This window comes from Carlito syrichta, unplaced genomic scaffold (assembly GCF_000164805.1).
Source record: "Carlito syrichta isolate Samal-C Ts95f unplaced genomic scaffold, Tarsius_syrichta-2.0.1 Scaffold302100, whole genome shotgun sequence".
NCBI classification, from domain to species: Eukaryota; Metazoa; Chordata; class Mammalia; order Primates; family Tarsiidae; genus Carlito; species Carlito syrichta.
In genome coordinates, this window is record NW_007246196.1 from 397980 (window position 1) to 542158 (window position 144179).

Consider the following 144179-nt stretch of genomic DNA (forward strand, 5'->3'; position numbering starts at 1 on the left):
ACAGGTACAAAAGCTCCTTGGGGGGGGTCTCAATAATTTTAAAAACTGTAGGCCAGGCACAGTGGCTCACGCTTATAATCCCAGCACTTTGGGAGACCAAGGCAGGAAGAAACTTGAAGCCAGGAGTTTGAGACAGCCTGGGCGATACAGCGAGAACTTGTCTCTACAAAACCTTTAAAAAAAATTATCTGGGTATGGTGATGCACACCTGTAGTCCCAGCTACTCAGGAGCCTGAGGTAGAAGGATTGCTTGAACTCAGCAAGTCAGGGCTGCAGTGAGCTGTAATCATGCCATACTGCACTCTAGCCTGGGTGACAGAGTGAGACTCCGACTCAAATAATAATAATAATAATTTAAAAAATTGTAAAGGAAACCTGAGACCAGAATGTTTGAGGACTGTTGTCAGGGAATGAGCACTCTTAGAATCCTAAGGCTTGGGTGTGGTCTCAGGTGAACCATGTTAACTTTTTAGTGTCTTCATCTGTGAAACAGGGTGACAATAAAAAGAGTTGCCTGGGATTGATTAGTCATCGCATGGGATGTAAGTTTGTTGAGAGGTTTAAATAGGAGTTGATTCCTATAAAAAGTAATTTGAGCGCTGCACTGGTACGCAGTGTTCTAGAAGATTACTTAGCATGGAGGCCCAGAGACATTAAGAAACCTGTCCAATGCCATATCTGGAGTGGGTGGCAGAGCCCTGGTGGAAATGAGGTGCCCCTTAGCTCTTCCTGTGGCTGGGGAATGTGGAACCAAGCAGGGAGGGTCCTTCTCCCACAGCTGGATTGGGAAGCCAGAGGGAAGGAGGTGTGATTGGTGACTGCACCCAGCAACCAATTGCTGCCTGCACGGCAGACAGGGGTTCTGGAGGGAGGAAGAGAGCCCCAAGGACAGGGGCTTGGCCAGCTCGCCTGGGAAGGGAAGGCCTTTCAGGCGCTGGGCTCTGGCAGCTGCCTCTGTGAATGCAGCCATCCTGGCCGGCCAGGGAGAAGCTTCGATTCCTGGAAATGTGCATCAGCACATTTGTTACTGTCTTATCAGCAAAGTGCAGAGGCAGCCAGAGAGCAAGGGACGAGTCCTGTTACTCGTGACGAAATGCCCTTTTGATCAAGTATGGAAAATGTTTCAGGAATGAGTTCCCAGCCATGGTGTGAAAACAGATGTTGGATTCTCTCTCTTTTTTTCTTTCCTCTCTGACATAGCTCAGGAAGACAGGGCAGGAGTCAGATGTTTGAAGCTGCTCACGAGGGTGAAGGCCCTGGAATGATGTCAGAAAAGAAGCCTCGAGGTCAGGCTACAGGGACTGGGACGGTCTCCCTATACTCCACTGTTTACTGAAGGGGAAACTGAGGTCCATTTTGAGAGGGAAGGAGGTCCCCAAGGTCGCACAGCTTGGCAGGGGTTCTCTCAGCCTTTTCCTAATACCCAAAATAAGATTGGCAAGTTCCCAACACTAGGATTGACAATCTTGAATGGGTCCACAAAAAAAAAAGAGCTTGGGAAAAATTATGATGAGGGCAAAAGTCTTACCTAATAAGTTATTTTTTATTCATTAAGTAATTAAGTTAAATAATTCAGTATCTTTTTTTTTTCCAAAAAAAAAAGTTTAAAAGAGAATGGAAGTAACTGTTGAGAGTGTTCAGTCCCCACTGCTGGGTTGAAAACTGAATTGTAAGGAAAGGTCAGACTTTGACGTCAAGTAGAACTAGGGTGAAAATCCAGGATTTGCCATCCAATTGCTGTGCGACCTTGTGTTACTGAGCCCCAGTTTCTCCTTTATAAGTGGGAATCACGTTGCTCTCTTGAAGAAAGTAGAATGAGTATTGAGTTAATTACTTTAAGCATTTCCATGTACCATTCCCTATGCCACTTGTGTCCATGAATTACATACATTTAATCCTCCAAATAATTCAATGTTAGGAGTCCCACTCTGTGGATAAGAAAATGAGGACTCAACAAGATTAAGTACCAGTTCACTTAATGTTACTGAACCCGTAAGGATTAGAGGTAGGATTTGAACCTACCCCACCTGACCCCACAGCCTATATTAATCCATGTAATTTGCCTAGATGGTAGTAGCACCTATAAGCCAATATTGGTGCCATGGTCTGAATGTTGGTTTCCTCCACTCCCCCTAAAACTTATATGTTGAAATTCTACCCTCAAGGTGAGGGCATTAGGAGATGCTACCTTTGGGGAGTGATTAGATCATGAAAGCAGAGGCCCCTGAAATGGGATTAGTGCCCTTGCAAAAGTGACCTCAGAGAGCTAACCTGTGCCATCCACCTTTTAAGGACATGAAAGGAACCATCTGTGAACTAGGAAATGAACTCTCCCCAAACATCAAATCTGCCAGCATCTTGATCTTGGACTTCCCAGTTTCCAGAACTGTGCGAAACAAATTTTTGTTGTTGATAAGCCATCCAGTCTATAGGTATTTTGTTAGCAGCCTAAACAGACTAAAACTATTGGTGTTATTAAAATGATCATATTTTATTTCATTTAGCTCATGTAGCATCATGAAGACTTTATTGTTTTGAGATCATCATTGAAAAGAAGTCGGGAAGGCAGTACAATAAAATATCTGAAGACAAAACCCAAAATCTCTCTAGTAAGTGAGATAAGGAGCTAATATTGTGGTCCTCACCTAGGGGTGTGACCCTGAGAGGTTTGAGAAAATTAGATAAGGGCTTCTGAGTTAATTTCTGTATTATAAGAGCAATAAAGGAAATCTTACATTGACCCCCTGCTATGGGTCTTCCTGGGTGAACGAAAACTATTACCATGATTTGAGCAGGAATTGCACAACTCATTGGAGGGATATTGGTTATCTCATGCTGGTCACAAGGTTAGGTTGGCGTTAATATGTCTTGATTAAAACAAATGGATCATTACACAATAAATATCTTTTTTTAAAGTTCCATCCTTTTTCAGTATGTGTAGCTCATGGAAGGAAAAAAATCTTGGCAGGATCCTTCACTCAGCAGAGAGTTACAGACATTTCAGGGTTGTTGTTGTTTTAAAGTTTCTCTCTCTCTCTCTCTCTATCTTTATCTCTCTATGTCTCTATCTAATAGAGTTAGAGAATCACTTTGTTGTCCAGGCTAGTCTCGAACTTATGGGTTCAAGGGATCCACCCCACACAGTCTCCCAAGAAGCTGGGACTATAGGCAAGTGCCACTACACACCACTCATTTCAGGTTGTTTTCTGAGTAGAGATTGTCTAGATTGGCAAGTTCAGAAAAGAGCTGATGACCCATTGATCTCTGATTCTATAAAATCGCTGATCACTGAGAAGAAATGGAAGATTGCTTACTCCACTGCACCATGAAGGAACAGGTGGAGATGAGGAAGCAGACAGGGCTTGCCCAGGATTGCCAGGAAAATTGCAGGGAGTCTGGGGCTCCTGAGTTATTTCTCTTTCCTCAATGGTTTTCAGATATCTTGATGAGACTTACAGAAGGGTTTTCTAACCTCTTTGGACAAGAAGGCCTTGTTATTCAATAACCTGTGAAGACTTCCCTGAGAAGGTTACTTAATTAAACAATTAAATATAAAACACAAAAAAAGTATATCATAAGCATACATCTCAATGAATTTTCATGGACTCATGTAACCAATACCCAGACCATGAAACAGAACATTGCTAGCAACACAGAACCTTCACCTAGTACTATCTTCTAGTAACTACCACTCTCCTACGTGGTTACTGCTGGTCTGAATTCTAACATCATACATTGATCTTGCCTTGTGTTGAACTTTTTATAAATGAGATCTTATGGAATGTACTTTTCTGTGTTTGACTTCTTTCACTCACTATTATGTTTGTGGTATTCATACTTTGGCATGTAATTAAAGATTGTACATTTTCATTTCTGGATACTATTCTATTCTATGAATGTACCATAATTCATTGACCCATTCTACTGTTGATGGGTGTTTGGTTACTATACATAATACTGTTGTGAGCATCTTAATATATGTCTTTTGGTGTATGTATGTCCACGTTTCTATTGGGTAGATACAGGAGTGAAATTGCTTGGAGGGATGATTTTGAACTGAATTTAAGAATGAGACAAATTCCCAGAAAGGGTGGGTGAGGAGTTGTAGCAGCAGAGGGAAGGGTCTATGTGCAGGGATATAGCACAAAAGAGCAACAGGCATTTGCGAAACACAGAGTGGGTTAGTCATAGAGTGCCCGTGAAGCCTGAGCAATGGGATGTTCCTTCTTCTGGGATGACCCACCTTTCTCTCCTTACCTCTATCTAGCTATCTACTTGTTGAGTTTGCCATTTCCTGGGAGTTTCTGGCTGTCTTAGGTTACTTGCTTAGTAACCTAAGTCTGAGTAGTTATCTACTCTGAGTTCCTGTAGCCTTTTGTGATTCTCGTTAACACAGCATTGCTCCCACCACACTGACCTTGTCTGTTGACTTATCCTTCTTCCAACTACACTGAGAGTGTTTTGAGGGACAGAGCAGGGTTGGTTCAGTCTCTTCTGTTTGTACCGTGGATCTACTCTGTCTTTTCTCTGCTCTGCTGTCTGTGTTGGAGACTAACCTCTATAGACTGCATCAAGGAGGCCCCTCTTCTCCTTTGCTTTGTCTTTGGCCAACAGAGAAGTCCCCTCAAAAGCCCAATGGCAAAGGAGAGTAAGAACAAGTGATCCTTCCCTCAGCTCCCGCTCTGAGGGTTATCTTGAGCAGGCTGCATTCCCAGCAGAAGGTTATAGCTTTTCTCCAGGGAGGTGACACTCCCAACTTGAGACCTAGGAATATGAACTATACCAAAATTCCTAAACTCAGAGTACTGTACTTCCTTTATGGTTCCCCACCATTCAACCAACCCTGCTCGAATTGTCTTAATGTGTCTATGCCATCTGTTGGGACCCTGACTGATGCATGCTTTTTATTCATCTCCGTATGTACCTAGCACACTGCCTGATACTGCTAGTGATTAAGGGAGGTTTAATGATGAAACAAATGGGGAAGGAAATGGGAGAGGATGAGGATGTAGAAGCTGCCCAGTAGCCGATAGTGAAGGCCCTTGAATACCCTTCTATGAAGTTTAGACCTTATTCTTCAAGACCAGGTGTTGCAACTTCAAGGGGCCAGATGGTGCAGGTGGGGACTGTGGGGCACTAGGAAGTGAGCACTGTCTATATGAGGCATGTCCAACCCATGACCCACTGGCTACATGTGGCCCAGGACCGTTAGTAATTTTTTAATATCATGTGTTTTTTAGCATTTATTTTACTCATGACCTCATGCATAATTCCATTTTTGTTCACAATCATGACCTCACTTTTTGGCAGCGCATACATTTGTGAGCAGCTATTTTCAGTTATGTAGCACATGAAGAGCAAAATTTGAACAAACATTTCTGACGAGCACCTTGAGAACTCACAAAGAATCACGACCACCTCCACTGAACCAGACATAGATAGATTAGTTTTACCAAAACAAGGTTAAATTTCCCACTAGTTTTATATTGTTCTCATTTTTCTAAACTTTATAATAAAAATATAAAAAGAAGTCATACTATGTATATACTAACTATATTGTATAATTTATGTGTGGCCCAAGACAATTCCTCTTTACTTGATGCAGTTCAGGGAAGACAAAAAGTTGGCTCATAATGTAAGACAGAATATTGTCACTCCTAGTCTATATTATGCCTCATAATATAGACCATGTCTATATTGTACTCTCATAATATAGACACCCCTGGTCTATATTATGCCTCTATTACTCAGCATCAGCCCATTACTGCTCTGCAGAAATTTGGACAAAACACGGCCAGATATTCTGATAAATCAGAAATTGGAATTTTATTGAGGAATACCAAGTTTTAAATGTCACCATTTAAAATTTTAAAATACTTCACACTGGCAAATAAACATATGGCTGCCAGTTCATGAGCTCTCAGCAGCCAATAGGGACCCACTGGACAGTGTGAAAGCAAGGAGTGAGGTGGTCAGAGATTACATAGTAACATGAAAAAGATATCCCCAATAAAAGAGTGGCAGAGACAGTGGGGCCCTTTGATCTCCGTCCCTAAAGTGGTTCAAATGTGCTGAGAGGCGCTTACCCTGAGAATACTAATCTTTCTCCATGATGGGTATTTTTTTAAAATCGGTTTTTAGTTCTAAAAATAGCGTTTGGTGAATTTCTCCAGTTTAGTCAGGTTTCCAGCCACTTTCTCTATTTCTGCTTCAAGCTAGGAGCTCTGAGTTCTTTTGGGTTTTATCAAATTATACACTGTGCAAAGGCATCCATTTCACCAACAGATGGACTTAATGTGCATGAAAATACATGCCTTTTAAAGAAACTAAATTAGTAGTTCCACTTCTTTCCCCTTTTATTAAAGACAGAGTTCTAGGAGAGCTCTCTGCTATAAAGTCAGACTTTATAGACATCAGCAAAATGAAATTTATTTGGATGGAAATCGGACAGAACATCAGAGGAGTCTTTTGCAACCGTGAACCTGCAGGTTTCAAGTAGATCTTAGGAGGATGCAGGTCTCTAGTCCCAGCTGTGGTTTAAAAACAGAAGACGAGGGAGAAGAAAAGCTTTGAAACCTCCTAACTCTGTAAGAGTTTAAGATTCCCTTAAAAGAATGAGTTACTGGCTTCCTGTGATCAGAGGCAAAATGGCATGAAGACCGTGGAAATGGAATAAAGCGGGAAGGTGCTGTCCATAGAGCAGCGGAACTGGAGTCAAAAGACCTGGGTTCTAGTTTTGGCTCTATCACTAACCCCTCCTAACTTCTCAGAAGTCCCTTTTCCCCTCAGACTCTCTGATTTCTCATTTGGAATGTAGAGACAATAATATGACTCTGTCTACCTCACAAGTTTATTGTCAGAGAAGAAAAAGAAATATTGTAAAGGAGAGTACCTTATTTTCCATGCTCGTATTTGTTTATCTATTTATTTATAATAATTATGTAAACAATAATATGGACACATTCTCACTGTGAAATTTCAGTCAATACACCATCAAAGCAAAAGCTCTCTTTGGTTCCCCTTTAACCCAATTCAAGAAGTTAATTATTAGCAAGGATGTGTGTCCTTGAATTTTTTTCAATAAAATTATTTAAGTAGACATATAAAATAGACATATAGGATGCTTGTCTGATCTCACAAACAGAATCATGCTGTGCATACCCCACATTTTTGTCTTACTCTGTGAAACTTTCTATGTCAGAATATACAAATCACTCTTTGAGAAGTTTTCACAGATGCCATAGTTTGTGTGCCTGTGGATTTTTATTTGTTTTTTTAAAACCATTCCCTATAAATAGGTAATACGAGGGGAACCCTCCCCACAGAATGGAATTTTTTTTTGGAGGGTGGATCCCTTGTAGTACAGGCTTCCCCTGCTAGGTAAGTGTTCTAGGAACCCGTCAACCTCAGTGTACCGTACGGCTAGCGTTTTGTGGAAGGCTGCATTGAACTTCATTGAATTTTCTTTGGAGATTCTTTCAATTTATTTGTGCATTTCATGATGAGTAATTTACCCAAACATCCTGCCCACACCATGCTGAGTATACAGCAGTTTTTGACCAAAAAAATATAATGACCCCTGTGCCTCATCCTCCCTATTCATTCGATCTTGCTTATAGTGACTTTTTTTCTTGTTTCCCTAATGAAAAAAGTCCTCAAAGGGAAACTTGTGTCTATGTGGAAGAGGTGAAACAAAAAACAGCAGCAAAACTAAAAGGCATCCAAATCGACAAGTTCAAAAACTGTTTAGAGCAGTGGGAAAGCATCTCAATAGATGTATTGCGTCAAATGGAGAGTAATTTAAAGTTGACTGAAGTTTAAGCATGTAAGAATAAATGTACACTTTTTAATAAATAATTTTGGGGAGTTTTTTGGGTTTCCCCCCTTGAATGGTGCCTCTAATATTTCATTGTTACCCAAAAATGTAGCACATGCTTCTTTGTTCCTATGTGAAACTATTTCCCTGGGGTAGATATCAAGAACTAACTATTTCTCTGGGGTAGATATCAAGAACTAACATTGTCTGATCAGGAGAATACACATTTAAATTTTTTTCATAGACACTACCAAATTGCCCTCCACACAGATCACTGATGTGTAATCCTGCAAACAGTATTTGAGAGCATGATTTTCCCTCTCCCTCCCTGACACTGGATACTGTTGGTCTTTTAGTTTTTACCAGTCTGATGAGTGAAAAATGGAATCTTGCATGTCTTAGATAACTAGTGAGGTTGAATAACTTTTTATATCTTTTTTTTTTTTTTGAGTTGGAGTCTTACTCTGTCACCCAGACTGGAGTGCAGCGGCCGCTCCCGGCCACCGCAGCCTCGACCTGCTGGGCTCCGGCGATCCTTCCGCCTCAGCCTTCCAAGTAGCTGGAACTACAGGCGCGCGCTACCACACCCAGCTGATTTTTGATTTATTGTAGAGATGAGTTCTCGCCAAGCTGCCCGGGCGGGTCTCAAACCTACGGACTCACCTCAGCCTCCCAAAGCGCGGGATTACAGGCTGAGCCACCGAGCCCGGCTACTTTTTACATCTTTATCAGCTATTTCTAAAGACAAGTTCTTTGCTACATGTTTGAATAGCTAAACAACTCTCTGTTTTGTTGTTTGACTAGAATGTGCCTGTGAAAGAGAGATTGGCTCAAGTTCTATCTCTCGTGCTCACAAGCTTGGCGACTACATTTATTCATGCATTAGTGTTCTCATCTGTAAAACAGAAAACATACTGTTACGGACTGAATGCTTGTGTCCTCCAAAATTCCTACTTTGAAGTCCAGATCCCAAGGTGATGATATTTGGAGAGAAGGCCTTTAGGAGGTAATTAGGTTTAGATGAAGAAAGCCATCTACAAGTCAGGGAGAAGGCTCTCACCAGAAACCGAATTGGTTGGCGCCTTTATATTGGAATTTCCAGCTTCCAGAACTGTGAGAAATAGCTGTCTGTTCTGGAAGTCACCCAGTCTATAATATTTTGCTATGGTCACCTGAGCCAAATGAGACACACACGATTACCACCATTCCCTTGGCTAAGGATTATTATGAGAATCAAATGTGGATGTACATGGAGTCTTTTGTGACGGAGTACTAATCTACATTCTCCAGAGAGAGCTAATGGTATAGTTCCAGTCTGAGTCCAAAGATCTGAGACCCAAGAGAGCCAATGGTGGAAGTTCCAGTCCGAGCCTGAGTTCAAACGCAGAAGACCTGTGTTTCAGCTTGAAGACCATCAGATTGACTTTTTTTCTGTTCTATTCAAGGCTTCACCAGACTGGATAAGGCCTGAGGGCAATCTGCTTTACTTACTTTACTGATTGAAGTAATCGTTAGTCTTATCCAGAAACTCCCTCACAGGTACACCTAGAATAATATTTAACCAAATCACTGGGCTCCCTGCAATCCAATCAAGTTGACTCATAATATTAGCTATCACAGATAGACTGAATAAAGGCATGAATTTCTTTTGGTTAATGTAATCTGCTGGGGAAAGAGCAAATCCAAATCCTAGTCCTCTCCTCTTTCTTTCCTTATCAAGTATGCATTGATATTCAGTGACTGTGTGACTGTTAAAAAAGTGCATTTCTATTAAAAGTTAAATCAAACATTTTCTGTCTTGTCTTTATTAGTGCAGATGGTCATTTTGTATGGGAAAAAAGGTTTGAGATGGAAATGAGTAACATCTCTAGATGAGTGCCTTTTTCACTCTTCCTAATGATATCACCAGTATTTGACCTATCACTTCCTTTGTAAAGAGACCCAGGAATTTTCCTTTCAAAGGCAACACATAAGCACAGTATCCTATTGCCTCATGAGTGTATATTGTTCTAGATATTCTCCCTTCGCTCAGACTGGCTTGTTGATCTCTTCACTTGCCCTCCATCCTGAAAGCTCCTCTGGGCTGGGAAGTTTTCTTATTCGTCTTTGCAATTCCCAAAGGGCCTAGCATCAGGCCTGTGAGCCAGCAGGGCCTTCATAATTACTGGCTGATACAGAAGCAGTCATTCTGCTTGACCTAGTTGTGTGGACTTCTTCCTCTGAATTTAAACAAATAAAATCTTAAAGCAGTAACTCCAAGCAGTTCCAAAACTGTAAATCTTGCAAAACTCTCAATGCCCAGAATGCCCTCGGGACAAATTAAGCCAGAATCTTAGCGGGTTAGACCCAGGCATGCCTACTTTTGAAAACTCCTAAGTTGATTCTAACTTGCAGCTCCATGTGATAACAACCGTCTTAGAGATTAGACTGGTTCTTCTCTAGGCTACAAGTTACCAACCTAAGGAGGTTTTGCACACAGGATACCAGGGAATCTCTTGCTCTGATCATGACCTTGGAAAGAAAACTTTGTAATTTTATAAAGAAGAGTCAACTCACAATAGCAAGAGTGACTTTACTGCAGTCCAAAGTTCAAAAGTTGTATTTCAGAAATGAGGCCTTAATCCAGAGGAGAGCAATATTTGACTGAACAAGGTTGTAAAAATTTACCAGCAAGCAAGTAAATAAAGAACTTAGGAGCCATAGAGCACATGGCAATAAAGAAATATTAGTCTACTTGCCTTTCACCAAATGCTAGCCCCCAAACACTCATAGCTATCAATCTGTCACTATCTGTAGAAGGTGGCCTGGTGGCCTGTCACTGATTAGATTGTACAAAAAAGCCATCAGCCTGCTGTTGAGCCAGACGGCAGTTAGAAGAGGTGTGAAGGAGGAAGAAGGAAGAATGCTCTCTGTAAAACCCGGCTCTGACTCCCTCAAAGTGACTGGGTTCATGGCAATTTGTGGGACATCCATATCTAATAGACCCATGCTCCATTTCCAGGGATGCATCCCAACGTCCTAATTAGTTTTTGAAATTTTCAACATTGTTCATGACAGAATTGTTTAGAGAAGTAAATAACTAGACACAACTCAAATATGTGAGAGAAAAGAATGATTAATGAAAAGGAATTTCCTGGATGAAGTATTATGCACCCAGTAAAACCCACCAAGATTATGTCAATAGTGGGATATGTGTCGATTTAAATATTAAATGAAAAAACAAAAAGTTGCAATATTATATGTTATTTACTATTATTGTGCACACGCTCACGCACACACACATAGATATTGGTTAACATTTACTTGGAGATATGGATATATATGTATATATATAAAGGTAAATTATCTGCACTTTTCTTTATTATTTGTTTTAGTTTCCATTCATGTCAAACTTTATTAGATGAACATTTACTCTTTTTTTTTTTTGGAGTCGGGGTCTCACTCTGTTGCCCAGGCTGGAGTGCAGTGGCACGCTCATGGCCACCACAGCCTTGACCTGCTGGGCTCAGGCAATCCTTCCACCTCAACCTTCCAAGTAGCTAGAACCACAGGCACGTGCCACCATGCCTGGCTAGCATGTACTCCTTAACTACATATTGTCCACTTGTTGCAGTCTAATTTTTCTGAGTTCAGTCATCTTCAGGGCTTCAGGATAATGAAGCCACAGCTATCTGGCCATTTCAAGTTTCATGCAGTTTATAGCATGTAGCATTCGTGACTTTTTCCTCAAAAGAGCATGATTCTTATTAAATGACTTAGCAGGGGAGCCTAAGGAAGGGGTCAGGAAGGTTCTTTGAAGAGGGGAGGCTTTTTGTTTTTTTGCCTATGTTTTTATTGCTGTGTATTTGAGTAGGGTTAATTAAAAGTGATTTATGATGACACCTTTGAACTTCAAGTTCTGAGTATTACATAAAGCCTATGGGACTGAAACCAAAAGAACTTAGTTTTGAATTCAGCTCTACTTCCTTTATATTTATTTATTTATTTGTTTGTCTGTTTGTTTATCTGAGTCATGATCTCACTCTGTCGCCCAGGCTAGAGTGCAGTGGTAAGACCATGGCTCATTGCAGCCTCAAACTCCTGTGCTCAGGTGATCCTCCTGCCTCAGCCTCCTGAGTAGCTGGGGCTGCAGGTCCATGCCACCATGATCAGCTAATTTTTTTCATTTTCTGTAGAGACAAGGTCTCACTATATTGCCCAGGCTAATCGGAAGCTCCTGGGATTAGCAATCTTCCCATCTCAACCTCTCAAAGTGCTGGGTTTATAGGTGTGAGTCACTGCTCCTGGCCTCTTTTCTTTTTTGATGGTAAAAAACGTAACACAAATTTTTATCATCTTAACCATTTTTAAGTGTATAGTTGGGTAATATTAAGTATATTTATCTTGTGAAACAGATCCACTAGATTTTTTAAAAAAGCTTTTATTAGGTATAACTAATCTATATAATGCTGTATATATTTAATATATGCCATTTGCTGAATTTGACCATATATAAACACCCATGAAGCTATCACCACAACCGAAGTGAAAAACGTTCATCCCCTCCAAGTTGTCCTGTGTCTCCAATTTTTCTTTTTGTGGCAAGAGTACTTAACATAAGATTTACCCTCTTAACAAAATGTTTCAATTAAGAAGACAGTATTGTTAACTATAGGCACTATGCTGTACAGCAGCTTTCTAGAACTTACTCATCTTGCATGTAAAATGTTGCAGCCATTATGGAAAACAACATATGGAAGAAAACACAGCGATTCCTCAAAAGATTAAAAATAAAACTACCATGGCTCCAGCAATCCCACTTCTGAGTGTGTATCCAAAAAGTTGGAAATCAGTATCTCAGAGATATTTGGGCTCCCATGTTTATCCCAGAATTGCACTGTTTTGACTTGTTTTCTGCTGCTATAACCACAGAACTGGGTAATTTATAAAGGAAACATTGTATTTCTCAGTGTTCTGGAGGCTGGGAACTTCAAGAGCATGATGCCAGCAGCTGTGGGGGTCAGCCCATGGTGGAAAGTATCTTGGGTAAGAGAGCAATCAAGATAGAGAAGTGGGCCAAATGCATCCTTTTTATCAGGACCCCTGCCCCTGCTCCTTCAATAACTAACCCCCTCCCACAATAACAGTATCAGTCCATACATGAGGGTAGAGACTGCAAGGCCTTATCTCCTAATGGTCCCACCTCTCAAGACTGCTACAATGGCAATTAGCTTTCCACATGAGTCTCTTTTTTAATTTTAAATTTTGAATATGTGGGGTACAATTCAGGGTTAAGTATACAAATGTTCATTATGCAGGTGCCCTTGTTGATGAGGTGTGCACCCTCCCTCCTCTGGCAGTTTCCCACTCCTGTCAATCCCTTTCTTATAATATTACCATAGTTGATCAAGTTCTGCTTATGAGTGAGAACATGTTCAATATTCCTGTGATAGATCACTCAGTATTATAGCCTCTAAGTCTATCCAAGTTGCTGCGAAGTTCATAATTTTGTCCTTCTTTATGGCTGCGTAATATTCCATCATGTATATGTACCACCTTTTTTTTTTACCCAGTTCTCTTTTAATGGGCAGCACAGTTGGTTCCATGTTTTTGCTATTGTAAATAATGCTGCAATAAACATGTATGTGCAGGTATCTTTTTCTTAGAGTGACATGAGTTCCTCCAGGTATATTCTTAGCAGGAGGATTGTGGGGTCATATGGGAGGTTGATTTTTAGATCTTTTAGGAATCACCACACTGTTTTTCCACAGAGGCTGTGCTAATTTACACTTTACCGACAGTGTAGAAGTGTTCCCTTTTTGCTGCATCTGTTGTTTTTTGAGTTATTGATGATGGTCATCCTGGTTGGAGTTAGGTGGTATTTCAGTGTAGCTTTAATTTGCATTTCTTTAATGACTAGTGAGGCTGAGCATTTTTTCATATCTGTTGACTGTTCATATGTCTTCTTTTGAGAAGTGTCTGTTCATATCTTTTGCCCACTTTGTAATGGGGCAGTTTGTCTTTTTCTTTTTGGCACATTTGAGTTCCTTGTAGATCCTAGATGTTAGGTCTTTGTCAGATATACAGTTGGCAAATATTTTTTTCCGTTACATGGGCTAGCTCCCCACTCTCTTGATGGTTTCTTTGGTTTTCCGGAAGCTTTTCAGTTTGATGAGGTCCCACTTATCTGTCTTATCTCTTATGGCATGGGCACTTGGGATTTTGATCAGGAATTGGTTGCCAGTTCCAATTTCCATAAAGATGTCTCCTACATTTTCTAAGTTTCTTGTAGTTTGAGGTTTTACGTATAGGTCTTTCTTTGATCAACATGAGTCTTGATAACGACATTCAATCCGTATCACTCATAATAGCCAAGACAGAGAAACAACCTCAATATCCATTGATGGATAAATGGATTTTTAAAATGTGGCATATACGTACAATAGAATATTTTTCAGCCTAAAAAAGAAAGAAATCCTTCCATATGTCACAGCATAAATGAATCTGGATACATTATGCTAAGTGAAATTAACCAGTCACAAGATGACAAATATTGCATGATTCCAGTTCTACCTCTTAGTAACTGCGTGATTTCCTCAATTACTACAATTATAAAATGGAAATGGTACTCCCTGAACTAGACCCTGTGTGTGCTAGATCTGTCCTGGAAAATCATTTGGTGAAATGTTGGGTTGTGGGTTGCACCACAAAGCTGCATATCCCTTATTCCTCTGGGGGATTAGCAGGTCATGGTTTGGCAATTGAGATGGCAAATTAGTTTGCAAATATATTTTTTTCCAGTAAAATTATCATTTCAAAACAGTTTATAGTGTTTCATGTCTCACAAACCTCAAAATTTACTGTTCATCATTCATGCTTTGTGAGAAGTATTTTCTTTTATTTATTTTTATTTCTATTTTTTTTTGTTGGAGTCTCACTCTGTCGCCCAGACTGGAGTGCAGTGGCATCTCATGGCCACCCCAGCGTCGACCTGCTGGACTCAGGTGATCCTTCCACCTCAGCCTTCCAAGTAGCCGGAACTACAGGAGTGCTATTACACTCAGCTAATTTTTGTTTTTTTTTACATATTGTAGAGACAATTTGCCCAGGCTGGTCTCGAACCCCTGGGCTTAGTCAATCCTCTCGCCTCAGCCTCCCAAAGTGCTAGGATTATAGGTTTGAGCCACCGTGCCTAGCCTTATGTTTTTAAAGTATTCCAAGAAAAATAAAAGAACTTTCTATCATGGTTAAAATGAAACAAAACAAAACAAACCTTCTTATTTGAGTTCTAGAGGTGGTTAAACTTAATGAATAGAATGAAACAAAGGCAGCTAGGAAACATACTAATCATAGCAATACGAGTAAGTCTGTTATAATATTGTTTGTTCTACATTTAGTCATTCATTTGTTCACACACTCAGTACCTGCTGAGTCCCTGGAGCTGGGTTAGAAAGATTAATAAGGTGTGAATCCTCTGCCCACTCTTCCCTGCACCTTTTTTTTTTCTAGGAGGCGGTCTTGAGAACTAACACTTACACACTAGCTGTACACAAAGGATTATGGTAGCCAAAGGTACCAACTCTGACCCAAGGAGTTGAGAATGGCTTCCAGGGAATGGACCTTGGAAAGCCCTTCAGAGTGCTGGCCCCTACAATACCTCCATTGTGATGTGGTGCAGATGTAGGTTGGCTCTCCCCTTGGGGCATGCACTACTGGTCAGAGAGGCAGGCACTTAAAAGATGTTCCTCTCACCACTATTACCAGCAGGACCTAAGACTCGGTCAAGAGGCAAAACAAAACCACAAGTGAAATGAAGACTGGGAATTCCAGACCCTGAATCCTTATGCACCCACTGTAACAAGAACAGCCTTTGGCAAATGAACCAATGGGTTCACTAGGCTACAGAAAAAAGGCCCTTGCTTGTGAGTATGGTTGAGTACCTCTTATCTGAAGTGTTTTCTATTTTGGGGTTTTTCAGATTTTGGCATAGTCACATATACATAATGAGATATCTCGGGGATAGAATCTACATCTAAATATAGAATTAGTTTATGTTTCTTATACATCTTATATATAAAACCTGAAGGTAACATACGATATTTCTAATAATTTTGTGCATGAAACAAAATTTGTGTACATCAAAGCATCAGAAGGCAAAGGTGTCACTAAGGTGTCACTATCTCACATCAGTGCTCAGAAAATTTTGGATTTTGGAGTACTTCAGATTTCACAGTTTAAGGATATTCAACTTGTGTCTTTAAGAGACTGCTAGATGGAGGGAAATAGTCTTTTTCTGTCCACTTGGATCAGAATCACCTGTGGGTGCTTGTTAAGAAGCAAACTCCTATTCTTCTTACTGGAGGAAGTAAGTTGAATCTTTGGGAGTGAGACCTGGTCATATATGTTTAGCCAGATTCCTGGTTACTTTTGCACACAAGCTAATGTTTAAAAATCGCTGGTGTGAGGGAGAGAACTTGGAAATGTCTTTCTACCTTTCTTCAGTTTTCACACTGTATAGCAGGGTTTGAGAATAGTACTTCCTTTGCAGTGTGGTTGTGAGATCGGAATAAAATTATATGGGTGACCTCACCTCATAATAATAAAATGCCTTGCAGTGCTTGTCATTGTTGTTACTTTTCTTTTTCCTTTTTTAAATTTTAAAGCAAAGTTTATTTGCGAGAAGAAGAGAAGGTAGGCAAAAGTTTTGTACCAGAAAGGCCTGGCACAGGCAAGTCTCTCTCTCAAAAAAAGAAAGACTACTCATTTGCTAAGAAACTAGATATATTGTCACAACAATTGATATGTTAAAGAGGGTGGAACACAGTAACCACCACTCCAGAGAGTGATATCTCTCCACTTCTGATGGAAGGAATGGGAGGAGTGGTAGTCTTTTCTGGAACACATTGTCTTTTTCTTTTATTTTACTTTATTATAGATATATGGGGTAAAAGTCAGGATTGGCTACATAAGCAGGCTTTGTGCAGGTGAAGTTTGGGCCTCCAAATGGCCCTCACCTCGCTTCTCCTGGTTTAGGACCAGGGTACCCTTTGTGATGCTAGGTGCCCTCCCCTGCCACCCCCAACCCCCAGCAGTGTCCAGCAGCCGCTGATCCCTCCCTTGTGCTAATGTGATGAATGTTCAGGTTCCACTTATGAGTGAGAACATTCAGTATTCAGTTCTTTGTTTCTGTGGATAGATCACTAAGTAGGATGGTCTCCAACTCCATCCAGTTTGCTATGAATTCCATGGCTTTTTTCTTCTCTATGGCTGGGTAATACTTCATCATGTATATATGTATTACATTTTCTTAATCTAGTTCACTTTAGTTCCCTGGTTTTGAATTGTGAATAGTGCAGCTATAAACATGGGTGTACAGGTTACTTTTTAAGACAAGGCATTCTCTTTCTAAAGAGTTCTTTACTGAATAAAAGTCCTTTTATCAATAATTGGGAGGTGTGTGGAGTAACCTTCATATCATCTTGTTCTAGTTCTAACTTGGGATATTGTCAACTTCATCAATTTGCATTGAATAAAATATGTTTTTGAAATACAATGATAAAGACTACCTTGGATTTCTTTGGGATCCTAGTCTAGGAAGAGATATGTAAACAAATAATCTCAATGCAATTTGAAAGTAATAATGGTAATGGTCATAATAAAATACTTAAATTTATAATTATTATAATTAACATTTTTTGAGCGTTATGTTGTGCCTTGAACTCTGCTAAGTGTTTATATTTTCTCATCTAAGCCTCATTATTGTTCTATAAGATGGGCATTCTTATTTGCATCTTACTGATAATGAAATTGTGGCCCAAAGAGGTAGGATGACTTGCTCGAGGGCATACAGGAGAGTTCAGATTCAAATCCAAGTCTGTCTGGTTCTAAAGTTCTCCTCTTTCTATTGGTCTGCAGAGTCTCTAGGAAACTAGTGTGTTTGCATTTACAACTGTCAGACCTAACTCATCCTGAAGTCCTTAGGCTGAGAAGTATCTTAAAGCCTTAAAACATTCAAACTCTTGACAGCAATCCACAGTGAGAAATGGATCTTACATCATAACTTAATGCACACACACAAATGCACACACACATCATGCACACACATGTATGTTATGAAACAATACTCATCTGTACTCTGATGGTTTCTCTTTTTTAAAAAAATGTTTGTGATGACCTGGTTGGTTTGATTATTTGCTGATGGGATGTATCTCTTGTTTGCAAACCTCTCCTTAAGGGATATCGAAACCTGGTCTCTTACAGATGTGAAGACTATTATGGCTTGAGTAGGAAAGCAATCCCAGAAGGGTCTCATTGGCCATCAGCAAACAAAGTGACTCACAACTCAGTCCACCTCGCTCCTAGGGTTATTTTTCCTGTGAAGAGGATCAGCATTCTAAAATGGATTTATATCTGAATTCCTCTATCTAGTTATGTGACTCGAGGTGTGACTTCATCTCTGTAAGTAGCCTGTTTTCTTTTCTGAACAAGGAGGTTGACAGCACTTGTAAAGAGTGTTGTGAAGATGAATTGATATTAAGGCCCAGTGCTTGGCATGCATGGTATACTCAACACAGGTGAGACACCCAGGTAACCAGTGAGGAAATGGTAAAGACTGAGAGTCTCTGTCAGTTGGTCATTAATGTAACCTCATGTGTCCCCAGAGACCAGTGAAGTCTAACGATTTTAGATGCAGAGATAACATCATTTGTGTATGTTCAGCACTGTGGAATAGTGGGGAAATGTTGACTTTGGAGTCAAGTAGACATGGCTATCAATCTCAGCTCTAGAACCTTCTTTTTTCTTTAGGTGGGCTCTTACTATGTTGCCCAGGCTGGACTCAAACCACTGGATTTAAGCAGTCTTCCTGCCTCAGCCTCCCAAGTAACCAACTTCAGCTCTAGAACCTTCTGACCTCAATCAGACTGTTTCCTCATCTGTAAGCTGAAAAATTAAAACTTCCTTCAAAGAGGTGGTGTGGGGATTCAACAAGGGACTTTCCCAGTATTTTCTCTTTTCCTTTCTAACGTGACTTGGAAATTTTATGTTTCATTGCCTTTCATTTTACCATTTTATTATAAAAACTTTTAAGCATACAAAAAAGTCAAAAGCACAGGAAAATGAATCCCTGTGTACCCATAGCCAAATTTCCTCAGGATAATTTTTGCATTGAGCATTTTGACCTCTTTCCCCAGTCAGTTAACACAGTGCCGAACATATAGTAAGCATTTAAGAAGAACTTGTCTCGGCTAGGAATGTTGGCTCACACCACTGTTTTGAGAGGCTGAGGTTGGAGGATCATTTGGGACCAGGTGTTTGAGACCAATCTAGGCAACCTAGCAAGACCCTATCTCTACAGAAAAAAAAAATTCCCTGTAGTGCTAGCTACTTGGGAGGCTGAAGCAGAAGGATTGCTTAAACCCAGGAGTTTGAGATTACAGCTATGATCTCGCCACTACACTCCAGCCTGGGTGACAGAACAAGACATTACTTCTTAAAAAAATGTAGCATTTCCTGGTTGAACGAATGACTGGATGCATGAAGAATAACAAAACTCACTTCTGTCACCAGTTACTTATAGCAGGAACTCAAACTCAAGTGTCTTCAGGGACCAGAGAGGTAATCTAAGTGGGTAGATTACACCGGGAGAAGGCAATATAGGAGATTAGGGCCAAGTGACGAGCATGTGTCCCTTCTAAAGGACTTGAACTTAAATGAGTCTTAATAGTTCATGAATATCCTCTCCCCCAAACATGTGGGCTGTGTGTAACCTCTGATTTGTAGAATGCCTGCTACATAACTTGCATCATTAGGTGCTAAGACAAAGATACATGTTCCCGTCCTCTGTGTGAAGCACCATGGAACAATGAAAGGTAAACTGGAGAGTCCCACAGTCCTAACCACAAGTCCAATATTCACCTGCCAAGTTGCTTGACTTTCTTAAACCTCTGTCTTCCTTCTGCAAAACAGGGGTTATGAGATGGAATTTGCAGAAATGCTTAGGGGATAGTGATAGACCACATTTACCTTCTGGTATTCACACTCCTGTGTGATACCCCTCAATTCAAAGATTTGCTTCTAATGAGTAGGATATGACAGAAGCAAAGGGATGTCACTTCCAGGATTAGGTTATGAAAACTGTGGCTTCTTTGTTGAGTGCTTTTGCTGTTTATTGGATTGCCTTCTCTGGAGGAAGCCTTGTTATGAGGGAGCCAGCCCCTGGGACCCATGTCAGTGAGCTGGGGAATGCATTTTCTGAGACCTGCCAACAACCGTACAAATGAGCTCAAACACATATCCTCCCCCAGCTGAATCTTCAGATGACACCACTGCCCTAACTGCAGATGACACCACTGCTTGACTGCAGCCTCTTGAGAGACCTTAAGCCAGGGGTACCCAACTAACCAACACCCACATTCCTGACCCATAGAAACTTTGAGATGGTAAATGCTAGTTTTGTTACTGATTTGTTACTTGGTAACAGAAAACAGGAATCAAAGAAAATTATATACAGGAATCAAAGAAAATTATATACATGAAAGCATGTAGCTCAGTATTAAGACATAGCAAGTACTTAATAAACATTGACTCGTTCTATGTAGCAGCAGTCACTTAGCAAGAAATCTTGATTCCCTATGGGCATATACTATAACAGAAAAAATGTGCAAGTGACACAGAAACCTGAAGGAAGGAGCTTTCAATTCTGGAGTCAGAGAAAGGTTTATAGAAGAATTTAGTGTTGAGTTGTATGAAATGACTAAGAAAAGGAGGCAGAGAACTGAGGCAAGATTCTGCTTTGCAGGGGACGCAGCACAAGCAGAGGCATGAGTAGTGAGAGGAACAGCCAGCATTGGTGGTGTGAAGGTTACATGGCAAGACACGAGATACAAGCCACACCACAAAAGACCCCAATTTAGTAAATGTGCTTTGTAATAAGTTAACATTTTATTTTAGGATGATCACTAGAATAACATACTCAGAGACATAGAAAAGACCATGAAAATAAGACAATTCCTTGTCTACTTCCACTCTCTTTTTCAGGCAGTCCTCAGGGGAGAGTTAATTAAGTCATTCTCTAAGGTATTTGCCTAATTCCATTGTCAATATCTAATTGTTAAGTGGACAAGGTGTGCAACCAAGGAGGTTCCATTTGGCCCAGGTCATCTGTTATAAGAGTTTATACTTCACATATTTGCTGGCATTGCTTTTGTTATATAATAAAATCATGCTGCTCTTGAGCAGCTGGTATTTCCTTTAATCTGACAGTCACTGTGAATCACACATCCCTGATAAGTTTTTCCTACTTTACTTTAGCTCTTGGAAGACTCCAGTTAGTTTGTGTCCCAACTTCTTGCTAATACGTGCTGAGCCACTATTCCTCCGGTTTCATGCGGCAGCTCTCTGTTTTGCAATTTCTGTTATTATCTTTTTAAACTACTTTCATTGTATTATAGATCTTTTAAAAATTCACTTGAAGACTTTTATGGGATGGAGTAGGAAAGCATAAATGTATAGAAAGGGTCATATCAATTCTGTGGACGTTAAAATGAGAAAAAGAAAGAACAAATCCTCATCTCCCTCAGCAAATATTTAAAGACATTCCTAGGAAATACTACAAGAAAGAATGAGAAGTTCTGGGAGAGGATGAAGAGCCACTTTTAGTAGGTATATCTGAGTTCTTCTGGAGACAGAGGTGTCCAATATCGAATTCGTTATATAAGTGTGGAGCTCAGTAGTGAGTTTTAGAAATCATCAATCCAGTTGTTGAAGCCAGAAGGGAAAGAGGGACAGTTCTTCAAGCGAGGTGGTCTACCCTCAAATGACAGCAAATGGAAGAGAAAAGATGTCTGGTCCTTTAACAATGCAGAAATTATCCCACGACTGATGCATACATATTGTGCATTACCATTCACCCATGCAGCTCATGGATGAATTATGTAACAGCATATTAACTCCTAATAGTAAATCTTATGAATGAACATGAAATGACAGTTTATACTCAGCGCTAGAAATACTTTCCATGATACATGCTTTTTATGGATTCATTTTCTTTTTCTACTGAGTTTATAAATCACTTATTTCCCTGTGGTTCAAAAGCAAGAATAAAATGTTATTTGGAGAAGGGATGTTTGGCTATAAAAATGGAATGATCAGTGCTGATGGGGAAATTCTGATCACTTCAAGGTTGAGATTTTCTGTGTCTGGCACATGCAAAATGAAGCTAATTTGTATTATGAAATATTATGTTTTCCTTTCTAAATAATTTTAATGAAATGCTTTAAAACTTAAGATCAGAGCTGACTTAACGGTATTTTCCAAGTAAAACACCATCAAGTACAAATATTACAAAGGACCTCCAAGTTTTCTTGTTAAGTGGCCTACATAGTCACATGAAAAGGGATTTTTAAGAGTTTCTTCCACTCCCTATTCCCCACCCCCTCACTCAGTGCTGGTTAATTAACCAATCATAAAGAGAACATGAAAGTATGTGAACCTCAAATCCTTGTGTTCTGGAAAGAAAAAATAGTCACAGAATAATGAAAATAAATTTCAGCTAATGAAAACCAGAAACAATGACCAATGGAAATAGTGAAAACCATTGGATCAAACAGGTCAAAACTTCACAGAAAATTAACAATGCATTCACTGGTCTGGCTTACTACTATGTCTGCTCAAGGCCTGTGCCCTGGTTAAATGACTATTGGTGGGAGCAGGAACAAGCTCTTTTCTTTAAAGTACACTAACTATGTAAATGTTCTTTCATTTATATAACTAACTATATAAATGTTGGCTAACAGGTTGTTTGATGTGTCTTTTCACCTGGCTTGCACCTCTTTATAGACATATGGAAAATCCCAGCATTCTGCTCTATTCCACCATCTTGGAACAGTCAGTCTTTTGTTCAGTCAGCATAGACACTCCATCCTCCCTGCTCTTGTAGAGCAGGTAAATGAAGTTAGATGAGGTACAGAGTTATATGGCGTGGTTGACCTGAAAGTGGAACTGAGTTTGTTCTATCTTAAATACTGTTGTAACAGAGTCTATGGCTAGCAAAACTCATATCTTCTTTCCACGTGTCAGGGGAGGATAAATTTTTTTGCAGTTAGGTTGGGTCTTGTGATTGAGTTCTCACCAGTGATATAAGGACAGAAATGATGTCCACTAGTGCTTCTCACATTGTAATGTGTATGCCCATCCCCTGGGGATCTTGTTAAAATATTGATTCTGATTCAGTAGGTCTGGGATGAGGTTCATGATTCTGCTTTTCAAGAAGCATGATAAGCTCTTAGGTGATACTAGTACTGTTGATTTTATGGACCGAATACTTCAAGTAGTAAGAATGTACACCAATCACAGTCTGGCCATAAAATGGCCTGTGCTGACTTCCATGACCTCTCAACCTTATCTGCTCTTCAGATGGCAGAGACTCTCAATGGATGGAAGGAGACTGGATGCTGAGTCACTGACTGGACTCATGAGGGACTGTGAGGATTGTAAGAGGTAACATTTTATTCATTAAATCATGGAAATCAGGGTTTACTTGTTACTACAACATGGCTTACATTCCCTCTTATCAACTGCCTTTTCTGAGTCTTTCCTTGACTCATTATTTTAAATTAACTTACTAAACTTACAAAACACTAACTTCATACCAGGCACAACTACAGGTGCTGAAAATGCATAGATGAAGAAGGTGGAATTCTTTTTCTAAGGAGCTGGGAGAGGGAATAAGAAATGGGATAAAATAACAAATCAACAAGTTTCTAAGGAATCAGAGCCCAATAAGACCTGCTGCTTGAACTCTTAAAAGGGAAACGGAAATCTTAACTGTGAGCATCAGGAAAGGCTTTCTAGAAATGGCTGTATTGGCATCACCCTTGAGAGATGGATAGAGATTGAACTTGTAAATAATTGGGATAAGAGCACATTGAAGATGTTAAAGTCAGTAACTGTCAGGAAGGTACACAGGGAAATGTGAAATTCTGTATTTTAGTAAGCTTTATAAGCTCTCAGGTGATATCAGTACTATTGGTTATATGGACTGGACATGCCATGCCATTGGGATGAAGCATAGGGTGAAGAATTGCAGTGATGGTATATACAACAGAAATGAAGGTCAGAGTTGTATCATGGAATACATTGAATGAGAGTTTAAGGAGCTTGGATTTATCCTGAGGCTAGTAGGGAACTCCATGACTTTAAGAAGGAGTGTGATCTCACTGGATACGATGAGGAGGGAAGTGGGAACAGAAGGTACTAGAACCTCTCTCTCCCCACTCCAGGAGCATGTTGCAGTGGTTTGGGTATAAAATGCTGAGGCCTGAGGAGGCTGAAAAAGATAAGGGAATCTTCTGACAATATTGTGATGAAGATGGAGCAGTACTTTCCAATCTCACCCTACCAGCTCTTCAGTGATGAGGGAGCTGCACCACTCAAAGGTTGTGTCTTAACATGAAACCATTGTGCCTTGGTTACACATACTCCATGGAGTCATGTCTTAGACTTCCGGCTTCTTACACCAAGCTCAGTATGTTTTCCACTAGAGTACAACATGTTATAATGGCCCTCTAAAGTTGTCCTTGGTGAACTGGATGTAAATTCACATCTTACAGCTTGGCCACCTTTGAAAATTTAATTTCCATAGTTTTGAGTCACTCCAGTTGGAAAATTTACTGGAACTCTATTTCATTATGACCTGCCAACAGCAAGTTTAAGAGACCCTAAAAAAAACTGCACCCTCTACTCCAAAGGCGCTTCAACCAAACCTGCTGCTATTTCTTTGGGGTCTGTACCAGACCTGGGAGAGAGAGTTTAGGAAGGATATTTCTAGTCCCTCTGAGGGCTGCCTTCGTCCCATGGTTGGCAGAATGAAGGAGGATAGGAAATCAGCTCTCACTCTTCATCCCTGTTCATCTCCCCCAAGTCCTGGGTCAGGGCCTGTAGGAGAGGACAATGTGAGCTCTGTTGAGCCCACCGCAAATGACACCAGATCACAATGGATGCTTGCCCAGGGATGACTGTAGAGAGATGTTCTTTCTAATGAGGCTTCAGGGTCACACTGTCTGAGAAGTGGCAAAAGAGAGGGCTTCTTGCACCTGTTGTGAGGCAGAAATTCATTTGAATCTTAAGTTGCTTCTTAACTGCATGATTTGGAGCAAAAGATTTAACATCCCAATGCCAAGGTTTCTATAGTTTAACATGGGATGGCAGTTACTTGCAAGAATTGTATGAGAATTCCATGAGACAACAGCAATGAAGTTCTGAGTATCGCACACAGGACCAACCACCCAATCAGCATTCATGCACCCATTTCACCCTGGCTACACTAAAGAGAGCAATGTTAACTGGCTATAACAAACAAATCCAGAAGATTCAGTGGCTTTAAAATAATAAAACTTTATTTCTCTCTCACCAAGTTGTCTATGTGGGTGTTCCTGGTTGCCAGGAAGCCTTCCACATGGTGAGTCAGCAACCCAAGCTCCTTCCTCCTGTGGCTTCTTTCTTGCCTAGGATGAAAACAGAGGATGGTGAAGGCATGCTTCAGCTCAGGAGTAAGACATTTCTGCTCATTGGTGTAAAGTGGTCACATGACCCCCACAAGAAGCAAGGGGTGCTGGGAAATGTGGTTACTGGCATGGTAGTCATTCCTCACTATGAAAGGGGAGTAGGAATCTCTGGGGAGCAGTTAGTGGTCTCTGCTGTAGGGGAAATACTGAGGCAGAATTGGGCTATGGACCAGGAGGCTGGGTTTACAGTGGTGAAAACAACATGTCAACTTCACATTTATTTCCTCTTCGTCTCTTCTAGAGCTCCATCTAGCAGCCCTGTCCCACTTGGAACCTGGCTACGAGCAAGAAAACATCTGTGGTTGGAAAGTGGTACTGGTGATTCAGGCCTGTTTGGGACTTGGAGAGGATGCTCCTGAACCCTTTGCTCAGCAGACACCTCCCTCCTGCAAGGAGGTGAGAGGTCATCTGTCTGTCTACTTTGACACTTTCACCCAGTGACCTTCAGCGCTTCAGACACCTTCCCCGCAAATTGGAGTGAGCTCGGCACAAGCTGTCCTTGGATTTGACCGTAACTGACTCACCACAGGTCTGAGTGTGAGAAGAAGTCAAAAGCAGACAAACAGGCACTGTGGACTTTGCTATCCCAGACCTGTGTCATGTAAACAGGCTGTTTGCTTCACAGCCAAGGAATAAGGCCTGGACTTGGGTTGGAACTGGAGCCTTGACAGAATACCCAGAGCCTCTGACTGTGGAGACCTGAGTTAAAAGGAGCAGACTGCCCGCTACCAGGGCACTGGAGAGACGCAGGATATGGGGAAAGAGTGCGGCTTTGGAATCAGACACAACTGGTCCCTACCACTTACTCAGCCTTGTGACTCTGGATGAAAGTCTCTTTTTCTTTCTAAGGTTCAGTTTTTCCATCTGTGAGACTGACTTGACACTATGGACCTCAAAATGCTTTAGAAATAAAGCAATTTATGAAACAACTTATTTAGACATATATCACATTGTTAGCCCATAGACATACAAATTATATTTCTTCCCTCTTCTTTCTATGTGGAGGAAAAGAAGTTGTTATCTCAAGTTCATTAATGTGAACCATTGTCAGTAACCACCATTTCTTAAACCCCTCTTGTGAGCCATTTAGTCCTTGTAGCAACTGTTAAATAGACAGGATTATTCCTATTTTACAGATATATACACAGAGGCTCAGAGCGTACACCTGATTTAGTGACTTTGATTGTTTTCACTGCCCTGTCACTAAGGAGAGATAAAACTCAGAATGAACAGATGGGGGATAAATGTCAAGTATGGGAGGCTGGAGGCATGGTCTATACCCCAGTCTAGCCTTGAATAATAGTATTTTCATCTTAACCTACCTTCCCTGTGTTTTATTCATTTGTATGTTCACTGAGCAACTTATCTATTACTAATTACTTAGTAAGCCTTTACTGCGAGTTTCTTTTTTCTCGCTTTATTATTAGTTTTTAGAGATGAGGTCTCACTGTGTTGCCCAGGCTGAAATGCAGTAGCTATTCACAGATGTGAGCCCACTACTGATCACTACCTGCTAATCAGTTTTGACCTGCTCTATTTATGACCCAGGCCCATTACCCCTTCTTAGGCAACCTGGTTGTCCCTTGACCCTGGGAGATCACCATATTGATGCCAAACAGTGCAGATACCTCATCAGCATAGCACACTACAGCCCAGAACTCCTGGCTCAAACAATTCTCCCACTTCAGCCTTCTGAGTATCTGGGACTACAGGTGCACACCACCATGCCAGCTACTGTGAGCCTCCTGTGTCCTCAAATCTTGCGATTTAAAACATGATTCCTGAGCCAGTAACATAAACATCACTGGGGACTTGTTAGACATGCTGATTCTCAGACCCTGCCCCAGATCTACTGAACCAGAGTCGGCATTTTAACACGAGAAGATCCCCAGGTGACTCAATGTAAACATGAAGATTGAAAATCATTATCCTTGATGCTTTCCTACTTACCTTGATGCTTCCTACCAGAGTAGGAAACAATTGGGGAGAGACCTCTTTATCTCAGAACACTTGCCTTCTTAGTTGTGAGTGGAAAATCGAAAAGTGTTTTTTCTATTCTTTCACTCAACAGTAGTCACCACAGAAGACTCCAGTGACCAAATGGGTAGGGGTTTCTTCCCACCAACAAGCAGGCAACCAGGTCTGTAGCAGACACCAGCTGAGTGTCTGCCAATTCAATTCATTTCTGATGCTACCTGGAAGTAGTGTCAGATCCCACAGCTTGAGGCCTCAGGCCCAAAGGCTGCCCCCCACTTCTAATGTCAATTGCAAACCCCAGGTGGTTTTACTTGTGCTTCTGACCAATCTGCTATAAATCTAGGCTCCCACGACTCCATCCTTGGATTTTATTAATTTACCAGCAGCTCCCAGGACTCAAAAAAACATGTATTACAGCCCAACTTGCCATAAAGCTATTACAAAAAATACCAATAAAAATATGCATAGGGCAAAGCACGGAGGAAGCGGCAAGAAGCTTCCATACCCTCCAAGAATCTCTACATGTTCAGCTATCTGGAAACTTTCCAAACCCTTCCTTTTGGGTTTTTATGTAGGCATGATTGATTAAGCCATTAGCCACTGATGATCAACTTAACCTTCAGCCTCCCTTTCTATCCTGGAAATTTGGGGGTGGGACTGAAGATCCAAACTCTCTAATCCTGCCTTGCTTTTTCTGGTAACCAGCACCCACTCTGAAGCTACCTAGGGGTTACCAACCATCAGTCAATTATTAGCATTTAAAAATACATCAGTATGAGGATTCCAAGGATTTTAGGACTTGTATGCCAGAGAAAGGGATGGAAAACAATATATATGTTTTACAATTTCACATTGGTCCACACAAGGAACAGCGGGGCATCCCTAGTACAGGTTTATCCCTGTACATAAATGGTCCCTGTGACCAACTAAAGCCTAGATGACTCCTCCACCCTAGAGGTGGACAAGTGACTCCTAGCCCTTGACAAGATGAAAGGTGTAATAAAGAAGTCTGGTGCAATAAAGAAGTCTTCAATGGTAGAAACCATTTAGGGCCCCTCATTTTCTCATCAGCTGCATCTAACTTGTAGACTTGGGGCTTCAATTGGAGTTAAAGGGATAGTACATGAATCCTGAGACCTCTACATATGCCGGGCAAGATATTTCTTGGTTAACACCCACAATTAGCCCACAGTTAACCTTACCACCATAGTGATGCTCACAATTGTTTAGTAGCCTGCAAAAGTGATTGTGTGGCCTTGGAATAACTCTGCCTCATCTATTCAACTGTAGTCAGGTACTACTCATGGGGATTCTAAAGTTGTGAAATATTAAAAATGAGAAAACCCATCTCTTCCTTCCTATCCCATTTGGAAGAAGTTGGCTGTTTAATAGGCAACTTCTAACTCAAGATTAGGCAGAGGAGCCAGGACCTGACATGCATTAATTGTTTCCCCATGAACACTCTTGGAAAACCTGCCAATATTTGCAATTATAGAGCATCTACCACATGCCAGGCACCTTGTTTAATTCTAATAATATCTTCAGGTAGGTAGTATTATTCCCATTTTCAGAAGATGGAACTGTGTTTCTTCTTCGTATGAAACTTGGGTAACTTGCCCACGTCACACAGACAAATGATGGTAGTGCAGGGCAACATCCATGCACTTTTCTAAACTTGGAATAGGAATTTAAATAAAAACCATGTATTTTTCACACTTGAGAATGGGAATTGACATGCAAATCAAGGAGATCTTCTTTGATGGGGTTTGGGAAAGTACTCCTTAGGCTGTCATTCTCCTGGCACTTCCAAAGGAGTAGAGGAGAGGGCATAGGAGATGAGTAGAGTTAGTCAAGAATGTTCAGCTCCTGCTTCCAAACTATCAGAGTCATCCTGCTCCTTGGCTTCCCCACTTCAGCAAAGCCTGAGTGAGCTTACCGTGGACCAAGAAAGGGGGATCCTTGATGGAATGCACCGCCTTAGTGCTTGTTCTCCCTCCAGCTTTCATACCAGTTAGTGCTGGTAGCAGAACACACATCCTTGGATTGCCTGGCACGTACCACAGGCAGCCCAATGACCACTAGGGAGGCTTTGCTGCCGTTGGATTTTTGAGTTGCCTCTGCCTCCCACAGGAGCCTGGTTGGGAATTTCGGAGTCTTGTATATATCAAAAGGAGCTGTGTGGAGGGCCTTGGCTTCATAGGGAAGTGCTGGCATCTTGCTGACTAAACAGTACAAACTATGCACTGCCTGTGTGCTCTTCCTTTGGGAGCACAGGTGGAGTCAATGGAACTAGACCTAGAAGACAATCTCCTGTTCATTCATTGAGTAGTTCAGTAGTTTTTGTCCAGGTGAAGCAACTTCTCTGAGTCTCCTGTGACTTCATTCGTTCAGCAGAATGTTCAAATGAGAGGAGAATACAGACCTTCATGCCAAATGTGTGTTCCATAAATAATTGCAGTGTTATTCCATTTTGCTTCATAAAGATGACTTCAATGTAAACATTTTATGTTCAGTTACATTCGTGACAAAATTTTCAGATATTAGTTACAAAACCCAACCTAGAACCAACTTAAGTATAAACAAATACAATTTCATGTACCTACCAGATCTGGGCACGGCCTATCTTCAGGTACAGCTGGATTAACAGATTCTAGCAGTGACATCAGGGCTCAATTATCTTTATCCCTTAGCTCAGAGACCTTCTGGATATTGAGTGTATCCTGTAAACAGCCTCTTGCTGCCCACAGCTCCAGATTTACATGTTTTCCCATTTACAGTGCCTTTTACTGTGCTCTCAATGCCTTTCTTTCAATGCAGAGATGACTTTGATTTACCTTGCTTAGATCACAAGACTACATCTGGACCAATCACTGTTGCTAGAAGTACAGAGCACTGAGAATGGCTGATCTGCAGTCAAGTGACCAGCACTGGGGTCAGGAATGGATGTGGAAAACTGACAACCGTGCTGGGAAGACCCAGAATGAAGAGGAGCATTTCCACAAGGGCAGACAAAAGCAATGAATAAACAGCCTCAAAAGTCCTAAAGAAAGAATATTTGCTCCTGATTCTTCCCTATGTCTCCCAATGAGTCAGTGTTCTAGTGACGTTGTTTCTAAAGTTATTAAAGATAACTCTATTGGCTTAGAAATACATATTGCTTCTAAGTAAAGTAAAATAACTTGCAGAAAAGAAGGGATGCTGTTGAGTTGTATGAATCTAAACTGTAAGCAGGACCCCCAGGCAAAGTCTGTGACTTTGTTTTAAAACACATAGAACTCAGAGCAATGTCATTCAACCAGCTGGGCATCACATGGGTCTCCAGCTCTTATCGCTTTTTAGATCAGTGCCATGCACATCAGAATAGAATGGCATGTGAGAAGTGTTCGTCCTGTATTCTGAATTTCCCCTTTACTTTTCTCCCTAAACCTTTCCAAAATAGTAACAGCCAAATATCCAAAGCCCACCTAATGTCATGTGGATAGTTCTTTGACTCTACCAGTTCTAAACTTGCTGGCTTTTTCTTGGCAGACACTTGCACACTGTGCTAGCTTGAAGTTGAGATTAGGATTTGCCTTGCAAACTGATAAGGAAAAGACCACTTCATTTGTTTCTATCCTTGTCAGTCCTCTGTGATTGTAAGAATCATGGTCTTCTATCTGAATTTTTTCCCAATAGTTATTTCATTTGTTTCACAAATACTCACTGAACACCTGTTTTGTGTAGCAGGCAGTGTTAGGGGATGAGGCCAACGCATGTGAGCCAGATGTGAGCTGTCCTTCACCTCCTTACTCTACTTCTATGAACACTCTCTCTGTTTCCACCTTCGCCAGTGAAGAGAAGGCTTCCAGCATTTCTTTACTCAAGATTTTTAAAGGGAGATGGTGGAAGGAGCTTACTTTGCATATCTTGGAGCAAACAATTTTCAACATTCTTCTGCAATATTTTCATTCTTCAAGGCTGGTCTGGGACATGGCCAGATGCCAGAGTTGTGGGTTTCCTGCTTTTCCCTTACCCTGGCCTTGCTGGGCCCAGGGCTCTCCATCCCAGTACTTACTCTTCTACCCCCACTACCTCATGTTCAACACTCTGTCTTTTATAAAGAAGAACAATTCATCTCTGCCTCAGCTTTTATCTCCAATCTTATATATGCAAATGGCATCATAATGCTTAAAGACAAAAGGAACCTGGGTCTCGAGGATGTGCACTCCCTGTAAGGTGATATTAATGTGTTAATTATCAGGCCCCATTTAGCACCCAAAAGCTATGACAGCATTTCTCAAATATGGTCTGGGCATCCCTGTCCCAAGAAGAGTAGAGGTTTCTCAACTCTGTCTTCATATAGGATTCACTTGGAGAGCTTTTGCTTTTTTAAAAAATGGTTCCCAAGTGATTGAAATGTGAAGCCAGGATCTCCAGTCATAGGAGTGGGAGTGGAGATAACTGCATTTTTTTTTACAGGCATCTCAGGTGGTTCACACACTACTAATGTTTGCATTATGGAATTTCAGCGGATGAAAAATAATTTCCTGCTGAAGTTAGGGGAAAGTGGAGTGACAAGAAAACTTCCTAGAGGAGGTGGGTGGTATTTGGGGTGATCCAGGGAAAATAGGTGGAGTTTCACAGTTGTGGGCAAAAAGAGGAGAGTGGAGGGTTTAAATCATCCCACACATAAATTTTCAGTTATTTAAAACAGAGCGAATGGTATCCCAGCTTTGAGAGTAGATCTAACTCAGAAAGGGCACTGTCATATGCATGTAAACCTTTAAAATACATGGCCGGGTGCGGTGGCTCAAGTCTGTAATCCTAGCACTTCGAGAGGCCAAGGTGAGCCAATTGCCTGAGTCCATGGTTCGAGAATAGCCTGGGCAACTTGGTGAGACCTCATCTCTACAATAAAAAAAATCAAAACACTAGCCAGGCATGATAGTGTGTGACTGTAGTACTGGCTACTTGGATGACTGATGTGGAAGGATCTCCCAAGCCCAGTAGGTTGACGCTGGGGTTGCCGTGAGTGTGCCACTGCACTCAAGTCTGGGCGACAGAGTGAGACTCCAACTTAAAATAAAAATGAAATAAAATAAAATAAAATAAAATACTGACTGTCCCTCCCATCACCAAAAGTCCTTTTCTTCCCTCCCAAGGAGATAGGTAGCTATTCATGGATAGAGTCATTATGGAACATGGGCTTTTCCAAACCTTCCACCCTACTGATAAGTCATCAAAATATTCCAGAAATCCTGATATGTAAACATTCAAATTCATTTCCAAGATGACCACAAGATATGAAGGTGGCATAAATATCTGTCCACAACCCTGTGTTGCAGTTGGGTGTTTAAATAATGATACCTCCATTACCCAGGTGACTAATACCACTGGCTCTCTCAAAGGGTGCTGGGACAGGAATGTACCAAGCTACCTGAGGCCAGCCTGATAACAATCAGTGAATACAGAGATCAGACTACTGATTGCCTTTCTCAACTTAATGTTATTTGTTTAACTACCACCAGTGAGAGTCCTTATTAAGAGCTGTTAACACTCTGAAATGCTGTTTGTTGAGCTTGCCAAAGTGATAAGCGATGCTGTGTTTACTCTCTTGTTCTCAAGGCTGATGGGGAAGCCTAAAACACAGTTTTGAAGTGCTTACTTCTAATGAAGATATTAGTGAGTTCTACAAACAAGCCCATGTTTGTTGCCTTATGATGGATTTTCTTGGTTATAACCACAAAGCTCACATAAACACACACAATACTCACTTGGACACACATTTTCATTGTGTCAGGATACACTCTTATAATCACTGTTCTTTTTTGCCCAGCGCTGAGTTGACACTGCAAGTGTTTTTATTTCTCAACAGTGTGAGTGACTTGCTCATGACTGTTTAAAAGGAGAGGTAACAGATTGCTGGATACATGCAGTGAGTGAAGGATTGCTTACCATAAACACATACTCTCTAGCATGAGCAAATGCTGGCTCCCCTGGAGAGCTGGCTTTCTCCAGAACTCTTATCCACTCTCAGTCCAAATTGGTATGGCCATGGAATTTGCCAGTTACTTCAGGGCACCTCTCCCTTGGCGAAGTATAAATGTTTTCTCTATGTCTGTAAGCTGCCTGCTAAGGCATCAACCACACTCTTGTGCCTTGACATTAAAAAGTCACCTGTGATCCCTGGTAGAATTCTAAGACTTTACCAACAGACACCCGTATGTTTTGAAACCAAAGCCAGAGAGGGGAGTTAAGCAAATGATAATCATCATTTAATGTATTGTTCAAACCAAGACGTTTTGAGAGTGAAAGGGTATGCAATGAATAATTATTCCAGTACTACAAGTCTAAACTAGGGCTGTCCTGGGTGGGACCTTGGTCTTCTTGGTTATAAACAATAGTTAACATCTATTGAGCCCTTAGTATAAGCTAGGAATTTAATTCATTCTTTAATGCATTCTTTCATTTAATCCTCACAGTAACTGTTTCAGTAGCTATTGTAATTTTCATTTTTTGCATGAAGAAATGAGGGCTCAAGAAGTAACTCATAACAAATGACTCCACTTCTCCAGTGATATCCTGATAAAAGCAGACATGAGCAGAGATTTGAAACAAGGCCTGTCTTTTTTCAAAGGCCCTGTACATTGCAATGTGGGTCTCGTTTCTCTTTTTTCTTCCAAACTGGGCTCTGAGACCTTGGGGGCTGGTTAGCTGTCATATGCACTTCTGAAGGCAAGCAGGAGACCGACAAGGAGAACCTCATAACTATCTCCATCTTCACATGAAATATGTTGGTCAACTGGATGGGATTTCGTTTAATGAGGGGAGGGGCTTCTAGTGATTGGAAGAAATCAAAAGAAGAAGAAATAGAGGAGGAAGAGAAGAGAAGGAGGAAAGGGAAAAAGGAAAAAAGGAAGGAAAGAAGGCAGGGAGGGAGGAAGGAGTAAAGAAAGACCATTGTTCTAATTTAAGCCCCTTGTTTTGAAGTCGAAAAAGTGAATTGCAGAGAAAAAAAATTCCTTATCCAACAACAAATAGCAGATCATAGAGGTAACAATGATCTGGAAAGTAGAGGTCTTTCGATTTTTCAATCCATGGTTTTTCGTTTTGTTTTGTTTGTTTGCTCGTTTGTTTTGCTACACTTTGCTGTGTAGTAGACATATGTGTTGCTAGTTGGAGTTATTTCCATATTCACCTCCTCTTGACACTGGCAACGAATTGCTGGTCCTCAGAGAAGGTTTTCTTTAAAAGGGAAATTAAGTTGTTTTTAAATATTGAGCAGAAAAAGCTGTCAGATTTTGGATATACTATGGAAGAGGGTTTAAATAAAGACAAGAGTATGCTTGTTGAATTTTTGTTTTCTTTCTTAGCAAAAATAAATGTAGTATTATTGAAATGTTTTCTTTCTTACTTTCTTTTTTAATCATCATGGTCCTGAACTATTTAAAGACAATAAAATGATAGTGATTTCAGGTTGGAAAGTAGAGAAAACTACAGTGACTTCTCAATAAACTAGGATCAGGGGATTGGAATGAAAAAAGAGGCCATAGTCAACTGTAGACTATGGGTGGAGGAAAATCACAAAGGTAAAAACACATCAGAGACCTAGACAGTCATCACCTATCACCACCCACAGAGGATTCCTAATGGCTAATTCTCCCGAGCGAGTGACTTTTCCAAGAGAGGAGTAAGTTTTGGGGCTAGACTTCTTGGAGAGGGACAAGGGAAAATCCCAAGAGGCAAAGTTTTGTGCTTCATCCCAAATGTCCCCAGAATTGCTCCCTTTAATCATCATACATTTAAAAAGTATTTACTATGTATTGGGGACAGTCCCAAACACCATACACATGCTCATTTATTTAATTCGCACAACTCTGTGAGACTGACATTGTTATTATCCTCAAGGTTAAACGGCTAATACATTGTAGAGCTGGAATTCAGACCAAGACAATTTCAAATCTGAACCCCATGCCACACTCACTCTGAAATTTCAATTACCAGTTGGAGGTTACACTGTAGTCTCAGAATATGCATTAAAGGCCATCTATATCTCTTCATCTCTTTACAGTCATGGATGCCACACATGTTGAATGGCAGATTATGCTCTTTAACAATAGAATGTGGTACTGAGGTTGCAGTGGGCATGGCATTTCCTTCTCCTCTTTGAAAGTATTTTCCTTAATTCTTGCTCCTGAACCTTGACGATGGTGTGTCTGGGAATTAGGAAGAAAAAGAGTGTGCAGAGGGGCTGTGGATAAGCTCGTTCTCCAACAGGTAATTTCGGGTCCTTCCACAGATGTTGCAATTTGAGTTAGAAGGTCACATTACTGGATGCCTGATCTCTGCTGTCCATCAGCTTTGAACTTTGTGGGTGATGCTTTTCTCTGGGCTGAATCTTGGTAGGGTGTATAAACATTGACTTCCTGAGTATATAAACCTGGTTAAACTTTCTAAACCAGGAATGTGATAACTGACAATCTTCTGTTTTTATTCTACTGTAATCATATGTCTTAGCAAATTCAGGAGCCAACAGAGAAAGATAATTTCAGAATGGAAACAGATGCCAACATTTTGCATTTTAAGAGCAATGAGAGAAACCATTCATTTTACTTTGGAAATTGGCCAATTCTGGGTGATCAGTTAATGAAGAAATAAAAAAATTTAATTGCCACAACTTCAAATATTCCTGAATGTTTTTATTGGCTCCTGACTTTGAGTATGGTATTGATCATCCCAGATATTTGCAAAAACAAACAAACAAACAAAAAAAAATCTCAGTGACAATATCCTCATAGTATTAGCAATTCCATCTCTTTTCTTTCTATTTTTTCAAAATGTATGGATCATTTGGGATATATACATTTGTGATAAGATACTCCATGGAGCTGTGGCCTGATATTCAGGGCCCCTCACTATTTGATTTACAACAACTTTTACATCCTTTTTACATCTATTTAGTTGAAACTGTGCTGCCTTCAAATAACAGAAAATCCTCCACTGATAGAGGATCAGATAATTAAGGGATGTATTTGTCTCACGCAACAGGAAGTTCTAGGTAGACATTATGGGACTGGTATGAAAGCTTATCAGTGACAGCAATGACCCAGGTCCTTTTTCTCTTCCTGCTCTGCCATTTACAGGCTGTCACTTTCTTCTTAAAAGATGGAGAGATGGCTCCTGCACGTCCAGGCACTCTATTGGCATCCTGGGCAGAAAGGAGAAAGGTGATGGGCAAACGACTTTCTCCTTGTGGGGCTCTAGGAAAGAATAGCCTGGACAAGAACTTCCACTGGAGATCATTGACCAGAGGACTGTGCCACTTGGTAATATCTGGCTGCAAGAATCAGGGAGATCCACATATTTGTAGTTGGGCCCATTGTCACTTTGAACAAAGGTGAGTTTTCTTTGAAAGGAAGAAGATGTCAATTAACAGAGTCTGCGACACACACCTATAGCTCCACAAGAAATGCCTTGTAGTACGGTGCTCATACCCATGCACCTCTTTTCTACATTTCTGCTCACACTCTTCTTTCATCTGGAAATATTCTCACCTCCTTTCCAATATTGTTCCTTATTTCCACAATTTCAAACTCTCCCAACCTCTGCATATCTTTTTTCTCAGCACCTTTCCTGACATCCTCATCATCGCAGTGGGCAGGGATGTCCACCTTCCCGCATTTGCATTGCCTCTTATCATACAAGAGCTTGAGATCCTGGTTTAGCTCCACCCACCTCTACTGTCAGGATACTGCGTTCTGCAAAGCAGGGTGGAGGGTTGATTCTCCCAAGAGAAGTAACCCTTCTCCCACTGCGTCTTGTTCAGGAGAGATACGAAGGGTGGAGGGGCAGATATGTACACACTTCAACTAAGACTCAAAATAAAAGGAGGCATTTTTGTTTTCTGTGTCTGAGCTCAAGTGATCCTTCTGACTAATTGCTACATAATCCAGGTTCACACTGACTAGCTTGCTTGGAACAGTCCTGATTTATGCCTGCTATCCTAGAGAAATTATTAATAGCACTCCTTTTCACCCTCGGATGTGGCCCAGCTTAAATAACAAATGATATGTTGACTCTATCGATAAATGATTTTATCTTGTGCTGGGATCCCCACTCCCATTCCCTGGGGGATGGGTGGGGAGGAAAAGTTTGCCAGTGGAAGGATACTCTGTCTCTCCAGTTTAAAGCACTTTCATCTGGATTAACTCAGAGTCAATTAGATATGGACTTGGCTAATTCCAGGTCTAAACCCTCTTTCAGAGCTGTTTCTCCCCTTCTGTCTCCTTCTTCTCCTTTCCAAGATATGTTGGGAGCAAGCCTTTATGCCAAAGCACCTACGTCAGTTATTTCTCAAACTTGGTCTGCTAGACCAACATTTAGAGTTGACAACTATGTTGAGCATTTGTACTACCCTTTATTCCCTCTCCCAGCCTTGGCTTTTTATCTTATTGGAAGCTGGGTGCAGACCTTTGACCTCTTTCTTCTCCCCCATCTTCTTTTGTCTGTGTCACGTGAGCATCTCCTACCTCACGCCCTCTACATTATGGTTTATAGGAAACACTCAAGTCCAAGTCCACTAGCCTTGAGTTTCTTTTTCTTTCTTTTTTTAATCACTGAGATTGAAATGCAGTGGCCTGATCACAGCTCACTGCAGCCTTGAACTCCTGGGCTCAGGCGATCCTTCTGACTCAGCCTCCAGAGTAGCTGAAACTACAGATTTGCCTACCATGCCTGGCTAATTTAAAATTGTTTTAGAGCTGAAGTCTCGCCATATTGCGCAGGCTGGTCTTGAACTCCTGGGCTCAAGCAATCCTCCTGCCTCGGCCTCCCAAAGTTTTGAGATTATAAGCGTGAACCACTGTGCCTGGCCTAGACTTCAGTTCCAATAGATAAAGAAGACATATAGAATGTAGAAAGTCACCTATACCTGTCAATGAAGTTTAATTTCTTTTTTTTTCGTTTGGATTTAGCAAGAAATATTTTCCTCTGAGTAAACAGAGGGAAAACCATGAACAAAGAGTTGTAGGATGAGAAGAAGAGAAAAAGACTGTTCTATATTCCCCTGCAAAGACAATCACTGTTACAACTATCTGTTGAGTTACTTGATAAATATATGATTTCATACAACTTTTCAGAACCAATCAATGACCTACAACTATGAAGAAAGAGTGCATTTGTGTGTGAATACCCTTGTGCCACAGTAGGACTTGGTGGGCTCTGGAGGTCCTCCCCCAGAACCCATGCCCTGCAAACCTGACCCTGGCTGCTGTTGGAGTCCCAGATCATTCCACTTCCCAGAGTTTTCTGTGCCTTGCAGTGATTCACTTACATATTTAGAAAACAGAATTGATAGTGAGTCTTCAGATGGAGACCCACCATTCTAAAGAAAGTTCAATTCATTAAAACTGCTTTAAATCTTCAAGAAGATGCAAAAGGACCAGGCAGAAAAAAATATGGGAGCTTTGTTCTCCACAGCATCATGGCTAAACTGTACCTCAGTTTCTCATTTTGCTACTGTCCATAAAATAAGGGCAATTATATAAACATTTATTATATATATTGATATATAAAAATATGCATATATATGTATATTTAATTTCCAAGTGGGCTTGAGGAAGATTTTGTAAGACAGTTGTGGAGTAGATGAAAAATACTGGACTTGAAATCTGAGGACCTGGAGTTGAATCTTGATTAAAGTCCCTATAAAATTGCCTAGTCTTGATTTCTTCCTCTATAGAAAAGATTATGCCTACCTTACAAAATTGTTATAAAAATTAAATGTGATCATTTCTGTGGTGACATGTCATAAAATAATTTGTTATGAGAGAATAAAATAATTTGTTATGAGAAAATTTCATGTTTTTAAGAGAGAAATTGATCCATGTGGCAAATGTTATATCCAGACAGTGTGAGCACAAATCCTGAAAGAAGATCTAATCATCTAAAGGTATATACAATGTTACCTAGCAACGGAGACTTGTGACAGTCTGAGAAGTCTGTCACAAGGCTAAGAGAGAAAAAAAACCTGATCACAAAGACCAAGGGTTGGTTCTATTTCTCCCCTAAGCATGGGGCAGGCAGCATATCTTGGGAAGAAGGATGTGGGTAAGCAGCATAATTAAAGTTCCCTGATGATTGTACAGGCCTTTTTACAATGAGACCCAGGGAGTCAAACCCTGCCCATTGTACTCCCAAACTTAAAATTGCCTTATTACCTATGAGGATTAACACCTTTGTTTTCAAGAAGGTTATTTGTCCATGGAAGAAGGAGAAACTTCCTGTTTGAAAAGAAAACTTCAGTGCTGCAGAGAAAATTCATAGATATGGTAAATTTGCAGGAGTCCTTTCTCATTCTTTCTTTAATGTAGCATTTAATATTTATTTATGTATAACAGACATACAGAAATATATGCATAAGACATTCATGTAAACTCAATGAATTATTACAAAGCAAACACTCGTATAAACAAGAAATAGAACTAGCCTTGCTAGTTTGATACAACCAAAAAACTCTTTCTTCCTCCTTTTCCCACAAAGATAACCATGCTGTGCATTAAGAGCTAACATTTTAGATCAATTTTGTCTTTTTATTCAAGTGTTTTATTACAGAACATTATACTAAATACACAAAATAGTATAATAGACTGTCATCCAGCCTCAACAACTGCTAAACAAGTGTCTTTTTGGTTCTAATGATAGCTGAATATTGTTACCAAGTGTGGATGGGAAGTCTGATTAATCTGGTGGTCTTTGCAGTTCCCTGAGACTGGGGTCCTGCCTGATGACAGCTCAGCTTTTTGTACCATGGACCTTTGAGGCTGGAAATTAGATTTCATCTTTTCAAGGAGTTCAGATCTCTCAGGAGCTAGAGAGATGGTTTGTCTTAGTATATTTATATGTGATGGGGGAGACACCAAAGGCTCTCCTTCAAACTTCTAGAGTTCTGTGGCCATAGAAAGGGAGAAGAGGGAGGATTTAGGAGCTTCTTGTTCCTACATAACCAATTCTTACTGCTCCTCTTGGAATATGGTTTGTGGGCAGGATAGGAGGTTCTTTCTCCTGGAGACCTGCAGACTCTATGCTCCACCAAGGGAATTATATCTTCTAAATATTTGTTTCCTGAAAGCCCAGAGTCTGGCAAAGAGTAGTTGCTCATTAAATATTGAATGATTGAATGCATTTCTGAATAGTCCTTGAAACTGACATCCAGTAAGTGGAGAAGGAGACAAGTGTTCTTATATTATTAGTAATATTTACCATGTTTGGATGTATGTTACTTCATTCACTTTAGCTCAACCACAGACAGAGAAAATACACTTGCATATGATTTCTATTGAATAGATGAGGAAACTAAGAATTGGTCATGAAGCTCCTTGCTCAGGGTCACAATGAGGCAGATCTCAAACCGAAGTCTGTCTGGAAAGCCAGTAACATCCCCACTTTGCTGTGTTAAGGGATACCCATGGTGTGGAAGGGAGAGTCAACAGCTACGGTAGAAACATTTTGTGTTCACTAAGATGGGAAGATGAAATGGGATATAACTCCCCATCCATAGAAGGACAGCGGTTGCATTTTCTAATTGCTTTAAAATACAGGTTCACACTTCTTGAGAAGTGGGATGACGATGATTATTTTGAGGTCACTGAACTTACATATCAAATTTGAGCCTCTTCAAGATCTGTCATTGATGTTTTCACAGGCACTTAAACATTTTTTGTTTGCTTACTGTACATCTAGACTTGTTAGAATAGTCCATGTACATTCTGTTATGTAATACAAAAATTCAGTGAAATATTATAATCTCCATTTTACAGATATAGATACTGAAGCTAGAAAAAAATAAGTTGTTTCACTTGAGGTCATATGGTGTAATTGGCAGAGTCAGTGTGTAAACCTAGAAATGTCTATCAGTTAAGTGTTCTTTTTAAAAATATTTTAAGCCGGGCTCAGTGGCTCAGCCTGTAATCCCGCACCTTTGGGAGGCTGAGGTGAGTGGATTGCCTGAGCTCGCGGGTTCGAGACCCGCCTGGGCAGCGAGACCTCATCTCTACAATAAATCAAAAAATCAGCTGGGCATGGTAGCGCATGCCTGTAATTCCGGCTACTTGGAAGGCTGAGGCAGAAGGATCACCGGAGCCCAGCAGGTCAAAAATAAATAAATAAATAAATAAAAATATATATTTTAAAATAAATATATCTGTACAATTTGGGGGGCATACGTATGATATTTTGATATACATATACAATGTGCAATAATCAAATCAGGGTAATTGGGATATCCATCACCTGAAACATTCATCTTTTCTTTGTGTTGAGAACATTATAATTTTTCTCTTCTAGCTATTTTGAAATATACAATAAATTATTGTCACCTATAACTTCCCTAATGTACTTTCAAATACTAGAACTTATTCCTTCCATCTAACTGTATTTCCATACACCTTAAGGGTTTGCTCTTCACCCTCTCCTTCTCCCTTCTCTTTCCAGCCTCTGGTAGCCACCATTCTACTCTTTACCTCCACGAGATCCTCCTTTTTAGCTCTCACATCTAAGTGAGGACATGCAATATTTGTCTTTCTGTACTTGGATTATTTCACTTAGCATGTAGTCCTGCAAAAATGACAGGATTTTGTTCTTTTAAATGACTGAATAATATTTAATTGTGTATACATATTTATACTATATATACATATATATTTGTATCACATTTTCTTTATCTGTTCATCCATTGATGGACACTTAGGTTGATTCCTTATCTTGGCTGCTGTGAATAGTGCTATAAATATGGGAGTGCAGATATATCTTTGATATTTGAATTTCCTTTCTTTTGCATATATACCTGGTAAGTAGGATTGCTAGATCATATGGCAGTGTCATTTTTAGTTTTTTGAAGAGCCTCCACACTGTTTTCCATAATGGCAATACTAATTGACAACAGTGTAAGAGCATTCCCCTTTCTTTGTATCCTTACCTGCATTTGCTATTTTTTGTTTTTTCTTTTAATAGTCATTCTGATTAAGTTGAGATAATATTTCATTGTGGTTCTGATGTGCATTTTCCTGATAATTAGTGATGTTTAGTATTTTTCCACATACATTTTGATCATTCATATTTTGTCTCCTTTTTTTTTTTAAAGATAAGGTCTTGCCATATTGCCTAGGCTAACCTCGAACTCCCTAGCTCAAGCAATCCTTTCATCTCAGCCTCTTGGGTTGCTGAATTAAAGATGCATACCACCATGCCCAGCTTCCATTTATATTTCTTCTTTTGAGAAATGTCTGTTCACATCTTTTGCCCATTTTTAAATTTAATTGTTTTTCTGCTGTTGAGTTGTTTGAGTTCCTCATATATTCTGTTATTAATCTCTTGTCTAATGACTAGTTTGCAAATATTTTCTTCCATTCTGCAGGTTGTCTCTTCATGTTGTTAACTGCTTTCACTGCTGGGTAGAAGTTTTTTTTAGCTTGATACATACAGTTTGTCTATTTTGACTTTTGTTGCCTATGTTTTGGGGGTTTTACCCCAAGAATCTTTACCCAGACCAATGTCCTGTAGCATTTACCCAATATTTTTATCTAGCAGTTTCAAAGTTTCAGGTCTTACATTTAAGTATTTAACCCATTTTTTAGTTGATTTTTGTGTATGGTGAAATATGGGGATTTACCTTCATTCTTCTACATATAAATATTCAGTTTTCTCAGCATGATTTATTAGAGACTGTTCTTTCCCCAATATATGTTCTCAGGGTCTTTGTTGAAAATGAGTTGACTAGAAGCGTGTGGATCTATTTCTGCATTCTCTATTATTTTTCATTAGTCTTTATGTCTAATTTTAAGCCAGCACTATACTGTTCTGCTTATAGTTTTGTAGTGTAATTTAAATCAGGTAGTGTGATGCCTACAGCATTGTTCTTTTTGCTTAGAATTGCGTTAGCCATTTGAGGTCTTTTGTGGTTCCATGTGGATTTTAGAGTTTATTTCCTATTTTTGTGAAGAATGTTATTGGCATTTTGATAGGGATTGTATTAAATCTGTAGATTGTTTGGGGTAGTATAGACATTTTAATGATATTAATTATTCTAATCCATGAGCATGGGATAACTTTTAATTATTTTGTGTCCTCTTCAATTTATTTCATCAATGCCTTGCAATTTTTCTTGTAGAGATTTTTCATTTCTTTGGTTACATGTATTCTTAGTTTTTTTTGGTAGTAGTTGTAAATGGCTTTATTTATTTCTTTTTCTGATCGATTGCTGTTAGTACATAGGAATGCTACTAATTTTTGTATGTTGATTCTGTATCATGCAACTTTACTAAATTTATTTTATCAGTTCTAAGAGTTTTTTTGGTAGAGTTTTAGGTTTTTCTAAATATAATTTGTGTCATCTGCAAACAAGAATAATTTGACTTTCTCTTTTCCAATTACAGGATGCCCTTTATTACTTTTCCTTGCCAAATTACTCTGGCTATGACTTCCAGTACTATGTTGACAAAATGTGGTTAAAGTAGGAATCCTTGTCTTATTCCACATCTTTCAATTTTTCCCTGTTCAGTATGATATTGGCTGTGAGCTTGTCAGATATGGTCTTTATTATGTTGAGATATGTTCATTCTATACTCAATTTGTTGAAGGTTTTTATCATAAAGGGATTGCTTAATTTTATTGAGTGCTTTTCAGCATCTATTGAAATGATCATAAAGTTTTTGTTTTTGTTTCTGTTGGTGTGATAAAGTGTTCTTTTTTACTTCTCAGCTTGATGACATTGCACGCGACCAAAAACAAAGCAAAACAAAACCCACAAAGCAACAATAACAAAAAACAACAAAAAAGTAAGAGAAGCTAAAAGCCCAAGCAGACAGACTATGCCAGGAAGTTTCTTGATCTGACCTTTAGGAGAAACTCATAGTCATATGTGAACAAAAATACCAATATCTGGTATCAATGCTTTTTAAAGTTTTCAAGGTCTCTTCTTACATGTTCATTTATTCAGAAAATATTTTTGAGTACCTACTCTGTGCTCCATGCTTCTCTAGGCCTTAAGAGTATAACTAGGAAGAGAACAAAGTCTTACTTGCTTCCTAGAGAGGAAGAAAAAGACAATAACAAATTTCATTTTATTGCATTAAAGCGTTGTACTGAGATATAATTCACATACTATACAATTCACCCTTTGAAAGTGTCCCATTCAGTGGTTTTTAGCATGTCACAAAATTGTGCAATCATCACCACTACTTAATTCTAGATCAATTTCAAATGGATGTATAACTTCTCTGGAGTGGCAAGAACTCTGAAGACAAATAAGTGAGGTAAGATAAAGATGCTGCTGACTTACTTCGGGTGGTCGGAAAAGATCTGCTGAATGCAGTGAAAATGAGGGAGTGAGACATGGATATCTGAGGAAAAAATTGTCCTGGTGGAGGAAACAGTGCAAGGGAAACGAGCATATCCAATGTTCAAGGAAGAGTAAAGAGATCAGTGAGAAAAAAGGATGGGTGTAGAGATGGTCCAGTCTGAGGGTTATAAGGGATTGTGTATTGAAGCACATGATACAATACCTGGTGCATAGCAGGTTCTTAATATGTGAGAGCTGAGATAATTATGGCTTTTATTCCTGTTCTCATCTTAAAAGACACAAGTCACTTTGCTTCCTGAGCGTCAGGACTCTATTTCACCCTTGCCTCTCTATACAGGCAAGACCAATGATTTGTGCTTAACAGAAAAAGTCGTTAAACATTCATCGTGTGAACAAATGACATTTAGTCTTTAAATTAATAATGTTTGTTTGCTACAAGAATGGGCAGAAATAAATGCCCAGATGGGCTGATAAACCACAAAGACAAATTAATATTGTGTAATAAATACTGTGAAGTTTTCCTACTAAAGGGATATTATTTGCTCTAAGGCTTTTAACGTTTCTGTTTCTTTGAGAGATGGGAGGGATGGCGTAAAGAGTTTTTTTTTTTCTTTTTCTTTCATTGGTCCCCTGTTGAAGGCAGATCTGTGATGGGGTTTCTTTGTAATTGAGCAAGGGGGTGTCAGGTCAAAGTGACAGCCAACGTGTGCTGCTATTACAACACATTACATAAATAACTCTACATAATTGCTACCATCCATCAATTTGGGGAGATCTGTGGTGAGAGACGTTGCCAGTTTCTTGGAATGAAAACTAAAGCCCCAAATAGCCTAAATAGTCACACTTACTAATCAATGCCAGTTTTTCTAAGAAAGGGTAAAATTGGTCTAGTCACCAATTCAACCTTGAGAAAGATTCCCTTGTGTGTCCTTTATACGGGTTTGCCAGCATGTTTGCCCAATGCTCTCGTTAAATGTATTTTTTCCTAATCTCCTACCAAATTCTCTTTATTATAGTATTTTTTGTTCCATTTTCCCCTGAAGCTTCTCCTGCGCTGGCTAAGGATGATTAATTTCCTGATGTGTTTAGGTTAGTTCTACCACTATTAGGCAGCAGGACAGAACATCTTGGTTCCCATTCACATTTGGGAGTTCTAATTGTCTGACTTCCCTGTCTGCATGGGTCTAATCAACCTTATTCTTTCTGAATTCTTATTTTGTTCTAGATTAGCAAAAGAGTAACAGGAGTTAAACAAACAAACAGACAAATAAACAAATGGAAACAACCATGTTAGACACGCAGCATTTAAAAGTGTGAAAGCTCTCAATGATCACATCTTGCTTTTGAATTCAGTCATTCTAAAACACTGGGCCATAAGCACCATGAAGCAGGCAGGGGCTGTACATATCTCATTTCCCCCAGGGTTTATGGCAGTGTGTCTGGCACTAAGTGGTAGAATAATCTTATTGAATTGATGTTGAAGTAATGAAGTCACACTCGTGTTGATTGAAAATAAAACTGAACAAGAAATTCCCACGGTGAAGGCCCTTCTGGGCCAAGCTATATGGGTCAAGAGTTTGCTTTACAATAACCCTGAGAAACTCTGCAAACTCCTGGAATGTAGGACCTTTGTTTAGTTCCCAGGTGAATGAACCATTTCAGGGGTGGCAATGGGGGAAGTATGTGTGTCCATGTTCAACTGATTCATGTTACAGACACAACCAAGAACTCTCCACCTCCAGTACAAGGTCTGGTTTTCTTTCTCCTAGTATGAAAAGCTCCATCCATTAGAATGCCCCTAGAGGCAGGAGTCCCTACACATGGATGAGATGTGGAGCCTGTGAGATTCCTTTGCTTCAAATTCCATGCTCTGTCTGGGCCCTCCAGAAATGTTTGTCCAGATGAATGTTCCAGATTTTTCAGGATGATGTAGCCTATTATATTCATCAGAAATACTTTTTGATTAGTAGAAAATGAAATCATTTAAGTGTGATTTGGTGTTTACAGAAATCCTTAGAAGTTCTTAGAGGAAAAAATAAGTAAGAAATGCTAAAAACTCTCAAGCCAAGGGATATTGTTCTTTTTCATAGAAAATTGCTACTTAGAAAAATGTTATATGACGTGTTATGCCTTTGGGTCAATGAATACTGTACAGTCAAATTTTCTTGGACAAGAAAGGATCAAAAAGTTGAGTGAAGAGATGGTCAGGTCATTAACTCTTTCTTCCTGTCAGGCAGCATACATATAATATTAACAATCATAATAGTGATAACATGGTATCTTATATTTGAATAGTGCTCTATACTGTCTGAATCTACATTCATCTGTATTTTCTTTTTATTTTATTTATTTATTTTAAAGATGTGGGGAACAATTCAGGATTAGGTATACAATGATGATCATACAGATAAAGTTTGGGTCTCCCTTTCATCCTCACTTTGCCTGGTTTCAGATCACTTACCCTTCCACCCCACCCTGGCATAACCCACTACTGCCAATCCCTTTCTTATAGTATTATGGTAAATATTCAGGGTCTTACTTATGCATGAGAACATATGTTCTTTATTTCTGTGATAGGTCACTGAGTATGATAGACTCTAAATCCATCCAAGTTGCTGCAAAGTCCGTATGTGTGCCCTTCTTTATTTTTTCATAATATTCCATCGTGTATAGCCACCACATTTTTTTTTTTGAGTTGGAGTCTCACTCTGTCGCCCAGACTGGAGTGCAGTGGCTGCTCCTAGCCACCGCAGCCTCGACCTGCTGGGCTCCGGCGATCCTTCCGCCTCAGCCTTTCGAGTAGCCGGAATTACAGGCGTGCACTACCACGCCCAGTCAATTTTTTTGATTTATTGTAGAGATGAGGTCTCGCCTGCCCAGGGGGGTCTCAAACCCGCTGGCTCAGGAAATCCACTCACCTCAGCCTCCCAAAGGCATGGGATTACAGGCTGAGACACCGAGCCCGGCTAGGCATTTTTTTTTTTTATCCTGTCAAGTTTTGACGCACAGCACGGTTGGTCCCATGTTTTTGCTAGTGAATAGTGCTGCAATAAACATGCATATGCAGGTATCTTTTTTGTAGAATGATTTGAGCTCCTCTGGGTATATTCTCAGTAGGGGGATTGCTGGGTCATATGGAAGGTCAATGCCTAGTTCTTTCAGAAATTGCCACACACTGTTTTCCAAAGAGGTTGCATTAGTTTACATTCTCACCAGTAGTACAGAAGGGTTTCTTTTTCTCCACATCCTCACTATCATATGTTGTTGCTTGTTTTATTAATGATGGCCATTCTCACTGGGGCTAGGTGGTATCTCAATGTGACTTTGATTTGCATTTCTTTGATCACTAGTGAGGCTGAGCACTTTTTCATGTGTCTGTTGGCTGCCCATATATCTTCTTTTGAGAAGTGTCTATTCATGTCTCTTGCTTGCTTTTTTTTCGTTTGTTTTTTGAGTTGTATTCTCACTCTTGTTGCCCAGGCTGGAGTGCAGTGGTATGCTCGCGGCCACTGCAGCCTTGACCTGCTGGGTTTAGGCAATCCTTCCATCTTAGCCTTCCAAGTAGCTGGAACTACAGATGCACACCACCATACCTGGTTAGTTTTTGTGAGTTATTGTAGAGATGAGGTCTCACCAAGTTGCCCAGGCTGGTCTTGAACTCCCTGGATCAGGCAATCCTCTCGACTCAGCCTCCCAAAGTGCTGGGATTACAGGCTGAGCTGCTGCTCCTGTCCTGCCTGCCCACTTTTTAATTAATGGGGCTGTTTGTTTTTTTTCCTTTCTTGTAGAACCTGAATATCAGGTCTTTGTCACATATACAGTTGGAAAATATTTTTTCCCAGTCTGTGGGCTGTCTCCCTGCTCTCTTGATTTCTTTTGCTTTGCAGAAACTTTTGTTTGATGAGGTCCCACTTGTCTATCTTATCTCTTGTGGCAGGGGCACTTGGGGTTTTGATCAGGTTTTGATTGCTAGTTCCAATTTCTGTAAGGGTGTCTCCTGCATTTTCTAAAATTCTTACAGTCTGAGGTTTTACATGTAGGTCTTTGATCCATTTAGAGTTAATTTTTGTGTATGGAGATAGGTAGGGATCCTGTTTCAGTCTTTTGCATGTGGTCAGCCAGTTTTCCCAGCACCATTTACTGAATAGGTGGTTGGTGGTGGAGGCTTTGTCAAAGATGAGTTGGTTGAGAAATTGAGGTTTTGTTTCTGGAACCTCTATCCTGTTCCACTGTTCCATATGCCTATTCTTGTACCAATGCCAGGGTGTTTTGATTATTGCAGCCTTACAGTAAAATTTAAAGTCTGGAAGTGTGATACCTCCTGCTTTGCTTCTTTTGCTAAAGATTGTTTTGGCTATCTGTGGTCGTTTATGTTTCCATATGAATTTCTGTATTGTCATTTCCAGGTCTGAGAAGAATGATGTAGGCCTTAATGGGTATTGCATTGAATCTGTAGATTGCCTTGGGTGGGATGGACATCTTAACAATTTTGAGTCTTCCTATCCATGAACATGGAAGATTTTTCCATCTGTTTGTGTCTTCTTGGATTTCTTTGAGCAGTGTTTTTTAGTTTTCATTGTAAAGGTCTTTCACTTCTCTGGCTAGGGAGATGCCAAGATATTTCATTTTTTTTGTGGATATTGGGAATAGGATTGCGATTTTTATTTGGTTCTCTGCCTGCTGTTTTTGGTGTATACGAATGCAACTGTCTTTTGCACATTTATTTTGTACCCCGAGACTTTGCCAAAATCCTTTATCAGTGAAAGCAGGTTTTTGACAGATTCTCTTGGGCTTTCGAGGTATAGGGTCCACCTGCATTTTCATTTGATCTTCCTAACAAGCCTGCGAGGATGGTTAGGTAGGTATTACAAAGATAAGGAAACCAAGGACCCCAGAGAAAGTGGAAAGTTACTTTCTCAAAATTGTGTCGTTTAGTTGGCAACACTGGAATTTAGGTCTCCCTGTTCCTCAGCTGGGGTAGTGGAGAGGGGAGGAGTGCTTCTTCCTAACTTTTCCTTCCTTCTTTCCTTCCCTCCCCTCCTCTCCACTGTCTCTTTCTTTCCTTCCTTTCTTCCTTTCTTTCTTTCTTTCTTTCCTTCTTTCTTTCTTTCAAGATAGGGTCTTGCTCTGTCAACAAAGCTGGTGTTCAGTGGCACGATCTATATCCTCAAACACCTGCATTCAAGTGACCCTCCTGCGTCAGCATCCCAAGTAGCTAGGAATACCAGTCACATGCCATTGCACTGGGTTAATTTTTAATTTTTTTAGAGATAGATCTCACTCCGTTGCCCTGGCTGGTCTTGAATGTCTGGCCTAAAGCTATCCAATTTTAGTTTCTTTTGCAGTGGTTGCTTGAACCTCAAGAAAGATTCCCCTTGTTTTGGCTCCCAGAAGTCTATGGTACCATTTTCCCCACACAAACATAAAGAACAAATACAGAAACAAACAAACATCCAGGCTGCCCTTGCCAGGCCCACTGCTTTGGGGTCAGTGAAAAGATGTGCTTCTCTCCCATACTTGTGCCAGTTCCTCCAGATCAGGCTCTGACCACACCTCCATCTTCACTTATCTTAAGCTTGTCCCATGCTACCATTTCTCATGGCAAGGACTTCTGTCCTTGAGGCTGCCACCTACAAAACCTGGCCTTAGAGCCTCTTTCATTTCTGTTCTGCAACAATGTCCTCAATGACATCACTTTCTTTCTGCTAGAAAAAGTGCCCTTGAGCATTTCCCCACCACAGTCTCTGTAGTCTAGGCCGTGTCATCTCTTACTTGAACCCCTCTTTCTGGGGTCCTTGTTCTCTTTTTCTCCTCTAAATGCCATCTTCTCAATTCTCTAGCATGTTCCTAAAGCATAGACCCCCATCAGAAAAAGCCAGGTTCTTTGGAGTCTGGCATTTGGGGCCCTCAACGACCTGGTTCCAATCAGCCAGCCTCACTACCCTGCCTTGAATGAGCCTTTGACTCCAGCCATACTCTCCTGGTTACTGCCTTTATTATCCTTATTGAACTCTCTCATCTCTAAGACTTTCCTCGTACAATTCCATTTCTAAGTGTAGAAATTTAATAAATCAACTTTCAGATGATCACAAATGTTGATAGTTCCAAGAAAACTTCCATTCTCAACTCCTCCAGGAAAGAAGTCTCCCTTCACCAGTAAAAACTAGTGCCGAGATTTCTTTCATTTGCAATATTTTCCGATCTATCTGCCTTCATCGGGATGTGAGTCCCCTGAAGGTCAAGACTAGACCTTGGTCATCTCTGTGCTCCTTACATCTGATATAAAATATACACCCAAAAGTTTCCTTTGGATCATTTCTGGCATCATGTGAGTTATATTTCGGTGGCTCAAATCTCTCTCTCCTTTCCTCTAAGGCAGGGCTATCAAAGCACACTGGATTATCCATTGCAAGTCAATCAATATTTATTTGCAGGGGTAGCAAGAAAACAAAGTAGAGAGACTGGATTTGGAGTTCCTACCCTTTGTGGACCTTGGACTTTTAGGTTGGCCTGAGAGCCCTGAAATGCTGGTGGAAGGAAAAATGCAAAAGTGGACTACCTTGAAGGGCCTGGCAAAGTCGGGCCTGGGTTGGGCTGTTCCCCAATGCACCTTTCAGCAGCATTATTCTTCTCAGAAAGGAAAGAGATAGGCCTTGGGATTAAAACCTCTACCTTCCAGTCCTGTTTTATCCCTTGGGCAACAACCTTGGGTAAGTCCCTTGACTCTTCTGAGTTGTGGAGTTAATTATGGCTTCCTCACAGGTTTATTGTGTGGGTGATCTTTAAGTACTTGGGCTGGAACTTTAAGCCATAGAGAGAGACAATGACAACCTGTAAGATAGAAAATGAGTTTGATACGTTGGTAGTAGCAAGGTCAGACACTTTGAAAGGATATTTATCTAAGAGAAGTAAAAACATATGCTCACAAAAGACTTGTAAAAGAACCTTTTCAGCAGCTTTATTCACAGTGCATGAAACTGGAAACAACCCAAATGTCCATCAACAGGAGCATGGGTAAACACACTACTGTATCTTTGTACAAGGGAATACTATATACTCAGTAATAAAAAAGAATAAATTGCCGAGATATAAAACAACATGAATTAATCTCAAAGACATGTTGAGTGAAAGAAGTCAGACCAAAAAATAATAGTGTAAAATTCCATTTATGTGAAATTGAAGGTCAAGCCAATTGAGTCTTCGGTGAGAGGAATCGAAACAATGGTTGTCAGTGAAGTAGGGGTGGGGATTGACTGGAAGAGGCATGAGGGAACATTCTGGACTGATGATAATGTTCTAATTCTTGATTGAGTGTATGCCTCATGAGTGCTTTTATTTGTCAAAATGTGTCTAATTACATATTTGCAACTGCATATTTCAGTGGCCAATGGGAAAAAAATAGCTCTTGAGAAAAGTTGTTCAGATTCACTTTAGACCAGACTTAGAAATAAGCTTGTAGCATTGGGGATCAGTGAAGTTGACAGTCAGCATCAAATAGCAGAAGCAAATTCTCTGTGACCTAATAATATCAGGGGGGGTTTCTAAAAGGAGGAAATATTTGGAATGCACTATGAAAAAAATATACAGGAACTCAGTAGAGGGACCAAGGGGTAGAGTTTATTTCAGGAAGAGGAGGAGAAAGAGAATAGGCTGCAGGCTGGAAAGAGAAGAACCTGAGCCTTGCATTTGGGTTCACAGGGCAGGAAAGGGTCAGTGCAGGAGCAGAGAGATAAGGCTAAAGACGGTAACCACAAGGATAGTTTGAGTGACCATCAGATGGTAGTTTCTCACTTTACAACAAGGAAAGGGGGTATGCAGGACTGGCTCTCAGGAGAAAAGTCTACAGACAGAGTTTTGGGAGAATGATCAGCATAGAGGGGTTGGTGGAAACATTTGGGAACAGACAAGCTGACCCAGAAAGTTAGAACAATGTACAATATATATGGTATGAAGACAACTCAACAAGAGTAAAGCAATAACTAACATGAATAAAGCGGTGATTTTTAGCCTGGCTAGACTTCGACTTCACTTCTATAGCGGAGGATGGACATAGAGCTTGTTTCAGGTACAGACCAAGGGAAAGATAGCTCATTCTTTCTTGCATGAAATATCCATGGAAAGCAAATGTGGTAGCTTTTCTCTCTGAACTGTACAGTGTTGCCTTTGTTCAAGGTATCTCCAGAGACAGAACCACATACACTGCGTTGTTCAGGCTGAGTGGAATGAATTTACGTTCATGCATTTGTTCAGTAACAATTAGAGCCTACCAGGTAGTCAGCACTGTGAAAGGTGCTGAGGATACAGTGGGCAAATTTCTACTTCCATCAGGGAATACTTCTTGTGTTCCTGGAACTGTGCCAGGCACTAGGGATACAACAGTGAAGCCATTTCTCAGCTCATGAGAAAAAACTTCCAGAAAGGAATCACATCCTAAGATGAACAGATGTTGAACTGTTTTGTATTTTCTGATGACTATTATCCAACTTCTCTACATCTTACTTTCTTCATTTGTGAAAAGGGATTACTACTGCCTATAGCACAGGTTTATTACGAATATTCAATGTATTATAAGGTATTTATAAGGGAAATAACATGGTTCTTGATATGTAGTAAGTGCTATATATATGTTTTTCAAATAAATATATGCAATTGTTAAGTAAAAAGCAGGATTCTCAATGGAAAGAGCTACATAAAAGAACTTCCAGAGAGTTCTGGTGGTTAACTGGTAGAAGATTAATCCCAAAGTAAGATAAAATTAATTTTTTAAACTCAATTTATATTTTGGAAGCATTTTAGGCTTACATAAAAGTTGCAAAGATAGTACAGAGAATTCCTAATTCCTAAATTCCTATATTTAAAAAAAAGATATGCCCAGTACTAGCCATGTGCAAATGCTCAGTCCGGCTGAGGTGGGGATAGAGGAAGAGAACCATAAAGGCGTGACTCGTCTAATCCTTTGTAACTGTTAATCATGAGGGAAGAGATGAGTTTATGTTTATGCATTTGCTCAGTAACAGTGAGGGCCGACCAGGTAGTCAACACTGTGAAAGGTGCTGAGGATACAGTAGACAAATTTCTACTTCCATCAAGGAGTATTTACGGCGTTCCTGGAACTGTGCCAGTCACTAGGGATGCCAACAGTGAAGCTTACTGTCTACGCAGGTAAAGCACCACGGAGTTTCAAGGAAGGAGGATCATGTCCACTTGGGAAGAGTTTTCATGATGGACAACCTTTGAAAGACATAAAGAGGGATAGTTGAAGAGTCTTACCCCTTGATAATAAGGGATAAGAGCCTCTTATGATGAGGGGATACGGCTCTCTTGAAAGAGCTGTGTAGCCTTTAAAAGCATTGAGACTGTATACCCGAGTCTTTGGTGACAATGTACCATTGACTGAGGAGTCTAGGAATAGAATTAAATTATTTCTTAGCACCTGCTGAGAGAGAGAGAGAGAGAGAGAGAGAGAGAGAGGGAGAAGAAAACATGAAAGAGAAAATTGAGGTAGAAAGAGGGGAGAAGGGAGAAGGAAAATTCAATTCTGTTTTCATTTAGAGAGCAGTAATGTCTGAAGGATATCTAGAAGCTTGCTCCAGGCCGCAAACATTTTATGACTCAATTCGTCTACAGGTTCTGATTTCCAAGTTCTTCCTGCAAGAACACAGGGGCTTGTTCCTTAAAATGACTCAAAGAATGTTGCAATGTAGTCAGATCAGAAACCACTTTATTTTTAGTTACTTTCTCCCCTTCCTCCTGTGAGTGACTTCTGGTATCACATGAAGGCAGCATATAAACTGTGTGACCAGCTGACCTTGTGCTCCTGGAGAGGAGACCGCCCATGACCCAGGAGATGGATGGGTTTTTCATTTCTGTGACTCACGTCCCACCTCTCATTCTTTTCTCTCATATAATTTATTTATTTAGTATAGAGTTGTGGGATACACGTGAGGGTTAACTACATAAGTAGGGCTGTATGCAACTGAAGTTTGGGCTTCTAGGTGGCCCTCACTGTCCCTGGTAGTAGACCAGGTACCTATTGTGCTGGTACGTGTACCCTACCCATCTCCCTCTCTCCCCTAGCAGGGCCCGGTGACTGCTGCCCACCCTTGTGCTAACGTGACTAGTGTTCAGGGCCCACTTATGAGTGAGAACATGTGGTGTTCATTCAGTTCTTTGTTTCTGTGATAGTTCACTGAGTATGATGGCCTCCAACTCCATCCAAATTGCTGTGAAGCCCATGATTTGTTCTTCTTTATGGCTGTGCAATACTCCATTGTGTATATGTAGTACATTTTTTTAATCCAGTCCACTTTTGATGGGCAACAGAACTGGTTCTATGTTTTTGCTATCATAAATAGTGCGGCAATAAACATGCATGTGCAGGTATCTTTTTGGTAGAGCAATTTATGCTCCCTTCAATCTTATCTGCTATTGTTAACTTCCTCAGAATATCTTGGATACTATGAGCTTTCAGAGGACAAAGAACATGTCTGGTCACCTCTGCATCCCAGCAGAGGCCTGACACACAGTAGGTATTCAAATCTTCATAAATAATCGACTTAAAAGATGGTTGTGGTGTGATGTGATCCTCAGATGTGTTGCTTCTAGAAATACTTTTAAGAATGCATTATTCTAAGGTAGACCCATCATGGAAAACAAAATTTCTCAGCTTCTACTGTGCTCACTGTATCTAGGACTAAATTCCCATCTTTAATGCATTTTCTTAAATCTGCTTCTATTTTTTGTTAAAAGGCATCATCTTTCTCTCAGATACTCAGATTATAAAACTAAGAGTCTCAACTTTCTCTCTTTTCCATTCCTCACATGACTTGATTGTCAACTCTGAATTCTGCCACTTTGCTATCACTCTGAAATGCCCAAGCCCTCACTATCCTTCTCTGAATTATTCCTCTCGAGTCTCTGACTCTACTCCTCCAGCTCTGATCCCTCCTCAATGCAGTCCTGCTAACGTGTAGAAATAACCAGTCTCTCTTTGGCTTAAACTCCTCTGGTGGTTATCCTGGGCCTTCATCCACGTCCAGAATGGAGAATCTCCACACTCCCTGACACAATTCACATACTTCTTCCCACCACTCTACCCATCACCCCTATGCCCCAATCTACTTGTTTGTCATAATAAATTTCTTTATGTTTCCTAAAAACATCTGCCTTTGTCTTATCTGTGCTGGATGAATCTTTTCTAAGCTCTGGGAGGAAGCAGTTCATTGAATGTGGCACATCAGCTTGTTCAGTGGTCCCACCACTGTTATTATAATTAACCCCCAAACTGGATAAACCCACTCTCTACTCTATTGAAATATCATGGAGGTCAATACAGGCAGGGTGAATGAACTCTGTGAGGTTAACACAGTCAGAAACTTTGTATCTATACCAAACAAAAAAATATATATATTGATCTCTGCCACTACAGAATTTAAAATAGCCCAATCAGGCCAGACCCAGTAATTCATACCTGTAATCCCAGAACTTTGGGAGGCTGAGGCAGGAGGATTGCTTAAACCCAGGAGTTCAAGACTAGTTTAAGCAACAAGCAACACCTTGTCTCTACAACAAATAAAAAATTAGCAGGTGCTTATAGTCCCAGCTACTAAGGAGACTGAGGTGGAAGGATCTCCTAAGCCTAAGAGGTAGAGAATGCAGCAAGCCATGGTCATGCTCCTACACTCTAGCTTGGACAGCAGAGTGAGACTCTCAACTCAAAATAAATAAATTAAAAATAGTCCGATCAATAGAAAGCTAATAGTCCGATCAATAGAAAGGCCAGAACAGCACTGAATGAAAGTCAAGTAAACTCTGCCTATTTCCAAGTCTCAGATAATTTTTCTAACACCATGGACCTTAAAATATGATGTGCTTCCCTTCACCAAACACCAAATTCCTGAATACTTCTTTCCTACAAACTGTCATTACCCTCCTTTAATCATATAAAAAAGGAAGAACACAAAGAACAAAACTGATAAGAACATTTGTCACTGAAACAGCGTCCCTGCCATTGTAAGCCTGATGGAGATTTGAAGGGTTCACAATTCCCAAAGCAGATAGGTCTTTAGTAAGGGTTACTAATACTACTGAACCTGGGGATAAGCACAACTTGGTAAGGAATTCCTTCGTCAATAACACAAAGGCTACTACTTATTGCCTTGGAAGATATTAACCGGTTTTGTATCCAATCTGGAATCTTAATCTAACTTTTTTAAAAAAGTTAAATTGTTCACAAATACCTAGCTCCTTAAGTTCTCATTTGAACTGGTTTTTATGTCCCATTAATTAAAGTGTTGATTAAAATCCTTCATATTTTTTATATTTTTTATATTTGTAGGAAAGTCATGTTTTTAGACTTGCAAAATTATATTTTAATGACAGTCTTTATTTTAATGACAACTATACTTTCTTAAAAGTGGAAGTGAGCAGTTATTTCAGATTTTTCTAGGCTAGCTTTGTGTCTTCCCTTTGGAGGAAACAATTTATCTGCCTCATCACGCTACCTTCTTCCTCAGAAGTTATCACTGTCTCCTTCTCTCCCATAGCACTTTGAACCTAAACTGTTTATAACACAACTGAATTACATTGTGGATAGTTACATGTGGGTCCCAACCCCATCCCTGTCACAAGACTATAATTCTTTTGAGGACAGAAACTGTATTTTTTTCATCATTAGATCATCTCAAGCTCCTATAAATCCAAGGAGGGATTCTGTGCAGACTTTAGAATTAATGAATGGACAAATGAATGACTGAATAAATTAATTGAGCAAGGAATACAAAGATGAATAAAATTAGTTTATTTGGTGGAGAGAGAAATTTGCATACGGAAAACCAAATCAAAACAGTTTGTGTGTCTGTATATAGAGGTGCCAAAAAGATGTATACTCATTTTAAGAGATGTTATCTATGGTATTACTTTTCAAAGTGGAATTAAATTATGGTAGCAATGTGTAATATGACATTTGCTCAACCGTACTTCTGCCATTTTTTTTTCTTTCTTTTTTTTTTTGAGTTGGGGTCTCACTTTGTCGCCCAGGCTGGAGTGCAGTGGCATGATCACGGCTACCACAGTCTCGACCTACCTTGCTCAGGCAATCCTTCTGCCTCAACCTTCCAAGTAGCTGGAACCACAGGTGTGTGCCACCATGCCTGGCTAATTTTTTTTTTTTTTGTAGAGACGGGATCTCACCAAATTGCCCAGGCTGGTCTTGAACCCCTGGGCCCTGGCAATCCTCTCATCTCAGCCTCCCAAAGTAGGATTATAGGCATGAGCCACCGTACCTGACGGCTTCTGCCATTTTCTCTGACTGTCCTGCCTGTTTCATGGTGACACTAGCATTCATTTAATTAATGCCATCTTTTGAGTGAACATCATACTTAAAATGTGTATGCATTTTTGACACCCCCTGTATATGTGTGTATGGGTGTGTGTGTGTGCATACATCATACTTAAAATGTGTATGCATTTTTTGGCATCCCCATATATGTATATGTGTGTGTGTGTGTGTGTGTGTGTGTGTGCATATAAACATGTCATAGTTTTTATTCCAAATTCACACATGCTCTCATTCTGTTTGCCCAGTGTCAAGGAAAGCCTTCTACTCCCATTGCTGTGTATGTGAGTATTTTCCTTTTCATAATGATGACTGTTTGATAACTGACGATTGTTTAAATAACTCCAACTAATCAGTTCTGCACATGGGACTTGGAAATCTTGAACTATGTTCTTTGGAATAGGATATAGCTCTATTTTAAATATTCTGCTGGCCAAGAATCATTACTAATATATCCCACGAGAAACCAGATGTTGCCAAGGTTTAGTTCACTTAATTCAAGTAATAGTCAACATAAAATTATATTTTGCCCAATGTTTTTGAATAGAGTTTTAGAATTTGTTGCAATGGGATTAACTCATTATATTAATTATTACCTTGATTCTCTCTGTGTTTCCAGCTGGGGCTAGAAACTTCTCCTTTGACTCCTAGTTTCTGTCCTTCTCTTTACACAGCAGAACAGTCTGTGTCATTAAGCCTCCCCATTAGCTTGGCTGAGAGTCACTGGGGATATAAACCATGCCTGACTAATTCTAGATACAGTCAGCCCAAGGTCTGATACTACATACAGATTTCAAGGGAAGGTTTGCTGGGTGAAGGAGAGGACAGCAGGGAGCATGGGCTCTGGCTCAGCCCTCAGTTCTGATAAATGACCATTTTCTTATCTTTCTAAAAAAAATTTACTTTTGTAGAGACAAGGTCTTGCTCTGTTGTGCCCAGGCTGATCTCAAACTCCTACTCAAGGGACATTCCTGTCGCAGCCTCCCAAAGTACTGGGATTGCAGGTGTGAGCCACCACTCTGGGCCTACATGATCATTTTCAAACAAATATAGAACCATGACTTTCATACAGACAGAAATTAAACACTTGTCAAAGATTTTATTTAACTTATTAATGAGAGATCCAGGCAGGTATTAGACCCAGTTCAAAGAAGAATCCAAAAAGCTGGCACATTTATAGATGAGGAATATTGAAATAAACATGCAAATGAAAACAACCAGCTTCTTCCACAGTGGAAGAGGAATCAATTGAACCTCTGTGGATAGAACAGAATATACACGTCTATAAACAAGAATTGTTTTGCATTGCTATCAGTTATCTACAATTTTCAGAGTTGTAAAATAGCTCCCATAGAAACAGAATTAGATAACCTGGAAGAGGTTGTCTAGACAATATAGAATTTCCCATTAAAGCACAAAATTCCCCTTTCAGTTCAAATCTCACCTGTGCTCGCTTGGGGGAAGGGCATTCTGGTTAGAGATAACAGCACCAGCCAAGGCCTGGAGGCACAAAGCTTCACGTTCCTGTAATGGGAGACAAGTTGCCAGAAGAGCAAGAAAGCTGCAGCTAGAACCTAATAATAGCTCTGGGTAGCCAAGTTAAATGATTTGGATTTAATCCAAACTTTGTTGATCACACAACCCTAACAAAAATATATATTTTGAGTTCTTGATCCCAATTTGTGCATATTTGTTTATTAATCACACATAGGTATTGTGATACCAGCCTAACTAAGGACACAAATTAAGACACTTAACAGCTGTTACTTAAGATAGCCATGCCTTAGTTCCCCCCCCTTTTTAAGAGATGGGATCTCGGTATACATCATTTAGGCTGGAGTGCACTGGCTATTCACCGGTGCAATCAGAACCCACAGTAGCCTCGAACTCCTGGCCTCTAGCCATGCTTCTGCCACAGCCTCCTAAGTAGCCAGAACTATCTCCTGTACCACCTCACATAGCTTCCATTTCCCCATTTTAAAAATGGAACTGATAATTCAAGGCTGTGTTTCTGTATTCTGTGGAACAGTATGACCACCCCACAGGGGATGTGTACCCCTTTCTGAAAATTATAAAGGGGAGGCTTGATACAATCTGTGAGTTGTAGAAATGGAGAGTTTGGGATGGGAGAAAGAACAAAGGCAACAGGATCAGAGAAGTGGTAGTATTGTAGCCCAGGACAGAGATTAAGCAGGCTTCAGTTGGAGTACCATGGAGATGTGAAGAGAGCTCACTAAAGGTCACTGTGGGGGCCCTTTTCTGATAACCTTTGGACAAGAACATGCAGGAAAAGATCGGAGTAAGAGGTTTGCTGGGCAGTGGACTTATGTCCCATTGTCCCCACTGCTTTGGAAGACATTAGTGGCTCACATTGCCCCATGTTCATCTAAGTATAACTAAAAGATAATTGACCATGGTGTTACCCATTATTTATAGTCTCCCTATTCTGTACAGATACAGTGCTTGCTACCAGACAGTATTTAATTCATTTAGTCTTTCCAATAAACCTATCAAAATTATTATCATCCCCATTTTCCAGATAAGAAAACAGAGCCTTATGGAGACTAGGAGGCTTGAACTGTGAAATGCAAGGTCAGTATAAGCATTCTGCCGTATAATTCCAAAGAGCATGTGATCATATCTTTCCTCCCAGCTAAAGCCTAGAAAACTGAGCATCCTCTTTGTCCTGCTTACCCCACTGCTTTGTGCTTGGTGACTCTGTGTCCTTTCTGAGAGGAGACTTCTTCTGACCTGAGATGGCCGACTGAAGAGCAGGATACCGGGGCACCTGCTTGCTGGGAAGCACCTCCCAGTGTATCTCACTCCTCACCCCAGGAAGCAGACAGGTATAGGTAGAGGCCTGGGTAAGAAGAAAAAGCCTCCGGTGGCTCAAGAAACCTACCAAGTATCCTCTAAAAAATTCCAATCTGCACAGGTTGCTGGTGGAATAAGTCAGGGTGGGAGGCTGGTAGGGAACCTACTCTCTGAAGAGTGAACCTACAGAAAAACAAATTGAGACCCTCCAAGAACCACGGGCCATTGCTGAGGAGGAGAATCAGTTGCCTCCAGGGACAGGGGTTCTCTGTGTCCCTAATGACCTGCCTCCACTGCACTTCCATTGTAAAATCTTAGCACTTTCAAGAATTAGAGAAAGTCTGCACTGAAATAGCTAAGTGGCAGATGAACTTCTCTGTAACTTAAAAATATGCTTTACCATTTTAACCTCTTGGTGCAGACCTAAATAAAAATGTTAAAAAGGCAAAAGTGGGAAATCCCTTGAACTTGCTTTAATGAAGGGGTCAAAAGTGAGCATTTACCTTTCTTTGACCTCAACAGTTTGTAATCTTCCACCCATTTTTACGTATTCATGCGAAAAGCCCACATAAATGGTGCTTCTAAAAGTTTTCAGCTCTTTCATTTCTGAAGACTGTGCTTAAACTTCTTTGTGAAAGGCACTCTAGGTTTGGTGAATGAATGAATGAAGGACAAAAAAGTCTTTTTTTCTTCATTACCCAAGGTCAGTTTAAGCCAAGCCCTTTACAGAGTCATCACAAATTCCTGGAATCTCACACATAAAAATGAAGTCTTACCATAGATGGTTTGTTTGCCAGGACCGGATTAGCACTAGTTCTGTTGAAAATATTGTATTTAAACATGGAAGGTGCAGTTAGCATTGTGCCTGTCCACTAAATTATATTTTGGATCATAACTGTGATGATGGTTCTAACAATTACTCCTACTTACTGGGTTCTGCCGAGTTTAAAACTCTTTCGTGTCCTTGTCTCGTACAGGCTATATCAGTCTCTCAAACGTTTTTTTGGTTTTTGTTTTTTATTTAGAAATGAGGACACGGACATTCAGAGATATTTCAGGCTGCCCAGAGAGGTTCATCAGCCTCTGTCCACACACTACAAAGCAGGGGGTAGCCCCATACCATAGCAGAGCGACTTCTCTTTAAAAGGGGTTATTGTTCTTTCTGTTCTCTAAAGAGGCAGCTCGAGCTCATTGAGGGTTACAGAGAATCAGCTTCCCAATTCAGGGGAAATGGGAGAGAGGCAGACCGCATGCAGTTTGCAGGTTTCTAATACTTGAATTTTTTCATAGAGTTCTCCTCCTCCTCTGGGATGGGCATGTGGCATTCTAGCAAATTCAAAATGTTTTAAATTCAGAGGGATCATTCCTTTGAAACAGAACAACAAAAAATAAAGCAACTAAATCCGAGTGTTGCAAACTCTTTTAGCAAATAGTTGTGAAATATCGTCGACTTTGCCAGTTCCTGTTTTCATTTTCCATAAATCTATTCTGGTATCATTTTATTCCCTTGAAGTAGATGTAGCAAGTTCTCAGAGATACCAAATAAAACGAGATAACCATTTTCAAAAGTCTCCCTATATATTAAATAACAACAACAACAAAACACTGACTCCAAGTGAAACTTAGAAAAATTACTTTTTCAGGGAAAATACAATATGTTTTAGAGAAGCTACAAAACGATTTGGATATGTCCCCAAACCAGTGTTAATACATCTGTAGTGAGTGATTAAGCAAAGAACTACAAATTGGATCAGCCCAAGAGAAACAGCGAGATTGTAGTGCCTTAGAGTTTCTATCGTTCTTATGACTGGAAAGGGGAGGGTTTGGGGTGGAAGGTGAGGATGGCAACAGAAAGGGAGAGTGAGCCTTGTGGCTTCAGTAAGAACCTGGCTCAGTGGATCACTCCCCGAATGCATGAACCTGAGTCAGTGACTTTGCTTCTCTGAGTCTTCACAGCCTCAGCCACAGCAGGAGAACGGTGATTCTGATCTCACAATGATTGTGAAAAAACACTGGGTCTCCACCACCTAGTCAGAGCTCAGCAATGGAGCTGCTGCCATTGTTACAAATTGTTACAAAGGTGAAAGAGAGAATGGATGAGGAAAAAAGAACTGAAAACTTTGCTCATGTGAAGTTTGGAGCAGGAGAGATTTTAATAAAAAAAAAAGAGTAAATCCTATCAGAAGCAAGTTATTATGTAAGCAAAATACTCTGTGATCTGAGTGAGGTTTTTGGGATACAAATCTGACACACAAATTCTTTCCTTGTGCTACTAATTTAGCACACTGAACGAAACAAATGGAAGGCATTTACATTTCACCAGCTCTCTCCTCATGTCTTTTGAAGGGGCAGTCAGTGCCTCACTAGAGCCAACTGCAGGCAGCTCAGGTTGGAGAAATCCAATTTGTAGTCCCTTCCTGGCCTGTTGTTTTCCTATTGCAGGCCCACCTTGCAAGGTGAACGTCTCCCTCCTCGTCTCTTTTTGAATGGAAAGGCCTAGCCATGGCCTTTTCGAGGAGCAAAACCCTGAGGAGATTCCATCTGCCGTGTTCCTGGTTGTCATGCTGGTTTTACACTATTGATGAAATGAAGAGGATGGACCAAAATATCCCTCTGAGGTCATTTGCCCTCATGATCTTTGCTGGCTGGGCAATGAGAGTAGACCGGAGAAACATACAATGTCAAACACAGACAGTGTGGACTGGAACATTGTGTCTGTCTCATGCAGAGCTCTTAGCAGTCCCAGAGAACAAAATCTCAGAGCTGGCCAGGATCACAAAATGGAAATCATGCCATTTTCGATCCTTCTTACACGGCCAGATCCCATCGCTATGCTCACTCGTGGCATCCCAAGTATCACACTCATCTCCCTTGCTATTCCATATTCGGTTTGGTAGGTCTCACTCCTAGCCTTACTCTCACCCCAGACTATTAGCTCCATGAGGGGGAGCCTGCGTCTCCTATTCACTGTGATATCCAGCAACTAACAGTTGGTGCACCAGTTGGTGCACCAGTTGGCACCAGTTGGTGCTTAGCATACATTCTTAGAATGAGGGACTTGAATGTTGCATTCTGATTTACTGCTTTTTGTTCCAAGACCTTGGGTCCTCAATAACCTTTGAAAGTCTCCATTAAGCTCTTTCTGAAGGACAATAAAAGCTTTCATGATAAAAGTTTCGGCTTTTGGTTTAGTGCACTTGTGAAGATGTACCACATGCAGTAGGACCGCAAGACCCTTAGAAATCTAGTTCAGCCCTTTTGTGTTACAGGTGAAGACATGGACATTCAGAAAGGGGAAGACATTGTATGAGGTCAAGGAAGTGGTAGAATCACCACTGGATCGTCAACAGCTTATATGCTTGACAAGGTATTTCCTTCCGTACCTTGGGAGGGAATATAACCTAGTGGTTGGGTGAGTTTGCTCTAGGAACCAGACTGCTGGGTTCAAATCTTGGTTTTGCCATTTGCTAGTGTGAAGAGAAAAACCTTAGGCAAATTAAATTTAACAGAGCTTAATTGAGCAAAGAACAATTCATGCTTAATCCATGCTTAACATTGTATTTACATCCTCTTAAATACTAATTTTGTTTCTTCAATTCAGGTGCATAGCTCTGTTTATTGAGTGAGTAATTTGACTTGAACCATAGAATTCATTCAAATTGCATACCTTGACAATTTCAGTACTGACTGATTTAGCATAGATATTTGGCAAACTATTTCCTTGGTATTTAATTAATTCTTATTCTGCTTGGGTTAGAAGTTTTATAAAGCAGTCAGTCTCTTCATTAGAGTTCCAGAAATTGTTACTCAGCCTAAATGCTATGATTTTTTTGTTGTTATTGTTATCAGAACCTATATTCAAGAGTGCTTGTCAGGGTCATTTCTATCCTTTCCATGAAATTTCCTTGTTATGTTCTTGAAGACATAACACTTTAGGATTTCACTTGCTTGTAAAGCGCTTTCAGAAAATGCACCAAAATTAAGCAACTAACTGTGGGAAAGACTTAAAATGGTTATGGTTAAAGATACAATTGACAAGGAAATCGGTTATTTCTGTGATCTATAATAATGTAACATAATGAACGTGATTATGATTGAGAATATACATAGACATGATAATTTTACAAATCTAGGAACACATGTTAATAACAAATTCATAAAAATATAATTTGAAGAGGGTGAAGCATCGTTCTGTTCAACAATGCTTGTCATATAACGCATCAAATAAGTCTATTTATTATCTCTCTTTTGGATGCTTCAGGGACCCTTTAGAACATCTCAAAGTCAGTTTGAGGTTAAAAAAAAGACTTATTTTTAGGGTTTGAAAATTGACTCTGGGAAATCAAATATTTCAAAGGTTTAAGATACAAACAAAATAGGATCACAGGTCATTGAAATATAAGAAGTATTCATTTAGCCAAAGTGATAATTAAAGTATTTCAAAACCCTTTAATTTTTTATGGAAAGGAGACTCAGTTTTCTAGATAGTCAAAAGATCTTATAAAAATAGTATGAGATAGAATCTATCTCTCCTTCTCTCACCTCTTTTTCTTTTCTTAAAAGTTCACTCAAGCCGGGCTTGGTGGCTCAGCCTGTAATTCTGTGCCTTTGGGACGCTGAGGTGAGTGGATTGCCTGAGCCCGCGGGTTCAAGACCCGCCTGGGCAACTTGACAAGACCTCATCTCTACAATAAAATCAAAAAATTAGCCGGGTGTGGTAGTTCCAGGTACTTGGAAGGCTGAGGCGGAAGGATCGCCGAAGCCCAGCAGGTCGAGGCTGCGGTGGCTGGGAGCGGCCACTGCACTCCAGTCTGGGTGGCAGAGTGAGACTCTAACTCAAAAAAAAAAAAAAAGTTTACTCAAAAGGTGAACAAAATTTTTATCTCTTATTTAATACTAAACAAAATTCTTGTTAAAAGGAGAAAGTCAAACTTTGCTTTTGTATTAGTATATTAGCAATACTAAAACTAATTTTAATAAAACCCTATAAACAAATATATCCAATCTCAGTCAGATTTTGAACACACAAGATTTCCATAAACCTTTTATAATCACTTACAGAATTTTTTCTATTTTGCATTTCCTCAACTTTTTATATTCGTTTAGTTTTATTTATATCTTTTTTACTTCATTTTAAAACAAACTTTCAATAATTTCTAAACTAGACAAAATTACTTTTCCTTTAACAAAAATTACATACTCATGTTTTTTATAATCTTCTTCACCAAAAACACACCTGACTTTCCTTATACATTTTGTATACAGAATTCTTCTCTTATATCTAGTAGCATATATTATATCTTAAATATATTAACTATACTTTTAACTCAATAACCCCAATTTTCAGTGGAAAACCTAGGAAGTCAGTAATTTTGAACTGTTTTATATCAGTGTCTGCAGATAAAAAAATATTTCTAACTTTTTAGAAAGGTATATTTTTAAAATTTTTTTGTTTATTGACATATCTAAATATATTTATATACCATATAAAAATAAGATGCCAAAGTATGTAAACTTAAACTTGTTTAATCGTTAATATTTCAATATTTTAACTTGATTAGAAATGATTGTTTATGATTGTCTATTAATGTAACATGACATGACTTTAAAGTTTTAAATTACTAAAAAGAATTTTGAAACTATGCCACAGGGACCCTTCCTAATGTCTTTCCTAGTCATCCTGGGTCTCAAGTACTCATGTGGCACCTGGGTTGACTATGAAGGACAGGGCCTATTTGAGTCCAGGATTTACACAGGTGTAGAGCTCAGGACAGAGGACAGAGCTGTAAAGAGGATGCCTTGAGGTTCCAACTTCTCCCGGTATGATCAAGAGGCAACATTGTGCCATATTGAGCTTGGCTTTTTCTTGAAGCTGGTGGCCCAGCACTGAAGGCACACATATGTTCACTGGCCTTACCATGGTCATTTGTTCAGATTCCAGTATCTATAGAGGCCCAAGACTAAAGACTTATATAAATAAGCTCACAGTAGGATATGTGCAAGGCTTCAGGGGAGCCCAGCAGCCAGCCCTTACAGCTTTTACTTACAGACAAATCAAGAAATAATAAAAAATATTACAAATGCAGCAGCTTTACAGCATTGATGCATAGCAGAGATAGCACAAAACTGTCTGACCAGTACCTACAGGCAAAAATGTCTTAATTATATTCAATATTGACAATTCTGAAGACACTTCTATTTTATTTTAATTTTTTAAGAGATGTAGTTCATTATATTGCCCAGCTGGTCTTGAATTCCTGGCCTGAAGTAATCCTCTCACCTTAGCTTTCTGAAGTGCTGGAATTACAAGTGTGAGCTATCACATCTGGTTTATTTTACCAAAAAACTTAAAACTGGCTTTATTTACACTGTATCATCTTAGATCATATAGAAATATCACATGCACATAACCCTGTACACATATAGATATACAGACACACAGACAGAAGCAGGACTTATATCTTTCAAGGATTTTTTTCAGCTGGGCAAGGCAGTTTATGACTGTAATCTCAGTGCTTTGGGAGGCCAAGGAGGGAGAATCACTTGACGCCAGGACTTCAAGACAAGCTTAGGTAACATAGTGAGACCTGTCTCTAAAGAAAAGAAAATTAAAAATTAGATGGATGAGGTGGTGTGTGCCTGAAGTCCTAGCTACTCAGGAGGCTGAGGCAGGAGGATCACTTGAATCTAAGAGTTCAAGGTTGCAAGGAGCTATGATCACACCACTGCATTCTAGCCTAGGTGACAGAGTGACACCTTATCTGTAAAAAAGAAAAAAGTTGTCATTTGCCAGCTTTCAAACAATTTTTTCTTTCCCCTATTCAGACTATCAATCTTCCAACTAACTGTTTCATTGCCTCAAACAATTTTAGTTAGGCAATCCTGCTAAACGATGACTCTTGGGTGAAACAAGGAAGAAAATTGATATCCCAAAAACACAAAGCTGAGATTTCAGGCCAAAATATTGTACCATCATCTGCTCAAGCCAAGGAAGGAGGGTGTAGGTAAAGGCCCAGTTCAGACAAGATAGTCAGGAAAAGTACTTAAAGATAAGATTAACCCACTGGTAGGAGTTTCTAGTGCACAGAGGCAGACCTTCTTACAAATAACGATTTCCTTTATAGAGGTAGTTTTCCTTCCTTCCTTCCTTCCTTCCTTCCTTTTCTTCTCCTTCTCCTTCTTCCTTTCTTTACAAAAGGGTTTCAAACTAGCCAGCTAAATGCCAGAAAAGTGTATTTTGGAAATCGATTTAGTTCAATAGGTAGACTTTTAAACTTAGCTTCTGTTTCTTAGCAAAAATTACTGAGTTCATTAAGGAACAGGGCAAAGAAAGCATTCTCTATGCCTGTATGGATAGCTCTGAAAAAAGAAGTATACCTACTTTACCTGAGAGCCTACCTTTTATAAACACAACTTTCTTTTTGGCTTTGGGGTGGGATAGCAACTAAACCAAAAGGTTTGCAGATTTTTCTTATCAATTAGTTACTCAAGCTTCTTATTTACTTTTTGTAAAAAGTGCTTTTATAGGGGCAATAAAAATATTGAAGTCTTTTTAGAAGTTTCTGCCTATCAGTGGGCATCCCTGGATGAGCTTAATTTGGTAGCCCTCATTTTTAAATGCATTGCAGTGTTATTTGGTTATGTTTCACTGTAATTTTAAATTATCTTTATTAAGATTTTGCATTTTTTCTAAGTGTTTGCTGCTTCTAGGGCCTAATACTTATACATGTGAAAGCAGAATAACTGGAAGGTGGAGTACTCAGTTCTTCAGAAATTAAGGATCCCATTTTTACACTGAATCTTGGCTTTAGCTTTCAGATGCTCTTGACCATAATTAGTCAATGATTTTTTTCTATATAAATATGCAAGAAAAATAAACAAAGGGGATAGAACACAAAAATCTCTTCAAATTTCCAAAAGCTGGAGTCACAATGCACCTTCCGCTAACTGGATCCAATCCAGTTAATTATCAGACCCAATCCAATCCTGGACCAAGTCCAGTATCTCTTGAGACTTCAGTTCAAATAAAAAATGTGCTGAAACAAATCAAAACAAAAATTCATGGAGCTTCAGGATCCAAGAGAGAATTCACCTACCATCCATAGTTGCTGTGAGAGTGCAAAGGACACAAATGGCCTGGCAGGTATCTTGCTTAGTCACTAGGTGCTCCTGGGGTGGTCTCTGGAAGCTCTACTTAGAATCCTATTTCTGATGCCTTCTGTTAGGAAAAAAAAAAACTTCAGACAGATAAAATTGAACAGAGCTTAATTGAGCAAAGAACACTTTGTGAGTCAGGAAGTCTCCAGAACTAGAAGTTCAGGGTGACCCCCCTGCCCCCTGGGGCTGCCACATGGTTAGATAATATTTTTGGACAGAAAAAGGAAAGCTATGTGCAGAAAATTGAAATGAGGTACAAAAACAGCTGAACTGACTATTGCTTGATGTCAGTCTTGTTGGACATGGTTTGAATAGTTAGTCACCTGTGATTGGCCTTAACTTTGTGATTGATACAGGAGTAGGTTACAGTCTATTTGCACATTCAGTTAGGTTATAGTTCACTAGGTATGGAAAAACTTTTAGGCCAAACTTAAAACATGTAAGGAGGTAGCTTTAAGCTATACTTAATTTGTCATTAGTTAACTGATGTTGGGGAAGTCATTAAATCCACCCTGCCTCAGCTTTCTTCTCTGTAAAAGGGGTTAATACTAGTGCCAACCTCCTAAAGCTCCTTGAAGGATTAAATAAGTTAATATCTCTAAAACAGTTAGAATCGTATCTTCATTAATAAGCACTATATAAATGCTTATTCAAAATTTTATCATATTCTGTAAGAATATGAACCTGATAATTCCAATTTAATAATTATTCCTGGGCCCCAATCTATGCCAGCAGCGGCATGTGGATGGGAGATTCCAGATGAACAAATCATGGTTTTGGCCCCCAGTTTGCTTACAAAACCCTTTTTAACAGGAACCACATGAGGGAAGGATTGACCTGACCCAGTCTTGGGCTTAGAAAAGAGAAGCATCTATGAAGTCCTGGGCCAGACATAGTTGCTGTAGCTAACTTCATTATATATGAATAGGAAGATAAAGACCCCGGACGAGAAATATCTGTTGCTACCTTTGAGAGATGATATTTTCCAAGGATGGCAGTTATAATACCTCCCATTCCACATGTTGTTCTGGAACCTTGGCACCTTCCCATTAAGTCTAATTCCCTCCTCTTGAATCTGGGCAGGGATCCCAGTTTGCTTGGAAGGCATAGGATGCTGCCAAAGTGAAGCTGTGTGACTTCTAAGGCTAGGTCATACAGGTTGGGGCTAGGGACTGAAGGAGGACTCTGTCTTAGAAATTGACACAATTGCTTTTAAAGCCTTGAGCTGACATTGAAGAAGCCCTTGAGGCTGCTATGCCATGGGGAAGCACTGGTCACACGGAGAGGATATGTGCAGATTCTCTGGGTGACATCCCCAGGTGAGGGCTGATATCCCAGCTGATGGCCAGACACATGAGTGAAGATGCTTCTAGATGCTTTCAATCCCTGGCTGCTGAGTCACCTCCAGCCTTTGAGTTTTTCCACATGAGGCTTCAGATACTGGGAAATAGTCAGACACATTCCCTTTTGGAATCCACAACCTACAGAATCTGAGTATACCAAAGTGGTTATTTTGAGTCACGGATGTTGGAGTGATTTGTTGTACAGCAAGAAGAACCAGAACTCTGCCCTCCGACCTTCTGCTAGGACTCATTCCTTAGGACTCCCAGAAACAGACACTTCTTTCTCTAGGGATCTTAGAGGAAGAAAGCGTGCTCCTAGCACAGTGAATAAGATTTGTTTCTTCATGAATCTAGAGAATTCTCTGTGATCAAAGGTGTTACAGCTGGAAGAGCTTCTAGAGCTGCTTTCCTTGCCAACATCTGACTGTGACAGCTCCCGAGAGAGTCATCTCCAGCATCACCAGCAGAGAGGGCAAGGAGGGTGAGTAGCCCCTCACCTGCCCATGAGTGTCTCACAGCTCTTCTGTCAAGCGGCCCAGATCACAATAGCTCATGCAGATGAAAGTACGAAGTTAATACTGGAAAATGTTAAATCCTCCTGGAGGGGTGGAATTTCCCTTACAGGAAGAGAGGAGCTCTTCATTTGGTTCATGAGATGGTTCCCACATTTTCCAGCCTCTGTTGTTCATCTTATTATCTGATGTTTTCCCAGAGTTCTGTGCATCGTGTCTATTATTTAGTTTTGTCCTCACAATCAAAGCAGAAAGCTGTTTGTCAACCTCATTTTAGAGATGTAGAAACTGAGACCCAAAGACTAACCCAAGAGCATATTTGTCTAATCCATGGTGAAGCTCAGACTTAAGCCTGTGCCATCTGGTGCTAAATTCAGATCTCTTGTTATTGTACTCCAAAAAGGATACTTGTTCTTGAGTGAAAAATTGATGTCTGTTTGCTCCAAAGTTGTCCGAAGAGTGCTTAATAAAGGTGTGATGTTTCTCACTTTATAGTCCATTTCAAAGTACTGGAATTCCGAACTTTATCTGTGCAAGGAAGTTAGGTTTTTGTTTTGTTTTGTTTTGTTTTGAGTGTCAGTTTTATGTGATTCTTCCCAGGAGTGAGATGAAACGAGTGTCATGGTAGTCCAATCCCTGCACACCTCTCTCCCCAAATTTCTCTACACTCCCCAAAATGACTTGAAGATTTTGCCAAAACTCATGCTATACATGCTCTCATGGCATGTAGAGCATCAAGTTGGCATCACTCACCACAGAGTTGACAAAAAATATGTGTATGCACATTGACCTGTGAGCCAGTACTAAGCAGTTCCAGCAATGGGTGAAACCAATGCAAATACAGGTGTTTTATAACTGTTTTTTTCCAGAGTAATGAAATGCCCTCCACTCATATTTTTCAAATTATCAAAGACAGTGACAAATAGTGCTGCTGGCCATATGTGAAAAAGACAGACTATTTCTGCAGAATGCTTCTATAAAAGGTCATCACTTGGAGCAGCTGTTAATTCCAGAGAACTCCTTATATCTTTTACCAGTAACCCAACCCCAATGACACAAGTATTGAACACTGATACCTCAGTGTGGCATGCATTGGTGTTGGGGTGAAGGGCAGTACTGTAGGACTGAGTGGGAACAGGAAACAAGCCTGGACAGGAACCGCACACATGCTTCAACCTTGTCTCCAAGTCAACCATGGCAGGCATGAAGCTCAAGTGGTCCCCTTGACTCACACTCTTCTGGGCCTGTGAGCAAAACCTTGAAGGGAGAAAGGGATGCCCAGTGTCTGTAGGATCACTCCCCAAGGTGTGACTCTCTTAATTAGGTGGGAATGCCCAGACTTCCTTCCTGTCTCCCCAGTGTCTGGTTTTCTCAGTGTTTCCCTCCTCTTTTCCTCTCTTCCTGGCCTCCAAGTCTCCCTAGATGTCTGGTTCCATGTCCTTCTATTCCTATGGAAGAACAGATGGACAGAAGTGGGTGGGGACCTCAAGAGGGAGATCTGGTCTAGATGGAGATGGAGATCTGAGAGGAACTGGCACTTAGAAGTCAGCTGATGCCAAGAGAGTAGAGAGTGAGTTTCTCAGCATGAGGATGGAAAGCTGGTGGGGATTTGTCCACACTCTTCTGAAGCTGCCAACTGGCACGAAAGCGGTTAGAATGGGTATGAGGGACTTTGATCTGGCTTCTTCCTTCTGCTCTCCTAATCTCTACCCATTTCCAAAGTGAACTTCCTGCAATTCTTTCAACCTTCAGACTTCTCACACTTTGCCATTGCTCTTCTCTTTTCTTAAAAAAAATTTTTTTTTAATTTATTTTTAGAGACAGAGATCTCACTCTGTCACCCATGCTGGAGTGCAGTGTCATGATCATTAGCTCACTGCCACCTCGAAATTCTGGGCTCAAACAATCTGCTTGCCTCGGCCTCCTGAGTAGCTGAGATTACAGGTGTGTATCACCTCACCTGGCATTGCTCTTCTATTCCAGTAAATTTTCTACTCCTCCCCTACTTTTGCAACTTCTGTTCACCGTTGGACACCCAGCTTAGGTGTCACCTACCCAAGAGTTCTTTTCTGGCCTCAGTCTTTCACCTCAACACACACACAGACACACATACACCTCACAATCTGAGCTAGAGATGAAGCCCTAGATTCTTGCCCACAGTTGGTATGACCTGAGTGTCCCTAGTCAAGACCTTTCACCCTCCTAACCCACATTTCCTCATCTGTAAAACCAGGGGGTGGGTAGGCATTTTAGTTGTTCGAGAGTTCTGGGGAAGTATACACCATAAGTATGTACAGCCACCAGTGCTGCCTCTTCACTATTCTAAGTAGAAAGAAGTGCCTCTGGTCAAAGCAATTTATTTGCAGGCACTTATAATACAGCCTTGCCTACAGTGGCTCTAATTCCACGCTGACATTTTCAATAGAGATGGCTTAATGGAGAAAAATGATCCTATTCCCTAAACAAGACAGACTTTAGTAGGGGTTGAAATGGGTATGGGGAAATTTTATTTACATGTCACTTTTCTCTAATTTTGAGGAATTTAAGCATCTTCTTTGCTTTGCTTTCCATTTCCTACCCATCCCATTAATAAAGATTAATGAAAGGACTAGAATCTATTGAGAAAAACACATCAAAATAACAATTTCAGTCCTTTTGCCTAGAAACCTGACATGCCCAATTTGGGCATCTCATGAAATTCCATCCAGTTAAAATTGTGGTTATTAGGCAATTAATACTTAGTTTTGGTTCTGCTTACTCTCTGGAAAGGCTGTTTTCCAAAAGCATAAATGTGACAGGAAATTTCTTCACTCCGTTTATCCCTAGTAGTTTAAATATTACTTCATAGTTGCAAATGAGCTTTTCCTCATTTCTTGCACAGGCAGGATATGGCTGGTCTTCTTATCTGGGTTACTGGCATGACACTATGTTTCTTTTCAGGGTGATAGAAGCAAGTGAGTTTAGAGATGGTAAAACTCTTTTCAAACTCCAAATATAAAAAAAATTCAAAGAGGCAACACGGCCAACGGTGGTCTTGGCAAGCTTTCACTTCTAGGAGGTCAGGTGTCCTTTGGACAGGATTAGACTGGGCTCTCTGGAAAGAATGGGGTGATACTCAGAAAGGAATGTGAGGTGCAACTAGGTTCTGGAATATAGACCCCCTTAGCATAGTTTAAGAGAAGTCTCAAATCGAAATGCTTGCATAAGACCAAGGTTTCCCCATGTTATTTATTTCTCCTTTCCTTTCACAGCTTTTTCTCACAAATGCCCCTTTACCCTCTGCTAAAAGAGTGATATTTCTTGCCAGTCCAGTTCCTCAATCTCAAAATTCGAGGAATTTGCGAATAGTCATCTCACGTGGCCCTGCCTCAAAGTTTTCTCATCTAAAAGTATGTCTATGAAGAACAGATCTTTGGGTCCTCTGGTGCACTGGAAAACTTTAAATGTCAAAGCATTACTTATACTTACCCTCCAATGTAAATGTGCCTCTGAAGACAATACTTAAGGATTTTTTATATGTAAGGAATGGCTTTATTTGGCATTTAAGACTTAAGGGACCCGGTTGCAGTAGAAGCTTCTATATTTATATCTTTGCTTCTCAGTCTGATAAAGTCCTGGCTAATTGATCTATTGAGGAGAAATACATCCATGAACATTTAGGTCTCCTCTCAGTCACACTGAGGACTGAGCTGTACTGGTCCTGTCTCCATTGTTTCTGCTGCCAAATGAAATAAATTCCTTCATGTTTTTCTAGCTTGTACCAGAAACTAACACCAGAGAAGAAACTCTGATCAGGTAAACCTTCCATTTGGAAGAACATGTCTACTAGGTTATTGCAGAGGGCAGATCACATTATTTAAAGCATCAACTAAGAAGAATGCTTGAAATACCAATCTTTTTGTGATGCCAATAAATACCGTAGACTGAAGAGTACCAGGAATCCACTTTAATATGACCAAGTGCTTACTGATCAATTACTTTTTATTAGGCATTAGGGTTGGAGAATCCAGAATTGGTTCAAGTCCAACACCATTGGTAGCAATATACAAATCTGACATCTGAGTAGGGTTTTACAGATCTTATTGCATATGCCCATCATCTCTAGGTTTTCCAAATCTCCTGGTGAGGCAGGCAAGTCTGTGTTGTTTTGTAGAAACCAAAGCTCAAAGAAAAGATGTGATTTCCAGAAGGGACACAAATAATTTACCATCCAGCCTTTCTGATACATATCAGATATTCTTAGGACATCCAAATGTCTTCCCCCAAACCAAGAACTTTGGACTTCTCACAAACTCAATGAGGTTCTAGAGGTCTCAAGAGTAATAGCAACTGAGACTTCTGGTCAGAGAATGCTGTCACTGCTATGTGGAAAGAAGGCCAGAGATCTGCCATAGCTTTTGTCTTCCTGAGCAGTCTTCATGGACACTGTGATCATAATTTGACTACTCAGTGCTTTAGAATTCATTACCAGAAGCCACAGTGGGCCCGTCAGAATCCACTCCTAAGTTCAAGAAGAGCAATAAAAAAGATGGGAAAGGAATTGGATAAGTAGAATCAGACAACTAATTCTTCATTTGCAGAAAAGCAGATAGGAAGATGAACTTCTGCTGATACCATAAGCTGCAGCATCCAGAGCACTTACTGATATGTTGCTGCATGCCATGCCTTCTTGGCATTAGTAACTGCTATTTCCCCCACTTGAGTGATAAGGAAATTAAGACTCAGAGAAGTCAATGTTTGGACCAGAGGTGGTGGTGGTGAAGTTTCTGAATCTAAAGCCCATGCTTGTTCTATTGCCCTTGTGGTGGTTCCATGGCTCTTGATGGAACTCAAGGGCCCATGAATGTAACTTTGGGATGCTTTAGCAGAGACAGAGAATCAGGGGAACTGCCACTCTAAAACTGATTCAACCTTAGCAGTTCCAGTTTTTCTTTATTTTATATACTGGGTTTCATATATAGTTTCATTTGAGTCAAGAGTTCTGGACATTTAAAAAGCACTGGAATCCATGATATGTCAATTTTTAACCTAACATTTTCAAGTGAATTGGCCCAAGGACCTTAGTTATATCATTTTTATATGCACTCGATCCTGGTTTGTACTTTGGATCAACCTGTGTAGATGCCCCTGTGGAACCTCTCTGTCATTCATGACAAGCCCACCTGGGGTAAAGAGAATAGTTTTGTGTTCTGGGGGTACCACTGAATCCCTCTGTGAACCGGAACAAGTTACTTCCTCCCTCTGAAATTGTTTTTTTTTCAATCTATAAAATGAGGATGTTGGATTAGATCAGCTGCCAGGCTGACATTCTGTGGAAGGTTGAGGGAGGCGTGGAGACCGTTGAAGTACCCATGCATACTGACTGGAGGTCTGGCGATAGGGTTGCCAACTACAGCAAGTGAAAATACAGGCCCCCATGTAAATTTGAATTTTAGAAATACAACAATAACTTTTTAGTATGCCCCATGCAATATTTGGGACATATTCGTATTTAAAACAGAGTATTTGTTTTGTATCTAAAATTCAAATTTGTTTGAGTTTCTTATATTTTTATTTGGCAACTTTACAATAGAAATATATTGTTTCCTCTATCCCTTTAGCAAAGAGTTGAAACACACAAGCAAACAAATGAGCAACAACAACAAAAATCTTTGCTAATTTTGGTCTTGTTGGTTTGGTAAAATCTTTTTCTTTGATCTTTCAACTCATGATATCATAGCACCCCAAAATATTAAATGCAGAAGATAATAGAGTACTACTCCCAGTGCTTTCTTTAATTTAATGTTTATTTATTTTGTTTCAGAAACGTTCTGTGTCTGTATCTCACATTTTGTGTTTGCATCAGGGAGTTTTTTCATATCTGATGATTTAACAAAAGCTCTTGACTTGAACAAGCTTCTTTTCTCCCTGACTCAAACATATTTTTGGCCAAAAAATCCACACTGCCATCACAAGAAATCCTGTTGGCTATCTGCATTTTCTTAAAATGTTATTGCTTTGTTTTCATTCTCTCTCTCTCTCTCTCTCTTTCTCTCTCTCTCTCTCTCCCCCCCACCCCCCCTCTGTCCTCCAATCCATATTTGCACTTTTTGCTTTTCAGCCAGTGATTGCATGTGGCTGGTGGTTTGGTGGTTGTGAAATCATCTTGAAATATCAGTGAAGAAAGTGTTCCTCCTGCATTTGTGGCCAAACTCCCCTCAGGAACTTCAGGTTTCTCTCTGCCTCCTTGCGCAGGAAGAAGCACTCTCTTGGGGTGGCCTTGGGCAGGGAGGCAAAGAGGCTGGCAAGACAGAGCTCCTCACGTTCATTTGTACATGTGCCCCTGACATTTTTTCAGATGTCCTTTGCAAATGTTATTTGAACTTAACAGGAAATTGCATGCATCTTGGATAGACTTAGAGGTGAACCTGGGCACTGCCAAGCCCATAGATGAATAGGTACAGAGGAACTGGACCCAAGCCTAGGCAGAGAGACCTCTGAGAGCAGCTTTGCCACTGACATTGGCTCAGTCCTTTGAGGGAGGAGAGCTTTTCAAGGAGGGAGGTCAGTGCAGAGGGAATGTTGGTGTTGGGAGCCACCACACAGGAAAATGAGCAGTGAGGTGAACCCAGAGTGGGTGTCAGTATCACTTCAATGGTGGCCCTTCCATAGAAGTGGCAAGTGCCTTGTGAGTGGCCTCCTGACATGACTTGAGCATCAAGCTAAAGAATGAACCCCCAACCCTGGTGCCGTGTGTGCTGGACATCCTACATGGGAGGGCCATGGCTGAGAGTCTGGAGATTTGCATTTTTCTCCTGGGTCTGCCAGGAAATCACTGCAAGACCTCAAGTCTCAGAGTCCATCTGGTCACTGGGGCTTGTTGAGCTGATCTCTATGAGATGCTTTATGTCCACCTTTTTTTTTAATCAATATTTTTAATTTTAATATTGTGGGGTACAGTTAAGGGTTAGGTATACAAATATGTCCACCTTTTTGTGATATTTTTTATTGTTACTTTTGTACAATAGTTCACTCATCTGAACACAGACCTAGAAACAGGAAATTCTGCAGCTTGGGAAGAACAGGAACAGAATATATAAGGCATACTTTTCCCATGTATATTTACCTAGAGAGACTTTATTTTTATTTTTTATTTTTCATTTTTTTGAGCCTCCCAAGTAGCTGAAACTACAGGCATGAGTCATCATGTTCATCTAATCTTTTGATTTTTTTTTTATAGAGATGAGTCCTTGTTGTGTTGGCCTAGGCTGGTCTCAAACTCTTGGGCTCAAGGAATGTTCCCACTTTGGCCTTCTCCAGGTCTGAGATTACAGGCATGAGCCACCCCACCCAGTCAGAGAGACTTTGAATAAGAAATTCAGGTAAGTATGAGAACACATAGGCATAACCAACTTTCATTCCATTCTATTCATGTAATGAACACTTACATCTATTATGCACCAGGCTCTGCTTAGGGGACAGAGGTAAAGCAGGTGGAAACCCTGCCTCAGGAAGCCTACAGTCCAAGGGGCCAGAGAGAGAGGGAACCCAGTGATCTGAATGAACTGGGGCATTTGCTTTGGCAGAGGGAAGGGCAGAGCCCTGCGGAAACCTGAGGAAGAAGTAGCTCATCTACCTCTGGCTGTTTCTCTTGTGGAAGTGATATGTGGAGGCGGAGGTGGCTTGAACTATTGGGGCAGCAAATAGAGGAAGTATATGCTATCAAAAATAGAGGGGCAAGGAGGAAATAAAAGTTCTTCTAATCTAACAGAAACGCAGAGGGGCCCGACAGAACCAAGGGATGAGTAACTTACCCCGGTGCTTTTGGAGCTGGGATGACTCTAACATAGAACTGGGCTCAGGAAAAGAAACTCACTTCATCCAAGTAGCGACACTTGCTAGATGTCAGAAGCCAGAGCAGCGGGTGCTCCAGTATCCCTTAGGAAGGGATATATAGAGTTTCCCTTGGGAGGATGGGGAGGCTGCTCCCAGAGGTTTTGTGTTCCTCTTTAGGCCACCTGGTGTGGCCACTACCGCAAATGAGGACAGGCTGGGCCCATAGAGGCCTTCCGTTCCCAGAGTCCCTGCTGAGGGTGTGAGACATACCATCCCAAAGGTTCTCGGCCTATCTAGGCTACAGCCGACCATGAAGAAAGGAAAGCCTGACCTGAGAATCAGCAGATACACTGCTGTCATGACACGGGACTTGCAGAGGCTCTCTGCCATGGAATGTGGGCATAGTACCTACAATCGCCCCTTGTTTCATTTCCATGGGACCCTCCACTTGGACCTCCAACCCTTCATCCACATGCCAACACTTTTCTCCAGCCTGAGAAATCACAGAACAATTCACCCACTCATCCCATCCACCCATCATATTACATACAGTCCTGGCACATAGTCAATAAATATTTAATGGCTGACTAAATAATTGAATGAGTAAAATTTAAAAATGAAGAAAATACAGAAAGTGATCATAATGAAGTGTAACAGTGGGCTCTTTGAGGCAGTGTGTGAACTGGGGCCTTAGAAGCTCAGGGCCTCGGCTGCTTTCCATTCTCTAGGCATGGAAGACAGGACTTCCAGCAGGAAAGAGAACATATACAAAATTTTGGATGTATGGATGTGCTAATTCATTAGGTCTGCTTAGGAAATGTCAATCTAGTACCAAGGCTTTAGGAAAATATGGGCCCAGAGATGTTGGTTGGGGACAAGTCACCAAGGTTTTCAGACTTCATGTTATCAGTAAAATGACACTATATAGACAGTGCAAGAACTTTATTTCCATTGGAGCTCAACAATCTCCTTGTAGAAGCCTATTCAAGTTTGTCTAGAACTTTCTTGAGCTGATGCTAATATTTCATCGCTACCTTTAAACAATTCTGTATTTCTGCTGAACACTTCTGGGCTTTCCAGGTTTGAGTATGTCCGTCCCCATTTTGTTCTTCCTTTTCTGATGCTGGCCCTCACTGATGACTCCTTATTACATTTTTTCTTTTTTTTGAGTCAGAATCCCAGGCTGGAGTGCAGTGCCACAATCACTGCTCACTGTGTTTTGACCTCCTAGGCTCAGATGCTCCTTCGACCTCAGCCTCTCCATGACTGCCTAATTTAAAAAATTTTTTATGTAAAGACAAGGTCTTACTAGTTGCCTAGGCTACCTTTTGCCCCACTCCATGGCCTCCAAAGTCCCCAAAGCTAAGGATAGTAGAAACAAGTTACAGAAGCTATAAATGTTGGGTGAATCCCATGCTCACTTGATTTCAGTGTTGCTAAGGTCAGAGCAGCAAGGAGCTAACAGCATTGTAGACTCAATAACTTTCAAGTCCCAAATCAGAAAACTCCTTTAAAACCCTCCTCGAAGTTATTTCTTAAGTCAATCTCAGATCTTCTTTTCTAGGGAATGCCAGTGAGGAGTATCTGTGACTAGGTAAAAATCTGTGACCTCCAAATATTGCCATTTTGACAAATGCCATGTTAAAACAGAGGCAGAGATTGGAGTGATGCCGCTGAGAGCCAAGGAACATCAAGGATTGCTGGCTACCACCAGAAGCTAGGAAGATGCAAGGAAGAACTGTAACCCATAGTCACAGAATGCCTGCCCCTGCTGTCATCTTGATTCTAGCCTTCAAGGCTACAAAACTGAGAGAGAATAAGTTTTCATGGCTTAAACCATCCAGCCGTGGCTCTCGGTTATAGAAGCCCTAAGAAACTAACAGAGAGACATAGGCACCAAGAGCCTTTCCGTCTGATCTTCCTGTCCCAGGAACAATTTTTTTGCTTGTATGAAAGGTGAATTATATCCTCTGGGCAGTAAAGTCCAGTGAGTTCTTTCCAAGAGCATTCTGAAGTGTCTGTAAGCATGTTGCTGTGTCTCCCAGTGCTCAACAGCACCTCGCTTAAACCAGATTTTATGTTGTGATTAAAGCTTCATTAGAAGAACAATAGGGGATCACAAAATACAAAAAATATTCTTCACATTCTTCCTTTGTAAAACTTTCCATTTTCTCCCAGTGACAAGAGTGAGACTCCAAATTAAAAAAAAAAAAGAAGAAGAAAAGAAAAAACTTTCAATTTTCTATGGCACCTGCTGGTCCTCTTCCATTTGCACACATGTACGTGTACTTGCAAACTTAGTCCACATTCACCCTTGTGAACTGCACTTTCCCCCCACAACATTGTTGTTACATCATCTTATAATGTCTGCCTAATATTCCATCCTGTCGTTATACCACAATCATTTCACCATTCCACTCTTGTTGGTCATTCACGTTTTTTTTCTTTTTAACTCATTTAGATAATGTTGTAAAGAACATCTTTATGTGAATAAGTTGTTTATTCTTTTGGCCTATCTCCTTTGGATGAATTTCTAGGATAAATTTATGGGCTCAAAGGTAATTTGTACTTTGTGTCAAGGATTTCGTTATATATAATTAGCAATTTTCCTTGAGAATCCAGCTGTCTTCTTTTTATTTTTACCTTTTAAAAATAAATTTTATTGTGTATATTTAAATGGTACAACATAATGTTATGAGATATATGTAGACAGTTAAAGGTTTACTACAGTGAACCAAATGAACACATCCGTCATCTCACATAGTTGCTCATTGTTTTTGTAACAAGAACAGCTAAAATCTACTCATTTAGTATGACATGCATATACAGTACAATTTTATGTACTGTACATTCGCTTTCTAGACTTGCTTATTCTACATATCTTATTAAACTATTTTCTTTAAGAAGTCCCCAAAATACAGTGCTACCAAAAGGTATGTGAAAAAAGTGGGTTTTGTTTACATTTTACATTATTATTTCCTGGGTTGAAATGGATTTATAGCCTCTGTAGGATTCCATCTGGTTGTTGTGTTAATTGTGTTAATTGATATTTACTCATTACTCTATTGGGCACTAATTATACTAGCTGTTTCTGCATCATAGATATTAAATTAAACCATCTGTGCCATGTTTTTGAAAATAGCTTTCCTTTTTACTCTACTGACATTTGTTTTTATTGAAGAAAGTTATACTTTATTAAGAGTTGCTAGAGAGTTAATTTTTTTGTTCCTTTGGAAGTCATATTATTTATTTCATATTTACCAAATACATATTCTTCCAAAATTATGATTGCATATTATTTTAATTCTATTATTTCTATGACTCATTTTAATAGTTTATTTTTAATCCATCTGATATTTATTTTTTAAATAATATAAGATGTAATCTAACTCCATTTGTCTTTAAATTGATATCCAGTTACATAAAATGAGCGATTAAATATGTATTAATTATCCCAATTAGTTTTGATGGATACTTGATCATATACTAAATTATCCTATGTACTTTTTTCTGTTATAAAAATGTATACTCTTGGGTAACCCCCTCAGGTCCTCTCTCACTGTGGGAGCTTTTCTGTCCTCTCAATAAATCCTGCTTTCAAAAATAAAAGTATATTCTTTACTCTCTGAGTATCACGGATTTTTATTATTGCTTTGTGCTATGGTTTACCTTTCAGGAGATCTGCTTCTTTTATCGTCGCTTATTTTTTCCAGCATTGTATGTGTGTGTGTGTGTGTGTGTGTGTGTGTGTGTGTGTTTCTCATGCATTAATTTTTTCTAAGAAATTTAGATGAATCTACCAAGTAAAAGAAAGAACTTGTTATTTGGACTAGAGTTCACTGAAGACATGCATCCATGAAAGAGTGGATCAGGGTGGATTGGCCTGGAACAACTTGTCCTAAGTGTTATGGTTAGGAGGAGAGAGTCAGGATTTACAACTGGACATCTCTGGGGCTGAGTCCCATCCTACCACCTTGCTATTGCCCAGCTTGTGTAAACACTCAGACTCTCACTCCCCTCCTAAACACACGGGGATAATAAGGCCCACCTGAGAAGGTCATTCTAATTAAGTGAGGGAAGGCATGTGAAACACTCAGCATAATGCCTGCCACAACATCAGCACTTAATTAGCGTTTCTTATTTTTGAGCCATCACTATTTGCAGCTTTGTTGGATCTTCTTAAGCTCCCTCCAGATGTGAATATGTTTTAAATAGTTTTCTCTGTCCCCTTATACTTTCACAGCTGTTTCTTGCTGACGCTCAAGGGTGCTATAGATGACTGTCTTTCGTCTTCTTCCCTACCCTCTTGTGAAACCCTTGTATCACAGCAAGTGGTTCTTTTCAGGTTCTTGTGGATTTTTTTTTTTTTTTAGGTAGACAAGCACTACCTTTTGGCTCAAGCCTTCTGAAAGCCATGGCTGTGTTCCTAAACAGATGATAGAACATGTCAATTCCTTGAGTCATGTTGAGATTTGCCTCTACCCAAAATCAGGAGCTGCTCTTGGTTTGCTCTCTCAAGAACCACATGCTTGGGTCTCTACTCTCTGAGAACAAAAGAGCCAAGTCTTTCAGAGGAAGAGTCCAGACTGGCATTACAGATTTCACTCCTCTATCCTCCACCCTGTACTAAGCTGTAACCCAAGCAGCCTATGGTATTTTCAGATTGGGAGTCTCCTTATGACCTCCTACAGACCACTGTAAATGCACATAGCCCAAGCAAATAGTCCACTTGGGGGCCGGAGAACACAGGGCTAAGGCACCCAAGACTGAAGTTCTTATCTTGGGTCTGCTACTACCTGGTTGTTGCTCATTCATTTGCTTATATCTCTCTCTATTCCCAAAAAGTATACATTAAAAAAAGCAGAAACCATAAGGTGGGGAGGAAATAGGAAAGTAGGGGCTGGAGAAACAGATGAAGTCAGGAATGACAGAAATACAAGTACAAAACCCAGTGTATTTGTATTTGACCAACTTTGACCTTGCACTTCCTAGCAGTCAGAAGAAACAGAGAAATGCTTCAGGCAAATTACTTTATCTCTAAATCTCAGTTTCACCGTTGTTGATAAAATGGGAGTAAAAACACCTACATCATAGGAGTGTTCTGAGGATGACAGGAAATAAGAGATATGAAATACTTAAGTATAAATGTGTAACATAGAGTAGGGACTTCACAAATGCTGTTTTTAAAAATTTTAATTGTTCTATTATTTCTTCCACACTGTCTGTTTTGAAGTTAGAAATCGGCAAATTATGCACCAGGCAGCTGGCGCATAAATGGACTCAGCTCCAAAGGTCTTATCTCTTTATGAAAGCGAGAAATGGTAATCTGGACTTAACTGCACTAGTATCAATGTGGTGATGTCTCCTTGTGTCAGGTTCTTATTCCAACTCACTTCCCAAGAAGAATTGGCCTCAATAGATTTAAACGCAAGAGCTTAAAGGGAAACTAGATAACTCATCCAAAATCCTCTCTTTTCAGAGTGAAAGGGAGAGTGGAGTTTTCTAGCATTACACAACTAGAGTTTGATGCTCAAATTCCAGTTCTTTCTCTCAAAGTACCTATTCATGGGAAGGGACTAATGTGGATTTGAAGTCAAGAAAAAAAAATGCTGATTTATTTATAGTTTAGGGAAGTAAAAGTCAGTTTGAATTCGGACCGTTCATTGTTTCATTGTTATTACTTTCAGTCGCTGGTGGAAATGGCCATCCTCCTCCTTCTTCCCTCTGCTGGTTCTGTCAAGTCAGGTCCCTTGGAAACAGCGTTCTTGTGCGATTTCTATCTGGTATGGAGGAATGTAGGTATTTAAAAGGCCTTGTTTTCCTAAATGCTTTTTTGCTTTGACAGAGAGTCTCACTCAAGCACAACTTTGGGCTATTTTAAACTTCCAGGGGAATGCCTTCCGCGTGTGCACACGTACCCTGGAATTTTGGTGGAATATTGGTTTATTTTGACTGGCAGTATTTGACACTCTGAATCACAGGCCAAGTTCATCACAGCCCTTCTCTGCCTGTTCTTAGCAATCGAAAGCCCTCATACATGTGAGTAAGAAAGCAGTCAACAGGGTTATGATGAAATCATGCAGAAGGACAATCCAGTTCCTAGCAAGTGGCTAAATCTCTTCTATCCAGGCCATGTGGATGACCATGTGTATGGCTGGCACTCTCACACACACCCTCATCTTGCCTTCCTGTCAACCTGGAGAGGTGGGTGACATTATCAGCCTTTCCTTATTCGCAAGATCCCTCATAGAAGTGGGCTAACGTGTTCAAGGTTACGGTCATAGGTCAGCCTAGGTTCCAGACTCCAAGCCTAGCCCTGTTTCCTCCATGTTACTGCCATATACTCTTGGTAAAAAGGAAGGGAAAAGAATCGAATCCAAGCCCACAACTAAATCAGTGATTTCCAAACAACCTTCATTTTCTCCAGTCCCTTGCATAGCTGTGTGACAACTTCTTTAGTGTGATCCCTCTACCTTAGTCAACTCTGTGCCAGGGAGATGTGTGTTGATCCAAGGTCGATTCAACTGGATGATTTAAAATAATTTATTTCGGAGATCCAAGGCAGTGGAGTTTGTTTATCTGGTGAGTTGTACTTCCTCTCTTCCCTCTCCTATTTCCCTTTCTGAGTTGGTCACTTGGGATGCCAGTCTCCATGTGCATCTGTGTGCACTTGAGATCTGAAACCCAAGCCGGTGCCACCACCAGCTGCAGAAGCACGCCGCTCACTGTCATTTTTGGAAACCAAAAATGACTGGTCACATAATGGTGATTAGATACAGCTTGTAATTTGTGTTTGCTGTAGTCAGCGACGTGGTATTTTGGGACAAACAGCCGCTCTATGCTACATATAGCTTGGAATTTGCGGCTTTTGTATAACCCGCCATTGTATGGTCAAGGAGGTAAAGGGGACAGAGGGGGAGAGAGAATGGTGAAGGTAGCGAGGTCAGGAAGCCCCCCTCGGCAGACAGACAAAGGACAGGGAAGCTTTCGGGCTCAAAGAGCCCATAAAAATCTGTAGCTGACTTACTGTTAAGAGGGACCCAGGTAGACGTCGGGCACTGCCTCGCTTCCTGATAACACAGCCCCTGTTTTGTGGCAGCTAGAACCACTTGCTTCCCAGTGAGCAGCTCAGCCCTACCCCAGGCTCAAAGAGGAATCTTAGTCTGAGGCAGAGCATGATTGAAGAATCCCAGGTTCAATTCTCCAGTGACTTAGCGTCTTGGTCTGGCTGATAGATATTCTTTGATCTGGTGCTCAGTTCCAAAAGGCCAGCCTCCCTCCCGGTGTTCAATTCTGGGAACAATGTCTTTGCCTTTCTTCTAAGTCTTAGTCTCAGCTGGGTAAAATCTTTGTTCCTTCACTAAACATTGACTGAGGGCCTTAATGTATCAGACCAGGAAGGGCGTTAAGAATCTAGAAATAAATTGGCTTAAGTTCTGGCCCTGCAGTTACTTGTAGGCTAATAGAGAGCCAAGATTCTTTAGGAAGCTGCCAATCTTGTTCTAATCAAACCCCATTGTGACAAGCAAACTGGGAGCCACCATCCCATCAACAACACCCAGTTGGAGGGAAACAATTCCCCAGGAAAGCATAGTACTACTACTAGAACACAGAGAATGGGGGAAGAGGAGATGGGCATACAAAACTAGACATTTTGGATATTTGTTAATCAGTTCCCCTAGTTAACAGCTTAAAATTAAAAGCCCAAATCTCAAAGCTCATTAGTTTTTTTTTGAGTTGGGGGTCTCACTCTATTGCCCAGGCTGGAGTGTAGTGGCATGATCATGGTTGACCACAGCTTCGACCTCCTGGGCTTGGGTGATCCCTCTGCCTCAGTCTCCCAAGAAACTGCTGCTATAGGTGCACACCATCACTCCTGGCTAATTTTTAAAATTTTTATTTTGTAGAGACGGAGTCTTGCTATGTTGCCCAGGCTAGTCTCAAACTCCTGGGTACAAGCCCTCCTCCCACCTCAACCTCTCAAAGTGCTGGGATAACAAACATGAGTCACCATGCTCAGCCTAATTTGCTTTTGGGGGTAACATAAATACGCAGTTGAATTATCAATATTGGGTACATGTTTTTCAGGCAAATAAAGATCAATTTGTGTACTGATGGGCATTTTTAAAAACTAGAATTACTCTACAACATGAAAGAAACATTGGTTCAAACAAGAAATGTTACTTAGGAAATCACCTCTGAATCTAGAAAGTCATCCTTTTTCTTCTTTCAGCCAGGGCACAGCAGCTGTGTGGGAATTGCACACTAGCTCCTTAAGGAGTGGACTGGGAGCTCTGCTGGGGTCATGCTTCTTGTCGGTTCCCTTCAGGTGGAGGTCCTGCCTTTGCCAACATGTAGGTTTCCTTGTGGGCTTGGGAACTCATGCCTTGAAAACATTTCCCAAGCACCGCTTCAGGCTGGAGCTCAATTCTTGCTACTGTTGATACTACTGTTTGCTTCAGAGATGTACAATAGGAACTAGAAGAAAGGGTTTTCTGCAGCGTTGCATTCCTTTCAAAAAAGTTTTAACTAGAGCTTAGAATCCTTTGTAGGTTATATTATGAAGTCTTTGAGCAGTCCCCATTCCTAATATTTTATGAAATGTATTCTGAAAACCTGAATTCTACAGGATCCTGATAGTATTACATGAGAAAAGGGGACAGGGATGTGACAGAGACCTCAAATAAATTTAGGGAATTCTTTTTTTTTTCAGCTGGGGTCTCACTCTGTCAACCAGGCTGGAGTGCAGTGGCACCATCATGGCTGACCACATGGGCTAGGGCAACCCTTCTGCATTAGTCTCCCAAGTAGCTGGGACTACAGGCGATACCACCATGTCCAGCTAACTGATTTTTATTTTTATTTTTTTTGTAGAGATGAGGTTTTACTCTGTTGCCTAGGTTGGTCCTAAGCTCCTAGGCTCAAGCAATCCTTTCACCTTGGTCTTCCAGAGTGCTGAAATGACAAGTGTGAGCCACCGCGCCTGACTGAATTTGGAGAATCCTGACTTTAAATAAAGTTAAATAGATTTCTTTCTTTTTTTTTGAGTTGGAGTTTCACTCTGTCACCCAGACTGGAGTGCAGTGGCCACCGCAGCCTCGACCTGCTGGGCTCCGGCGATCCTTCTGCCTCAGCCTTCCAAGTAGCTGGAACTACAGGCGCGTGCTACCACGCCCGGCTAATTTTTTGATTTATTGTAGAGATGAGGTCTCGCCTGCCCAGGCGGGTCTCAAACCGACGGGCTCAGGCAATCCACTCACCTCAGCCTCCCAAAGCGCGGGATTATAGGCTGAGCCACCAAGTCCGGCTTAAATGGATTTCTTTATGACAAGGCTTCTCAGAGCCTCAAATGCTCACATCCATGGTAGAGTTCCAAGAGGGGCATATAGTCACAGTGATTATGTAAGTTATTTGACAGTGGAATTTTTATTCCGAGGTGAGGCAGAGTAACACACAAACCTGAGTTTTCTATTAAGCCAATATTATCCAGTAGATTATAATAAAATATCCTCACCTTCTCTATGATTTCTTGAGGCCCCAAATACCCTGTTAGCAGAGAGCCTCATCCTTGGAATTCCCTAGGAGTGCTGTTCCTACCTGGACCATTACTGCACTGTCTTTCCTGCTGCCAAGTTACTCTGGAGAACATGGACCTGCCTAACCATCTGGCATGCCACTGTCAGTCCCAGCCCCAGTTCCTTTCAAGGTAAGCTCTAACTTTACTGCTTTTTTTGTGCTGACTCTCTCATGCTCACTCACTGGTCCCCAAAGCAGAAGAGCTGTGTCTGGGGCTCTGGGTCCTGGGGAGCTTCTTGCACTACGAGCATACCAGGAGGAGGCCAACCCTTCCCATAGACACCTTGGCCCTCCTACTGAGCCTCTCTGCTCATGACATGGACTCCCCATTACTGTAAGATAGTTTTATTTGTGGAATCAGCTTGTTATGCTTTGCCACAGGACCTTGGCTGAGGTTATCCTGCCAATTCCAACAGATCTTCCTTACCTTAAATCTTGGGAAACAGGTCCCGGGTTCCTTTTTTGTCAGAGTCTCACTCTGTTCCCCAGGCTGGAGGGCAGTGGCACAATCATGGCTTACCACAGCCTCGACCTCCTGGGCTCAGGTGATCCTTCCGTCTCAGCCTCCCAAGTAGCTGTGGCTATAGGAACGTATTGCCACACCCAGCTGATTTAAAAATTTTTTTTGTAGAGACTGATCTTATGTTGCCCAGGCTGGTCTTAAACTCCTGGACTCAAGCGATTCTCTCACCTTGGTCTTCTGAAGTGCTGAGATTACAGGTGTATGGGATTATGCTTGGCCATGGTCCTGGATTCTATATATAAATGAATCCATCCCTTCCAGAAGAAAGGATCTGTATTGGGCATGAGTATTTCAAGAAGTGCCATCCCTGACCAAGTTCAAAAAGGCAAATTCTGTCGTATTCTCCACCTCTGAGTAATATATATATACTGACATTATCTTTCCCTGGACAAAGAAGGTATAGCTCAAAATAATCCCTCACCTCTAACCCTGTATAGGAAAGAAAAATGTTGCCATAACTGGATACCCCTATTTCATGCTGCCTTAACAGCTATACCTGTTACACCTGTCTTGGGCGTTGACTCTAGTTCAACTCTATTGTTCTAAAGATAGGGAAACTGAGGCCCAGCAGGGAGAAACAACTTTTCTAAAGAGAAATAAGAGAAGGTAGCTCTAGTGTGGAATCAGGTCAGCCTGACTCCTAATCCAGAACTCTTTCCACTGTTCCTTCGATCTTGGGACATTCAGTGATGACCACAGGTCATGAACAGGAGTCATCATATTCAAGCAACCAATATTTTGTTTGACTGCTATTTTCTTTGAGGTACACAAATATACTGGGATGCCAAAACATGTATACACATTTTAAGAGATGCTATCTATGTATTACTTTTAGTTCACCATAATCAGAATTGTCTGAACGCTGATAGTAAACACTCTGAACACCTCCTGTAATTGGAGAACTCAAACATGACTTGTATCCATCTTTTGTTATCAGCACGTATTGAGTACTATAACTTTGACACAGTTTTTCCTTTCTTAAAATGTGCATACTTTTTTGGCACCCTTTGTATATCATATATAGCTCCTGCCCTTGACGTCTTTACTATTTATGGGAGGCAGTAATATATGCATAAAGTTATTAATAGTAGAAAATGCCAAGTGACCTAAAAAAGGAACAGAGATCATTGAAAGAATTGGTGTCTGGGGAGCTTGAGATCAATTTCTACAGGGAGCAGACATTTGAACAGACTCTTGAAAGGATTTGGACAAAGAAAGGGGATATTGAGAGAAGAGGACAAGAGAACACTTCCAGCTGGGGGGCATCTGGGGAACTGGGATTGAAAGAATGAGCTGAGTAGGTAGTGGAAAAAGGCCTTTTAGGCAAAGGAGTCAACAGAAGCTCAAGCTTAGAGGTCTGAAGTGTTTGGCATGTTTTGAGAAAGTCTGCTGGCTATCCATCATGGCTGAGAAGGATTAGAACAACCCTTTACCACATAACTGTGTGATCAACAGAAACATGCTGACCAGGGAATTCTCTGGAATGACTGTGTTTTGACATTTTCACACAGCTCAGGTATGTCTTCTGGATTCATCTCTGGGCCATATCTCTCAGACATCCTTTAGGATACTATGATTAGGTCAAAGTTCCTGCCCTTGGCTCTATTTTTACTGAATTTACAACTCAATCCAAGCTCTGTGTCCATAACACCAAATATTTTAATTCAACGTGACAAAGACACAGAGCTGTCTGGGTGACATCAGGGAGAACATCTGGATATTTGAAAACATCTAGACAGTTTGCCAAAGAAAAGTAAAATAATACTTTGTATCTCAGGGTTTGGTATTATGGGACATAGACAAAGTCTGAGTCATCAACATATCTTTTAGAATTTGGGAAAGGTATTCCTTTTAGAAGAGAAGGAACTGTCACTCTGAAGTCCCACTTCTGTCTCTTGTCCACTTTTAATGTCACTATTTCTTGCAGATATGACAAGTGGTTGCACTTGACATGTTATAGTATTGGATAGTTTATTTCTTACTGTTATGTTTCTGGAAAGAAAGAAAAATAGGCCTTCTCCCCTGTTTGTAAAAACTTAGTTTATTTATTAAACTTGAAAAATTTTAAACTAGCTCCTTCCTAGTTTGAAGTTCTGTGTGTGACTTGAAGACAGAGAGATGACCAAGACACTGGCCTTTACTTGCAGGTGATTGCCATTTCATAACCAAGTCATCTCAACACAGTATGATGGGAGCAAATAAAGGGAAGAACAGAATGATTTAAATGCATGGATTAAAAATGTTGCTGATGACTGGGCATGGTAGCTCACACCTGTAATCTCAGCTAGTTGGGAGACTGGGGCAGAAGGATTGCTTGGTGCCAGGAGTTCGAGACCAGCCTGGGAAGCAGAGTGAGACCCCATCTCTACAAAAACTCAAAAAGTTAGCCAGGCATGGTGATGTATGCCTGTAGTCCCAGTTACTCAGGACACTGAGGCTGAAGGATCTCCTGAGCACAGAAAGTTGAGACTGTGATGAGCTATGGTTGTGCCACTGCCTTCCAGGTAGGATGACAGGGTGAGATCTTATCTCTAAAAATATACATATATAAAAAGAAAGAAAGGAAGGAAGGAAGAAAGGAAGGAAGAAAGAAAATTAAATTAAAATTTAAAAAATATTACTGGTATATTAGTAACTAATTTACAGAACCCATAAGAACCAAGGTATATATAATCTCTTCCTAGAATTATATCTACAATATATTTATTATAAAGTATTGGCTCATGCAATTATAAAGGCTGAGGGGTCCCATGATCTGCCATCTGCAAGCTGGAGATCCAGGAAAGCTGGTGGTATAGTTCACAGGCCTGAGAGTTGGAGAGCTAATGGTGACAATTCTGGTTCAGGCCCAAAGCCCTGAGAACCAGGAGCACCAAGGGCAAAATAAAATCAGTGCCCCAGCTCAAGCAGCCAGCCAGAGGTAATTCAACCTCTCTCCACCTTTTTATCCCATTCAGGCCCTCAATGAATTGAAATGATGCCCGCTTACATTGAGGAGGGCAATCCGCTTCACTCAGTCCTCAGATTCAAGATGCAAATAATGTGTGAGGGTGTTTCTTTTCTAGAAACACTCTCACAGATAAAGCCAGAATAATGCTTAACCAGCTATCTGGGCATCTCATGGCCTAGTCAAGTTGACACATAATATTAACCATCACAGGGGAAGAAGGAGAAAGACTGAGGAAGGAGTAATTTCTGCCTAGAGACTTGAGGGATAAAACGGAGTCCTCCAATAGATAGAGAAAAGGGAAGAAGGCATCAAAGCACAGGAAACATCAAGAACATGGAGATGTGAGAAAGCTGGGGGAAGTGTATGGAGTCCAGATGGCTACGGGGTAGGATGCAAGGAGGAGCCATGTTGAGAGACAAGGTCAGAGAGTAGATAAAGGTAATATAACAGACGGCATCATAAAGCCTCAGCCTTACTCTGTGGGTCACAGGAAACTCCAAAGCCTCAAAAACATTCTTGCTTTTATTTCCTATAGCAAAACTCTACCCATCTAGAACCTACAATTCCATTCTCAAATATTCAACCAAGAGAACAAAATGCACATATCCACTAAAATCATACTCTAGAATGTTCACACACCTTTATTCATACCATCTCCAAACCAGAAGCAGCCAAACATTGATCACTTGTAGAATGGATACATTGTAGTATATTCATACAATAGAATACTTTACAACAATAAAAAATGAACAAAATAATGATACTCACCACTATGTGGATGAATCTCACAGACATGTTGAGCAAAAGAAGCCATTTATATATCATCTCATCTGTATGAAATTCAAGAACAAGAGACTTTATCTGCAGTGATTGAAGTCTGAATAGTGGTTATGGGGATTTGAGTATTGACGGGGAGAGGGCATGAGAGAGCCTTTGCGTATGCTGGGAGTGTTCTGCATCTTGATCTGGTGGTAGTTATATGGGCATATACATATACATATGCTTGCATATGTGTATTTTAAAAATACATATGTTCTCCAATTATCATAATACTATAAGAAAGGGATTGGCAGTAGAGGGAAACTGCCAGGGGAGGGAGCACACCTCATCAACAAGGGTACTTACATAATGAACATCTGTATACCTAACCCTAAATTGCATCTCACATCTTCAAAATAAAAAAATAAAAATAAAAAATAAAATAAAATATATGTGTTCTCAACAGTGGTGAGATTAGTGCAATTTACTGAATTTATGTTTTAACTCAACAAAGTAAAACAAAATAAAACTAACACATTTTTAAAAAGCTACTCTAAATAGAATTTTAGAAATCCCATTATAATATTGGCCAATATGACCCAGTCCTTTTCCACCAAGTTTCTTTCCTTGTGACAGACTCTCCCCTCTCCCAGGCACGTGAGTTTCCATGGGAGTTTGTTAGACAAAGTACTCTTTTAAAAAAATTTTAAAGACATGGAGTACAGTTCAGGGTTATGTATACATCGTACAGGTGAAGTTTGGGCCTCCCTTTTGTCCCCACTTCGCTTGGTTTCAGATCAGGTACTCTGTTGATGCTATGACTCCCTCCCTCCCCCTCTGCCCTGGCAGTTTCCTGCTACTGCCAATTCCTTTCTTATAGTATTATGATAAATGTTCAGGGTCCACTTAAGGGTCCACTTATGAGTGAGAACATGTGATACCCTTTAGTTGGTGAGAACAAAAAAGCCATGACTGAATGAAAGGCAGCAACGTGAAGCAACTCTTGGTACACTTCATCCAGGACCTCATCCTCTCCTATGTGGCAAGGTTCCATTTGTTGTTGATGTCCTCTTTACTAGATATTCACCTCTTAGTCGACATCACTCCTCCCTGTCACTCTGAATTCAAGTCTCTCTAATCCTAAAAAACAATCAATAAAATCCTCTTGGACTTACATTCCTTATCAGTTACCTCTTTTACCCTTCTCCTCCACTTCTAAACTAAACTCTCAAAAGAGTTTTCAAACTCAATGTCTCCACTTTCTCATGTGACATTCACTTCAAGCCAACAGATACTCCGCTCCTTGCCTTTGAGGTCTCGTCTTACTTCTCCATTGCATTTGGCTCTGGGGATAACGTCTTCTGGCTTGGACATTCCTCGTCCTTGATTTTTGTAAGGACCAACTCTTGTGGTGAGCAGACATGGTTATTGAATCCACCTCTGTGAATGCTCGTGATGGAAAGAATAACTTGGAAGCAAAAGTGGGTTGAAGAGAGGGCTGACTGGACCACCTCCCAGGGTACCAATCCATGGGTCAAACTTCCTGGGAATGAATTGGAAATATGGAGACGGTTTATTTAAAAACCTGGGTTCATCACTTTACATGATCGGCAAAATGTAAATTGGTTCCTCTTTCACCCAAGTACAAAACGCCTTTGAGTGAGAGTTTAAAAAAAAAAAAAAAAAATTGTCCAGCCAGCAATTGCCTATTTCAGCTGCATATTTTTTTGTAACATGTTCAGGCAAGAGCAGTCAGCTGAGATGCTGGAATCAAAGAATATGTTGATGTGGTGTTCTTGATGTAAGTGATTCATTTTATTATCTAAATTTAAATCCTTTAATAGTTCTCCCAAAAAGTTGGTCTCCTTCAGAAAATTACAAAAGACAACTGAAGGGAGTTTCAGAACTACAGAAAAATAGGAAATGTCTTTTTTTTTTTTTTAAGAACATTGAATTTACTTTGGCTATGGAAGTGAATTATCAGGAGAACTTTTTTCCTGAATATAATTTGTATTAAGAGAAAATATTTTTTCATCTTCATTAAAAACATATTGAACAAGTTTTTAAAGAAAATTGTATGAAGGTGCCAAAATTATAATTTTGCCAGTCCTCATCCCCCACTCCATGAAGATGAATTAAATCCAAAAGGACTTTGCAAGGAAGTGAGAACACATGGAAGAGAAAGAGGGCTTGCTCAATTCAGATTATTATAGAAGGGCAGCTATGATTGGCAGAAGGAGTGAAGAAGATCAAGCTTGGGAAAATAGGCCGTAGTCTGTCTTCACCTCAATTGCACTTTGGACTTGCCTAAACAGTCTTTAAAGCTTATAGACTGGGTACTGGATGGTTTACAAGCTCCCCCACTGATTACAAAATGCAGCCAGGTGGAAGATTGCTGCTTAGAGAATGGTCTGGCAGCAAAGAGAAGTCCTTTTCCCAGGTGATTCCTGGGCAAGTGGTTCTCAAAGTCTGTTCCCCAGATCAGCAGCAGTATCACTTGGGAACTTGCTAGAAATGCAGATTCTTGTGCTCTATCCCAGAAATACTGAATCAGGAATGCTGGGGGAGTGGAGGCCCAGTAATCTGTATTTAACAGGCTTTCCAGGTGCTACTGATGCATTGAAGTTTGATAACTATCGATTTAAGGAAAAGTGGCCTTAAAGTGAAATGGGGAGGAAAGCAATGCCATGATGACCCATGGGAGTGAGGCAGGTTCCCGTCAGAGCCAAGGGAAGGTGCAGAGACAGCAACCTGGAAGGACTTTCCTTAAGGAACTTCAACGCAAGGGGAATACTTGAGGGAAACAAAGGCAAGATCCAGAAAGGTCAGGCATTGGTTCAGAGTGATGGTGTCTAGACATGACACTTGGGAACCTTAGAGCAGTGTTCTCAGCTATGTGGCTGATGGTAGATGGAAACAATAGTGCTTCTCCTGCAGGCGGTTTGGAGTTGCTGCAGTGGTCTGAAAAACAAGGCTGGGGCTTCCCTCACAGTTGAAAGAGGAGATCCCATAGCTATCCTGTAGGGAGTGCTTTCTGCACTTGCTCCACTCCAGTGCAAGCCAGGGAGGGTCTCACAGCTTTTTGGCTTGCTTTCACTTCTTCCCTTGCTGACTCACACCCAGCATAGTGGCTTCGGGGACAGTTGTCCCTTTCCTCAGAAGAGTCAGAGACTTGAAATTAACGACTTTATGGAAGCTATAGGGAAGGTGAACTCTGCAGCAGCAATGTTGTTTGGCTTACTTGGTTTTGCTCAATTTAACATGTATTTTCAGTGTGGCTGCTCTGGGCGGGGCATTGGGCAAGCAGCTGGGAAACAGAGAGAGAACACATAGACCTGGCCCTTAGGAAGTGTATGGTCAGGTGGAAGGGATTTGCTGGTGCAGGAGAAAAAGCCATATATCAAAGTCCTCCACCTGATACCGTAATTAGACAGACCAGCACATGTTTGATAACAATTAGCTACTAACAGTTATGATAGAACAACAGGTCTCAAGTGGGACTCTACTGGTCATCTGGGAAGCATGGCCATTGTCACCATGCTGTGCAGAGTGTGCAGCATTGGCTGGTAAAAGTTGGCTCTTCACAACCTGGGACTAAACCCCATGGGGCTCCCATGTATGTACCACACTCCATCCCATAGAATCAGCACCCACCATAGTCAGAGGGAGGCCACATTTCCCACCTCACACAGAGCACATTACTTGTCCTGTGAGAACCTAGCTGTGCTCTGACCCTCACATGTAAAGCTCAGGTTTTTTCCTTGACCGCTGTCACTGACTTTTCTTGATATTCTGACTGTAATACATCTCGGATCCTCAGCTGTTTCATCCATGAAATGGTACTTCAATTTGTTGGGTCTGGAGAGTCCATTTAGACAGACACCTTTTCTCCTTTAAAGGTCAGAGTTAAATGCCTATGTGCCTTTTGTGAAAGGTGTCCTATTGAATTTGGACATCAGTGTCCCTACTCAATGTCCTCATGCAATAATGTGCAAGTATCATTAAAACTAACCTAAAATTATTCATGTGGCTCCAACAAATATTTCTTTTAACAAGTATTTCTTCAGTGCAGTGAACTAGGTGCCCTATCTAACACATTCAAGCCCTTTTCTCTCTTTTTAAAAAATAAATTGTATTGTGTCTATTCAAGCTCTTTTATCTTAAGTCTCATAATGACCTTGAGATGCAAGTAATGCTAGGCCCATTTTACAGATGAGGTGAAACAAATCCCCTGAGACACAACACAGCTCAGATGTTGCAAGACTAGGTCTTCTGACTCTCCATCAGGCCTCTTATCCAAGACTCCATAGCTAGAAATAAAATCATGAGAAGAGAATGGAAAGATAATAATTATGATAAGATGTATTTAAGTACATTACAAAAAACAACCTTATCAGGTCGACATGCTAGAAAGAATCACTTGTCTTAATAAAAGCCCCATGTCATGGGAAAAAAATAAAGGGGATTAAGCGGTAGAGTCTAGTGATCTCAACATTGGTATCATCTGGGAGCTTGTTATGAAGTGCAGAGTATTGGGCCTCATTTTGCACCTACTGAATCAGAATCTGCATCTTATTTTTAAAAATTTTAAAATACTTTTATGCAAGGTATAATTTTTAATTCTTAGAAATTCTAATTTTTACAAATATAATTATAAGCAGTCGCTCTTTTTTTGGTTCATTATGTTTATTTATTATTTTTAAAAATATAATGTTCTCTTTTTTTAACTTTTTTATTTTAAAGATGTGGAGTCCGATTCAGGGTTAGGTATACAATTGTTCATTCTGCAGGTACCCTTGTTGATGAGGTGTGTCCCCCGCTTCCCCAGGCAGATTCCCACTACTACCACTCCCACCCCTGCCCTGCCCAGGCAGTTTCCCACTACTGCCACTCTTTTTCTTAAAGTATTATGATAATTGTTCAAGTTTCGCTTATAAGTGAGAACATGTGGTATTCAGTTCTTTGTTTCTGTGATAGTTCACTCAGTATTATAGATTCTAAGTCCACCCAGGTTGCTGTGAAGTTCATAATTTTGTCCTTCTTTATGGCTGTGTAATATTCCATTGTGTATATGTACCACATTTTTTTGTTTATTTGTTTTTACTTTTAGTTTTTTATTTTAAAGATGTGGGGTACAATTCAGGGTTAGGTATACAAATGTTCATTTTGCAGGTACCCTTGTTAATGAAGTGTACCCCAGATTCCCACTACTGCCAATCCCGCTTCCTCGTCCCCCTCCCTGCAGTTTACTGAGAATTTGAAACAGCCTCCATAACACATCCAGGCTTTTTTTATTTTAAGCCCCGTTACATATAACGTTGACATAGAGGTGCTGCTAGGCCCATTTTACAGATGAGGTCAAACAAATGCTCCAAGCTACATAACTCAGAAACAGCAAGACTATTTGTGCCCCCAGATGAGGAGCAAGTAGTTTGAAGCAAGGACTTTTTAGATCAGGATCACAGAGAGCAAGGCTGGACTTACGGAAAAATTGGGGAATTTAGGGCCAGGATTAGGATGAGGCAGCCAGACCATCATGCAAGTGCAGAGTCAGATCTTGTCTTTGTTTAAAAAATAGATATTTCGTTCACTGTGGATTTTGGGGGCATTAATTTTGATATTTATTTACTTATTTAGCCAAAGTCTCACTCTGTTACCCAGGCTGGGGTGCAGTGGTACTATCACAGCTCACCTCCTGGGTTCAAGTGATTCTCCTACCTCATCCTCGTGAGTAGCTAGGGCTAAAGGTGCACACCACCACATCCAGGTAATTTTTTTGGTATTTTGTACAGACGGGGTCTCACTATGTTGCCCAGGCTGGTCTCAAACACCTGGGCTCAAGCAATCCTCTTACCTCAGCATCCCCAAGTACTGGAATGATGGGCATGAGCCACCATGCCCAACAATTTTGCTTTTTAAAAGTACCACATTAAAATGTTATTTTATCTTGATTACTGAGTTTTGTCACCCCTTAAATGTTGAGCCTGGGCCACAGCACTTCACTTTGCCGACCTTAGCCCTGACCCTGTGGGGACACCCTATAAGGTGTGGTTTGACTTGATATACAACGTAGTCATTCATGTCTGCCCCCTACGCCTGTGTGGATCCGCCTTCATAAACTCCATTCAGGTCTCAGGGCCTTCTGGGTCCCAGCAATTTGTACAGGTTTTCCTTGTTTCATGAGGTCCTGATCAGTACTCAGCCCTCTCCTTCAGTCCAGGGACTGATCTGGGTTACTAGAGACTGAAAATGTTTTGAATAATGTCCCCCAAAGCAAGGACATTGACTTTTTAGGCCACGCAGCCTTTCAAAGTATAAATGCACACATTCCTATGGGCTTTGAAAAATGCTGATAAAACTTGTGGTCCTCATATCACCGTAGTAAAACCTCTTGGCCTATTGCCTTCAATTGCCTACTACTCCCATCCCAGAGGGAATCCAGAATATTAATGGATATCATAATGACCATGAGAGCACTTAAGAGTGTAGCAGACACCACCTGAGATTTTTACACATACAGTTGTCCCTTGGTGTCCATGTGAAATTGGTGCCAGGCCCCCCTGAGAAAACCAAAATCCATAGGTGCTCAAGTTCCTGATATAAAATAATGTAGTCAGTGTAGTTTGCATATAACCTACACACATCCTCCCGTAGACTTTAAATCATCTCTAGATTACTTATAATACCTGATACAATCCAAATGACATGTAAATAGCTGTTGTGCTATATTATTGATATTATTGTTATTGTTGTATTGTTATTTTTTATTTGTTTCTTTTCTTTTGAATATTTCGTCTGTGGTTGGTTCAATCCAGGGATGTGGAACCCACAAATACCAACCATCAACTGTGTTTACCCAGTGAACCCTTATTACAAACCTATGGGATGGATACTGCTACTAACTTCACCTCACAAACGAGAACATTTTGGCGCCTGAAGAACAATCCTTGCAGGGTCACACAGCTAGTAAGTAGTAGGGCTGTGGTTTGAACCCAGGTGGCCTGGCTCTAAGGCCCACTCTCTGTACATTATGGCTCTGCCAGCTGCTGGTAGAAGGTGAGTCCTTTCTTAGGCCATTGAGGAAACCCTCGAAAATGGCTTTGTTTTATTCTGGCTTGATGTGATTTTACACAAAACTAAGTGGGAATGGGGGACTGTAAACTCTTTTCTTACAAGCTGAATGGTGTGCCCCCTGAATTTATATGTTGAAGTCCTAGCTCCTAATACCTCAGAATATGACTGTATCTGGAGGTAGAATCTTTAAAGAGGTAATTAACCTAAAATAAAGCCATTAGGGTGGGCTAGAATTCAATATGACTGGTGTCCTTACAAGAGAGAATTTGTACATAGACACGTACAGAGGGAAGACCATGTGAAGACACAGAGAGAATATGACTGTCTTAGTTCCTTTGGATTTCTGTAGCAAAATATTGTAGACTGGGTGGCTTATAAATGATTGAAATTTCTCACAGTTCTAAAGGCTGGGAAGTCCAAGATCAAGACATCAGCAGATTCAGTGTCTGGTGAGGGTCTGCTTTCTGATTTATAAGCAGAGCCTTCTCGCTGTATCTTCTCATGGTAAAAAGGCTAAGAAATCTCTCCAGGACCTCTTTTATAAGGGCACTAATCCCGTTCATGAGGGCTCTACCCTCATGACCTAATCACTTTCCAAGATCCCCACATCCAAAAGCCATCGCCTTGGGGGTTAGGATTTCAACATATGAATGTCTAGGGTAATCAAATTCAGACCACAGCAGTGGCCATCTACAAGCCACGGAGAGAGGCCTGAGAAAAAAACCAACAATGCTTGACAACTTAATCTTGGACTCGTAGCCTCCAGAACTGTGAGAAAATAAATCCTATTGTTTAAGCCACCTCGCCTGTGGTATTTTGTTTTGACAACTCTAGAAAATGAATATATTCTCCAAACTATATGTCCACCATACAGAAACTCCATCCATCAGTGTGCTTGGGAAATCCACCTAGCTCTGAATCTTGCTGGCGTGTTACTTTTTCCTTCAACCTCTCTCATTAGCGCTGCTGCCAATGCCCCTCCCAGACTCTGAGGGAACAAAAGGAGCAAGCAGTCATCTGTGGTCACATTTCTACTTTCTGATCTATCTGGCATGCACATTCTCTGTCCCTTTCCATTCCTATCAACCTTGTCAGGCCCCTTCTACCTTTCCCTGAATTACTGTGCCATTGGTCAGCCTGGCTTCATTCAAAACTTTCAGCTTAATCTTCTGAAATCACAGCTTCAATTGTGGAGGTCATATTCCTGCTCTAAAACCTTTTTTGGCTTCCCATATCTTCAGGGGTAAAGCCTAGCTCCTCAGCTTACCTTGATCTGCTATACTTCAGTACTCAGTGGGACCTGCCTCTCCATCTCTTTCCATACCTATCACTGGAGTTTCAAGGAAACTACCTGCTCTTCCACACATGTTTCTCCTGCTTTCCTGCCCCTATGCCTTTGCTCGCCCTGTTTCCTCTACCTAGAATGCTCTTCTCTCACTTTCCATGTTTAAGTCCTATTGATTTTCCAAGCACAGCTCAAACTCCTCTTCCTCCAGGAGGCTTTTGTCTTCTACTGACTGGCTGTTATCTCTTTTTTTCTCAAATCCCACCACACGGTCTCTCATGGCTCCTAACTCCTTTGCACCTTACAGTATAGTTATTCATGCATGTGCATCACCCCAAGCCCCTCCCACATTTGCAGACCTCTTGAGTACCTTCTAGAAGGGAGTTAGCATGGTGACTTTAAAAAGGAAAGGCACATGGAGCTAGAGAGTCTGTGTTCAATCCTGTCTCAGCCACTTGTTAGCCACAGTGGGATGAAGACCCTTATGTATCTTTTTTCAATTTTTTAAAATATAAATTGAGCTAGGTTCTCACTCTATTGCCCAGGCTGGTCTTGAACTCCTGGGCTCAAGTGATCCTCCCACCTTAGCCTCTAAAATTTTAGGAATTACAAGCATGAACCATTGTGCCCTTCCAGGACTTTACCTCCTAAATCTGAGTAGCCAGAACATGGGAGATCATAAAATAATCCATGAGCAGGCCACAATAGGTGTGGTGTGTTGGCTCATGCCTATAACCCCAGCACTTTGAGAGCCCAAGGTGGGAGGATTGCTTGAGCCTAGGAGTTTGAGACCAGCCTGGGCAATTTATATAGTGTGCACAAGAATGTTCCCAGTTCCCTCTATGCTGTATCCATCAATCTGACTCTATTAGGATTGGCAGGGTAATGACTGGAGTGATGCTCTGGACTTTATCTTCAGTTGAAGGAAGCATGCTGAGACCTCATCTCTACAGAAAAACAACAACAACAACAACAAAATTAGCCAGCATAGTGGCATACACTTGCAGTCACACCTACTAGGAAGGCTGAGGAGGGAGAATTGCTTGAGCCCAGGAGTTTGAGGCTGCAATGAGCTGTAATAATGCCACTGCATTCCAGTCTGGACAACAGACTGAGACCCTGATTTTAAAAAAAAATCATCTGTGAGCAAACAGGCAAATCACTTCATATGTTTGAGGCTTAGATTCTTCATTAATGAGTATAAAAATAATAATGATAATATAAGCTTATAGGGTAATATTGGTGAAAAGCATTTTGCAAGGAAGAAAGTTCTTTATAAATGTTGGGGTTAGCCGGGCTCGGTGGCTCAGCCTGTAATCCCGCGCCTTTGGGAGGCTGAGGTGAGTGGATTGCCTGAGCCTGTGGGTTCGAGACCCACCTGGGTAGCGAGACCTCAACTCTACAATAAATAAAAAAAATCAGCCAGGCGTGGTAGCGCATGCCTGTTATTCCGGCTACTTGGAAGGCTGAGGCGGAAGGATCACCGGAGCCCAGCAGGTCGAGGCCGCGGTGGCCAGAAGCGGCCACTGCACTCCAGTCTGGGTGACAGAGTGAGACTCCAACTAAAAAAAATAAAAAATAAAAAAATAAAAAAAATTAATGTTGGGGTTTTTATTAGAGACTAGACATGTCTCCATCAAGCAAACCCTTCATTTCCAGTAAAACCTTGATGTTTCACCAGGTTTTCTAATTTAGCCAATCCCCCTTTGTCCGTGGTTTCACTTCCCACAGTTTCGGTTACCTGCAGGTTGAAAATATGATATGAAAAATTCCAGAAATAGCAATTCATAAATTTTAAATTGTGCACTGTTTAGTGTAGTGTGATGAAATTTCACACCATCCTGCTCAGTCCCACCCGGAACATGAATCATTCCTTTGTCAAGCATACCCACACTGTGGACACTACCCTCCCATCAGTCACTTAGGAGCTGTCTTGGTTGTCAGACCACCTATTGAGGCATTGCAATGCTTGTGTTCAAGTCACCCTCATTTGACTTAACAATGTTCCCAAAGCACAAGAGTAGTGATACTGGCGGAATTTGCTGACCAGCATATAAGTCGAAGAGAAGCTGAAAAATGCGACCTTTAAATGAAAAGATGAAAGTTTTTCCTCTTTTTAAAAATCATATGCTGAGATGGCTAAGATTTTCTATCTATAAAATTGTAAAGAAGAAAAAAGGAACTTGTGTATAGCATATATAGGGTTTCCGGCATCCACTGGGGGTCTTGGAACGTATCTTCCACAGATAAGGAGAGATGATGATAATGAATGCGTGATGTGTTACAGTTAGTCTGCTAGGTGCTGAGCCTCATTTAATCCTCCCAATAAACTTAGGAGGGAGGGGCAGATATTCTCATGTTACAGAATACCAGGGCTTTTGACTTGACTGAACAGGGTCCCAGCCCCTGCCGTGCAGCCTTAAGAAGTCATTTGAGTCCAGAAAGAATTGAACTGTACTGGAAGGTAAGATCAGCACGGTGAGCCCTGATGGGTTAAATTGGAGCAGCACCTCCAGCTGGACAGTCAGATGGGTTTCCAGGATTTATTGGGTCAACAATTCTCCAGCTGGACTGGACACAGTCCTGCATCTCAGCCTTCATGGGCCTGGCCGGTGACTATGAGGATTTGGAATTTCTGGGCCTGAGCTGGCAGTGATCTTCCCAAGCCAGAAGTGGGGTAGTGCTGATGAGTTGATAATTAGGATGCTTCTTTCAGCTGGAGATAAAGTCCAGAGCATCACTCCAGCCATTACCCTGCCAACCCTAATAGAGTCAGATTGATGGATACAGCACGGAGGGAATTGGGAACATTCTTGTGCACACTATATCACACTCAATAACTGCCCATGCACAATGTAGGACTTTTACAAGCCATTACAAAATCCATTTTGAAACATCTCTGAGTACGACAGCCAGCTGCAAAGCATCTGAAGTATCCCTGACATTTGGGCTTTGGTGGAGCTTGTGAGAAGGCAGACTTGAGAGTAATTGCTTGTGCGCGCGTGTATACACACACTTGCGCGCGCGCGCGCACACACACACACACACACACACATGCCAAGAGAGTTCTATGGTAAGGGAAACAGATGCTAGCGTTATAACCCACTGTACATCTTATACTGTATTTTTGAAAATGCACTAATCCTTCTTGTTAGACAAGAACAGAAACCCCCCAAATGCTTTCCATATGTCCCATTGTCTTCCCAGCTCTTTAATTCTCTCTCAAAAGCCCCCAACTTAGGAACCTTCATATTAATGCTAAACATATTACATCAGTTCTAACATTGATATGTTTAATACGAATACAATTAAAGTTGCTTCAACATAATCCTGTTAAGATAAACAGCATTGCTATTATTATAAACATCCCTGCAAGGTCTCTTGTAAAATATTATCAATACTAATAGAAGGTCCCCCCACCACCACAGATACTCGGACTAAACAATGCCACTGCCTCCCTACTAATAACAAATATGTCCAGTGACTTAAACATTGGTGCATCCAATGTAAACACCATTATGGCTAATGTAAAACAGTTACCAGGCCCGGCAAATCTTCAACCAGAAAGTTGCTGAAGAGAAAGAACAGTTTCCTCGGCAAGAATGTATTACAGCCTGCTGGTGACATTTGCAATAGATTACTTAAGCCCATAAAGAAATGAAAATTGCAGGCTCACTTTGAGCCAGAAATGATGAAATTGGAGAGCACAGGCGAGGTACAGTATGGCACAGGCTGGCTGCTGCCCAGGGTCTGTAGACCCTGCGTGGGCTAGAGTGCATCTTTTTTGAGTCTGTGCATACGAGGCCTTCAGCACGTCCTGTCCTTTTTGTACTGTACCCAGCACATGGCCTCTACACGTGTAGACATGAGCTGAAGGCTTGCCTTGTCACAGCTGAAGTGCTCATTAAACCTGGGGTTGTCTGAGTGTGAGCACGTGAATAGCTTTCTTCCTACAATGGCCTTGCCTGGCCAGCATGGCAAAGAACAATACTATGGTTTCTGCCTTATACTGTGGAGTTCCAGGTTACAGAGAAGGCCGGGGATTCAGGGAGGCAACCTGCTACATGCTTCTCCAGAGCCAATACAGGCTTATCTTTCATTCATCTGATTCTTATCTCATCTGGTGCCTCTAAAATCACTAGACAGCTCCCCACATTACAAGCCTTGGCCTTCACAAGTCCTTGTTTCATTCTTACCTGTCTCCTTCTTTCTATCCACTACAGTGATTTATTGGCTTCTGACTTCTTGTTTGCATCCCTCATTTCTGGAAACTTCTTGAGTATATTTCTAATGATTCTGTACTTACTCTTTCTTTTTTTTAATCCATCAAGCCCACTCTTGCTAAATACCCAAATTCATCAAGCTCTGGCTTCAGGAAACTATGAAAGGTAATCCCAGTAAGAAGCTGCTCAAAATTCCCACCCTCACCCAGTCGCAGGAGGTCTCAAGGCGGCACTGTGAACCAGCATTCCTGACTTCCCACTGCTCCTTGGGGTCTTCCTAGGACATTTCCAAAGGGAAATTGTGCCCTTTAAGGCTGAGCTCTAGGATAAATACTATGATGTCCCCCAGAATCATAAGTTTCCATCCTGATACAGAGAAAGGAAAGGCAATCTTAAAATGATTTCTACCCCAAATATTTTAATCCAAATTAACCACCTCTCCTTTAAGTAATTTTTGTGAAAAATGTAAGTCTTTTCTATTGATGACAGAACTTTTCTACAATCAAGGAATTCTCATTTTTGTGGTGTGATTGTGAAAACAAGCTTCTGTTTGCACCCTTAAAAAAACACTGGGGTGTTCACCTGGCACTCAGAGTCCAGTTATGTTTATGGTTCCCAACTTTGGTACTGTTAACATCAGGGACCAGGTAATTCTTTGTTAAGGGGGACTATCTTATACAATGTAAGCTATTTAGCTGAATCCATAGCCTTTACCCATTAAATGTCAGCAACACCTCCCTGGCTGTGACAATCGAGGATGTCTCCAGACTTGGCCAAATGTGCCCCGAGGAAGTAAAATCTCACTCCTTACAGCCTTGTTGAAAACTACTGAGTAATTTGGATTAGCCAAAGCATCTGACAAATGAAGGAGGACAAATTCAGATGCAAATTCTTATTCCCTTACTGCCTGTGATGTCTTCTTAGACAAGGAATTTAATCTACCTGAGTCTCAGTTTCCTCTTTTGTTTAATGATATCTACAGGGGGGTGCCAAAAAAAAAGGTATGCTCATTTTAAGTGATGTTATCTATGTATTACTTTTTGAAGTTGAATTGAATTACGGTAGCAATGTGTAGTATGACATTCTCTCAACTGTGCTTCCGCCATTTTCTTTGTCCTGCCTGTTACATGGTGATGCTAGCATTCATTTGATTAATGCCATCTTTTGAGTGAATGTCATACTTAAAATTTATATACATTTTTTTCAGCACTCCCTGTATGTAGCAGGGGTTTCAGGAAACCACCCGGATCTTATATATGTAAATCCATGATGTCAAATTCATGGTGGCTGTGATTCTCATTGGGGTCCCCGTTAAGCACCTCCTCCTTGAATGAGTCTCCAGGGCCCCGGAGCATAAACAGGGTGGTTCTCATTTCCCCAGAGCTGGAAGATGGGGAGTTGGAATTCCATTCCAGCTAAACATCACATTATTAATGCCAGGCATCTCTTTCCTAATAAAACCCCAAACCATGTAAACACTAGTATAGCTTTCAATTTGTAGTCAGATTAGATGCCAGGAGCGTTTGGTTTCTTTTTATTTTATTTTACTTTTTAAGTAAAATCTTTACAGTGGATTTGAAAGCAAGCTATTTTCTGCCTCTCTGGAGAAGTGTAAGTTTTGGAAAGCAAACTTCGCTGGAATGTTTCAACTTCAATCAGGGTGGATGGAAGAAAAAAATAAAAAGGTGGTTAAAGTCACATGATAGAATTTCTGGACTTGGATTCATCAGCTCATTTAGGAAGCACCCTATGGAGTGAAATATTCACAGAAAGGAGACTTTTTGTGTCATTCTAAAAGCTATTTTATGCCCTTGGAAAAGCAGGTGGGTGTTTATATTCATACTCTTTGAGGTTTCTGTTTTAAGCATCACTTACTGCAAATGTTCTGTCTCCAAAGTCACTCCAGAAAAAAAATTATCTTACTATGGAGAAGGGCATAGTTATACAACTCCTCACATCCTTATGTCTGTGAGGTACAGAATTTGCATCATTCGTGTTACTCTTGTCACCAATAGCAAAGAACTCCCAAGCCTCATCCATCAAACATCTCCTGCTGTACCCTGGGGATCCAGGGTGAATGATCAAGTATTCTAAGCCGAGGGTCCCACAGTCTGTCAGGGAGAGTGGGAGGGCAGAACCCCAGGGAGACTGAGTCTGTTCTCCCTCTTTCCTGGGACAAGGAAGTAGGCCTCAAGGGGTTGCTTGGAGTGAAGAAGTGGTTCTCATTCCTGAAGCTCTGGGAACAGCTGAGCTCTGAGCTCCACTGAGAGCGCAGGGACCAAGGTACAGAGGTTCCTGTCATAGGACTAAACCTGAGGCCGAACTCTGTGTGTGTGTATGTGTGTCTGTGAGAGAGAGAGAGAGTGTGTGTGAGAGAGAGAGAGAGAGAGAGAGAGAGAGAGAAAGAGAGAGAGAGAGAGAGAGAACACATTGGTGAATGGTGGAGAATCTGAAATGGGGTGCAGGGAGATATGTCATGAGGGATCGGGTAGCCCAGAGTCATTATCACTGTCCAAGGAAAGGGGCTGGCAAAAAGGACAACCTGGGAACAGGCCACATTCTCCCTTAGGACTGGTCTCAGAGAAAGTGAAGAGACACCCAGCAGGGCCTTGGGCTCCCCTGAGTTCCCCTCCCATCCATTCTCTATCATGCCAGTAATTACTCCACAGAGTTTCTGTGTTTGCACTAACCCCACCTCCCTTACAGCTGCATTCTCCTCTCATTTTGATTGGCCCTAGTCCAGGCCTTTAGTTCATCCAACTCCAATGACCATTGTGATGCAGAGCACTCCATCTCTGTATCTAACTGAGACCTCCTCATGGAGCAGCAGGCTGGTAGATCCACCAGCTTAAGAAATCTCTGGGTGGAAGTTCCTTGGACACCTTCTTCTGCAGCTTCCGCTGGGAAGCTTTCCCTGACTCTTCAGCAGACAGTGACTTCCTCCACTTCCCATCATACTGGTTATTCTTCATATAGCATTTCATAGGCTGTCCTATGTCGGTCTGTTTGTGGCCATCTCCACGTGACTGAACACCAGAACGATCACCTGTGTAGAATTTACTATTTTCCAGTGGAGCCAGGTGCCATGTCAAGGCTTAGCAGAGTAGGTGCTCAGTGAATTCTTCTGAGGGGAAATGTCTTCACTGATTAGGGCTCTGAAAAGAACAATGCCAGGAAAAGGGCATCTCATACTTGCAGATGAGTACATGTTGGTGTGTGAACTTGGCATGTTTGTGAAATTAAAGCTGTCATGTAGGAACCCTAACAACCTCCAGCTGCTTTTCTGTGACAAGGAGGCTCTTAAAAATGTGGCCTGCATTCCCTCTTTCTTCCCCACTCTATTCAAATGTCACTGGGGGCACACAGGCCCAACCTAGTGTGATAAGCTAGTTCTAGCTTATTTAAATTAGCACGGCAGAATGAAACACATTCTTGTGCTCTAAGACACTTCTGAGATAGCTTGCCAAGGGGCGGTGGGCTCAGGGCAGGCAGGGCCTCTCAGATTCCACATTCATTATGGCTTAGCCAGTTCTGAAATTTTCCTGCAGGGCCTAATACATATCAGAAAGACCATGGCAGTCAGTGGGCATCACTGTGGTATGAGGGATCATCTCCTGACTCTGCCATGGGGACAGAGAAAGGATGTTAAAGCAACAAGGAAGAGATCACAAAGTAAAAAAAACACATAGCTCCAAGCTACAAGGAACAATCAGCCCTTGCCTCACAGTAGGGAAGGGAAGATCGATTGATTCACTGAGATTCCTAGGGGAGCAGGTGGGGAGATAGCAAGGGGTGGTAACATGCCAGCCATGTCTGCCACCTGTGTGCAACCCATAGAGTGAACTCACTGGGCAGGGAGAAGGAATAGGTCTTGAAAACAGAGCACCCAAAGAATATTTGGAATTCAACTCCAACCAGGAAGAATGGGAATCAGTGCTTGCAAAGCAGAATGTTGTAGGGACGTGGCTTTCCTGGGGTGTGTCCCCTCAGCACCATGCCCCTGCAAGAATCGCCAGTAAGGCAATACCTATTTGTAACAATTCTTAGGTATGGAAGTGAAGAAGATTCTTTAACTGGACCCAGGAAGACATCTGTAAGACTGTCATTAGGAAGGTTGAATTCACACTATGGAATAAAAACTAAATGCATTGGCCCAGAACAAACACTTGTAGAGCGTTTGCTATGTGCCAAGATCTCTCCCAAGTGCTTTACAAATATTGGCTCCTCTAATCTTCAAAACATTTCTATGAGATATGTACTATTATGAGCCTCATCTGAGAGATGAGGAAACTGAGGCATAGGGCATTGAAGCTCAACCAACTCTTAGGTAGCAGAGGCAGCATTTAAACCTAGGAAATCTGCTCTAGAATCCACATGGTTGGTCACTACATCGTGATTCATCCTCTACATGATAGGCATGCACACATAATTTTAAAAATGAAGCTTAAATGCTATTTTCCAAATTCCTCCTCAGGAATGGAGTGTTAAAAAATCTTAGCCAGGTAAGCCTTGGTGTTTGGAATTTATGCAGGTTGCATGCAAGTTTTCTTCCTTTGTTGTTCAAAGTCAATTGGCCCTTCTCTGTGCCTCATCATTTTTTTTTTTTTTTTTGAGCCAGAAGTCTCAATCTGACATCCAGGCTGGAGTGCAGTGGCATAATCACGGCTCACTGCAGCCTCGACCTCCTGAGTTTAAGTGATCCTTCTGCCTCAGCCTCCCGAATAACTGGAACTACAAGTGCATACCACCATGCCTGGATCATTTTCGATTTTTTTGTAGAGACGTGGTCTTGCTATGTTGCCCAGGTGGTCCCAAACTCCTGGCCTCCAGTAATGCTCTTGTCTCGGCCTTCCTAAGTGCTGGGATTGTAGTCGTAAGCCACTGCACCTCACCTTTGGCCTCATCATTCTTGTTACCTATAGTCTACATTGCATTTGTTAGGGTCTTTTATCGTTAACACTTGAAAATTGGCAGCCTGTTAATGCTTCTGCTCATGATTCACTCTAAATACTAGATCAATTATGAATAGTATTTGTCTTAGTCCATTCAGACTTATATAACACAGAAGCATAACTGTGTGGCTTATATACAACAGAAACTTATTTCTCACAGTTCTGGAGGCCAGGAAGTCCAATATCAAGACACCAACAGATCTGGTGTTTGTTGAGGATTCATTTCCTGGTCTTCTCACTGTGTCCTTACATGATGGAAATGGGAAGGGATCTCATTGGGATAAGGGCACTATTCCCATTCATGAGGACTCCTCCCTCAGGACCCGATCACTTCCTAAAGGTCCCATCTCCTAATGCCATCACATTAGGGATTAGGATTTCATTATATAAATTTGGGAGGGTGGGATTAACTTTCAATCCTTTGCAGTATTCCTAAAATCTGTTTTCTTCAAGTACTCTGAAAAATATTTACTGCATGCCTCATGTTAATCAAGAATGGCTTTTCTCTCTGTGTTTTCATAACCTTGGAACCTTACGTTTTTCTCCAATCACGACATTCCATGTTTTCTGGCTGCTGCCTCTGTTTTCTATATGCTGTGGGTGTGGTGTTGGTGAGGTGGTTGCAGCCTCTGTGCAGCCACCACCTCTGAGGGTCTGCCAGACATCTGTGTTGAGCCTGGGGCCACAGCACACAGGAGAAGTGCTGAGCCAAAGGGAGTGAGAGCTGGTGGGGGTCCACGGGGCACCTGTGTGCCTGTCTGCCATCACATCTGGCCATGTTAACCTCTGAAAGTAATAGTTGCTGCTTCACCTTGACCTTAACAAACCATTCAAGTTCCTCTTCTAGCCTCATTTCTCCTGCACTGTACAGTGAAGGAGGTTTTGGAAAATCTAGTTCTAGCTTACCTAAATTAGCACGGCAGAATGAAATGCACTCTTGTGCTCTAAGACATTTCTGTTAGCCACGTTGGTGACTACTGTTTTGAAATGAAATGATGCTTAAGTAAATAATCAGAAGTCTTCTTGTTGAGCATGATATCAGAGCAAGGGTGGTTGGATGGGTAATTTTAAGATATTTTCCCCCCATCTGCATCATTGATTGTGGCTAGCCCTAACAGTGGCACCATAACCCTTCAGGTCCAATGACTAGAATGACCTTTCTCCTGGAAAGTGCAGGAGCAAGCACCACCACTACCTGTCTTATTGCCTGAGAGTTAATCAGAACTTTAGCTTGATCATCTGGGTCTTGACACCATGCTTTTATCAAATGATCCATATATGTGTGCTCCTAAGGAGGTATAAGTAAGCTTTTATTTGGTCATGCGTTCTGATTTAAATTAAGTAGATTAATCAAAGACTTGCCTATTGGATTATAGGTTCAGTGTTATAGTTCAGTGTTATAGTTATGCATGTCATATCTGCATGACATTGCACTTCTACAATGCAGAAGTACAACTCCCCAGACTCCGTGTTTGGTAAGTAACAGGCACCAAGTACCTCCAGATCTTAAAACCAAGTGCCACCCATGAAGTAAATAATGCAGACCCTTGGCCTTAGAAATCACAGTCAACGAAAGCATCTTTGAGGATGGCTCTTGGAGAGCTCGTGGGTATCCCTTTAATGAGAGACTAGCATGTGATTTCCACCAGTGTAGAAATGGTGGCATTGGAGCCCCCCTTGCTCAGTGCCAGAATGATAAGAGGGCAACCATATTTCTCTTTTGCTATAGATGTACCCTGAGGCAGCAGGTGACCTGCAGGTAGAAGGAAGAGGTTTTATACTAGAATAGGATATAGAGTTGATTATTATTCTAAATAAAAATAATAATTCTAAATAAGACTTCTTAATTGTTAAAATGGGAGTGTTTTGTGAACCAAAGTAGCTGGAAGACCAATTAGTCAGGAGGAATGCCTGGAAGATTTATTGGACCAATCTGAATTTTCCTACCTGGGGAGAGATAAAGAACTTCTCAGTGAGGCCTGTGAATGGAGAGTGAAAGTGGTAGGAAAGAGTGAAATTGGTTCCTGCTTACATCCTTTATAATCTGCTCATGGAGTAGAAACAGTTACCCTGTACAGCTTTGTTCAACTTGGAGACACCAGGAAGGAACATCCATTTGAATGACTGTGAAACATCCGGGCAGGGAAATTGAACTCTCTACGCTGTAATTGCTCATCTGAAAGTGTGGAGAATAATAGTGAATATCTCACAAGAAACTTCTGAGCTTTAAATGAGACCACGCCAAGTACTTAGTAGATGCTCAATGCAATCTCATCTCCTTGCACAAGCAAGAGTGCTGCCTGCCTTAGACAAAATGACTCACTGAGCTGAGGACAAAAACCAGGATAAAAATCAGTGGCCAGCAGTGCTTGCTACTGACCTCATAGCAATAGAGAGCTCCAGCACAAAGTAAAGCAGGCATTCCGTGCCCCCTGCTCACTTGTAATGCTTTTCTCATCGGGGTCTAGTTGAAACAGAGAAGTTACCAGCTCTGGTGAAGGGTGATTAGAAGTGACTTGTTTACATCAGCCTTTGTGGTAGATCCACTTGGTCCAAGGGAGAAAGGCTGGCTCTCTGGGGCAGGAAGGGAGGACAGCTGAGACGTGGGTCCCTCCCATGAGCTAAGGTTTGCACTGTCTTCACTCCTTGGCAGAATGCTGGGAAGGAGGGCAGTGGAGTGGCAGGAGCTGGGCTTGGAATTCTAACTCCCTTGCTTATGTCTCTGCTATGTAGTCTGATGGTGAACACAGGAGTTAACATTCCTGTGTCTCACTTTCTGACCACGTGGCGCTAGACTGAGGCTGAAATAAGATAGTGCTTGTGATGTGCACTTGATAATGGTTCTTCTCTTTTTTCATCTTTGCTTCTTGTTTTTTCTTCTTTGCTTCCATTTATCTTCCAGGCCCCTTGAGGAGACACCTCTTCCCACTTTCTGCTAATCTGGGATCCCCTTGCCCTGATTTCCATGCCTTCTCCTGACCCTACTCTGTGGTTGACCTCTTTGTTTTTCTTCTCCTGTAGCTCTCTTCTCCCTTCCCATTGTCTTCTCCTTCTTTTCTCTCTGTCTTTCCACCACTTTTTCTCCTTCTTGTCCTCTCTTTCTACCTCTCCCTTCCTTATCTGTCCCCATTATCTGCTTCCACACGATTCTGCACATCTGGGCAAAGATGCTTTCTACACAGATGCTTTCTCTTCATTTCTCTTTGGCCATCTGGCTGCATCTTCAGGCTGCCACGAGGCCAGTTACTCATAGCAGAGACAAGAATAAAGACAGGGAGGGGATCTTGGCTGAGGGTCTGCCAGACCTTCACAGAGAACAGAACTATCTTGGAAATTCTATGATGTTGAATCCCTCTGTGTTGTTTTTTGACCACAGCACGACCTGTTTTTTGGGGAAGATGACTTCTATCTTGGGCACTCAATCAGTTCATTGACACACAGACAAAAATAATTCTAGCAACACAAACAGAAAGAAAATGTCAGTCTCCATCTCCCAGGGTAGGAAAAAAGAAAAAAGGAAAAGAAACATCGTTGTTTTGGCTTCTTTCCCTCCCTCTCTTTTTCTACCTGCTGGATTCAGACATTGTTTTCTTGGAAGAGACAATGTCCTTCATTAAGCACCAGCCAGGAGACAGGTCATTTAGGAAAGCTGGTGATCAGGACATTTGCTTCAATGCCCAATTACCTTTGTCTGACACCTGCCATAGAAACAAGCACTGCAAGTATTGATTGCAATTCACTTAAATTTGTACATGTTGCTATGGAGATATATGAGGTCTTCCATGCTGCCCATCTGGCAAGGTGAGAGGCAGGTATTGTGAGGATTAGAAGTGATGACATATGATGAAAGACTGGCATGTTACCTGGCACAAAAGACCTGTGAGTTTACTTTCCCTTAAATTATAGAGGTTCTGAGGAATCACAACTCACCAGTTCCCGGCATCTCTGAGTGGGAAGAGTTCCTACTTAGTGCAGAAATGTCTCCTATGGAGCTGCAGGTGCAGGGTCCATTGATCCGGTCACTAACTGGGAACTCAGACCGTTGCTCCCATTGCATTTTTGAATAGCTGTCACTGCCAAAAGGTATTTTTCATTCTCATCACTTCTGCTCCCAGAGCAAACCACTCATTCTCATTCATTTTCTAGAGCCACATAGGAGAGTTCCGCCTGTTTCTCCTGTGGCGTCCTTCTGAAATTTGAGGCCACTTTCTGTGACTTTTTGGTGTTCTTTCTCCAGTTTAAGAATCCTTAGTGTGCTGAATATGTCTAAATGACTTGATTTCCTGACCCCTAACTTTCCTGTCACCTGAAGGTAACGTGATGCAATGAAAATATCAGACACATGCAGAACTCTGTGGGGAAATTTGTGAGTGACTCTGACTAAGTCACTCTCCTGTGTCTGTTTGTCATCAGTGCTGTGGAGATGTCAGTGAGATAAGCAAAATGCTGCACACAGTGCTTGGCCATTCATGTTAGTAATTGTTGCTTTCCTGATCATGCTGTTGTGGACATGAAGGACACTCACAGCACTTCAAACTGTGGCTTAGAAGTATGTGTCCACTTCCAGGAAGCCTGCATTGCACCCTCATAGCAGACATCATTTGACTTACTCATTTTAGACATACAACCCTACCACCCTAACTAGCATGTGTGGTCTTTGAACCATTTTGTGTAAATGAAAATTTCTCTTTTGTTGGACTCAATTCTATTCACTTTGGAATGTAATATTCCAAAAACCATTTACCCCCACTATTCCCGCATTCCTTCCTAAAGCAGCTGGAGAGGGGTGGGGGAAAATCACCAGTGTCTGCATGGCAATCAGGCATCCAAGGCAAGCTGTGGGTCCTGAAACATAATCAGCAGGCAATGGACAATCACAGCTACGGACGAAGAAAGGATTGCCAAAGCAACATGATCGTTCTCATCCAAGGGTTCCCTTTATATTTATTGGTATGTGTAGACTTATTTGGCACCTGTGAGTGTTTCACAGGTGATAGCCAATATCGTAGATTTAAGAAAGAAAAGATCATAGAAAAACGTAGAGTCAAGATGATTCTGTCCATTGACTTCATCGTTTCTATAGGTGGTGAAAAGACGTCAGTGATTCAGCTGCATCTCTTGAACGCCCTGGTCCCTTTGAAGAATACCAGTTCTCTGGAAAAAATGAAAAATCCTCTGGTCAGGGAAATCTATACAAGTTCTTTTAAGCGAGGATGCTTAGACCCTTGAAGAAGGAAGTATCCCTATCAAAATCATAATTATTTCCATCTTTGTATATTCTCTTTTTGTTTTGGTCTCCATTTACATACATTTTACAGGAAGTTCATAAAGATTTCATGTAGCCATCTTTGTTTTTTTCTCTTATCATCATCATATCACAAAGAGCTCTCTGTGTTAGTTACTACAGTCTTTACAATGGATAAATAGTACTGCACAGTATGTTCCCTACATACGAACGAGTTCCATTCTGAGAATGTGTTAAGTTCAATTTGTTCATAAGTCCAACAAAGTTAGCCTAGGCACCCAACTAACACAATCAGATATACAGGGTCAGCTATACCACCGCTACTTTTATGTTTGTTTCTGGACGTCTTTAACTTGAAATAAAGATATTGTACTACTGTACTCTTTACAGTTCTGTACTGTAAAGTACACACAAGCACAGTCACTTGTAAAGGATGCACACACATGACAATATATACCAGTCTTGCGAACTAACTTATGTGATTGGACAGTGAACACATGTTCGCATCTTTGAAAATTTGCAACTTGAAGGTTTGTATGTAAGCAACTGACTGTATTAGGTTCCTATTGCTGCTCTAAGAATGGCCATAAATTTAGTGGCTTAAAATAATTTAAATGTATTATTTCACTGTTCTATAGGTCAGAAGTCAGGCCTCATAAGGCTGAAATCAAGTGTCAATGGGGTTGGCTTTTATCTGAAGGCCCTGGGGGAGAATGTTTCCAAGTTCATTCTGATCATTAGCAGAATCCAGTTACTTGCTGGTGTGGAGCTGAGGTCCCCTGAATCCTTGCTGGTTGTCAGCTGGGGCCAGCCTTGAACTACAGGCTTCATTCTAGTCTTTTCATGTAGGTACCTACATCTCAGAGTCAGCAATGGTGCATCAAATCCTTCTCATACTTGGAATCCCTCCAAACTTGCCCTCTGGAGACCTCTGGCTCCGGCCAGAGAAAGTTCTATGCTTTTAAAGGCTCATGTATTAGATTGAGTCCATCTGGCTAACCCAGGAAAATCTTCCTATTTTAAGGTCTATAACCTTAATTATCTCTGCAAAGTTCATCTTGTTGTGTCATGAACCATATTCTTGGGTTTCAGGGATTAGAACATAGATATATTGGGATGGGGCTGTTATTCTGCTCACTACAAATACTTTTGCTAACCTTTGCCTGCTGTTGGATATTGAGACAGTTTATAGGTGTTTTATGTCATTGTTTGTTTGCAAGTTCCACTTAATTTTTGCTTCAGTAAGCCTAGTTGCTTAGGCAAATGCCTGCAGGTGGGATTACTGGGTCAAAATTATAGACATCTTTACAACTTCATATTTATTACTCTATTGCTTTCCCAAAGGGTTACACCTGTTTATATTACGACTGGCTTTAGATTTTATCTGTAAATCTCTACTTTTTCCCTAGCTGAATATTAGCACAAGCTGTAAAAAAGAATCAAAGAGTAAACACACAAGGACTGTCATTATTCTTTGCTTACCCCACAGTGCTTTCTAGAATGCTTAGCTCCCACCAGATGATAGTCGGGTGCTAGAGCCAGCATGTGCCAGCTTGTGACAGTTGGTTGTTGCATCTCTTCCTAACTTTGTATTCAGTGATGGCAAGTTGGCAGCTTAAATCAGCCATGCATGGAATATTTACACCATGGAAATGGGCAAATACTACAAGACAGTGTTTTTGTTTTGTTTTGTTTTCTCTTGAGAGCTGGTGGTTGATAGATAACCAATTTTTGTTTATTTGTTTTTTGGTTGTTGTTTGTTTGATTTTGGTTTTAAAATTGCTGTTGGGGTCTAGGAATTTATTTTTGGTGTCATTCGAATTTGGAAAGCACAACTTGGAAAGGAATAGAAAAGTTGTAAGAGAGAGGATGATACTTTCAGACACAGGCTGGTATAGAAGAACATGTACAGATTTGAGAACAAGACAGATCTTGTTTCAAATAACGGTTTCACAAAATTATTTGCTTTGGCATTTGAGGTAAGATACGAGACTTCTCTAAATCTCAGTTTCTGTAACTGAAAATGAGGAAACTTTACCTACCTCAAAGAATTGTTGGCCAAATTAAATATCACATTGGATAAATGATGCAATATGTATAAAAACAAGTATAAATTATGATAAGTAAGAATTCCTGAAGTGGTTGACAATTTACTCCTTTTTCAATGAAATACGTGGCTCTATTATATCTTATCACTCCAAAAACATTGTTACTGCTACTTTATATTTGGGCAGTATTTGCAATATTGAGAGAAATAGTGGTAAGTGCATTCACCAAAAATAAAGCTTCTAATTCTCATTCTCTTGTTCTAAATTCTTAGGGAAATTTGTAAATTAAGAATCAGAAAGTATGTATAATTTACATAAAGACCCTGGGCACTATTTGGATGAGTGCTTTATATTTCACAGTCATTATTCAGCAAGTATTTATTGAGCTGCTATCTAGTTCTAGTAGTAACAATAATCCCTCTCATTTCCACAGCTCTTAAGAGTTTACAAAAAGTTACAAAGCAAGTTTATATTCATGATTTTACTCATAGCAATGAGATGAGTTATCCTCATTTTAGAGATAAGAAAACTGGGTTCAGAGAAGAAAAGCCATTTTCCCGAGGTAGCCCACATAGGGAAAAAAGAAAGCAACAACAAAAAAAGTGGCATTAATTATTCCCCTACAGTGAAAGGAACAAAGATGCCTGTCCACCATGTGAGGGCAAAGCTCCTTGATTGGTTAGTTCAGTTGGGCCAATTATTTTGTAATGATGCTTTATACAGCCTTATTGCTATTCCCCAAAAGAGTTCAAAAAAATGCTTCTTCATGTTTTATTTCAACTGAGTCTCACAAAAACCTACGCGGTGTAAGAGAAAGGTAATGTGTGGCCAAGAGAGAAGAACGTGGACAACATTGAGCATCTACTCTGTACCTAGCCTTAGTCCTACCAACTTAACTTGCATTTTCTGAAGATTGAGTCAGAGACAAAGCTCACATGATGAGGTATCAGTAGGAATTATAATGGGAAGCAAAAATGAGAGAAAATAGGGAAATGAGACAGTGAAAACAAATATAAGATGGCAGTTTACTAAGGTGGCCACAACTTCTCAAGAAAACATAGTAGGTTGCTTGGCCATATGAGAAATCTCAGAAAGGTCTGTGGAACTACTGTGACTTCATTCATTCTTTCCTTTCTCCTGACTTTAACAAAGGACAAAAATCTATTCCAAGGGCAATGATGAAAAAAAAGTACCATGCAAACTCCAAATATAAGAAGCCAGGTTAACTATATTAATACAAGGAATATTACTAGAGAATAAAAGGGTAAAAGGAATATTTTATAATAATAAAAAGATACATTTGTCAGGAAGACTTAACATTTGCAATTGTATTACACCTAATTATAAGACATCATAAAGCAAACACTTAAAGAATTTTGAAAATAAGTAAATAAATCTACAGTTATTGTAGTATTGAACACTTCTAAGTAATTGTTTGGATATATGGAAAGAAAACAGTTACATTATAAAATACTGAAAAACACTATCTATGAACTTTATATAATTAAACTCATAAAACCAATAGGACATTATACTCAACAGTGGAAGAATACACATTCTCTTTAATTACACGTATTCAGATATCAGTTGTATTCTGAGTCATAAAACAAGTCTCAAAAAATATAAAGAGATTTCAGTCCTACAGAGTAGGATTTGAATTCTACAGAAGAAGAAAGGTCTTTCAGTGCTGTGAAAGTTCTGAGATTTTTCTTTACTTGCAAGCTAACAAAGTAGCTGCCACAGTTTCGTGAATTCTAGCAGAAGTCAGGAACTCCTGGGTCAGAGACAAAGGAATTGATTATATACAGTAAGAGCCAGAGTATAAGCATTCATGCTGATTCCCTGAATCCCAATTCCCAGATGGTGATGAAAAGAGGGACAGTTGCCACCTGAACATGCAGTAGGTTGTGTCACAGGAAAATCTCAAGTTCAGGAAACACAGATACTTATAATGGATGGTAGCCTACTTGACCTTTGCTTTAGAGGGAGACATTATATTTATTGTATTGCACAGTGAACATACCTGCCTTTTGCTCTGGCAGGAGTCTTTGTCTCTTTCCTCCAAGACTCTTTGCCCTACATTCATCCTGAAAAAGACAGTTTAGAACCAAGGCAATTGGAGCTTCTGCTAGCAAGAACTGTAAAAACATGCGCGATCATGGAAACTGGTTTTCAACAGGATCTAAACCGATGACCTAAATTTCCATTTTATGAAACTAGAAAAAGATAGATAAACTTAATCCAAAATAAGTTGGACAAAGTAATAATAAAGGCAAGAATAAAAATAAAAAAATAGAAACAAATTAAAAATAAGTAAAATGCTAAAATAAAAAAGTCTTTAAAATAAATGTTACTCTGTATAAAAAATAAGTAAAATGCTTATTCCTTGAAAATAGCAATAAAATAAATAAAAGGCTTAAATGATCAAGATAAAAAAAGGGAAGACAAAAAATATCAATATCAGGAATAAAAGAAGGGCTGTCTGTTAGATCCTATAATATTATTACCAATAAATTTATATAATAATCAATTTTATGGAAATAAATCTGACACTCTAGAGAAAATGAACTAATTATCTTAATACTGCACTGTATTAGTTTTTTATTGCTGCTGTAGTGAGTTACCACCAAGGTAATGGTTTAAGACAACATGCAGATCTTAGAGTTCTGGAAATCTGAAGTCTGAAACGTGTCTCACTGGTATCAGGAGGACTGCATTCCTACTAGAAGTTATAGGAGAGAATCCATTTCTTTCCTTGCCTTTTCAGCTTCTAGAGGTCTACGTTCCTTGGCTCATGGTTCAATTCCTCCACCAGCGACATTGGGGTGAATCCTTTTCATGCTGCTTTCTCTCTTGTTCTCTCTCTTTTGCGTTCCTCTTTCATATGTAAGAACCTTTGTGATTGGATTGGGCTCACTCAGATAATCCAGGACCATCTAGCCATCTTAAGGTCAGTTTATCAGCCACTTTAGTTCCATCTGCACCTTTATTTCTCTTTGCCATGTAACATAACATGTTCACAGGAGCTGGGGATTAGGATGTGAACATTTTGGGGATGTCATCTTTCTGCCTATTATTCACATTACCCAAAATGAAACAAGAAGAAATAGAAAATATAAATAACCCTACATCTACTAAAAAATTAAGTTGGTGACTAAAAATCTGTTCATAAAGGACAGTCTGGGCAGAAATTGTTTTTCTAGTAAATTTCATCAAACAACTGTAGAAGAAATAATACCAATTCTACAAAGTGCTACATAAAAGAGAGGTTGAGGAATACTCTCTGGCTTATGAATCCAACATTGTTTTTACACCAAAACCAGACAAAAATGTTATGAGAAGAAACTAGTATTTAGAGACTGTTATCTAGGGTGACCTATCTTCTTGGTTTGCCTGGAACTATCCATTTTTAGCACTGAAAATCACATGTCTCAAGAGACCTCTTAGTGTCAGGCACCTAACATAATACTCCTAATAAACCTAGAAACAAAAATTCTTCACAAAATATTAGAGCATTTTATTCAACAAGCAATATGTAATACATTTAGTATGATACATTTCAGTGGGTTTATTTCAGGAATATAAGATTGAATTAATGTTCAGAAATCAAACAATGGAATTTAACATATTAGCAGAATAAAGAGAAAAATGTGATTTTTTTCAATATTTGAAGAAAAAATATTTGACAAAATTTAACACTCACTTATGTTTTAAAAAATTCTTGGCAAACTAGGAATAGAAGGTAACTTCCTTAATCTGATGATAACTGTGTATAAATAGTTACTACTCACATAATAATGGTAAAGGATTAGAGGTTTTTTCCCATAAGATCAGAAACAAGGCAAAGATATCACCACTATTGTTCAATTCTGGACAGTCTTTTATAAGTATATAATAAATAACTGTAAGAATTATTACAACAATAAATATAACAAAATATGTACATCACTTCCATATTGAACACTATTAGGCATTATTGACAAAAATTAAAGAAGATATTTAAAAAGATATATACCATATTTTTTGTTTAAAAGATTTGGTGCAAGATTTTGATTCTTCCAAAACTTATCTATTAATTCAGTGTAATTGTAATCAAAATATCAGATCTTATTTTTATTAAACTCTAAGATTTATTTGAAATTGCAATAACTTAGATTAGTCAAAACTATTTTGAAAAAGAGGAACAAAGTTTAGGAACATATCCTACCAATTTCAAGATTTAATATAGAGTTATAATCAAGATCATATGGTATTGGCATAAGGATAAACATAAAAATCAATGAAATAGACTAGGCAGTCAAAATATATGGTTGATTAATTTTTGACAAAGGAATAAAGACAATTCAGTGGGGAGAAGAAAATCTCGATAATTGACAGTACAACAATTGAATAGCCACATGAAAAAGAAAATCCTTGATCTGCACCTCACAAAATAAACACAAATTAATGTAAAATAGATCATAGACCTAAACATAAGAAGTTAAATTTTAAAACTTCCAGACAAAAATGTAAGGAAAACAGCTGGATGTAATGGTCCTACCTGTAATCCCAACACTTTGGAAGGTTGAGGTGGAGAACTGCTTGAGGCCAGGAGTTTGAGACCAGCCTGGGCAATATAGTGAGATTCTTAGCAAAGTATGAGAGCATTTTATTCAACAAGCAGTATGCAACAAATATATTCCATTGCTACAAAAATTTTAAAAAATATTAGCCAGTTTTGGTGGCACACACCCATAGTCCAAGCTACTTGGGAGGTTGAAGTGGGATGATCACTTGAGCCCAGGAGTTCGGGGCTGCATTGAGCTGTGATTACACCACTGCACTGCCGTTTGCGTGACAGTGCAACACCCTAGCTCGAAAGAAAGAGAGAGAGAAAGAGAGAGAGATAAAGAATGAACTCCAGCTTGCATGACAGTGCAACACCCTGGCTCAAAAGAAAGAGAGAGAGAGAGAGAGAGAGAGAGAAGGAGGGAGGGAGGGAGGGAGGGAGAAGCATCAAAGAAACCCTTTCAACTTTGGTATAGGTAAAAATTTCTTAAACAAGACATAAAAAGCATTAACCATAAAGAAAAAAATGGACCATTTCACATCATCAAAATTAAAACCTAAATATTTTGTTATTCATAAGACACCATTTAGCAAATAAAAAGGCAAGACACAGCCTAGAAAAAAATATACAGCACATATATGACAAAAGGCCTGTAATTAATGTATTAGTCAGTTCTTTAGAGAAACAACCATTGGAATAGAGATATAGAGATATAGATATATTTAACTTTACATATTTTATGCATATGTATACTTTACATTTATTTGTTATTATGAGGTTCATTATGAAGAATTGACTCATGTGAGTATGGAGTCTGTGTAGTCTCACAGTCTTCCATCTGTAAGCTTGATACCCAGGAAAAGTGGTGGTGTGTTTCAGTATGTGTCTCAAGACCTGAGAACCAAAGGAGCAGATGCTGTAAGTGTTAGTCCCAGGTCAGGTGACAACCAGTGTCCCAGTTCCATCAGTCCAGCAGAAGGAGTGAGTTTTCCATTCCTCTGTTTTTTTGTTTTATTTGGTGCTCAGTGGATTGGAGGGTGCTCCCCCGTGCTGGGAAGGGCAATCTGCTCCAGTGAGTTCAGTTCAAATGCGAGTCTTTTCTGGAAACACACTTACAGACAAATCCAGAAACAACGATTAGCTAAATATTTGGGCAAATTATAGTCGAGTCAAGTTGACATGTAAAGTTAAGCATCACACCCAGGATGTGTGTTGTGTGTGTGTTGATCTGCCTATCTGCCTGCCTATCTTTTTATCTATATCTATCTATCTCACCACTCAATAGTAAGAAGACAAACAGCCCCATTTTTTTTTAAAGTGCAAAATATTTTAAAAGACACTTCACAAAAGAAGATATAGGAATGACTAATAAACACATAAAATTAATCACCAGATAAATGCCAATTAAAGCTTCAATGAGATAATACTACATATTCACTATTATGGCTAAAATTTAAAGGACTGACAATATTAAGTATTGGTGAGGTTTTTGGAGCAATCATAATTGTCATGCACTGCTGGTAGAAATGTAAAATAGTAAAGGAGCATTGGTAAACTGGCAATTTTAAAATAAAGCTAAACATGCATTTTACCATACAATTCAGTAATTTCACTACTAGGTATTTATCTAAAAGAAATAAAAACAGGAAACTTTCTGGGTTGATGAAATTTTTTTTTTTTATCTTGATTGAGGCTGTGCATAGATGTGTGCATTTTGTCAAAGCTCATCAAATTGTACACTTAAAATGTTTGCATTTTATTTTATTGTATGTAAATTATACCTAAAAAAATAATTTAAAAATATCAAGCTTGTTGTCTCTCCAGAATATTCCATATACCAGCAAGGGCTCCATGGGACCAAATAGGGAGTTCTCTGAGCCACTGGAATATCCTGGTGTTCCAAGTGGACCTCTGCATTATCCTCAGTTATGGTTACTCAGGTATTCAGATATGCCTGGACTGGCCTTCAGGGTCCAGCTAGGTCTCTTATCACAAGAAACCCCAGGGCCTCCTGTGAAAGAATTTTTCATAATTCCTGAACTTGGTGAGGGTAGGTCACCTGAGCTTGGTATATATATATTTTTAATTTTTAAAAAAATATATTTTATTTTAAAGTTGTAGAGTACAAGTCAGGGTTAGCTGTACAAGTGGACATTGCACAGGTGAAGTTTGGGCCTCCCTTTGGTCCCCACTTTGCCTGGTTTGAGATCAGGTACCCTTATTGATGTTGTGTTCCCTCCCTCCTCCATTCCTGCAGTATCCTACTACTGCCAATCCCTTTCTTATAGTATTATGGTAAATGTTCAGGGTCCACTTATGAGTGAGAACATGTGATACTCTGTTCTTTGTTTCTGTGATAGATCACTGAGTATTATTGACGCTAAATTCATCCAAGTTGCTGTAAAGTCTATATGCTGTGTAATATTGCATTGTGTATATATACCATATTTTTAAAAAATACAGTCAGCTTGGTACTTATTGTGTAGCCGAGAGGTTTGATCGCAGCTTGGACCTGCCATCCAGATCTCCTCTGGTACAGCCTGCCTCCTAAGAAGATTGAGCTGAAGTACAAGGGAGTAAAATGTGAGAACCGGTCTTCTGCGGTTTCTAAGGGTGAATGGGCCATAGAGCATTGGTGTGTATGTCTTTCTTTGCTTGGGAAGACTGGTGGACAAGTTAAGAACAGCCCAAAGCAGCAAAGACATCGTGACTTAAGAGCAGAACAGAATGGTTCACCTCCAGAGAGGAAGGAAGAGCAACCATCATGCTGTCACAAGTCTGGCAATGATAGAAGCTCTGACAGATGTCTGGATCTAGTCACCAGAGCAGGCAGAAAGGCAAACAGCAGATCACAGAGCCCTGTAAGACTTTCCCTAGGGCACCCTAGACAGGTGGGTGGGAGCCTGAAAGGAACAGAAAGGCTAGGGGCAGAACCAGAGAAATACTGAATTTCAGTGGTTACCATGGTAGAATTACAGCTCTTAATTGAGTGTGCGTTTGCCAACCCATGACAAGGCAACAGAAGATTTGCTAAGAACAGGCAAATAAGACATAAAGGAGGATTGTTCATGTAGGTAAACCACAAACCTTAAACACTTCTAGATAGAGATGGTAATTCATATAATTGATGACATCATTGTTTTTAGATCAAGAAAGCAGTTTAGATTTACAGAATAACCCAAAGTGTGGGTGACTTCCCCCTGCCATGGTCCAGTCCCCAGTGAGGTAAGTTCATAGGTTGAGAGCATCCATTAGAAATGTTGCTAGCAATTTTATCAGTGGATCTGTATTTTGTAGCTGCTGGTTTTATTTTTCCCCTTTTTATGGTAGCAAATTTTGATATAAATTTACAAAAGTATCTAACTGAGAAGGCTTGTAAATCTTTTAAAGCATGGCCCATTTACCATGTATTTGAGAAGAATGGCCACAGAACAGAGGCTGGAAAACTACAAGCCCATAGGCCAAACCCAGCCCATCTATTTTTCTATAGCCTATGAGCTAGGAATGGTTTTGCAATTTTATTATTATCATTATTATTATTATTTTAATTATTTATATAGTCTCACAATGTTGTCCAGGCTTGTCTCAAACTCCTGGCCTCCAGTGATCCTCCTGCCTCAGCCTCTCAAAGTGCTGGGATTACATGCGTGAGCCACTGCAGCCTGCCTACAGTTTAAAAGGTTTTTAAAAATCAAAAGAAGCAAACTGTTTCATGACGTGTTAAAATGAAATGAAATTCGTATTTCAGTGTCCATTATTAAAATCTTAATGGAACATAGCCAGGCTCATTCATTTACACATTGCCAATCACTCTTTCCCATTACAATGGCAGAATTGAGTAGTTGCTGCAAAACATTATGCACCCACAAAGCCTCAAAATACTGATGATCCAGCCTTTTATAGGAAAAGTTTGTGTACCCTGCTCTAGAAATACTTACTGATAATCCAGTGTAGAGCTATTTGAAAGTCATCAAAACTAATGTGTTTCTTCAGACATTGTCTTTGTAATCTCTGTGCGAATCCCCATAGGTCTGTCCCAGTTAGTCCCACTTCTTGGGATCAGCTACTGGCCTGCTGGCTGTTTCCCCATGGGGGCCCCGTGGCTGCTGGCACGTGGCTTGGCTCGCCCTTGTCTCCTGAGGGAAACTGCCTGCTGCCTTTGTTGTTCTGGGCATCCCATCCACGTTTTCACCAGGCCTGACCCTGCCTGGCATGTCAAATCTGATCGGATTCCTGCCCAAGGAGGGCTTGCCGCGGGCAAGTGGAAGTGCCACTCAGAAGAGGTGGTAACATTTGAGCAGAGGGCAAGCTGCAGAAAGATGGGTGGCACCTTGCTCCTGCACGCCTGGGCTGTGATCACTCAGCTCCTGGGTTTCCTGAGCATTAAACTCACACATAGCTTAACACAACTCATGAGTGTGCCTGGGGAGAGTTGAGCAGTTCAGGCTTCTCAAGTGCCCAGTGTTTCCCTAGGAAGGAATTTACTCGGGCAGGGGCTGGACTGTGGGTCAGGACTACTCTATGTGACCAAGAGCATTGTGCTGGATGCCTTGGCAGGAGCCAAGTCAGGTAAACAGTCTCCATACTCAGAGGCCAGGTGAGGAGGCGTGAGGAGATGTCAGAGTTGAGCTTTCCATGTGGGGTGCTAGTCCAGTCCCTGGGCCAGTAGGGAGGCAGCTGAGACACTGAAAAAATATCAGTGCTTGATGCCAGAACGATATGTCATTTACCAGCTGTGGCATTTTGGATGTTTCACATTGCCTCTTGGAGCCGCCTCTGTGAAGCATCTAGCTCAAGGGGCAGCTGAGAGGATCTTACTGAATAAAGCAGGCGGGGAGTTGTCAACTGCAAAGCCCAGTGCAGATGAAAAGGGTTATTACGAGGCAACTCGTGAGAATCTTTTCTTTCAGTATTGCTAAGAGAGGGAACAACTCTGTGTTTAGGACTGGGTCAGTAAAGTTCTGCCTTTGACTTTCATAAAAATCATTTCAGATCTTTCCTCAAGTTAAATGTTTAGGTTGCAAAGGATCATTACAGCCTTTTAGACATACCAACCCCTCCCCTACCCCATTAGCTTCCTTGGTACTTGGCTTCCTCTCTGCAACATCTCTGCTCGATGGTTTGCCAGATGCTGCTTACATACCTTCGGGAGTGTAGAGTTCACTTCTTGCTAAAAACCATTCCTTTTGTCTTGGCTTAGCTCGGGCCATTGGAAAGTTCTTACTAGGCTGAAATTCACATGTAGGTCTTTTACTTATTCTTACCTCTTGTGTCCAACCAGGACAACACCAGCAAATGCAGCCCTCAATTCTGCAAGAATCAGTCCAATTTTTAAATGAATTGCATGTGCACTCATAATTCTTTGCCTTTATTTTTTCCCTTAAATTAGAAATTATCAAGCTTATTAGTTTCTGAAGTCCTTGACATTCTTAAAAAATATTGAGGACTCAGATATATTTGTCTTATGTGGATATGTAGCTACTGATATTTACTTTATTCAGAATTAAAATCAGGACTTTTAGAAAATTATTAATTCATTTAAAAATAAAAATAATAAGCTCATTGTATGTTAACATAAATTTTTTTTTCATTAATCAGTATTTTTTATTATGGTTTTGTGGGGTACAGTTAAGGGTTAGGTGTACAATTACGTTTCATTCAGGCACCCTGTTGATAAAATAAAATATTTTTATAAAAATAACAATAGAGTCCAAAAAAATGTTTAGAGGGAATAATGGCTTAGTTTTACATTTTTTGCAGCTCTCTTTAATATCTATCTCAGAAGACAATGAGGTTCTCATGTAATATATAGTGGGAAAAGGAGGGAGCATTGTAATAACCTTTTAAGATAATTGTGGATATGTCATGAAACTTTAAGAAATCTCTATACCCATGAGAGGGCTTAAAACAGTGAATAATACCTAAATGTTATTATAAAAACCATTTTGACCTCATAGAACCCCAGAAAGGGTCTTGGGAACCTTAGGGGTCTTCAGATCACATTTTGAGAACCGCCGCCTTAAACTGTTAAATTTACAACTTTAGGCTTGTTCTAGTAGTAACTTTTAAGGAGTGGGTGCAAGAGTTCTTCCTCCGCCTCCCTACACACTTCTTTTCTTTAACTCTGCTCACTGTTCCAGAATGGATTTCAATACAAAGATTTTCAGTCTGGTGCCTTTTAGGGAGAGATTGAATTGATCATAACTTAGAATTTTCTCCCAGTTTGCCTTCTACCCTCCAGTGGCATAAAATCACGGATACTCAGGAAGAACAAGTCAGTGCCTATTTGAAAAAACAACTTGATCCCCTAAGAAGACAACACAGACCTGACAGATACAACTCCCCCTTCCTGCAATGTTAAATGGTGGGGTGCGTCTGAAACAGAGGAGGATGGCCTTCTTTTACCTGAGGATTCAGAATAAACTCTGAAACTAACTCATGCTCATTCTGCCATCATGGAATGAGCTCGCAGAATCAAAGACTCTCAGGGACAGGTCGGGCAGCACCCCTCCTTTCCTCTGGAGCTCTAGCTCTCTCCATGATACCCTCTCTACCACCCAAAGTGGGCATGAACCCAAACGGTCTTGTGGGCTTTGCAGAGCAGAGTGTACCTGGCATAGTCTGAATAGGACACAACCCAGACGTGCTCCCTTGGGACCAGTTCTCCGTCCCCACATTCATCGCTTGTCTCTACAGGAATAGAGGTCTCCAGGAGCTACCACTTTTTATTTCTCATCTTCAACCCCCTTATCATGTCCTCCTGGGTTTCTGATCTTTTTTGTGTCATTGAGTTGCCAGGGATTGATTTTTCACAGCAGAGATTTCAGAGACAAAAATGTTATGAATCACCTATCGTTTAAGGGCTCTTTCTTTTGGTACGGAAGTCCCACCTCCATGTTCAATTCAGACTCAGGCATCCTACATGTCAAAAAATCCAGGCAGTTGGGACTGGGTGTAGTGGCTTATGTCTGTAATCCTGGCACTTTGGGAGGCTGAGGCAGGAAGATCACTTGAGTCTAGGAGTTCAAGGCCAACATGTGCAACATATTGAGACCCTGTCTCCACAAAAAAATAAAAAAAACTTAGTAGGGCCTGGTGGCACACAGCTGTAGTCCCAGATACTGGGAAAGTTGAGGTGCAAGGATCACTTGAGCCCAGGAGGTTGAGATCAGCCTGGACAACATAGTAAGATCCTGTCTTTACACATACATTCTCTCTCTCTCTCTCTCTTTCTCTCTCTCTCTCCCCCCCCCCCCGCCTCTCTCTCTCTAGGCAGTTAGTATAAGCCTTGGCATTCATTTATAAACACACACTCCAGATTTTACTGGAGAATCCTGTAGGTAGAAGAGCTGAATCCAAGGTTCTTAATTTTCTCTTCCAAGCCTGACTAATTTAGCTTCCATAAAGCCATCTACTAGGCAGGATACATTTGTCCAAGTCCAGTTTGCTACTTGGTGTCTGTTGTGAGGAGACAGGAAAGTGGGGAAGGGCATCACTGATTGATTGTGTACTATATGCCAAGGCTTTTCACACCCTATCGAATTTAATCCTCATCATACAGGCAAAGTGGATTTTCTTATCTCAGTTTTACAAGTGAAGAAGCAGGTTCAGAGAAATAAATAGTGTTTCCACATAAAATACATGAAATGCAGTTAAATTTGAATTTCAGATAAACAAAGAATTGTTTTTAGCATAAGTATGTGCCATGAAATATTTGGGACATACTTATACTAAAAAAAAATTACACATTGTTTATCTGAAATTCAAATTTAACTGGACCCCATATTTTTATTTGCTAAATCCAGCAAACTTAGAAGTAAAGGCTTAAGGCTACACTGTTAATAACTGCCAAGAACCGAAATGTCCTTTTCACTGTCTGGAGTCTTTCCATCCTGTTCTTGTAGTCTGATGTCAAACACTAATGCAACATGGAAGAATACTATCTCTGATTCTTGTTGGCCCATAAGAGTCCAGAATCGAAACAGAGGCTACTATGAGTGCCAGTAGAGTAGATGAGAGAAGCTTTTCCTCAAGCACTTGTATATTTCTATTTTACCAGATTGTAAGATTCTCATAGGCAGTGACTGCATCCAGTGCCATGGCTTGCAAGCAGGAAGCACCCCTCAGAGGCTCTTTCAGTCTTTGGACCATCCCACCGAGGATGTTGACTTATGACATTGACTTCAGGTGGCCTGTGAGGTCTCACCCTTCTCACCTCTTCTACCTACCTTTGGCTTTCATTCTTATCCAGTTTTGCAAAGAAGGAGAAATCTCCATACAGACATTTGTATTCTTCTAACAGAGGACTGTAATATGAGAGGTTGATAAAAGGTTTAGACCTGGCATCTAACTCTGGCCTCGTTGGCTGGTAAATCCAGTCCCCAGATTTATCCCTTGGAAGATGAAGGGTTCTGACCAGATTAGCCTTAAAGCCCTTTGGAGGTCTGTCATCCTACAGCTTCATGATGGCAGATAGCTCAGAAAGGGGAGTAGGCATTTAGTAGCAATGACAGCTGTGTGGAAATTGCTGTGGAAACCTATTTGCAAGGCTGAGTTGTCATTTTTCTTCATTCCAGAGAAGAAATGAGACAAGTTGGAAATAATTCCCATACATAGGCACCCTATCATGTTGATCTCATCAGTAATAATAAGATGTTAAGATTACTTGTTTCAGTACAAGCAATGACTAAAAAAATGCTAAAGTGAATGTAGAGATACGCTGGAGATTTAAAACACTCAAAGTTATAAGACCCATCCACCCTTCTGTAGCTTCCAACATTGATCCACCGGGGGTGGGGGGTGTGGGGGGGTGTCACAGTGGTCTTCTGAAGGTTATGGATGAAGGACTTAAATCAAGTGTCTACTTTGGGCCATAGATGCTCCAGGTGGTTTGTTGCAGAGGTGAAAGTTGAATGTCTCCATCTCCTATGTTTTTCTGTTTTACACACAGACTCCTTCTCTGGTACACACGTGATCCATTGTGGCTGGCTGAAGGTAGGTTGAGGTAATGGCCACCACATTGCCCCAGGTACTCCTTTGGTTCAGGTAATGGTTACCACATTGCCCCAGGTGTGCTCCTTTTCTCTGCTGACCCTATTTGCTTCTAGCACCTGCTTCAAACTTGTGCTCTGGGCTTTTTGGTGCTCTATGTTATTCAGTAGAACTTTCTGGGAGGATGGAAATATTCTATATCTGTACTGTCCAATACAGTAGCCACCAACACCTGTGTTTACTGAGCACTTGAGATGTGGCTCATGTGACTGAGGAACTGACGTCTTAATTTTAGAATTTTAGTTATGTTTAATGAAAATAACCACAGGTGGTTAATTAACATATCAGACATTGTCTAACTGTAGCCTAATCTTCCCCATGGCTTAAAGCGCTCCACCTACTGACCTACTTTTCTCTTTTCTCTCCTCTAAGCCACTATTTGGAACTCATCTGGGTCACCCCATAGACTAGGGGCCAGGAGGTTGGCCTAATCTCAAGCCATCTTTGCACGGGTCCTCCAAATCGAATCCATTTTCTTTGCCAGTTCTCTTCTGCTTTGCTTTTTAAAGAGTAAGATCATTAGACATCACACTGGACAGAGAGTTTGGCATTCTTAGCTACTCCCGATCCTTATGTTCCTCCTTAGAATAATTTACTGTTTATTATTACGCGAGTGAAGTATCAGGGAATGCTCCTGCCCATCTAAGCAAACTTCTTTTGCATAATCTCATCTCCTGAATTTAAAAATGTCTCCTTTTAAGAAGGGAAAGGGGTGGAGGGATGAAAAGCCATCTATCAGGTACAATGTACACAGGTGGAGGTAGGTGGAGGGTATGCTCAAAACCTAGATCAAAAACTATTTGTTCCCCCTAAAGTTATTGAAATTTAAAAAAAGGATTTTTTAAAAGTGTCTCCTTTCAATCTGAAGCTGATACTTCTCTTCCTGGAGTATCATGGGAATTAACTGGCTAGGTCTACTCTCCCTCTAGGTTTTGTCTCCTTGACTTCACTCACCAGGAAATGTAGTGTCAGTCCCCTGTGGGCTTCTGCTCACCAGGCAACAAGTTGTCAGTTTCTGCTTCTGCCAATACAAACATCTAGAAAACCAAAACCTTTCTCAGATCTGAAGCTTCATTTTCTTCTAATATGTATTCTGCCATTTTATTGTATTGTTTTGGTAAGTCACACAATGTTCCCTGGGTATTTCAAATCATACTGTGACACAGCCCCTTTACCAAAATGTCTCTGAGAAAACGAACTACCAAGGAAGGGAAAATAAAAAGAAAGCATTTAAATGAGCACCTACTTCACTTCACGATCTGTTCTTAGCACTCAGCTTATGTTATCTGATTTACTTATCATAACAACTATGTTTTACTGATAAAAAAACAGATACTCAGAACTCCCAAAATAAGACTGTAAATGCCTTTGTTTGATTAAAAACCTAGGTTGAGTACCTCCAAAATTTCATTCTCTTTCAACTGTTGTAAGTAGAACTTATGGTAGCAAGCCACTCTGTAGGATACAAATCATGGCTACCTTAAAAAACGTCCCATTCACACACAAACATTGAGAAAAGAAGCATGTGCTCAGTGAAAGACACCCAGCTCCAAATCTACTTTACTTGCAGTTTGTTGGAAGACATATAATGAGTATCATCTTAATGGTCAAAGAACAAAAAAGGTAGAGACATTTGGCAGAGGAAAGGGACAATTCCAGTTTGCTAGTCATTCTATCCATGATTGCTCATAGGGCAGCCAGAATAGAAATATGGCTACAAGCATGCATATGTTGATTTTAGTTGAAATAAGAAACTGCGTGTGTGTGTGTGTGTGCGCGCGTGCATGCACAGGCGCTTTTAAAAAAAAGCAGCTTGAAAGACTTTTCTGTTACTCATAATAATATTTATGTAACATATTAGAATTTTTATCTTGTTGAATCCTTGCCATTGTATGGGAGGAAAGCATGAATGGGAGTTTTATAGCAAAGGAAACTGTGCCCCAAATCCAGATTTGGAAAGGACGAGGTGTGAGTTCACAGGCCAGTCTGAATCCCAGTCCTGGGCCGCTTCAATTTTGCCTGCATCATTCCTAATTTTTTTTCCTCTTATGCTAGTGTATATGGCAACCCAATAAGTTCCCCCAACACTTGAAGAGGATAATAAGCAGGACATATCAAGAAAGTAAAAGTAGCAAAGTCCAATATATAGCAGTCAAAATAAATGAAGTGAGGCAGCATTCAACAATATGAATAAAGTTTAGTAGTGTAATATTAACTAAAAATGACTAGGTCTCAATTGCTTATGACATGACACTGTTTTTGTAAATTTAAAAACAAACTAATAAATACACATTCTTTTTTAGGAGTGCATATAGATAAAATAAAACCATATATTAAGGAAAGCAAGGGGATGAAGAATATAGGATTTCAGGTGGTGGTTTCTATGTGGGAGGAAGGACAAGGAAGAATTGTGTAGTTAGATGAAAGTTATTGTCAGGGTCCTAATTGTAGATGTTAGAAGTACTTTGATGAATACATACATTTTTAAAAATAACTAAATGGCTAATGAAATAAATAAAAGTGAGTCATGCAAAGACCAGTGATCAAAATGTATCATGAACCATTAAGGTTAATTTAGTTCTGGGGTTTTTTTGTTTGTTTGTTTTTTGAGTTGGAGCCAACTCTGTTGCCCAGACTGGAGTGCAGTGGCATGCTCCCAGCCACCACAGCCTCAACTTGCTAGGCTCAGTCGATCCTCCTGCCTCAGCCTTCCAAGTAGCCAGAATTACAGGCACATGCTACCACACCCGGCTAATTTTATTTTATTTATTGTAGAGACCGAGATCTCACCAAGTTACCCGGGCTGGTCACGACCTGCAGGCTCAGGCACTCCACTCGCCTGGCCTCCCAAAGTGCTGGGATTAACAAGCTGAGCCACCGAGCCTGGCCAATTTAGTTATGTCAACCTGTAGTCCAGTAACAAAAATACCCCAGACATAAGTCTCTAAAAGGCAGTTGTGTATGGCTTAGTATAATGGGTCTTTTTTCTCACATAAAATATCATGAAGGGCTAGAGGTCCTTGTCCATGTTGTAGCCACACCAACTGAATTATATGTTCTCCTAGGTAAGTGGGAGCAGAGAGGATGGAAGAAACACTGAGGTTTGACTACCTCAACCTGACAATAACACATACCACTCCTGCTCATGGTTCATTGGCCGAAACTAGTCTCACGGCCCCAGACTAGTTGCTGGGGAGACTGAAAAATGCAAAAGAGGAAATGAATATTTAGTGAGCACTCTCTGTCATACTTCTTGCATTTTTCCTTGTTAAAGTTGAACAATTCTAGGTAAGATTCTGTTTGTACCTATCCTTCCTGTGAGCTTTAAGAAACAGGAAAGCTTCATGAAAAGAACTTGGGTTTGGAGTCAAACATATCTGGATTTGAGTCTTAACTCTCCTTTGACTGACTTAGGTGATCTTAAGCAAGTCACATCTCCTCTCTGGGCCTGTTTTCTTCTCTGCAAATGGAGATAATAATCTAAATATTGCAGAATTAGTGTAAGGCCAAGGTTGTAAGGTGTCCACTAACATGTTGGAATCTCAGTAATTTACTAAATGGTAGTAATTATTACTATGCAAAGTTACTATGAAGTCATTGTTCAAGTTATCCAAATTTCAGTGCAGCTTTAGAAGTTGTCAACAACATTATCATTGCTCTAAAATAAAACCCTTGATAGTGTTGCTGTCTTGAACAGATCCTGATCAGAACTAGGCCAGAGGCCTGGTACTAATGGAGTAACTCTTTATTTGTCTGAAAGAATACCTAGGATTAGTATCCTCCGAGGCAGTCCAGGGTGATCTTCATAGACTCATGGTCACTTTTTAGAGACTCCTTGCATTAGTCAGAGTAAACCAGGTTATGCTGCCATAATAAACATTCCTAAACTGGTGTAACATCAGAGGTTTATGTCCTGCTTATGACAACTTCACTAAAGATCTAGAAGACTTTCTAAGCCACTAGCCCTTCACAAACTCATGTATGAGAAACTGTCCTATAGCTAAATATGACCACTTCAGTTGACATGGCAAGACAAGAGGTCCCAGGGATTATGAACTGGCAGTTGCTTTGGCCAGGAAGTGACACTTGCTGCTTCTGCACACAATGCATTGGCTAGAATTAGTCAGATGGCCCCACCTGGTTACAGGGGTGGTAGGGAAATAGAATCCTTCTTTGTTCCCAGAAGAAAAACCTAGCTAAAGTCGCACCAACACCAAAAGTCTCTGCTGTATTTTCTTCTTCACCAAATTTCCCCCATAAATGGACAAGGGGACAGACAGCAAGAAGGTTGTATGTATATAGGGTGTGCTCCATAGTCCATATGCATACACTCCTTAAAATCCTCTGAATGTTTTGTCTCCATGTGTTTATGTTGTTTCATTGGCTTAGAATATACTTCTCTTCCAGTGCTACACTTCCAAATTTTACCCATTTTTCATGATTTCACCTTAAACGCCACCTCCTCTTTCCTCATCTTCCCCTGTTTTTTAAAATCTATTCTCTGATAGTGTGTTATTTTTCCCTTGAAAAATAACATCTCTGACACTATTTTTTCCCAAACATTCGAGCGAGCCACATGTAGAATAAGGGGAGGAACTTATAGAACTTGGAATCACAGTCACAATTTTCAGTCTGAGGATAAGGAGGTACTATTTTGTTCTTTATGTGGGTAAAATTAGACATGATTTTTATGTATGTATGTATGTATGTATGTATTTATTTATATTTTTATTTTTTGAGTTGGAGTCTCACTCTGTCTCCCAGTCTGGAGTGCAATGGCATAATCACAGCTCACCACAGCCTCCGCCTCCTGGGCTCAGGCAATTCTTCCACCTCAGTTGCCTAAGTAGTCCTCTGCCTCTACCTCTCAAAGTTATGGGATTATAGCTCGGGCCACATGCCTGGCCTTGGTCTCCCTTTTGAAGATGCAATTTGGTTCGAAATTAAGAAGAGTGTGAGCAGAGATGCAAGTATAGCATCTCCAAACCTCCCCAGGAGAAACTTTTCCCTGAACTTAATGGGTCAATTTGTCTGGCTGTGTATCTGCTCCATCCTTTGGACAAAGGCTAGTTGGCATGCAGCTGCTACTGGCAATATGGACCAAAGAGTGACATACAGTTCTGTATCAAGTTAGCAGCTTCTGGCGATGGTAAAATTTCCTTTCGCAAGTGCCATTACTTAACCATCTATTATGGTCCGAATGTCTGTATTTCCTTCAAATTTATGTGTTGGAATCCTAACCCTGCTGCTCAAGGTGATGTTAATAGAGAGTAGGGTCAGTTGGGAGGGGATCAGATCATGAGAATGGAGCACTCAGGAATGGAATTAATGCTCTTATGAAAGCATCCTTCAAGAGCTCCTTTGGACCCTCCATCATGTCAGGACACAGTCAGAAGATGCCACCTATGAACCAGAATCTAACCATGCTGACACCTTGATCTTGGACTTTCCAGTCTCCAAAACTAAGGGATATCAATTTATGTTGTTTATAAGCCACCCTCTAAGGTATTTTGTTACAGGAAGCCAAATGGACTAAGATACTATTCATCTGAAATTTGATTATTGAGCATAACAAGACCTGATGTCCAAGCAGTTTGTTAAAGTGGGTGGTGTTCTTGGGAGTCTTTTACTATCGGATGCAGAATACCTACTGGTGATTGTCCTCTGAATACCTTTCTTGGGTACAGACCTTCATTTCAGCAGCATATCTAATGACACAGGCATTCCCACAGATCCACACATGGGAAGGGAAGCCCTTCTTCTTCTGGCCCCTTGTGAAATCCTGCCTTGTGAACAGTAGCTGCATGAATGGGTGCAAACCTAACCAAGTTCATGGGACTAACACATGAAGGAACAAACACCCATGGAATTCTCCCAGTGTGCTGGGCACTGTGCCAATGTGTCCACATACTTTGTCTTACTTAATCTTTACTACAGCCCTGAGAAGTAGTGATTACTAGCTCTATTTTAGAGAAAAAGGGACTGAGATTCAAAGAGCTAGTGCTCCAAATTACACAGACTAGAAGTCACGCCAGCCAAGTAGATGCATGAACTCTACATCATGGTTTGTGTGATAATAAAATTCTGGTCCCAAAGTTGTTCTGTATTAGGCAAGTGAATATGGTCAGGTTGAACTCCAGAAACTGGTCACACATTGGGTATCCTAGCAGTTCTGCCCCATCACCAGTGGGGTGACTGCCTCTTTAGGAAGATGACTTAGAGTCTGAGTGAAGAACCTACTGTATTTTCTATGACTTTAAACAATCTTCCCAGGTGCTCGGTGCCTCACAAGGGGAGAAGAAGACATATGTATTATCTCAGTTAAACCCCGTAACCACATTACAGGCAGGCAGAAGTTAACCATGAGGAAACCGTGGCTTGGAGCAGATTAAGGTAAGAGTTCAAGGGCACACAGTTGTTTGGGGGCAGTGCTGGGATCAGAACCATCCTTCTACTATCTATGGGACCCTCTGTGAAGAGCCATAGTCATAATGATAAAGCCAGAATAGATTATGTAGAACCAACAGCATGATACTTGGGAAGGCCTATGTAGAAGAGTATATTTCTCCTCTATCTCCAGCTGTTAAATAGGAATACGAATTCTAATATTTCAGGATGATTGTGTAGATGAAATAGGGATAAAGTTGCATGAAAGCCCTGGCCCAGCTCCTGACCTCTAGGAGATAAGTCAATTAACATAGGCTGAAATATTAGCTATCGCCAGATGTGTGCCCGATCATTTCTAGGAAATCAGAAAGAGACTTCTTTGGGCTCTGCTCCATGGGCTTTAATGCCTCATTGCATGCGCCACTGTGGTAGGGCTAGATAAAGGAGGAGCAGGTAAACCCCTTAGGGACTCCCTCACTTCTCATTGATCTCTTCTATGTGTAGTGGTTTGCAGGCAGCCAGGGAAAGGGAAGAGAATTCTTTCATGACTTTATCAGCATTTTGTCCTGGTCAGAGACGGAAGGGCTTTGCCAGAGCCTTGGGAAGCATAACCACTGGGCTCTCTGGGTAATGGTTGTATTTAAGTACTTATCCGGCCTTTCACAGCCAGCTGACTGATAAAAAGGATCTTGACAGTGAACCCACCCCAGCAAGGGTAGTTAATGGCACTTTCGGCTGAGCTCATTTCTGGCACGAGGAGCAGAGGATCATAAACCAGAACTCTAACCTCAAGATGGATTCGATTTGCCAGATAGAGATGGTGGTTTCTAAGCCTTGAGCAGTGTTAGGCGTCCTGTTTCCAGGAGAAGTTTTGTTCTGTGTGATGCTTCCCTGTTTGCAGAGCAGACTCCTTCAAAGCAACACTTTGATCCTCTTGGCAGCTCTGCAAGGTAGACAAGGTTGTCAGAGATCACCAGATTTCTGCAAGAGGAATCTGAGGTTCAGGAAGGGCGAGGGCTTTGGCCAAGCTTCCACAGCTGGATTTGACCTTCTGCCTTAAGACCCTGGACTAGAATTCCTTTCTTTCATGATTTTGTTCACAGAGTGTGATTCCAGCATGTTTTCTCGCCTTTAAGCAGTACTTTTGGGCCTGATAATCTAAAATGGGAAATTGAGGCTTTAGAGAGATTTTGTTTCCTGTTCCAAATCACACAGCTAGTAAATGGCAAAGCCAGGATTAAAATCCTGATTTCTGCATCTCAGTTCTTGCTATATCTATCCCTGTTTTTCAAACAAAGATTTCTGCATCTCAGTTCTTGCTATATCTATCCCTGTTTTTCAAACAAGGATAGATTCATGGTTCATTCTCAGAGAGCCAAAGTTTACACAGTTTTTTAAAATTTTACATTGTTGTTTTGGTGATAATCTCTAATCTCATTTTGCTTTATACAATAACAACTACTTTAAAAAGTGTTCACTGATTATTTGAAATGGAAAGATAACTTTTTAATGCATAAAATAAGAAATCCCTTGCTTCAGTTTGCAAATCTCAAAGTGGTTGGATACTGTGTCTCATGTCTGAAGTCATTTTCTAGGGCTCTATGAGGATTTTTTTTCCATATGAAAGAATTTATATATTACACAATTTTTAAGAACTCTGAGCTGTGATTCACAGTTTCCCTGTTGAGTTGTAGAAATATTTCTGCAATCTCTCCTTGAAATTTGTGAGTGAGTGTTTATTATAATCATTTCACAGATGAGGAATCTGAAGAGAGTTTAGATTTGTACCCAAGCTCATAGCCTAGGCTCACAGATCTTGGCATCAAACCATGTCTTGTAACACCAAATCCATCCAGGCTACCTCTTAAAAAAAAAAAAAACAACCGAAAAACTCAGTTTTTTAACCAGAGGGTGACTAACAGGCTTCAATTTCTCCCTAAAAGATCTACGTGGGCACAGATTCAAAGTGGTTGGGATCAAAGATGAGGAATGTGACAAATCTCTGGGTCAATAGTGGTCCTCCTAGGAGGAGAATGAAACGAAGTTTATCCCACGTGCTTTGGCCATTCACTTGTCTGCGTGCAGAACCTTCTCGATCTCAAGGACTGTACAAGGTGAGGATCCAATCCCCAAATTCCATTGCAGTGTTTACAGTTCTGTAGCCAAGCACTCAGTGTTCTTCAGCTTTAAGCAAAGAATTGCAAATGTTTGCATCCATTTTCTTATCTGGACCGGTTCTCCCACGCCTCCTACATGTGGTCTTCATATGGCTTTTATGAATGCATGAAGTCTGTTCCAGCTTGTTCTCATGCTGCAGTGTTTAACTGCCATAACACAGTGGTATCAACAGATAAATCAACTAGATATGCTGAAAAAATTATGGGCAAGGATCCTGTTCTCCTCACTCAGCTTAATTCATCCACAGGAAGAATCTGCCTTGGGAGTATAGGGAAGAAAGCTGTATGAAGCACAGATCAGAAAAATAAGCCAGTCCAGTGACTCTATTATTCCTAAACTTCTGGACTGCTTTTACTTAAATCAATGGCAGTTTTCTCTAGGGCTGCCCCCACCCTGAATCTGGAGATTCCTCCTTGAGAGTGTTTGCTGAGCTGCTCTTAATGGGACTTTCTGTCATGAATCACGGCAGTTTAGGTTGCCGACTCATAATATTTGTGTATTGCTAAGGATGTCCTCGTCTGGATCTCAGATTCACTCTTCCCACTTCCCAAAAGGAGTGAGTTTCTAAAGAACAGTTAGAGCACACAGCACAAAAGGCCTCTGCTCCTCCCTCTGTATGCCAGTTTTCCTCTTTGCTTCATTCTCAGCATCTTATTTAAACTTGGGGGAGCATTGACTTCGGGGAAATAAGTTCTGTAATCCTTGGTCCCTGAAGTGATTTTCAATAGGAAATCTGAATTCCTGTTCCATGTAAAATGGGTCTCAGATGCCGAGAAATTAGTATTTTAGTATAATTTATGATTTACTTTTCATAAATCAGTGCTATTTTGCCTACAAATCATTTTGGAAAATGTTATGTCTTTATAAAATATGAGTCAGAGCAGGGAATACTGATTGGGAATTGAGGCTTATATGTTGATCCTTGGCCCTGTCACCAAGTAGTTATGTGACTTTGGCAAGTTGCCCCAAGATTTTGAGTTTCATAGGGAGTTGTAAAATTATTAAATTACATTTTTAAATGATTAATTCATTAGTTTAATAAATATTTATTGCCTGGCAACTCTCTTCCAGGCATCATGCGGGTCCTTTCCAACTCTCACATGTTATAAAAATCCAAACCCTTGATTGGATACGGTCTTATAAGATAGATTGGATAGAAAAGAGCTATGATTCTAGGAGTCAGAAAGATAATTTTATTTGAATTTTTCACTGACTCTGCTGAGTGATAACTTCATTTCATAAAGAAGGAACCTAGCTCATAGAGGTGAGCGACATATACAAGGTTACCTTTCTTCTAGTTGGTAGAACTTGGCCTAGAACTCAGTTCTGCTTGATTGTTTCTTGAAGCCTCACTGACTCTCCAAGACAACCAAATTTTTATGTCCATTCTCAGGATTTTCAATTCTTCCAAAAAACTTGGGACACAACTTTGTGTTCAGGTAAAAATGGAGATTGAAACGCTCTGTCTGATTGATTTAGCAGGAGAGATCCCTTTCCACATCTGAGAGTGGAGCTGCTCACAGTTCTGTGCATGGGCAGAGCAGTGGCTGGTGTACCCCCTGGGACAAGGGCTCAGATTCTCTAGGCTGCTTGGACATCCAGGGAAGCATGTGTTGGGGACGACCCCTGAAACTTGGAGCCCATCACAATCTCTTCTCTGCCTTCCAGGTATAGACTACCTAGCAGAAGTGTAGGAATGTTAGAAATAATTATTGTACCAGTAGGAGGGGCAGATCCTAGGGAAGTAAGTTAGCTCTCTGTCTGGGCTATCATCAGAAACCCTGCATGCCTTAGCATTCTTTCAGTTTATATGTAACTGGGAGACATTGACAAATTAATGATGTTGAGTTCCAAAGGGAAGGCTTAAAAATGCTGGACTTCAGATGACAAAATATGTATCACTTAGTTTAAATGCAGGAAAAAAAAAACTGTTCTGGAAATTTTAAGCAAGACAGTGTTATGGAATTAAGCAAGATAGAGTTTGATATAAACATGAGAATGCTTACAAATTAGTTGTAAAGGCAGAAGGAAAAGGTTCTAGACTACGCCTCTTGGATGCTTTCCAAGAAATGCAGAACTGACCTACCAAGGGAGGTACTACTTCCCAGAGTACCACTAGCACTAGGCAGATCCTGAGTGGGAACCACCACCATAGTAGCCTCTGGCCAGCCGGAAGCTGGAGGAGGGATATCCAAAGCGACAGTCCAGAGATCAGGAAGCCAGGTCTAGAAGCCGGCACTACCAACACTGTTTGTCCATACTTAGGACCTTGGAAAATGAAAACTGCAACCTGCTGCAAGAAGCACGTATCTTTCTTATGCAGTGGTAACAACCAGAAGTCAAGGAGATGGCCTTTGCCTCACTTCTTTCTTTCAAAGAATGTGTGCATGCAATTGATTCTCCAACCTTTTCAAAGATAAGAAAGGTGAAGTGGAGGTTAAGAAAGTCAATACAAGTATGGGGGACATTCATTCTTCACAGAGATTATCTTCTAGTACTACTTAAAACGCCAAGGGTAGAAGAACTTCCTCCAAAATAGCAAACAAAACAAGGCCACTTAGACACTCAACTTGACTCCTCTGAGAGCAGAAGTCATCTCAATAATGAAGGCATTCTTCTTCAGCATTTATGTTCCCTTTGTTTCATTCAGAAAGGGCCAAGCCAACTGTGTCCAATGAAGGACCCCATTTTTTCCCTTGCTTCAGCCCCACCTGGTTGCTATCCAATACTGCTATTTCTAGTAGGAAATTTTCTCATGAAAACCAGATGTGTCCGGTGAAAAAAGGGGTAGTCCCATCTCCTTACTGGAACAATAGGCAGCAAATGTATATTCAGTTTTGTTTACAACAGACCCTGAGCACTAGCTCTGTTTTAAGCCCTGTGCTGGTCACTGGGTGTACGAAGGTAAACAAGACATTGCCAAGAGGAGAGACACATGAGTAAACAGATTGCTACATAATGCTATAATGGAATGAGCCAAGAGGGTGAGGGCATGCAGCTAAACCTCAAAATAGGGACAGATAACATTAGAGGAACCGACCCCATAACTCCTCTTTGTGCAACCAATCTGCTCCAGTTGCCCACAGTCTACACCCTCATTCAAAGGAGTAAATTTTTCCCTGTGGCAGTGTTTGTGAAGACCAATGTGTCCTGATAACTCCTTGTGGTTGGCAGTTTCCGAAACAACTCCCAATGATCCTTGCTTCCTGGTCTTCGAGCCTTGTGTAAACCCCTCTCCTTGAGAGTGGATTTGATTTAGTGATTTGCTTCCAACAAATAGAATATGGGAAATGTTATGGGAATGTGAGATTAGATTATAGTTTTAAGTGTTAAATGTGTTGAAGTTGAGAAGCCCTGGTTTGAAACATAGTCTTCCTTTCCTGGTTATGCCCCTGGTTCCTCAGGTTGATCAGATTCCAGATTTTCTCTCTGACTTTTCTGGCCCAGTCACTTTGGGTGAACATCCATCCCAACCTGCATATCCTACCCTCACACCCCTAAACAAATGTATCATCCTTGCTATACATGGAATGTTTGTGTCCTCCTCCTCCTTGAATTCATATGCTGAAGCCTAACCCCCAATGTGATGGTATTAGGAGGTGAGGCTTTGGGGAGATAATTAGGTCATGGAGGTGGAGGCTTAATGATTGGAATTAGTACTTTATAAGACGCTCCAGAGAGCTGCCTTGTTCCTTCCACTCTTGCCTCTTTTACCTCTTCCACTTCGCACCTCCTACTAGTGAGAAGGTATTATCTATAAACCAAGAAGTTGGCTCTCACCAGACACCAGATCTGCTGGTGCCTTGATCTTGGACTTCCCAGCCTCAGAACTGTAAGAAATAAACTTCTGTTGTTTATAAGCCACTCAGTTTGTGGTATTTTGGGACAGAAGCTCAAATGAACTAAGCTAATCCACACTAGACCACCTGGCTCCTTGAAAGCATCATCTCCAACCTGTGTTCCCTAACATTACCTGTTCCAGGAGGAAGCACAGTCAGTCTCTCCTCCTCCTCTGTGTCTCCTAGGATCTGTATTGGCACGGAGTGGTGGAACCCAAGACCCAGTCTTCGAATCAGTTCATTGAAGGTCAATTTCCTTAGTGAAGACACATTTCACTTAACTCTACAGGTGACAAATGTATTTTCTGGATGAACACAATGTTGTCAGGCTTTCTGGAGACACTAGCGAGACAAATATCAAACTATTAAGAAAAAAAAGAAAGAAAGAAACACAGAACCACTCAAAACAACCTTTTCCCTCGTGTTTCTGGATGAGCAGAGATATCATTATTTCTTTGACATTTCTTTTTATTTCTTCTAAAATCATCAACTCTGAGAAGAATAATGTTTGCCAACATCCACACTCTGGCTGGTGGACTTAGACAACATAGTCTACACTCTACATGGAGTGGTCTGGAGGGAGAGAGTCCTGAACTCAAATGGAATACTCTGAAAGAAGTCTCATCTTATTGTTACTGGGAACTTTGTTGGAAAGATTAGAGACATCTTTCCAAAGACTTTTTCATGGGCTGGTATCTTGTTTTTATTTTCCCTTCTTTTAAAATTGTTTTTTTTAATTTTAAAGATGTGAGGTACGATTCAAGATTAGGTACATAAGTGGTCTTATCCATGCTCTGTGATCATTTCATGTCCCTCTTTCTTGTTTGAGGTCAGCTCCTTACCATCTGCACCTTGTCAAGCTCAGGACCTGTGAAGTAGAGCACAGAGAGTG